Genomic DNA, 141,809 nt, shown 5'->3' on the forward strand with positions numbered 1-141,809 from the left:
GGTCTCATTTCAAGAGGCTTTGAGACAACTGTCAAAAATAATAAAAAATAAAGACATTTTTATAAACCAACAGAAACAGTATAGTTGTTGTTCTGGACCACCCACAGAGCACGCTGTAAACAGTTTTGTATAGGTGTCATAACATGTTACCACTCTCTAGCTTAATCTGGAGCTTTTGACGAGATTACATGGCCTTCGTGTCCTCACATCATCTAATTAGAAATAGTCTACGCGGAGCTGCAGAGTAACTTTTCATACTGGTTGCACTGGTGCACCTGACTTAGATTAATTTCTTAACACATTATGTAAATGATTGTAAACAGGAATAAAGGTGCAAACACAGGTTTTCTTCATTCGAATTATGAGCAACAAGAAACTGGGACAATCTCAATCGCTTAAAACTAAAAAAAACTGCTAAAATAAACTGCTACATTTCAGCTGCACCGGTGCGACCAATGAAAATGTTTAGTTGCACTTAGTGGTCTCCAAGGTCGCAAGATGACACCTAAGCAAGTTTTATTTGCTAAAAAAAAAAAAGACAACAGGATATGGTTGAAAGCCCCATAAAAAAGCTGTTAAGCAAACTTTGATTTGGACCATTTTTATTTTTTATCAAAGATATGTGTTCCCAAGGTCAGGAGGGAACCGTCTTGCTCATTTCTTATAAAGTCTCTCTGGTGATTCTGAAAAGTGAGGTTTCTTTTAAAGGAAATGTTTGAAGTGTATGAACTGCATGTTGCAGTTTTATGAAGGTTGTGTGTTGGACTGTTTTCTTTGAATGGACGCATTATGTCCTGGACATGTCACCCAATCGGCAGAATAAATGTTAGCTAAGTACGTTTCTACTACTGCTTCCAATACTTTCTTTCTTTATGTTGCTACTTCACGTTTGTTTAGGTTTGATTTTCTACTTCCCTCTTGTCACACGCTTGTTGTCTGGTTAGGTTTTGGCAGAAAAAAGCCACTTGGTTAGAGTTAGGAAAACATCATGGTTTGGCTTTAAAACAGCAACAAAACGACTGGAAATGTCCCAAGGTCTCCTTAAAGAAAAAAAAAGAAAAAAACGTGGTCTGCCTTCCCGTGAAAAATAGCTTTGGTTGCCACAAAAAAGGATGGAAATCTCTTCACAGAGTCGAACTGCGGTCGCCTGCTTGGCAGCCTTGTGACTTGTGATCTTCTCATCTAACTCTCTTTTAATGTTGTGACCACCAAAAGTGAAATTCCAGTTATGGGATTTTATTGGGATGACAGCAGACGTTTCAGAGACACTAATCTAAATCTCCATGGACACCACGAGTGCTTCATCATAAAATATGTATTTTTGTAGTTTTGGTGACCCATCCCTTAATGGCAGAAAGAGGGAGTGTGAATGTTTGTACGTAAGAGTAGGCATATACGCATATTGGCATGTATTTTTAACGACACCAGGTGTTTGACTGTGCTGCTGTGATACAACATGATGCGGTGTAGTGATAAACAGATACAACAAGGAGAGACTGAGGAGAAATGATGGACAGAGGAGCACAGAGACGAGGCAAAGGAGGAGTGCTCATTAAAAAGCTGCATGTCTGCTATAACGGAGAGAGAGATGGAGGGAGAGGCAGAGGCAGAGGAGACAGGTAGACCACCAGAGACAAAGCTAACAAAAGACAGAGGCAAAATAGCAGAGGCAGGTTTCTAGGAGCGCAGAGTGGAGAAAAAGTTTGCATTGGAAATGGGAGAATGAGGTGAGGAGAAGAGGAAGAAGAGAGAGAGAGGGAGGGATTGAATGGACAGCTCGTGAGAGGGCTGGAAGGACTGGAGAAGACAGAGGGATTCCCTGATGGCATCTCATCTCTCTCTCTTTCTTGCTCTCCTTCTCCCTATTTCCCTCCTTTTTTTGCCCCAATAAATCATCCTGACTTCTCCTTAACCAACTCATTCCCAGCAGGCGGCAAGAAAACTGTAACAATCTTTCTCTTATCTGGTATCTCTCTCTTTTTCTCACTCCCTCCTCCTGTCTCTTTGCCTGTCTGGCCTGTTCCTCTGTCTTGCACAGACACACCTCAGACGCACAGTTTGTGGCAGTGGAGGTGACAGAGGGGGGCAAATTACTGAACATTTTACCACGTCTCCGCAGGACAGAGCTACAGGAATATACATCACACCTGCATGACAAGGGCTATATTATGACTTAATTGCTTTGGATCTGAAATGTAATTTATGCAATTCACAATGAAAACTTGACACTCCAATCGGCAGAATACATGGTAGTAAAGTACGTCACTGCAGAAGCACATATAAGTTAAAACTTTGTTTCTTTAGGTCACATTGCTGTGCTTATGCTCAAGTTAGGTTTAGGCACAAAAACCACTTGGTTAGGGTTAGGAAAAAATCATAGTTTGGCTTAAAATACCAGAAGTCCTGACTTCTCATAAAAAATAGCTGTTTTTTGTAGCCAAAAATACGGCAAGAAATATCCCGAGGTTTTGGTGAAAACACCAAGTTTTCTCGCCACAGACACAGCTGGAGATGTCCCAACTTCTCATCAAAAATATCCACTTTTGTCGCCACAAGCATGACTGGAAATGTCCCGAAGTCTCGTTAAAAAAACTCAAGCTTTGTACACGTATGGTACGTAGCCTGTGACACATTATTAAGGAATACTTGTTTTTGAAAAAATGTGTTTTTTGATTCAAATTCAAGCAGGTGACATAAATGAAGAAGCCTACTGTCTCGGTAGCTACAGCAGGGCTAGCTCGCTTGCTAACTCTGTACTAGATTGGTGAGCTTTTTCCCATCTTCAACTTCTCCTTTTCTAATAAATTGATGCATAATCCTGGAAACAAAATAGTAAGGCGAGTAACAGTGTAGAGTCGTGTAGTGATGACGTATTTTTGTAGGCTAACCTGGAAGTTAGCATTGCCCTGGTTCCCTTGACAAAAAGCCTATGAGATTTTTAAAAATGGATTTTGGATTATCGCCTAAAATAAGCTTACATTTGTAATACTTACATGTTGAACACGACTTTTGTGATTTTCAAAGTGTAAATTAAAAAAATTCAATTAAAAGCTAATGTTAATAGACTACAGAGTGGTTGCATGACTTCATCGCACCCCCACAAAGAGTTTTACTAAACGATTACTATACATTAATATACTATTTTCTATGAATTGATCCTCCTACAAGTTGTACAGTCCGAGTTAGAATAGTTCCTAACTACAGCCTAACTAAACTAGAGTCTCCGTGTTCGGTGTGATGATGTTTAATGTCCTTGACAACTCCTTAGTCTCATTTAGCCACTTAGTTAGCAACCACCGCTTGTTTTAAGACACGTTAGCGCCTTATAATCCAAGCGCGGGACATTTGATGATGTCGTAGAACAAAACGTGCACCGACTTTATTTCAGGCATTTAGACTTTGAGCGGGGGAAGCGGATGTGCAAAAAAATACTAAAGGATTTCCGGATTCACAGTTAAATGTTAACTAAAATGAGAAGATTCGAGTGTGGAAACTGACGTTCGAACTTGTGCCTTAGCAACGACGCAAATCAATGTCAACGGCATTGTTATGCTTACAAGATGGCGGGGAGCAGCGCGCCAACAGACGCATAGCTGGAAAGCGTAACTCCTGAAAACTTAAAAAGCGTCGTGTGGAAAAATTTTGGATTTCCATCAAGAAACGGGAAGATTACATCCAGAGAAACCGTCATTTGCAAGTTATGCTGTAAGTCGTTAAAGTACCACTCGACTACGAGCAACATGAGCGCACACCTCCATTCAATGCATTACTCGGAGTGCGCAGAACTGTTAGCGACTGAGGAAGAGCCTCCCTCCTCATCTCGTTGTCTGCCAGCTGCTCGGCAAGAGGCGATAATGAAAAAGCTGACTGAGTTTATCTGCAGAGATACGAGGCCAGTTAACATCTCGCGGGGGGGACGGGTTTAAGGAGTTCACTTTTGTATTGATTTGGCAAAACTTGTTGCAAATGTTACGTAACAGATTTGGCTGAAGTGCCCTCTAGTGGACGCGGGACGTAGGCCTAATAATAAGCTGGTATCGGTGTATATAATGATATATAATGATAATAAAAAATAATAAAAAAAAACATTCGAATATTATTCGAATATTTAACATAAGAAGCATTAGAAATTCAAATATGATTTGAGGGGCGGATTGACAGCCCTACCGCAGACGGATTCAAAGCTCTCTACTTTTACACCACAGCGGAGGTCGAATAGTTGACAAGAGGAAAGAGAGAGAGAGAGAGAGAGAGAGAGAGAGAGAGAGAGAGGAGTCGCAGTGATGCCTGATGTGCTGAGTCTCGGCCACAATATTGGAGGAATGCGCTTTTGTCGCTCGCGGGGGGCGGAGCCACGGAGTGCACGAGCGCTGCCTACCAAACAGAGAGAGGAGGAGAGAGAGAGAGAGAGAGGAGGAGAGAGGAGGAGAGACGGGTGGGCAGGCTGCTCACCGTAAACGATGGTTGTCGGATAGAGTCTTGAAGACCTAATGAAACTGGCTGGTTGAATTGTTCGCAGCGATTACAGAGCTCCGCGTGCTTTGAATCTCTCGGAGGAAGAAGAAGAAGAAGAAGAAAAAAAAGAGGAAACTGCAGCAGCACGCAGATAGTTTATAAAAGAAGAGGACTTGCTTAATATTATTTTTTCTGTAAGCCTTTTCACGCCACAACTCTTTTCCCTAAACGGACTGGACCGTTTCATGCCCGGAGGAGGACCGACCTCCCGCTTGGACCCGACACCGGCCTCCCACACTCCTCTGGCGGGCTCAGAAGCAGTAGTTCCCGGTGAGAAGAGAGGACCGGGCGCAGCTCTTAAGGACCCCCCCCCCCCTTGTTTGAAGGATTTGTTGGGGAGGGGAAAGGAAAGGAAAGGGGGTTCGCTGGTTTATGGGGTGGGGGGTTTATGAGTTTTCTAACAGTTATTAACCAGAGTCTGTGAAACCTTTTGTATGCATGCATGAAGCTTTTGTTTCCCCCCTCCTCTTCTCGTCTGTTAGGCATTTGCTGGGATGTTTGAGTCGCGTTGTTTGGTGGGGTGAAGGGACCGAGAGAGTGGCCGGAGAGACCGAAGGGGGACCGGAGGCCGAGAGAGGAGCCGGGAGCATGGCTCTGGTAGCGCTGTCTCTCTGGGTGCTAACGAGTCTCACCTGGGCGGACCTGGTCCAGGTGTCAGCCAACAGGCATTCCGTTTACTGGAACAGCTCCAACATACAGTAAGGCCCCCACTACTCCTCTGTTCATCTGTGTGTGTGTGTGTGTGTGTGTGTGATCTACCTGGTTAAAAAAAAAAAAAAAGGAAGGGAAATGTCCTGATTTGTACTCCTTTGGCTTTCAGGTTCACACCATCACTCTTTGCATCCATCAGTGGTTTATTGCTGTTCAGAGCTTTGCTTGATTGTGTCTCTAATGCTTCATCAGGGTTGTAGCAGCCACCTTCCCTCATCCTGTGTTTCTTCAAAGTGAAAGATATCCACAAAAACTACCTAAACAGGCCTCTGATTTTTCTCTCAAGCTATTTTTTTTCTTACTCTCAGACTGCTCTGTCAGACCCCTACTGTGAAGTCAAGGTGGCTTCAAATCATCCTTTTTAACACCTAAGCCGGACATTTTTATTGCCTGTGCCTCAGTCCCAGTCCTTTTTCCTCCACCTTCGGCCGTGCAGGGTGGAGGAGAGTGGAAAAGAAAAGGGAAGAGACTCACGTGTGATTCTCTCCTCCTCTCCCCGTCATGTGGCTCTCCTCTCTCTCAGTCTTTCTCTGTCTTCTCCTCTATCTGGTTCAATTAGGAGCACTTCTTCATCCTGACCCCATTGTGTTGCAGCAGTGTCACTATTCAATCTCTCCTTCCCGCTCCCTCTCCAACTTGCTCTCTCCTTCTATCCCTCTCTAACCCCCTTTCTTGTTTACACTCAGTCCGTTGGCCTTTTTGTTATCCTCCTAATCCCTCGCTCCTCGCCCCTATCTCGATTCAAGAAGTGAAAAAGGCTCCTTTTTCGCCTCTCTCTCTCTTCTCTCGCTCTTTTTTTTTTTCCTTTTTTGAGAGCTGCCTTTCTGATACTGTCCTCGAGAGTCCATGGCTCTGCTGCCGGATCCTCAAGAATGTAGCGTCAGTCTGCAGCAGCACACTGTAGCCTTATCTGTCTTCACACAATTCACAGTAAAAACCTTGCAAGTTGATGCTTTGCTAGCTGTGTAACATCCAAACCTCATTTGTTAAATTCACAGTCGCTTCCCCTCCTGTCCAAAATATGCAGAGAAAGGTTGTTAATGTGCAAGCGAAAAGCCAGATTTGAATGAAATAATGGCTGATTTTCGAGTTGTAGTGTGATCGCATGCATTTAAATGTTTGTACGATAATGCAACGATCAAGCCAAATTTTTAGGTGCACAACGGCGCATGTCACACACTAACACACACCTTCCTTTCCGCTCTCCATCTTGCAGTGAATCCTGTCTACGTGTAAGCTATATATCAGCAACCAGGCGTCGTCTCAAGACATCTCAGTTTGTGGTATTTACCTCCTCAGCAGAATTTACTGGGCTCCTAAGATGAGCACCAGATACACAGCGACTCACATTTTATGACCGCGCTTATTAAAGACGTAAAACAATATGAAATCCCAGAAAATACTCTGTTGTTTTTGCAGGCGGACGATCAATGATTCTGTCCGACGACAGTAACTCCAGGCCGATGATTTTAGTTTACAGCGAGGAATAAAACTGTGAGAGGCAAGTAAATTTATGCCTCAGACACAACAGAATTACAATACATAAAGTACTGCGTAACGTAATAGGAGCGGAAAACATAAGGTTATTGTTTCTGGTAAACAGTATTAGTTTTCCTGAATGTGAGAAAATTGTTTCCGCGCTAATATTGCATGCACATTTGCTGCTATTGCATTTGAGCCGATATTTTTCTGCAACACTCCGTGTGGAGAGGCCTCATTTTCAATTTCTGTACTTTTTTTTTTTCTCGCTGTGTAATAATTTGATAATAAATGCTAATGATATTCCACCTTCGGTTATCATATCAGAGACAGAAGTTGATTTAGGTAAAAATGTGGATAAAGTGCTTAAAGGCATAAAGGGAAGAGGCAGACGTGAACCCGGGACCTCGGTATAATCAGCTGATGTTACAGGAGTAGTTTCAACCTTGATGAAATGTATACTTAATTAAGTGGTTTCGTAGACGCTTTTCTACTTTTTTTATTCAGACTGTTTGCTGTGAAGTAAAAAAAAAAGAAGGCAGCAGTTGATTTTTCTCACAAAGCAGTGGGAGGACTGAAGCAGTCTGGAGCAGCCTAACCTTTAACCTGACTGTCCAGGCCCTTAGTACTGCAGAGCCCCGCAGTCTCTCCTCTGCCTCTCCTCACGTTCACTGCCAATACGGTTTTCATCCCAGTGGCAGAATATTCTTAGCCCCTGCAGTGTAAGTCTTAGTGTGTGTGTCTTTTATAAAAGACGGTGGTTAATTAAAGAACACTGCATCTCGGTGGACCTGCCTCATCCCTGATCTTCCCATCTTCCTCTCTCTCTTTCCCAGTGCACACATTCACAGTGACGATGTGTGAGCAGTGAGTGGGGATAACTTTTTCAATTCAGCCTACTTATTGAATTAGGAGACAAAGGGGGCATGGACAGTGGCACACAAAAGACAGATACACTGCAGGATAACCTCTCTAATCTACTCTTTCATACACTTCTGAGCCCATTTTTCAACCGCTCAGATCCCATTTCCTGCATTTATTTTAATCTCTGCACTCAACAACACAACATCCAGCATTTGTAGGGGTTGGCTGGCGTTTTCTCTAGCCGTTGGCAAATCGGCCTCTCTGGAGTTTCTCTAACTCGCACTGCTGTGTGGAGGTTTAGAAGGCCAATAATAAGCTGTAGTATAGCTGTCAGTTTGAGTGGTAAACACATTGTAAAGCCTCAGGACCCTGCAGTTTCTCAACCAGCTTCTGACCCCGAGCCACTCATCAACCACAGGAGACAGGCTGAGACTGTTACCAAGGATTAACTCCTTCTCACACACACACACACACACACACATGCACGCACGCATGCTTGTAACTGCACATGCTCACATTTATCTATGCTTACGTGCATACACACAAACACACACACGTCCCCGTTGTGTACTTTTTTCTAACTTCGAGAAGATGGATCATTTCCTGCGTGTGCGTCTTGCACAAAGGCTGTCGCCACTGCCTATCAGTCACTTGTCATGATATCCCTGGGCATGAATGTGTGTATGACGGTGTGCGTTCTTGTGTGTGTGTGCACGCGTTTGCCCCGTTACAGATGTCTCTGTTCATTGATGGGTGACCGAAACAAAAACAAATCCATCAGTCCGTTAAATCACACATTATCTTCCACCACCTGGCAATTAACCACTGCTGCGAGTGTGTGTGTGCGTGCATACACATGTGTATGTGTGTAATCTAATAACGCAGCACTTAACTGGTTTGCATAATAGATATCTGGTGATATCTCATAATTTATCCGTTGTATATTTCGGAAGCGATTAGGTTGCAAATAAATAAACATAAGCAATTCTAGACAGCAGCTTTGTGTGTGTGTGTGTGTGTGTGTGTGTGTGTGTGTAGCAATGACACTGTCACCTCAACGCATGCCACTGGACTGTAGCCAGCTATCGCAAGCAGAATCTGCCTCTCATTTGAATGCACATGCGTATTTGGGGTAATCGATGCCGAGTTGGAACTTGTTTTATATTCATCCAGCTCGTCAGAGTGTGCAGAGACACGTCACGCAGGGCGGGAGAGAAATAATGCAAGAATATGAGAAGAGAGTGAGAGAGAAATACTATGGGACTGGTAAGAGGAGAGAGGGCGTCAGGAAGAATACAGATGGATTTTGTGCTGAATTATAATAGAGCAGGGGGAAGAGGGTCATCATAATAATGATAATAATGCTTGGCCAGTGCCCTGATCCACACGCTGAGTTCTCACAGTAGACGCCATAACACAGGCCCAAGTGTGTGTGTGTGTGTGTGTGTGTGTGTGTGTGTGTGTATGAGAGAGAGGGAAACGCAGACACAGACGAGAGGATTAAGCAGGCCAATCAACCATCCCCTTGACAGCAACACAAACCTATCTGTCTCCCAGCCCCACTTAGGACAACAACATTTACATTTATGAATATGTGCACAAAGGAGAGTATTACTCACTCACTATCACAAGGCGCATGGCCCGCCTGTGTGTGTCTGTGTGTGTGTGTGTGTGCGTACAACCCATCCATCATAGACGTTTGCGCTGCCGCAACATATTGTCAGCCACCACTGCGATGCCTGTAAAATCGAGCCTCACACACACACACACACAGGCTCAGTGATCATCATAACGGTTATATAGACACACTGTTCATTAGTAACAAGTAATAAGGCCACATGGCATCCAGGTGAATGGATATCTGGTTTGTGTCGCGATGTGTGGGTGTGAAAGTGTGTGTGTGGCGTGCAGACGCTCGCACAGAGACGTCATTAATTAAAAGCAATAGGGAACACCTGTGTGATGGATGACTACTGTTTGCATAATAAGATCCAGTGGTCTCTCTCTCTCTCTCTCTCTCTCTCTCTCTCTCTCAGTCTATTTGCGTGCGTAGGAGTAAATAATTTTTTCTGATTGGACGTGTACTGTCTGGTAAGTGAGCCGAGTAATAAGGGACATGAACAAGAAAGGAGGTAAAGAAATGAATTATTTTCACGTCCTCTCTCTGTGTTTTTTTTTTTTTTCCTCTTTGGGGATGAGCTAGATTTCAGGAGTGTGCTCACACCTCTCTGTTCCTCTCTCATCCTCCAATTGCCTGATGGGGAAGCACTCTTGGGGAGGTGGTATTTTGGGAGCTGTGAGTTTTAATGTGACTGTTGCGAGACTCTTTCTCTGTCAAATGAACTTGGACTAAATCTTTCCAGTGCTTTTCTTTGAGGTCTGGTTTTTCCCTCACCTCACCTCACCTCACCCCCGCTTTTCTTTTCTTTTCTTTTCTTTTCTTTTCTTTTCTTTTCTTTTCTTTTCCTCTCGCCACACTTCCCCTCTCCTCTTATACACTTTGAGATTTTCACCAAAGACTCCTCAAACACACCTCCGTGTAGATCCTAGAAATTTACAAACACACCAACATAAAACACGCACATTGATCTTTAGAAAAAGACAAGCCTGAAATATCGAGCCCACCCTGTTTTTCTACATCTCTTGATTGGGTCTTTCATTTCCTCAAATGCTGTCTCGCTTACATGATCGACTAATCGGAAGCATTGCTGTGAAAATGGAGTATTGATGTTCAGCGTTCGGGCTTGCTCAGCCTCGAATCAAACGCTAACTGGTCACTGTAATGGTTCGGATTCAAAGGAAGCATGGTCTTAGGAACTTTAGGGATGCAATTCTGCTAAGAACAAACTTATAGAGGAGTCAGAGCTGGTTGAGCAGTTCTGATCAAGCCTGACACAAAGTGAGGGTCTTAGAGGTATAAATGCCTGTCCAGGATTGGTATTGATTTAAGTGACTGCTTATTCCGTGCCGGTTGCTCAGTGGTTTGCAGAGACGCTTAACAGGCTGTGTTTATCAAGCCTTTCGGAGTCAGTGCTAGAAATCGCTCTGAATGGTTGACGAGAATAGAGATGCACCGATCGACTTTCTTTTCAGTTGCGATAGCTGAATTTGGATATCTACTGACACCGACAAAGATACCAGAGCTGTTCTATCTTGAATATTATTCATTATTATTACTATTATTAAGAATATTATTGTTGGATTACATGTTTAGATTTCACGAGGCTGTAGTAAACGAGCAGTTAACAAAAATTGATTACATTTAAATCTATACCAGAGCCATTAATTTGAATTTAAGGGCTGTATGTTTTGTTGCTTATATTAGATAGTGGTCGATCTTGAAGGTCCACAATCTACCCTGAGGTGATACCAATGGAGTAATGTAGCCAACTAGATGGATGTGTAGACTGGATTTCAAGTTTCTCTTCCATGGGTGATGTTTTGCAAACAATGCAATGTGAGTTACAGCTCCCAACATGGCGGATGAGGAGCTTGTGCCATTAAAGAACTATCTTTACTTTAATGTTGTGTTTTAATGGTGAATATAGAGAAAATCACAGGCTATTTCATTTCTGGCTTCGGTCTACAGGACATTTCAAAATTGAGAAAAAAGATCAGTCATCTGGATTCGTTATGTGGGTCAGTGACATTGCTTCAGTACCCCCTGCCAATATTGGATCGGCCATTTCCCAACTCTACTCTAGTCCAAAAACACTCCTACCTCAGAGTACAATTTAAGGTGATTTGTAAATGAATTTTCCAGCAAAAACATAACAAGGAAAAGAGTTTTTTTTTACTTGTTTCAATGTGGATTTCTCACAACAGCCAGATGTGCAGATAAAATAACTGTCAGCAGGAAAAATAAAATCCAGAAAAAAGAGTCACTGCCAGTCTTTCCCACAGGTTAAGAATTTATTTTTGGTAGTCAGACTCAAGGGAGGTGGAGGCGTTGTGTGGCGGGCTGTGGTGAATTCACAAGCCAAGAAGTGCACATGAATGCTGTGCTCTTGCAGGCTTTTCAGTCGGTACTCAAATATAAGAAATAATAAATACAGAGAAGCAAAATGATATGTTTGAGTGGGAGTTAATCTATTTGGATGGAGCACCCAAATATAATTTAGGTATGAGTAAGTAAATTTTTCTTGGACTGATAAATGTGAAACAGAAATCATTTCATTTAACACCGCATGTTGTGCAAAAGAGCTCAAATGTGAATGAGCATCGGTTTAAATTATGTCTGTGATTTTTTTTACACTGCTTTCAGCCTGTTTTCATGATCAGCGCACGTCTTTGTGTCATTTGGCTAAAACATCAAGGATAATGAATGCAGAACCAATGTGTGTTGATAATGTGATATGGATTTACTTGGAATGTGTCCTTATCAATGCTTGGACCAGTGATTTATATGATTCATGACAGTGACAAATCACAGCAAGCCATCAATGTACACAAGATGTTTGTTTCATTTTCCTTTATCACATCCAGCGCTGGGAAGATATGTGGTATTGGAGCTTTGAGGTTCAAACAGTGCATGCGTGGTTGTTATGTCCCATGTGATTGCTGTATTTGTTTTACGTAAAGCATGAATGGCATGTTTGGATCTAGGTCTGTATATGTATGGCCTAAAAATAATATTGTGATATTTTTAGGCTTTATCGAGACACACAACATCTCGATATTTTGAAATGTCTTCAAAAGCACTTTGTATACTAGGACTGCAAATCAAATACCTCGATACTGATGGAAAGAAAAATTCTCGAGTGCTCCGGAAGTTCAAACAAAATGTGATAAAGGTGCTCTTTGGTAGGCAACACAGCAGCGAGGGAAGAAGGCTGTTTGTACCGCTACGTGTGGGTTGTTACACAGCTAGTTTTTAGCATGCATTGTCATGTTTTTAAGGATTTCAGTATAAAATATCCATTTTAATAAAGGCTTCTTAAGCTTCTTGCCAGCAGAGTACCTTGGATTTTGCTCTATTTTGAACCTCTGTATTGAAGCATTGAAGGGATGATGGGATATTGGTACATAGTTTAGAAAATTACATCACTTTACTATAATGTAGTGTTGTCATGATACTGGAATTTCTAACATCACAATATACAATCCCTTGTAAAATTTTGACAGTTTTTCAATACCAGGGGGAAGAATTGTTGCGACACTGAGGGCATACAATTTTATATTTTTATTATAAGATAAATATAATTAGGCTATAGCCTGACAACAAGACACGACTTTTCCTTTGTTGGGTTGAAGAAGAGCAGCAGAATGACTGTAGTAAACATCGAATATCACACTCTTCTAGAAACGTTTGTTTTCTTCTTTAGATTAGGCCTTTAAAAATAATGTGTTAACTCACTGTCAGAGAGAAAAGAGAGAGAGAAGGCACAGCTGGTAGTAAATGAGTACTGAAACTGTCTCATATATTTAGAATCGATATGTATCGATATATCGATATAGTCGACAATACTACTCTAATGCATGCAGCCTTTAAAACCAGAAAAGGACAAAAGTTATGCCATATTGCAATATGAAGATATCCACAATCTAAGATCATATGTAGTTTCATATCACTATCACAGTATAATACTGTTGTATTACCTTGCCCTATTTGGCTCCTACACAGAATTAGTCACAGCACATTTGAATCCAGTCAGTATCTTTGAATATCTCTCAGTGCATGTTGTTTTAAATCAAATGTTCTGTATTAATACCCACATCTGCCGAAGTGTGCATGCATGCTTATCATATCGTTTGCCACCTGCTGGGGCCCCCTAACAGCTCGGAGCAGCTGCAGCTCAACTAAATCCTGTAGCAGACAGGATGACTTTTCTCTGTTAAAAACGCTGATAAAGTGCTTTTATCTCTCTGCCTAAAAGGATGAACAAATATCTCTATCTCAGTATATCTGTCTAGTCACTGTGAGACTTTTGGAACAATTAGGACTGGTTTCCTAATCAATGCTTGATATATACTGTCTCCAGGTGTGGTTCTTGTGTGGAGTTTTCTTTGCGTCAATTTACACCTGCTATCACCATGAGTTCGATTGGGAAGCCTAAATCAGGTGTGACGAAGAATGTGAGCGATTGCTCCTCTTGCTGTTCTTTGTGTTAAGGCGGCTGTACGCTCTCTAAAAAGTGCTGCTTGGACGTTCTAAAAATGATGAAAAGCTCCTCTCAGGTGTTTGGACAAGACGGGCCCGAGTTGGCCAATTATTGTAACTTTTCCGAAAGCGACAGGCTGACAGCCACACCTGTGTTCAGGCCAGGTGTGCACAGGTGTGAAAATGGGGTGAGCTCCAAATGTGGTGCAGTTTATTTTCCATTCCCACAACTGTCCATGCTCACTCCTTAACTGTGCCAGTCACTTTCATGTTGGCAGCAGCAGTTCCTTGATGTATTTGAGGCAGAATGACTTTACTCTGGTCCTCAACAAAAAACTGAAAAATGTGGCTACTTGTGTGCCGCCTGTAAATACAATATGTTATTTTCTGTAGCCTTTATATTCATCCGTTCCACCCTCTCTGTGTCACATAGCTTCTTCCCAACCTTTCTGTACTCTCAAAATGTCAAACTTGACTTTTTTGACGTGATTTATGAGGCTTCTCCTCTTTTGAGAGTACATTTGATAAACAAGCTACCTGTCCTCTGTTGTTTCCTGTTGTTGACTCAGAATATAAATAAGAAGCTTCAAATGATTGTACACAAACAGATGCACATCCCATACCTGTCAATTGCTACCCTTACATGGAGGTTAATAATCCTATTATAATCGAAATAAAATTCAGAACAGAATAATAATTAAGATATCAATTGGTTGCAATGGGGAAGTTTTAATCTTTTCATAAACCGAAAGAAAAATTTTACCGTCTTGACGTAAATGCTTTGTAACAGGTTCGGGTTTGGGCAGGGGCAGTAAAGGATCATCACCTAATCGGCCTCCTTGTGCTCGCCATCTCCCCTTCACGATATAAATCTTCATATAAACACCTCAGTCTGAATAAACAGGCCGAAAACCAATTAGGATTCCAACTGGTTGCAGAGGGGAAGTTTTAACCTTTTCATAAACCAGAAGAAAAATGGAACCATCTTGATCTAAATGCGTGTTAACGGTTACGCATCGTAAAGTACCATCACCAAAATGGCCTTCTTGGTTTAACCTTCTCCTCTTCATTGCTTCCAGCAGGAGTAAGCATACGTTCTTATCAAGCTGCTTGAGCACCACAACACAATAACGGCGAGTACTGCACTGAACAGATGATAGATATCCATCTTCAGGGAGCTGATCAAACAGCCGATCAAAGAGATATTGCTGACTGGATTGGTGCTGAAAGGACGGATGTATGATATATTAATGTCACACAGCTGTTCCAGTTAAATGGATCGGCACACGTAAACACCAGACTGTTTTCGATCTCATCACATGCAAACAGTTAAACAGATCAATTTTATACTGCAGTTAAAGGACTTTTGTTTGCAGTTAGACACACTGAAGCTCTCACAGAGTCAAACACATCAATACTGGCTTCTCCATTGGTGGTTGTAAGACGTTTGGTTGTCTGTGTTCACTGTTCTGCATAACCTGGAGTCGGGCTGGGACAAAATATCGATATAGCAATATATCGTATCGCCACTGGTGCCAAATATTGATGTTTTAAAAAAAAACATGCAGGTGCTCTAAACAGATTCCCCTGATGATTTGACTTAGCAGAGTCTCTACTTCATGACTCTATGTGGTTTAAACTTCTGTAAACTTAATTTACACAGTTTGAATTTATACAGATCTTATAAAGGCATAGTATCCTTCGTTTAAACATTTTGACTCCAGAACTATTTAACATTTGAATGATCGCACTCGTGGATACAGACAAGTTGCACTCAGCTGGTGTGAGTTAGATAGGCACTAAGCAAAGACTCTATGCACTCGTTTCTACGTTGTTTCATTTCATGTGTCAAATTCTGTGAAACTGACACCACAACGCAGTGATTTATCACATGCGCCCTGCTTTTTTTTGCCTTTTTAAGGATATTTTTTCCTCTTTAGTTACACAGACATCGTGATGTATGGTAGATGATTGTCTTGCAATGTATCAAGAATCGCAGAATCGCTGTATCATGATATCGGTGTTATTTTGTGCAATGTATAGTGGTTGTATAGTATTGTGAGATCTGGAGGTAATCTGGGGTCACTGCCTGTATGGGTAAATGCATAGAGAGAAGATGTAGAGCTCACAAATTAGATTAAGCAGTGACAAAGTATCACTAAAATATCATTTCATGAAAGTTTGGATTTCAGAAATCACATTGCATTAACAAGAGGAGCTGTGTCAGAGTTTGTGCTGGTCTAAGTGAAAACATCGCCGTCTGAGGCGGATGAATTGCTTTTTTCCCTAACAGCCAAATTATTGAATGGCCGTCTTCGCTCGTTATCTGTAGATTTTGGGCAAAGTGTGGGGCGAAACAAGAATAGATCTTTCCCGCCCATGTGTTAAATTTGAACAAATTGTCCACAGAGAACAAATCCCACAGCGATGGGCCGGAGGCGATACACAACAACACTCACACACACACTCAGGCGCACACACTCGATGCTGTTGTTGATATTAACATTATTCTCTGAGCCGTTGCCTAAGCTCCAGCAGTGTAATCAGGTGCTAATAACAAGGCTGTGATGTTTACAAGCTGTTTCAGAGCGCTTTATGTATCTGTGTTTATGTGCGTGTGTGTGTGCGAGTATTCTCTATGTGATGTCTGCTCTACTCCTCGCCGGCGCTCTTGGGGCTTTGGGGGGGGGATACTAATAATGCAGACTGTCAGCTCTTGCACACAAACACACACGCACACACCAGATGCTCATATGGTGTGTTAGTGATGTGGCTAATGGTAGCGGCGTAGTGGCAGTCTGAGGCCATATGCTGAGCCTGATCACAACAGAGCAAAGTGGTGGAGTGTTAATAAACTCTACTGACATGACAATTAGGAATCGTCCACATAAAGACAATATAGTCGCACGTGAAAATGCAGCTGTTTTCATCGAACACACACATGCACACACACACACCAGGAATCAACTGTCACCGGCCAGGAACAGCGGGGAGGAGGCCCGCTGTCTGACAGGAAAAGTATCTATTGTCACTGCTCGCTGGGCAGAAATGACGCTCATTGTTGGGCTTTGATTATGAATATTGTTATCGCTTCATCAAGGCGTAAACAACTGCAGATCTGAACTGTGAGCGCACAGGAAGATTTTGTTCAGTCTTATTCTGAATGTAGCTTCACTGTGACAGGTTTTCATGAGAAACAATTATGGGCAGATATGAGAAAGTCTTGATTATGAAGCTTTGATTTGGCAGGCGGGCGGAAAAAAAGAGGCAAGGCAAGACCCTCACTCCAACAAACTGCAGAGGACACAGAATTATGCTTATTCCATCCACAGAGAGAGCGCAGCAGAGAGGGAGAGAGTCTTTAATTGAGGTTTTATCCATTTAAGCTGTCACTAAGAGGCCAACTCTGAAACCTTTTAACCACTCTCCTCTCAGTAATGACACAAATCAGAGAGGAAATGTGTTTGTGTCGGAGCGTTGGTGCGAATGTGTGTGTGCGGTGGTGTGTCCGCGCGCGTTACTGTTAGTGAAGCAGGAGGGTAATTATGCGGAAATTGGGAAATGGCTAAGTGAATTATGACCTTGTTTCAGCAGAAGGCTTTAATCAGTCCCAGCCAGGCCGGGGAGGGAGGCAGAAATGTTCGCTGCACAAGCACTCTGCTCCTGATGGCAACAGCAACCAGTCAGTAAAACTGACTGGTGTGATGTGTCAGTGGAAACCAGTCAGTCAGCCAGTCCGGAATTCACACAGTTACAGGTTCATTGAGAAAAACATTGTAAGAAATTTCACAAAGCTAATATAGTTGTAGAGTCGTGGTAGGTGAGCAAGAAAGAGCAACATGAAGCAATTCATCCAATCAACATCGCCATCATTGGTGACATCACTCTATTGGTTTGCTCACGTAGCGCAGATTCGCTTGTCAACAAGGTTATGGGAAGTCTTGAAACAGAAGGAAGCGGGCGTCCCCTGAAAATTAGCTTGTGGACGCCTTCAAGATCGATCACTATATGAAATCATCAGACCGCCCTAAACCCTATTTTAGAGTTGTTTTCTCTTGTTATTGTTTTGGTCTTCCTTTGTGTGTCTGTTAGTGTCACTGCATGTCGGGTTGTGTCTGAAGGGCTTGACAAAAATTCATAATCATCGGTCGCACAGTGTATTGACTTTCAGTGTATCTGTATGGAATAAATACCTAGTGATGATAAAAACGTTATATTCTTGGCTCCATTGATCGGCTATAATTTCAGTGATGCCGATGTTATATAAGTGTCACAATATCGGGCTGTAATTTATTGTGCATCAGTACTATAGATTATTTTTTCAATTAATTAATCAATCATTTTGTTTATTAAAAAAAAATTTGTAGTGCATCACATTGCTTATTTTGTCCAACCAACAGCTCAGACATACTCAGTTCACTCTGATATAAAACAGAAAAGTCATAATTTTTGGAAATTGCTGCCTCTTAATATTCCATCAAAAGTATTTTCTGCTCTCAAGATCATGTAAATTGGTGTTTTTTAAAAGTTTTTGTTTTGTCTGATATAATGCAATACAGCACTGAGCTTCTTCTTATTGTGATACACATTAGATCTAGGCCTATGAGACATGACAACATATGTCGTGTGACTATTGAAAACCATCTATCGTTTCATATTACGCTCCATTGTTTATCTGTTTGCGCAGGTAATAACATCAATGTTTTTCATCACATGGACGACACTTTGTGTTACTCTGTACGGAACAGATACAGGCAGGAAATTGGCATGAAAGCAACACAAACAAACATGGAAGACATCGAACGTGACACAGAACAGGAGGACTTTGACCAGCCAAGACAAAATGATGTGTTTATTGAATTTTCAGAAAACGTGATGTGTGTAATTATCTGGGTATGAAATAAATATGCACATATATCAAGATATGAGAGTTTGGGTTTATTGCAGAGGCCTAACTGGGTCAGTGTCAAATTTTCAATACCCTGATTTTGATTTCACTCATATCGCCCAGTAGTGTGTGTGTGCATGATTTTTTTTTCTGTGCTGTTCCTAATGTGCAACTACCGCTGGAAACAAGATAAATTATAGATTCTGCAGACCGATGCATGTTTACTTACATGCGGTCTATTTGCTGCAGGAAGCTCTATGCCTGATGGGGAGAGCGCCTGCAAATCATCGGCTTAGTTAAAACATGAGAAAAGTTACTTTTTGTCTCTATAGTCTATAGACTGGAAATTGTGCTTGGTCCCTATGAAACTATGAAGAAAACAGGAGCATGAATGGAATGATGTTTGAAATATGGGGACTGATGTGATGTTGTCGACTGATGCATGGAAAAAACATGCAAATTTAAATTTTGTCCTAGCACTTCTCCCGCCTTCATGTTCATGTGTTTCTGTGTGTGTGTTTACATGACTGCCTGTGTGTGAATGAAGAGTGTTCATGTATGAATCTCCCGCCGTTCGGATGTGAGTATGGTCAGCAGCACCGCTGTGTGTCAGTGTGTCTCTGAGTGCCTCTGTTGGTTCTGGCCGTCTATTTCTGTCAGTGTTGGATCGATGGCGTCCTACAGACACTGCTCTCCTCTCCTGGAAGTATCAGCCTGTTCCTCCTCCCTCTCTCCCGCTGCTCCTCTGCCCTCCTCCTCCTTCTCCCCCTGCCTTTCCTGTTGGCTCGGCCTTTGGCATTGCTACGTCTTCTCCTCCTCATTGTCCTCCTCTGCATCACCAAACTACTCTCAAGTCTCTCTTCAGATCAGACAATGAGCTCTCAGTGTGTGTAGGTGTGTGTATTATTCTTTGTGAGGGATTCCTGCTCTTGGCTTCACGTCTTGGTCAGCATGTGTGATGTGCTGAATACCAATATGATGCTGCAGCTCTTCGAGGCTTTTTAAGGCATTTGTACATTGATTGTCTTTGCAAAGCCTGTGTGTGAGCAAGGACTGAAAAATTGTAGTTGTTTAGTCATTCTCTTGGCAAGAGATACAGGAGTATCTGCTGCCATCCCGCCAGACGACGGAGCAGCTTCTTTTCTCAGATTGTGAGACTCCTGAATTCCTCCTCAGCACTCCACCTGAAATTACTTTTGAAAAGGTTTTTATTATTTATTTATTATTTAATAATCAATTTCTAAGTAGCATAAAGGGACTTAAACAATCTTTTTGTTTTACAATCCTGGTTGCATAATGATAATTAAATTGATCTTGAGTCTTGATAAATGTATACCTCAGCACAGATAATTAGTTGGCAATGATTTTGATGGACAAAGACTTGTTATGAACAAAATGCTAAATTTTAATTGATTCAAGTGTTTCTAGTGTGACGACTTGCTGCTTCTCGCAGTTTTTGGAGTTTTGGACAAAACACGGCTGTTTAAGACGACAACCTGGGCTGTGGGAAAGTAGGAAGTAAGGCCTGACCGATATACCGGTTGGCTGATATTATTGGTCGATATTGGCCTATTACAGATATATTAGTATGGGCTTAATTTTGACTGATATGTGGCGATATGAAAGCTTTTTTTCAAAAGATACTGCAGAAAAGATGCTTGTGGTAATTTAAAATTGTAAAATTTCCGGTAAAGTTAATTATTTTGGTGAACTGATGTCATTCTGGACGATAAAGCTTATGTTTAACTGTGAAATATCCTGCCTCTATTACATAAAATATTTGATAAACACATTCCAGCAATTTTTGCAAAATATGTGTGTTTATGTATGTTTATTTTGTGAATATAAGAATATTGGAATTTCAATAACGGAATTTCTTTACTCTCTATTATCGGTGCCTTCACTAAACAATGAATCAATGGTTTGTAAAAATATATAATAGATAATGAAAGTAATCATTAGTTGCAACTGTACTGTGAATAGAAGTGTATGAAGTGGATAAAATAGTCTATCATGATATACTGCATGGGGTGGGTGAAGACAATAAGTTGATTTATTGATTAAACAATCAGGAAAATAAAACTGTTAACTTCTGGTTTGATTAAGTGATATGGTGTTCAAGTCATTTATGAAGCTAAAATGCCAAAAAGAAGCTTCTCAAATGTCAGAATTTGCTTGTATCTATTTTATATCATTCGAGCTGAATATCTTTGGGTTTTGGATGGACAGACAGAAAAACATTTGGGATATCGCCCTGGGCTCTGGAAATTGTGAAGTCTTGAAATGTAATTTTAAAATATTGACATAGATATCATCATGATACATTTGAACAAAAATTCTGAACACTGTTTATCACTTGTACTCACTTTATTCAGTCAGTTGTCAAACCTTCAGTATAAACTAGTGCAGTCACGATACTGAAATTTCTAAATTTGGTACAATACCTTAAAAAATATCGATATTTGATACCATAACCGGTACCATGGGGATAATCTGACTAAAACGTTGACGGCATACAATTTTTGATTTTTTTAAAAAAAGATAAACACAGCAAGGCTTGTGTAGTGTGTGAAAAGCACAACGGGATTTAAAAATAATCTGGGTGTGAGAAGGCAGGCCTACATGGATACTGCAGCGGTATGTGTGTGTTAACTTGCTGTCAGACAGAAGAGAGTGAGAAACGCAGCTGTCATCAGTATCAATACTGTGGAAAATGAGTATTGAAACAGTTTCAAATATTCAGTTTCGATATTAATCGCTATTTTGATCACTTGTTTAAACATTGTCAAATGTGCACTGCAAAGTGTGCAGGATTTTGGGTTCAACGGGGATACTTTGTCTATACAATTTCCAGTGTTTATAACTTTGTTTTAATTATTACCCACTGAAAATTCTATGGGGAAATCATTTTTTGATGAAATAACCAAATGAGAAAGTCTGTTTTTGTCTTATCTGCTGATTAAATACCTGACAATATCAGGTACTTTATCACAGCTGCTCAGAAATCCAATACTTCCATAAAGCAGTCTTAGTCATTGATTTGCAGCATTGCCTGAAATGGCAATTGACAAATTTCTATTGACCCGCTGTTTGCATATTGTCTATTCATCCAACATTATATGCGAGGTGTAGTCTATGTGTGTGTGTGAGCTCCTCAGTCCATATATACATCCATGTTTATGGCCCTTGGTGTGAAATCTAATGTTTTTATGCATTTACATGAAGAGCAGCAGCTGCGTCTGTGCATGTGTTTGTGTGAGTCAATGGTCATCAATGGAGGGTGATAGAATGATGAGGATGGCTGAGAGCTAGCGATGCTGGCCGGCCTCAGCGCTAACACCCACGCTGTCTGTAGGCTCTGCTCTCCAGTCCTACGCTTTGAGGCACAGGAATGTGCTCGCACCGCTGTAGTAAGGCCGCATATGAATGAGTGTTTGCTACTACAGTATATCTCTCAGCCAACTTCCCTCTCTCCTGCTCGACTATCATGTTTTTTAATGAAAGTCCGGGGCGGCTGCTGGAGCTGGATACGTACACTGTCTCTATTTCACTTGTATCACACGGAGGGAGAAGGGAGGATAGGTGGGGGGAGGAGGATTGAGGGTGTAGGGGGAGTGTATGGAGGATGTGGGGGTTGCAGGGTTGTTGTAATGAATGTACTGCAGTTAAAAAGAATTCTGTGTCACTTCCCGGGAGAGAGAGAAATAAAGGTGGAGGAGGAGTGGGGGAGGGAGATGTGGGAGGAGATGTTGCGAAATAGGATGTGTTGTGTTGATGGAGCGGAGTTCTTCACAGCCAGCCAAAACTCTCCTCCCATCCTAGTATGTGCATATATGTGTGTGTATGAGTGTGTTTGTGTGTGTGTGTGTGGTGCAGAAAGAAAGCGAGAAAGAAGGCATGTGAATGCCCCACAGCCTACAAGCATACCACCCACACACATTACCCACATGTATTAGACCCATACATATGCATACTTTTCATTCTCCACCTCCTCTACCTCTCTCTCCATTTTTTTCCACTTACATACATGCACACACACACACACACAATATTCCCGTAACACAGACACACACATGCAGGGACAACTCGTTTCACAGGGCAAGTCTCTGTCATTACCTCCCACAGATTCCTCCAGGGAGTACATTGTTATTTTCTTCTATCCCTGATCAAATAAAGTGTAGCAAAGAGAGAACACACACACACACACACATTCCCCCACACACAAACATATAGGAAAACACACACCATACACTCGTATGTTTGCTAAAGCGTGATTGAATAAAGCAGAATGATGACACCCATCCACCCACTCCCTGTGTGTGTTGTAAATTGTCGCTCACACACCAAACGCGCTGAGTGCTTTTCCCCCTTGAGGTGCACAGTAAACCCCAGCATATGTATTGCATCACGCGTTGCAATTTTCTACAGTATCAGTCCAGATAATCAAAGGCTCCATGACACTGTCCTCTTAGAGTGGATAGGGCTGTGGAGATGGGCCGTGGATAGGCAGAGTTTAACTCTGCGTCGGCCGTATCTGTTGTTGCCGGAGAGAGAAAAGAGACAGAGAGAGCTCACAACAAGAAAGACCAGACAGAGAAAAAAAAAAATCATTGATGGAGGGTGAAGGGGAAGGAGGGGACGGCACCGAAGAATAGAGAAAGGAGGGCCCTGCAGAACAGTACTGCCAAAACCGAGGTCAATTGTGATGAAAATGGCCGTTCACATGACCACAATAGCGGCTGAGTGACAGCACTAAAGCAGCATGGACGGGCTTATCCTGATCACTCAGGGCCTTGACTGGGGAAATCACAATGCCCTGGAGATCTGTCCTTTTTGGGCTTGGAGGATCACAGAGCGCCCACGGTCCCAAGCTTTGGCCCTGAAATGGCCCTGACATTACCATATCAATGCCGCCCCGGCTATTCCACCACGGAGCAAGGCGGCTAGTGATAGTGCCTCCCGGTTAGCATCGCCCTGCGCCTTCACAAGGCTATTCAGCGGGGAGTCAATGCTAACTCAATGCTAAGGGTGAATGGGAAGAAGTGTAAGCTCACTCCTGTAGCGTGAACCCATGTCTGGCGGTGCATTCAGGCTGGTGTTTGTGTGTATATATATGAGTCTCTCTGTGTCTCCCTGCTGCTTTATCTCCCTGCCACACTTTGTTTGCCACATTTTTTAAGTTCTCATGTTTATCTGTTCATAGGGCTGGATACTGAAACTTCTTTTGCTGCCAATCAAAATGTGTCTTCAGCAGAGAGTATCGAAAATTTTCAAGTTCAAAAACCTGGCATTCAATGCTTTTTCTTCCCTTATTCTTTGATCACAGTTTCTGTTTCGAAGAACATTTTTTTTGCCAGTTTTTTGACTGTTTTATTGAAGCCAAGAACTTTTACTGCTGCTTGACAACATTTGAGTTTGCTTGAGATATTTGGCTTCTTATAGCAGATGAAAAAGTATTTATTTTTTTAAACAGAAGGACAAGATCCTTAAAATACATTTGTGAGAAAAGGAAAAATGGCAATTTGAACAATTGGACAAACATTAACTGGCAAAAATCATGTGATTTGCCTGAAATCTCACGATTATCTCCTATATTGACCTTGCGGTGAGATTATTTTCTCAACTGCTCATTCCAAGGTCCAGAACGAACTTTAAAACTCAACATGAAAAGAAAAATGAAAGATCAAACGTCTACAACTCACATGAAAAATGTGTTAACTCCTCCTGGACTGGGCTGTACAAGCTCTTCGTTAATCCATTATTAAGTGTGTGTATTAAGCCTTTCATAAGTTCTCATTAAGTACTAGCTAGTTTCAAACTATTTCTAACAAAATTTGGTCGCAACAATAAAATGTAAGCAATCACAATGCTGGCAAACTTCAGTACACCTGGCAACTGGAATATGTGCATTTCTAGTAACAATTCATCTTTATGTAATATTTCTTTGATTGTTGTACATGGTCAAGATGATATGATATTTTGGATAGCCACAGAACTAGCCAGCTACCACTACTCAGCTACTATATGGACCTTTTGTTGATTTCATACTCAGATATCATCACTCCTCTAATGTCTGCCCTCCATAACCTTGTGCAGCTTCTCTAAAATAGATGTTGAGGCTGTGTAGGAGAAGAGAGTGTGGTGTGAGAACAGGTTGCGTTGTTAAGGTATTATATCTCATGACACTCACAGTAGCTGGCCTTTGATATCGTTACAATGCAATTAGAGATATTAGCCAGTAAGAGTACAAGCCACAATGCAGTGTTAACCTCATTATTACGCAGCGGGGAGGAAATGGATGATCTGGAGAAGAACGGCTGATTTTTAAATGATGCAGAAGGGAGGGAGAATGAGATGGAGCGAGAGGAAGGAAGGAAGCGAGGAAGGAGAAAATCAATGGCTAAAAGTAAAGGATGGGGAAACTAAAAGGGCAATGAAGAGGGGAAGATGAGGAAGACAGGTGAGATATTGGCCGTAGACTTCTTGCTTTGTCATTGGAAATCAGAGCCGCAGGGCAGGACACTGTTTGATTTTGTTGTTCCTGTTTTAATCTGTCAGTCAGGGCGCTCACACACACACACACACACAAGCACACACACTTGAATAGCCTCCAGTCTGTCAGTCTGAGTATCGGCAGAGAGCTGAGAGGTTATCATGCGTCGTCAGGTGCCAGACCGACTCTTGGTAGCAGGTTTGTCATTTGTAATTAGAGAGTAAAGGAGAGCCGGCTTGTTTTTTCTCACCTCCCTCTCCTATTCTCTGGCTGGAGGCTGTCTCTGGGTATCGACAGACAAGTGACGGGGCACACACACACACACACACACAAATACATGCACTGACACACGTTTGATGGGCCAAGTTTGATTCCATTAAGTGGAGTTTGTCAGTTAGTCAGTGAAGTATTGGGGTGAATGCTGATGGCCAGACAGTGAATCCCACAGAGCTAAACAGGATCTGAAGCAGCCTGTTCAAACACCGAGGGTGACTGAGCAGTGGCAGGCCTAACTATGATTATTGTATGTCAGTCACATACACACACATTCACACACACACACACCCTATCTGGTGTTGTATGGCTATGTGGTCACGGTCCATGCAGCTCTGAGTTCTTGTCACGGTTAAAAAGGCTTCCTTCTGGAGAGGAGGGGGGAGCGGAGTCTTAAGACGGAGAAGGAGATGGGGAGGAGGTGGTGGTGGTGGGGGTAAGAGGAGTGGGAGATAATAGGAGAGGGCTAACAGTGGGGGTGGAGGGCTGGGATGGACCAAAGAGGGAGTGAAAAGGGGAAGATAGAGGCTGAAGGTGGGTTTTCTGAGTATGAAAGCCTGCGTGCCTCCATTCCTGTGCCATTGATGTATTCTAATGCTAAGTGTGTAAGGCCGGGCCTCGACTGGTCTCTGGGAGCGACGAGCCTTTGATAGGCACAACCAAGCTCTGGGACAGATCCCTCGCATGCCATTCATATGCATATCTCTCTCTGTGTATATCTGTGTGTGTGCATATACACACTTTTTCTGCCATTTAAGTAACTGTTTTTTTTAGCCATTTGTGCTAGTGGTAGATTGGTCTCATTTCCATATCAATGTGAGCATGTTTTTGGCTGTTTTTAGCGTCGCACACCCTAATCCTGAATTACCCCCTAGGACCATGCCGGTGGATGTTTTTTTGATGTGACAGCGTATGATGCTGTATGTGAGTGTGTGAATTTTTCATGGAGGGGGCATTTGCGTATGCGGCGGCGTGTGTGTGGCCGCGATGAAACGGACCACATCTGATCATGTAATTGGCCATCTGCAGAAGAGGGCAAAGTGCAGAGTCTCAGAGATGACTAGCTCGCTCTGGAGCTCTGTGTGTGTTGCATGATGCATGTGTAGCCCTGTAAGCTATGTGCGCGCCTCGTTGTTGTGCGGATTGCTTTGTTTGCCGTGTGTTCCGGTCCCCAACCGATTATAGCGTGAAATTCCACACACATTGTGTAGCAATGGGGAGTCTCACATGTGGACAGACACACACAAACGAGGGCGCGCACACAATGACACACCAAAGCGAGAAGTCAGAGAGGCCTGTTAATGACTGTCGGGGACAGAAAGGGGAGCAGGACTGTGGTGGTGTCAAGGCTTTGTGACAGATGCTGGTTGTAAAATGCCTCGCTCACAGGTTTATTGTCATGAAAAAAAGTAACGATCAGATTCAGCAAGATTGATGCCATTCCTTCTTTCTTTTGCTCTTTTTCACACACACACACACACACACACACACACACACACACACACACACACACACACACACACACACACACACACACGCACACACACTCACACTGGGCCCTAATCCCCCCCGGAGCCCTGGAGAGTCTCTCCCATCAGTGACCCTTCTTCCACTCGAGCACTTTGGCTTGTTTCTCTCCCTCCCCATCCCGCTCGGATTTGTTCTTCTACTTCAACCTCCTCTCCTGCTTGTTCATCTTACTTCACCTCCTCTCACCCGCATACTTCACGGACTGCTGTGTGTTTATCTGTGTGCACTCATATGTGTTTTTGCGGGAGATAGGGAGGGTGGGGAGTGTGTCAAAGAGCGCTCGCCTTTATACTTTCATTGCCTCCCTTTCTGCTCAAGAATATGATGGATGTTTTAAAACAGAGCGAAGCTGGAATATCAGTGCCAGCCACTGATGTTGCTTTCACCTCTGAGTGTGTGTGTGTGTGTGTGTAGGTGTGTGTGTGTATGTGCTTAGAGGCACAGGAGGTTATTTGATCTCACTGTGTTGTTGGAGAGGAGGCTGCTCTCTTGCTTTATGACCGGCGCTGTAGGGAGATATTCAGCCTCACCTGCCTCTCCTCAACAATCCATCATCCCTCTCTCAGCAGACAAACGCACTCCACTCATCTTATTACTTCCTCTCGCTCTCTCACAAACATTTAAGACTTTCTCTCACCGTAATGTATGCACAACCTCTCAGACTCTCCCCGCACTTTGTCTCATAAGCCGAGAGAAACGAGCAAAACCGTCTGCGCGTTTTCGTTTCACGGTGTATAAATGAGTGACAAAGCGAGCGAGCGTGCGCGTGCGTCGTAATTCTTATAGTGTTTCTGCAAGTGATTAGACGCCGGCTCCTTCGTTAAGATGTTAAGTGTGTGGTAAACTGAACAGGGACGAGGACTCGGCTAATGACTGTTTCTGCACACTTCATCAGATTGCTCGGCGGCAATATTGCCTCATATCACTCTCTGGCACCATTGGCGCTTAATAGTGTGTGTATGTTTGATAGTGTTTGTGTGCGTGGGTGTGTGCGACTGATCACAACGTATATTGCTTTGTAGAGCCATTACAGTTTAATAGGCATAGTGGAATGCACGGCGCGTTAATGCTCCGGCAACATGAAGTAATGACACAATAAAACAATTAAATATGGTGGAGGAGAATTACTTTTGGAACAAGCCGCACCTAGAAGCAATTTGGACTGAGACGGAATAAACAGAAAGTACAGATCAGGGTTATTAAGAGAAGAGGGGGAGCTCTATACCCCATAGCTCTCTGTCAGTCTCGACAGTATATCTGCTGATTCATAGATCGACGAATCCACCAGAAATTCTCCTTGAAATTAGAGAGCGGTGATTTCTTAGCGATTATGCGCATGCTGACGCGAGTGTGTTGTTATAGGAGGTAATGTGTCGCTCTGAAACACATAACAGTTTTCAGATTCAGGGCGATTTCCATCATCGATCAGTCTGTTGATTTTCTTTTAGATTAATTGTTTAGTCTATAAGGTGTCAGGAAAATTGTGAGAAATGGCCGTCATGATTTCTCATCGCTCGAGGTGACGTCTTCTAATTGATTTTCTTTTAATGAAAAGTCCAAAACACAAAGATATTCAATTTACAGTGATATGAAGTAGGAAACAGCGAATCTTCACATTTGAGCAGCTGGAAGCCGCAAATGCCTGGGATTTTTACTTAGTAAATTAAATAATAAATAGATGTCTAAATGTTGTGGTTTAAAAAAAATGGTAATAATTTAGCCGTGTTACATAAAATCATTAGATTATTTTCCAAAATAAAAACATTTAATAATTTATTACCAATTTCCAAATGCTGTTTTTTCTCTTGGGTGCTCTGTTTTCCTCCGGCAGTCCAAAATAATGTGTGTTGGGTGAACTGGAAACTCATAACTGTGGCTATAGTTTTGAATATGGACGTCCCATTCAGAGTATACCTGTCTCTTACAACAGGACAGACTCCAGCTCTGCCAACACACATTGGATAATGGATGGATGACCTGTCATTTTAGTTTTTTTTTTTTAAATTGTTTTAGGTGGTTCAGATCATTGTAGTGTAATACACTGCAGAGGCCTTTGAACAGATTTTACTCTACATAACGACATCAATAAGGATACAACACTGTTGTCACTGTTGTGATCTTTTCTCCAGTTTCTCAGAACATGACACCCAAGGAGCTTTTCAGAGAGCAATGTTCTCAAACTGAAGATCCATATATAGGTAGAGAGAGAGACTTCTAAATTTAGAGGTGTTGAACCAAACTGATGCATGAAACATACTGTTATTTGTTGTGTGTGGCAATATTGCTCCCTTGTGTATGTTCGGGGTTTCCGCTGTCGGGTAATTATCGGGTGTTTACTGGAAAAAATTCTGTTGATGTCGGACATCGCTGAGGTCATAATGTCCGGTAAAAATAATTCCTTCCAAGCACAATTTGAACTGTATTCAAATAGGCTGACATTTAATTTCTGCATATTCTTGTATTTAAAAAAAGAATCGTACTTTTTTTCCTGTGAGCAGGTCATGTCTTCACCCTTGCCAGCTGCAGCTGTAGAAGTTTGTTGGTCGGTTGGTTGGTTGGTTTGTCAGCAGGATTGCACAAAAACTTGGATGGGTCTCAGCCCAGAATAGACCCCATTAACTTTTGGACCATCTGGATAATGGGAAAGAGCCATCTTTAACATTTCAAGATAGAGCCTTTGTTGACTTTTTCGTTGATTTCTCAGGGGCTAATGCATATAGATCTGTTGATCTTAAAATATGGTTAAGCAGTTATAGGTGGTTTAAGATTTAGTGATGTCAGACTATCATTAAAGGGGACTGTTGGGCCTTGGTGGAGGTTTGCGCTCTACTGATTGCCATTGTAGTTTTGGGAATGTTATGCTGGGATTGAATGACCTAACCACCAAAACAGCGAAAAGCGACGAGTGAGAGAGATCAGACAAACAAGCAAAACGTATTATTAATATAGTATTTTTATGAAACCAAGCAGGTCTAATGACAATGATGACAATGAGCCTGAGATATAGTTTGAAGTCATCAGTGTTTTTAAGCTCTATAAACACAGATAATATTTGACCAGAATTTCTTGCATTCGTCCGGGACATTGAAAAACTTGTCCATGTTCGTGTTTTCTGTTTGCTTGGTAGGTAACAAAGTATTGAGTTGTACTTTAAAGGAGTAACTTTGTAATATAACTAGTTACTAATTTGGGTAAGAAACGTATCTCATGAACCACTAAGTCTTTATACGGTGAGGCAGTTGTGGGATCCAGGGTGTGACTAAACATTTTCATTTGTCACACCGGTGCACCTGAAATGTAATTATTTATTACATTTATTTAAACGGTTGAGTTTATCGCAATTTCTTGTTGAGCATGCTGTTATTTAAATGAGGAAAAACATGCATTTGCACTTTGATTCCTGTTCACAATCATTTACATAATGTGCTAAGAAATGTAATATATACTGTAGGTGCACCCATATTATGTGCTGGTGCACCTCAATGAAAAAGTGAGGCGCACATTGTAACCATTGTGAAAAGTTATCCTGGAGCTCTGCAGGTATCAACAAGGCAGCAGTTAGCAGTGCTCCTCTCTCACTGTAACAAACAGTTCCCTTTCGTATGTTTATGTAAATGCTCAAACACACTAATGAGTTGCATCATTTCCAAGGTTAATTTAAATCACATCAGTGGCGTCTGGAGTCGATTTTACAAAAGGCCACAAACAACCATTGAAATCTTTTCCCAAAGCGTCGTTAAAATCTAGTTAGCATTGGGCGAGTGAACAGAGGGAGACCAATTAAGGTCAGACCACCAACCATAGTCAGTGTGGGCGACAGCCATATGTGTATATCTGTGTTTAAATGTTGATTTGTTTATGTGTTGGTAAGTGTAGGAGTCGATGTGACTGTGAAGTCTCTGACTCACCGAGCAGACTGAGAAACCACCGGGAAATTCTGAGGTGATTCGTCAATTTTTTACGTAGGCGTTCGTCTGAGAGTCTCCCTCTCTCTCGTCTTCCTCTTCCTCTCCATCTTTCTCTCTCTTTGTCTTCTCTTCTTCTCTCTCACGTGTGTCTTTATGTAATCGTTTGTAGGGATCTGTTGAGAATTAGAGATCGAAAACCCATTTACAGAGGTTACCTACGTAAAGTCAGCCTATTTGTCTGCTGTGAAATCGAAACCTTACCCTCTGCCGCTCGCTCCCTCTTTTTTTCTCTCTTTTTCCTCTTTCTCAAACTGTCTCTTTCTCAACCTCTCTCTCTCGGGGGGTCACAACATCACAATGGAGGTGCGATAAGAAGAGAGATAAGATGATTGGGAAGAAATGAGGGAATTTGTTAAAGATAGAGGCATGGACAGAGAGGTCATTAGTGAGGAATAAAGAGGAGACAGTGTCGGGGTGAAGCCACATTTGATGATGGATGAAGGCTCACATGAGGGTGTACATTTAGTTTTGTTGTTGTTCCACACCGTGCAGACAATTTCCATCCTAAAAACAAAGCTTTTTGAAATTGCCCTCTAAAGTGGATACATTTAAAAGTAAAATTCGGTCTTGAGTGCCACCTTTCACAGACAAAGTCAAGGACTGGGCCATAATTCAATAAAAATTATAATTTTTTTTTTACATACATTGCCCAAAATTCTCATATTGAGATATTAAAGTTAACAGTTCTGATGTGAGCATGGTAATATTTTAATAAATTTGGCAGTGTGAGATATTTTTAGATATATTTAACATTTTAGAGCTCTGTGTCACTCCCTAGTTATTATATAGTGCAGTATATTTACTGTTTTTATGAGTGTGAGTGTGAAATATACACCATATTGCTCCCCTATGCACGTTCAGGGTTCTCGCAATCCAGTAATTACAGGGGTTTTATGGGGAAAAGCCACCAGTTTTTAGCGGATCCACTGTTATCAACGATGCACAACGACTTGTAGAATATGACAAACCCAAATGCTCCAAATGGTTCAAAATGAGGTGCTCCAACTGGAACAGAATGGCTTTCATGAAGGTGTAAAAGGTGTAAAAATGGAATAGAAAAGAGGACAATACGTTCTTTTCTTCATTTTATAGATGTATAAAAAAAATGAAATGTGAGACACAACACCTATCAGTGAGAACGCAAATGATGTCCAAAATCTCATTTTACTACTTTAGTACTACTGAGTGACTATTATATAGAGTGTTCTGGCTCTTCTGTCTCTGACTCCCGTGTCTTCTCATCCCTGAAGCCATAGTCTTGGTCAGAGCTGCTGTAAATCACCCCTCTACTGTATCCCCTCTCTCAAGACTGAGCTCCATCGGTCTCAGAGACTGTTCAGTCACATTCTGGTGTCCAGTTGTGTTCGCTGGGTGAATGAGCCCAGTCGAGCTGAGCCCCGATGGCGGTGGTGACTCCTCCAGTCATCCGAAGTTGCAGTGGCGGCCGACTCCAGTCAGCTAATAGAGCCAAGTAGCTCCGTGGCTATTTGAGCTATGTGCTAACAGCAGCTCACATGAGTAAATGAGCTTGTATTCATTGCAATATTCATTTTATCCATATCACCCTCACCTACATCAACCAGGCAGCAACATCAAGCAGGCCTCTGTCTATTTCTCTGTACATTTAAATTTTTTAGCATGCATAGCTGATGATGCAAACCACAGTCTTTATGTTCAAGTTATCTGATGAAATAATGTGGTTTGATTGAGGGTCTCAGTGCACAGGAATCATCCAACCCTAACTAATGCCTGATCAAATCACTGCTCAATGTTAATTGTTTGTCTATATTCTTTCCTAGATGATGGAGGGGAAGCACATTTTTGTTTTCTCCAACTAAAAGAGAAGAATGAAGGAGAGATTTAGCTGTTCTTTAAAAATTGTTTCAGCTTGGATGGCAAAGTGCGGATGGAAAACCTGTTTGTCACAAAAAGTGTGCTTTCAAATATATCTGCATTAGTGCGGTCATGGCTAAAGTGAATGAGAGAGAGAGAGATAGGAAAAGATGGGTCAGAAGGGGGTGAGAGTGTGTTATTAAATGATGCGTGGCCACCCGAGGGTGGGAGGGGAGGTGGGTTTGAGGATTTATGGTGAGAAATAGCATGATGTGAGTGTGAGAAAAGAGAGGAGAGTGCGGAATGATGGAAAACAGGATTAGATAGACAACGCCGCGGGGAGGTGGTTCGGGCCTGTAGCGAGGAGAGAAAAGTGACAGAGAGGGCCAGTGTACCAACGTGAGAGAGAGAGTGTGAGGGACATACAGAGGGAGGAGAGAAGAGGCATAAATGAGTCAAGGTAGGGAGTCAGCATGGATAAGCTGGAGCGATGCAGGAAGAAGGAGATGGTGCTGGGGAGGAGGGAGACAGAAAGTCAGTGTAACTGTAACAGAGTCTGACACAAAGCTCCGACCTAAGCTAATAGCCTGTCTATTAATATCTCCTGCTAATGACTGCCACTCCCTGTCACAGAATGGCAGAGAGCGTAATCCTTATTCATCAGTTTTTAACTTTTACTTCCTGAATAATGATCCTAATAAAGTCTTTAAATATGGAGGAGAACAGAGCGACCCTCTGTGTGATAATCATTTTAAAATGACATATGAGCTGCAGCGGCTGGCGGCCAGTGACAAGACTGGGTTTGGTTTGACTGGCAGAAAACCAGCATTAGATTAAAAACAGCAGCATGGGATCACTTGACATTTTGTGAAAAGATTGATACCCCTCTTATATCTGTCCACTAAATATGAAGCTACAGCCAACAGACTGGTGATTCGGACTTGGCCAGGTTGAATAAATCATAAGTTAAACCGGTTTTATGGCGCTCAGGATGAACTGAGGCATTTGCTCTGTAGTATGTCGGTGAGGTACACCACCTTTGTCGTCGTTTGCCCACAGGGGGGGCTGTGTCGGCGGTGGCATCGGTTTAAGTAATACATCCACCCGTTTATTAAACTACAAACCACAGCAGAAGTTGATATGTCTATGAGGAAGAATTTTTATAACTCTGGAAAGTCATCAAGACGATGGCCGTTTTATCTTTTTTCTCGATGGTCCCCATGTTAAGAACAGAATTGCAAAGTCACAAAGTAATTAGCCAAGAATGTTCGCTTGCAGATATCTGACTGGCCAAGGCGTCTGTTTCCACATCTGTTTGTCTGAGGAAAAACTTGAGATGACTCTCTGTTATTTGGCCAGAGTCTTCTGTATTCAAACCCCGGCATTGTGAAATGAATGCAGGGGTTTGATTTTTTTGGTGAAAAGCCTAATGCTCTTCTCTCACGTAGCAAATGCTGTTTTTATGCCCTCTGACTAGAGTTTTTTTTTTCTTTTACTCAGATTTAACATTTCTCTTCCCTTCACTTGTTATTCTCTTTTATTACGCATGGTTAAAGACATTTTTAAGTACTTCTTGCCATACCTCTAAGGCTCATTAATTCCCATTCAATTACAAACAGCACAGAAAACTCCAGAGACATCTAATTCAGTCAGTGAAGGTAATCACTCAGTGTGAATGAGAAGCCAATAATTGTTTTTTAAAGTGTTGCATCAGCACACTGGCATCAGTCTATACAAAGCTTTGCAAACAGCACGTTCAGTTTTCGTCTTCATATAAACTTACACTTACATTTGAGACACACAACACTGGCAAAACACTGAGAAATAGACCAAAAGTTTGTTTTATTATTTGTCTCCTCTCTTAAAAAGATGGTGGACCTCATTGATTGATTTCCGAGCCACAGGCGAGAGGAAAGAAAACAGAAGACAAGGGTACATAAATTGTGAATTTAGAAAAAGCACCCTCCTCTTTGTCTCTATAGATGTTTCAGAGTATGTCTTCTGACCCCAACAGACACACAACTCAAATATGTGGAGAAACTGAAGCAAGAAGCACACGTCTTTATTGTAATATTTACACAGTGTTTGTTGTTTGTCTCAGAATATTAAAGCAATTCCAATGGAGGAATGAGATGAGAAGACGAGAGTACGTTTGTGTGTGTTTGGCAGATGCTTTTCTCTTTTCTCTTTTCCCCCACAAGAACTCACATTTCACACAAATCGCGAGCAATCTGGGATTTTAGCTGTTGCTCAAAAGCATAGAGTTAAACTGTAACTATCACGGGTTTAACGAGGATTTATTATGTGGGGCGGCCTGGAAGGGATGACCACAGTGTCTGACATTAACTTTATGAAAATTACAGTACAGAGGTACTTGGGGACCTATTGTACAAGAATGTCGTTGAGTACATTGAGTACACACATTTTTTTAATAGAATTTTTTAGAAATTAACGGGATATTGTTGCGATTTTAGCATCTATTTATTAGAAATGCTGTTGTGAAAGAAAAATAAAGTAATGACAGATGTCGGCTTTTATTTTTCAACAAAGGATAAAAAAAGAAACTTCTGTTTACAACAACCTTCATGGCCATTTTAGTATACATTACTGAGTTTACGGGGTGCACTTGAATGCATCATGAAGTCCCTTTCGGTTCCTAAAAGGGACTTCAAAACGTTGTAGATTTCAACGTTTATGAGGTGCACTGGAATGTACCATAAAGTCCCTGTCCCTGTGTGTGTTTGTGTGTGTGAGTGTGTGTGTCAAACTCACATGCAGCAGGGCAGAGGACAGAAGCGTCGCGCCCCTAAATGACACCAAACTGCAGCATAGTTGTTTATGACATATTTTGGCACAACCATGTTCCCTGCCAGTGTGTCGTATAGCCTACCGAGATTTACTTTTTAATTTCGGACCCTGCTGGTGCATTTAATCAAAGTTGGGCTATGATGCATTAAGCTTGATCGCTGTCTTCCCTGTGCTGGAGTGGAAGACAGCCCCGGCCCAATTTAACCCCTGCTTACTATCAACTGAGCTACAACCACTTAGGTTATTACAAAAACATTGGGAAAATGTGAAAGTATTGCTAGTATACTATAGTTAGAAGTGCAGAGAATGAGCAGAAATTTGCAAACAAGGTTCAGATTTGTTTTTTTAAATGTGTGCTGATCCCACAGAGCTGCTTTCAGCTTCCATAACACTAAAGGCCATAGTCATAAACTTGACAGGACATAGGAAACTCTCAAAAGAAAACAAAATAAGACATTTAGCTTCTGAAATAAATATTTTAAGATACGATTGCAGGATTAATCCGGAGGACAGCTGCTTCACACCAAACTATTTTACTGTTTGACTGTGGACTGTGTGTGTGACCTGTTGACGTGTAGAAGAACACAGAACATTAATTAACATGAAATACTAACGGCAAGTCAGGAGTTTTAAGTAATCAATGAAATTCATTCACTGTTCCTCGCGCACAAATGCACATGTTGAAGGGAAGGTACACATTTGTTTCGTTTCTGCTGCAGGAGGATCGCTGCAGGTAATGTCCTCAATATTTTCCTAATTAAAGACGTATTTCACCCACCTGCATCCCACCCGCTATTAATCAGAATTTGTTTTTATGGCCCGTCACGCCTGATCCACGGACTGAGATGTGTGCATCACTATTACACCCAGAGGGAAACACAGCAGCGCTCCTCCTCCTGAGTTAAATATCAGTGTATTTTGCCATATGCATATGGAACAGATGATTGTGAAACAGCGGGGGCATTGCCTCCAGCAGCCGAGGACCACAAACCTGTGCCTCGGCGAAGACGAGTGTCACTGCTTGATATCAAAGCATCAGGTCCTGTTGCACCTGGTTCGTAAAGGGAATGCGAGATGACACTTGGATAGGTTTAATTTATGTTATGCCCAGAAAATACCCATGACTAATTAAGAGTTTAAACAAAACCCCTTTGCGCCACGCGCCTCACGTTGGGCCCAGACTGTCTGCCGTCTAACTAGCAAAAGGGAGCCGGACGCTTCCTAAACGCACTCGAGCCATGCGTTTAGACCATGCACCATAAATCGTTTAAATAGGACCCTTTGTCTTTATGAATTTAGTTGTCCCTCACCATAACTAAGGAGGCATTTAGGCATAACTCTCACTGTAAAGTAGAAGAATCCAAAAAAATGATAACTCAATTAAATTCTCCACAGTAGATTAACCAGCACAACAAATTGAAGCTTTAATTCCGAACATTAGTACTCAGAAATTTTGATTGCAAAATGTGAAATTGCACATGACAGGGCTAATAAACAGTAACCAATTACACAGTACGCACAAACTTCCTTCCCTGAATGTATCCACCGGCTCATCATTACCCAAACCCCGCTGGTTTTCTCTCTAATTCTCCTCCCTCTGTATGCATCCTCATGTCATTTCCTCTCTCCTTATTCCCTCCTACTTACAAGGCCAATAAGAGATGTAAGGCTAGAAAGCGAGGCCAGATGAGTTAGTGCAACACATATTTCTTAAGTGGGCTGTCTTTGCTCAGCCAAGCGACACACATTCCAATTAAAGACCTCCACATTGGATGCAGTTGTGGATCCTCTCATCGGGCTGCTTTGGAAAGCTTCACCCTCTGAGAACCAGTTTGATATGTCCTTGAAAAATGGAGGGTCTTGATCGATTTTTCACCACACAGGCTGGATGTTAGAGTGTGGCGGTGATGAAAAACCAAATCTCTCCTTCCTCTGTCTTCTCTCGCCGTCCAGACTGTCTGCCTGTCCGCCTTCATTTCTTCAGCGTCTCTCTCCCTGAAACATCTCCCTGTCGATCTGACCCTTAACACACACTCAAGAAAAAATGGATGCAAAAGTCAAAACACACACACTCTGTTTCGCCGTCTCTCTGGCTGCCCCACTTTACTCCTCTCACAGTGGTTATGTAAAGACAGGACTAGTGTGTTCCTGCACATGCAAAACACCATACATACAGTAACATTGTCACGTCATTGTTTAACGGTGCATTTAGCGATGGCGGGGGGAGAGCGAGATGCATAAACGACATCGCTTAGGCGCCATTGCACCGGGAAGACATGATGACACGACATCGCTGCTCCCTCTCTGCCATAACGGCCGCACAGAGAGGGAGGAGGAGGGAGTGAGGTAGGGAATAAGTGGAGAGGAAAGTAAACAAGTTGAGAAAGAGAGAGAAGCAAGGGGGTAATAAAAGAGAAGGCAGAGGCATGAAGGCTGACACTGCACATTCGTACTCAGTGGGAGGTCCAGAGTGTTGTGTTTCTTACACCTCTGAAGTTTCTTTGTCTCATTTAGTCTTTCATTACACAACTCTGATATGTGTGCGTGTGTGTGTAACTGTGTGTGTGTGTGTTGCACAAGTGTCTAGACTGTCTGCTGCTGCATTCACCGGCATGTAGACGACCTTTAGAGTCACCAGGGTGGTATAAGGGGCACACACACTCACACTCATGCCTTGCCTCATAGAAATAAACAGCAATCGGTTCCTTGTTAAAGCTCGCATGGATAACACACAAACACACACACACACACAAACACAGTCACACAAATAAAGCATTAGCCAAGCTTGAAGGTTTCTGCCACTGGAAACATCAGCACAGTCAGCCTCACCCTCCCCTTCACTTTTCTCCCTGACCTCTCTGGCCTCCTCCTCCCTCCTCGACCACCCTCACTTCCTCCATCCATCTCTCGCTCCTTTGTTTTCGTCACGTCACTCACTCTTCCTCATTTTCTTTGCCCATTCTACCACCAGCGTTTTCTTTACTCTCCCTGCAACATGCAACAAAAAGTCAGCTTAGGGTCTGTTTCTGCAATCAGCACACAAACAGATATAACAACAGCAACTCAGCGGCATGTGCACACATAGACACGCAAACACAAACAAGGATTTTAATTTGTGTGTTTATGCAAAGCCAGCATTTGCTATTCAAACCAGCCGACCACAACCAATTACAACCAATCCAATTACCTTCTACATGCAACACTTGATATCAAGAAAAGGTCTGCTTAGACATCAGTGAACAATGCTGCGATCCAAGCAAGCTCACGCGGCTGATTGTGTGAGAGTGTGTGTGTGCGTGCTAGCTGACCTGCAGGTTATTCCCTGGTTGGCTCATCGTCATGTCTGATTGGCTGCCTGCCGGTTTCATCACATTGCACCAGAGACAGAAACAGACCTCGGTGGCCTCTCACCCACAGGTCTCTCTCCCTTTCTTTCTCTCTCTCTCTCTCTCTCTCTCCCTTTCTCTCCCTCTCTCTCTCCCTCTCTGTTTGTTTCCCAGTCCGACTGAGCCGAGCCCAGAGCTCAGTGTTGGCTGACTTTGGTTTTGTCTGGCAGGCCGAGCTGTGGGGAAGCACTTTGATTGAAGAGACAGAACAAAAGCTCACACTGCCATCTTTGAAGCAGCTGTCCTGCGCATGACAGTCTTACACACACACACACACTAGATGCGGATACACTATCTGACACACACACAGACACACACGTAGGCAAGCACATATGAAGACAAGTCTGCCCGCAGGAGCAGCTGTGACACCTGCAAAAGTGTGCATGTAACCTGTCTCCTGCTCACACGTATTAGCAAACAAACGCCCCCTTCTCTCACCTTCCCAACGCACATACACACACACGCACACGTGCACCATCTGCTTATCATTTCTTTGTTAGCAGCTATTGTCATCAGTGTTAAAGCTTTGCAATAGCTTTTCGCTCCAGTCTGCCTGATTTTGTAATGACTGTGGGTGATAAGGATCAAAATAAGAGCCGCAGGTACTGGTTGTTTACAATATTGATTAAGCTGCCGATTATTTCCATCATGAGCCCATGGTAATCAGATGTCTTGTTTTGTCCCGGCAACTGTCCAAAACCTCAAAATAGGAATCGACCGATATTTTCAGGGTCAGTACTCAATCTGATTACTCGTAATCAAGGTGACCGACCAATATTTTGATGTAGTGTATTTTTTAATTAATTTATTTTATCTGCAATCAGACCCAAAAACACTGATACCAATAGTTGGAGAAGCACTAATCCCCAGGCTGATAATCGGTCTATCCCTACCTCAAAATATTTCATTTAAAGTCATATGAGATCAAGAACAGAGAGCCGCAAAACGCTTAACAAATGACTTGTAAGGCAAATTATCTGATTATCAAGATAGTTGCTGCAACTATAAATTGCAGCCTTTGATAAAATAATGGAATGTGTAGTATAATTTTACATCAGAATCGCAATACATATCTTATTTATGACGTTTTCACCAAAGAGTATCCATATTTGATTTGATGGGAATTGGATGGAAATAGGCAGCGGCAATAACTCAAATACTGTCATAGTTTAAAATAAGTATCACAATATTAGTATATACTGTTGTGATGTGGGAATCACAACACTGAAATAACCTCAGAATATTCATTTAAATGCCTCCTTAAAGACCAGGAGAAGGTTAATGAATCTTATATCGCAATATTGATATGAAATTGATTTGTTGCCCGGCTCTAATTGTGCACACATGCAAGCCTATCCGCCCCGATGTTGACCTTCATCATTTCCTCCTCCGTTGTCACTGTGTCTGATTCACTTTGCTGTTCCTCTGACTCTGAAAAAGAAAAAGGAAATGATGGGCTGAGCAGAAAAGGTGAGAAAGACGGTTTGACAGGGACAAATAGAGGAGAATAGCTGGAGGTGGCAGACGGAGAGGCACAGTGGCCGTGGTGAGGGAAGCTAAATGCAGGTGTGTAGAAGCATTTAAAGTGAGTCGATTCTGCCTCAGAGAGACAAACTAAGTTCAGAGTTCAGACAGACGAGCGAGCGCTGTCTGGCTGGCGGCCGCTGCTTCAGCTCAGTGGTAATGATAAACATTACAGCAACCTAATGGATGGACGAGTCGGCGACCACGGCCTCTGATGTCGCTTTATCTTCTCTCTGAAGCCCCAACACCAGAGTGATCACCACCTCCACGGCCTCGGCCGGGAATGTGTGCTAAGCAAATCACCGACCGCACGGACCGACAATAAAGCTCGGGTTTGAATTTCAATTGGCCCGTGACCGGGAGGAGGGATGGAAAGATGGAGGCAGGCAGGCAGAAGGAGCGCGCTGATGAGAGGAGGAGAGATAGAAGGATGGAGGGAAGGAGGGGAGAGATGAAGGGGTCAGCCCGGTGAGATAAGCGAGGGCAGGGAATGAGAAATGGAGTATGAAAGCGAAAGCAGATGGAGATATTTTACATAGAGGTAGATAGATGGATGACAGGGGGTGCGACGAGGGGACAGGGCGGAGAGATAATTACCAAGATAGAGGGGGAAGTAAACGACAGGAGAGAAAGAGGGAAAGGGATTACAACTTTACAGCACGGTGGATAGATTGGCAGCGGCAGACAGAGAGAGAGAGGGGGGACGGAGAGGTGCAAGAGACGAGAGGAACAGGTGATGTCAAACAGAGGCAGAAAAGATCGAAAAAGAAAGTGTGTTTGAAGGCGAGTAAGGACAGTAGGCAAGGGAGAAAGTCCTTGCCAGAGGGGACAAAAACGTCAAAAAGCAAGCGCAGTTGATTCATTTCTCTCATGTGTTTTTTTTCTGTAATGTCAGCTGTGCCCGTTTGTGTTCTCTCTGCTCTCGCACACACCTGTGAAGGCGCACACGCACGCGCCCACCTACTCACACATCAATACCATAGCCAGCTGCACACACACACACACCGCCATTCATAAAGGCACAACAACGGCCTCCCAAGACATAACAGCATCTTTTCATATTCCTGAAATTGGCTGAATCAAAGTGCTGTTAACAAGGCAGGGAGCCGGTCTGTCAAAAGAGCTCGACAGCAGCTGAGGTGAGCAGGTGGCACATCTGGTTTCAAAAGAGATATTTTTAAATCTCATCCAGAAGGCAGCAATATACCAGCGACAGCCCCTGAGTATTCCTGCATTCACATTTCGGCCGTATCCACTACACTGGAGGTATACCGGAGCAAACTGGAGGTGTATTGTACCTCCGAGGACGAGGGTGAGAAATAGAGTTGTGTAGTGGGAGGAGGTATTCTGAGCTTTCAGGTTTCTGGAAGTATACTTCCTGTTCGTTTTGTGCATAGAAAATGTTAGATGACTAGAAGTTGGGGCATAGGCTTGGGTGGGCTAGAAACTCTCTTGGTTGAATCATCAAGATGAGGAAGTTAAGAAACATATCTGGTTCAAATGTACAAGCTTTTCTCAATGATAGAGGAGAGAAAGTCAGCTAGTACTCCCAGTGTCCAGTCTTTGAGCTTAAGATTGAGTTGCGCGTGTTGCTAACATGGAGAGAAATGCACAACCATAGGTGTAGGGCTACCGGAGCTACGCTATGTTCAGTTTGCATAATCCGGTTGAAAACCATATACATTTTAGGCACTTAAAGATCCATTCATCACTGAAGCGTCTGCCATGCAAGAGAGCCAAAAATTAAACAAAAAACTAATGGAATGGTTGAAGATCTCAATTTGATATTTAAGGTGTGCTGATTGATTTAACTCATGCTTTGAGTAACATGCAAGAAAATGTTCCACCTTAAAAGATGCCGGTAGTCTTGGTGATTTTTTTTTTTATAGTAACAATGAAAAGGCAGCAAAACATCCTTTCATTTTTTGGAACAGCTGAAAAGATAAAACTTCACCACGTAGGTGGCTGCAGATCTACGCCCTTAGACGTCTTAGGTGCACTCCTGTACTTAAACAAATAGCACTACACACCTTTGCACTTACATTCAGCAATTTACTTTTAAAATATGGATCAATTTTGGTGGAATAACAAGGTGTTCTTCGACCTGCCTCTTCTCCATAGCAACAGCAGTTGAGGCTCATGGGTGATGTAGTATTTAGAGTCATTGGCATACCAAACTGATAGAAAAAAAACATGAATTTTTAGAAATGATTGTTGCTGTTGGACACGATAACATCAAACTTTGCTGTTGTTAAATTATTCAGGAACTGACCATGGAGGCAAAAATACCTCCACAACCTCCAATTCTGCACCTTCAGACATAAAGAAGTGAATTATTACACCTGCAGGTAGAGCTTGTCAACAAAGATTGAATTTCCCAAAATTGTGCCCTCTACTGTGGAGGTGAAACAAGGTGAATGTGGGGAAAATCCGGCTAACAAACATTTTGTCCATCTCTTATTCTCAGCCCTTTCCTGTCGCTTTTCACCAACTGAAAATGGACTTTTTAGGCCACAGCGTGAACTAACAAGAGAGCAGGGCCCATTAGTGGATGGATGCTTGCTTCACCTGTGCTGACAAGTTTTAGAGGAAGTGTGATGGAGGGATGAAGGGCTGAAGGAGTAAAGAGATTAGATAAAGATGAAGCCCGTCTTGTAGCTGTCCTGTTTGCGTGTGCTCCTGTCTCTGTCTGCATGGATGATAGAATATGACGCTGACTTAGTGTCAGACTCCTTGCTGACACATAGTGTAGTTAGAAAGAGATTAGAGAGATGTGAGAGAAAGGAGGGGAGGAGGAGGTGAAGGAGGAGAGATGGATAGATTTAGAGACAGCGGTAGTGTTTTAAACGGTCATTTCTGTCAAATGAGTGAATGAGAATTTACTCTTCCATCCCTCTTGTCCATCCCTTCATTCCTTTGTCCTTTGTTTCCCTGCTCTGTTAACAGTTTCCTTGACTTTGCTCTTTATCTGTGCATTTGCTGTCGCTCTCTCAAAAAAACAACTGGCCATGAGTTGGATTTTTGTCTGATTTACTGTCACTGTGACTTTGTCTCTCTCTCTCTCTCTCTCTCTTTCTCTGTCTGTCTATCTGTCTGTCTCTCCCTCTTTCTCTCTCCCTCTCCTTGTGAGTCTCATATTAAATTTTAATTCCCTGCAGTGGAGGGCCAGAGAGCCCGACAGTGACAGAGCCTGACAGAGGCGTGGTAAAGAAAATATAGACAGGGTGACGGCTGAGAGGGGCGGCACGTGTGTGTGTGTGTGTGTGTGTGTGTGTGTGATAGAGAGAAACAAGGACATATATTTAGGTTTCTCTATGTGTCCACTGTTATTTTGTCACAGCTGTTTATAATATATTTAGATTAAGAAAAGTGAGCAAATGTACACAGATGTTTAACCTCTTCACTTTCCCAACTGTGTTTGCGGGTGTGTCTGAGCGCGCGCACGCCCTTGCCTTTTACTGCGTGTGCACTGTCAGCAGAAAGTTGGCACTGAAACTGATAAACCATTATGCACAACATGGGAGTGCATGTTTATGTGCCATTTTGTGTGTTGGCGTGTGTGCGAGGCAGCCTGTGTGTATTAGGTTTAATGATCTTTTTTGATGGTCTGGTGTAGCGGATATTGAGATAGATGGTCCATATGCTCTTTATGGTCCATGCATATTTCATATTCCAGCAGCAAAGCAGAGCAGAGCAGGCATTGCTTATATGGCCAGGATGTTGCACTGGGACGTGGGCTGACTTTATGAGCGCTCATATACACATCCCACTGCTTTTGTCCCCTTTGAATATATGCCTGAGCGCGAATAAATACAACACATTTCATAATCCTTCCACAAAGACACCTACATACCCATAAACCTTAATGTCGCACGTGGAATATCAGATCTTAAATGGACCCATGTGGCCACCTGTTGTATGAATCATCGGTGCGTGTTTGCGCGTCGCTCAGGACAGTAGATGAGTCGAAGTAATAACCTGCGGTGTCTTCATATGAATAAATGCTAACTTTGCTACTTTCCATTCCCATTTATGAAACACAACAGTGATTCAGCCGATACCTTTTTCATTTCCTGTTCTTTCTTGAGAAATACCCCCAGGCACACAGAAAGTGATGTCTTTTATGCTTCTGGCAGCAGCAGCAGCGGTTTGTTTTGGAATAAACAGATGAAGAGCTCAATGGTGGGATTGAAAGAAAATAACCAAAACTACAGGAACTCAAACCTCATCAAAAGAAAATACAATGAAAAAGGCATCATAGTGTTTCCTATTTTGCTGCAATATTTCAGCGAAGACTTATTAATTTTATTTGTCATAGTGCCAGGATGCGAGGAAAAAGCACCTACAGTAAGCAGTGATTAGTTTAGTGTGGAACGTGTTGCTAGAATAATAAAAAATAAAGAAGGTCTATGTGGATTACCACTTAAATTAAAGTAGTAAGTCACAGTGAAGCTGCGGCGCGAGCACAGGCACATGCGGCACTCCCACACACAAACAAATGGAGGAAAAATGTTTTTTTGGCATGGTGGGATTGCTTTGTCAAGTCCATGATAAGCTGTTAGAGTTGGTTTGTTACCCTCCACTTACTATTTTCACAAAACTGCTCAAGATGTGGACATATTTTCATAGTCATGTTTTTTGTAAGTGTGCAACTTTTATTCTGAGCATCTTAAAGAGACGTTTCATCTCAAACAACTCTTGTTTTCAATATGTTCTCAGATTCGGACGGAAAAGCCCACACACAAGCACGCATAGGTCCACATGAATGCACATGTTGCTGACTGTCGTATGATGATTGACAGGTTGCCACCACGTGGAGAAGCATATTGATTTCATGAGAGAGAGAGAGAGGCAGAGGGCGGGGACGACAGATTGACAGGCCAGTAGAGGAAGACAGAAAAGGAGGGAGAGGTGTCGGAGGAGGAGGAGTGAGAGGACGTCAAAAAGATTGAACCTGAAATGAAAAATTGAACGAGAGACGGATGGAAGGACGCTGATAAGGATGGAGAGACAGAGGAGGAGAACTGGGCAGAGCGGGTGATAGTGGGGGGGGAGACAGAGAGGGTGGGGGAGGGAAACGGGAGAGGGATGTTCCACTGATAGACTGTCGAGTCTGACAGAGTCTGCTCATGTTCAATGGAGAGAGTCAGCCCCATCATGAAAAACTGACACCCCCCAAACACACGCACACACAAGCTTGTAAAATCAACAGGATTTAAAGCTTAATGTGCGTAATCATATACTAACAGCTCTTAAAATACATCTCATTTTACTTACATTTGAGGAACCAGCATGTGTTCCTGCTTCATTTTCATGTTCTTTTATTGTTTATGTCGACTCTTACAGGCTTTGACAAGTTGTATGTTTCTGACAGGTAATTTGCCAGATACGTAAACGCGATGCACAAACTCAAAGTTTCTGTTTGTTTTCTGCCTATTGTGTGCAGAGTTAAAACGTGGCACTGGTAGATTTTTTGTCTCATTCATCACCCAAACAAAATCTTTTTGTTTCTCTTATCACTTTGGCCCGCGCACTGTGGAAGGTCTCAGCGCAGAAACATCTGTGCCGTGCTTGTCTTAATGTTTCGCTTTGATAAAGAATAAAAATAGAAAACTCTCAAGATGAAGTGAGCCTGAACATTTCTCTCTCTCTCTCTTTTATTTTTTTGGAGTGCAAGTTGGAGTGTTTTTTCCCTCCTTTCATTGTTTTATTCCATTGATTCCAGGCAGCAAAATTATTTTTCTAAATGGGTAATTGAGCACTTATCGCTTCGATTAGCATTGTGTCTCAATCTGCATGCCTTAATTTCAGGCCTTTGAGAGCCAGGATATGTGAATACATTTAATTAATTCTCCACGTTACAGTGCATTAATAGAACATCCATAACGCTTGAAATGTTTGAGCTCAATGTCATCCTCTGTCTGACAAGAATGCCCAGACGCATTTAAGCACTTAAAGACTTCATGCTGGTGCCTGTTTGTCCTACCAAGTCTACTATTTATCTCACCACCCTTGTGTGTGTGTGTGTGTGTGTGTGTGTGTGTGTGTGTGTGTGTTTGTGTGTGTGTGTGTTTGTCCATCTGTTGTACCCTGAGAGTAACAGAGCTTCTTTTTGCCCCTAATACCGATGTGCTCTTTTTAGTAAGTGATGTAGCAGCATTTAAAAAACTTGAAGAAAAATTCACCCTTGTTTTTATTTCACCTTTTGATGTCAACTCAGTAAAACTTTAAAGGAAACCTATTATGCTTTTTTTCATTTTCTTCAGTGTGTTATAGCGGTCCGTGCCAACAGGAGCTCCTCTCTCCCACATTAAACACTGCTCCTGAAGTGCCTGAAACAGCCTGTCAGTAGTCCCGCCTATAACCCTGTGACTTCTTGACACTCACACTATGTCACCATGTCACACATTTGCATAATTTGCTACTTTTCACTACTTTGGCTCCAATGCAACATCCTCTTACACAATGTCCCACCCACAACAATATCTGATTGGCAACACGTCACAATTAATAGCCTATAAACACTGAAAAAAATCTGAATCTCCAAAGTAACTAGTCACAGATTTTATCAAATAAATGTAGTGGAGAGGAAACCTAAAGTAGTAAATACTTTGATTTAGGTTCATACTATCACTGGTTGTTCAAACTGTTGACACAAAGATTTACATTTTTACTACAAATGAAAATTGGTCCCAAATATCTGTTTCCGTCTCCTTGATTTTGAATAATTTGCACTTGTAACAGCCCTGAAAAAGCCAATTTGGTCGACCCCTACTGTTAGTGTCCCTAAGGGGCAATCTGCTTCAGAGACAGTATACAGAAACACAGCACATGACCCATATCTCCTACGCTGTTATCATGAATCATTAAAGAATAAAACACAATGACATACAGGGTTGTAGTTTGTTTAAAAAAAACAATACCAGATGGAACAAAGAGCAATCTGTATCTACTAATGCTACCTTTTTGGAGACTAAACGAGAAGCATCTGAAACTCAACATGTAAAGGCTGTTGAAGATCCTAAATAATGATCCATGCCTTTCACACACATGAAGTCCCACAGCCCTGCACATCTAGCTGCTCATACAGTACACCACCAAACCAAATGTTGCCTGTAGCCCTTAGTAACACACCCCTGTTCCCCCCTCTGCTTTTAGCCTTAATTCTTTGTTCATTTTGCAGCCAAACTGACATGTAACCATACAAAAAAAACCTGAAAATGGTGCGAAACTGAATTTGCCACAGTAATAGCCGGTGATTTGTGATAATGTGGAATAGTAATAAGTGGTACTTAATTAGCCATTAGAGAGATGGAGGAGAGATGGTGGATAAAGAGGGGATAGATGGGTTTCTGCACAAAGCAATGAACCCCTGTAGCCTCCTATTTTTTTGTTACAATAGCTCCATAGCTAGGGCTTCTTCTGTCGTCATGGAGACTAATGTTGAAAGCCAGCTGTGGTTTTGTCTTGGAAGCCCATTAGGCTGGAGCTCAGTTGGCACTCCTCTCTGTCTTGCTTTTCTTTCTGGCTGCGCCTCCTTGGTCCTACAATGGCGAAAATATCCTCTCCGTGTTTAACTTGTCTGTGATATCGGACATGGGTCAAATAACAGTTGCAAATCATTCTGAGCCCTTTGTTTTAGCCCGTTTGAAGTGCTTGATAGGGGATTTTTTTTCTTAGATTAGCCAACTTGGCCACACACACAGACACAGTTGGCCACAGAACAGACAAGAAGCAAAGTGAGTTTTAAATAGTTGCCTGTAGTAGCTGATATCTTTTATACGGCAAACCCCACCGACCTTGCAGTTCAGGTAGGTTACAACAAGTGCAAGCAGATAAAGAAATATTTGCAACTCCTGTCTGACCCGGGTCTTCTTGATGAATGGCACTACTTCTCATTCCACATTGTCCCTCTGCCTCGCGAGCACTCTTTCTCGCCCCGGATCTCATATTAAATTTGGCTCAGGATAGGGATCTGAGTAATGTTGTTGTTGTTGTACAGAGTGGCTTATCCCAGTGCTGGAGCTCTGATATTCAACCCTCCAGACCCTGACCCAAACACATCAGTCAGCAGGACATGGGTGCCATGTGACTCGGCCAGGAAGTGGGCTGGGGCAGGCTGGGAGAATGATTGTTATGCAGCAGATTGATCAGGTTTCACAGGACACCGCCAAACTATCAATCTGCAGGACTGTACACACAGGGATAGTGTGTGAGTGTTTTTGTGTGGTTTTTGCACGGGCAGGGTCAGGACTTGTGTGTTTGGGGCGGCGAATGCGAGAATCAATAGCTAGGTCAGAGGGTAATGTCTCACTGAGTGCTGAGTCTATACACAGCCATCAGACAGGATCACTATCAATCATGGGAGAGCTTAGGGAACATACACTCTCTTTCTCTTCTGCGTCTGTCTGTTCGTCTCTGCTGGCCCAGTGTCTGATGGGATCACTATTGCTCATGTAAGGGCTTTGGGAACAGAGACAGCGGGAGGCGTAGGGAAACAGAAGGATAGAGCGGCCCAGGAAGGATTGATGCGAGCAAAGTGATGGAATAAGAGGGAAAGATTGGCTGGTATTGGCAGATACTTGGTGAATGACACGTGGGGGTTTGAGGGATAGAGGAAGCCTCAAGGTGAGAGGAAAAACCCTGTGGAGCATAGAATAGGTTGGGTGGGATGGTTGTGAAGCGGACGATAAATTAAAGCTGAAAACAAAATCAATAGACAGGCAAATTAAGGTAAAGACCACAAGTACCGGCCTTACTCACAGGTTAAACAACATTTTTCTTAATCGAAGTGTTCTGTCTTTCCTCCTTGCCGTTCTTGTCTTTCATCCGCCCACATCTCTGATCTCCCCTTCTCTCGCCTTTTTTCTTTGTCTTCTTATTCCGCGTGTGTTTCGGCCTCGGCTTCCGCCATCTGTTGTTTCATGCAGTTGTTCATTTTAATATCCTCACATCCATCCATCTGTGTCATGTGTGTACGAAAAAACAGTAAATAAAACACGTATGATTGATTGCAAAAAAACATGCATGTGTTCGTCGTGTACATAATGGGTTGGGAGTGTGTCTGTCGAATGTGTGTGAAAGCGAGGCAGCCCAGTTCAAAGGGCTAATAATGCCTGCCATTAGGTTTCGTGCGGCTGCAACACTCTCTCTCACACCACATAGTCAATATCCAGAGAGAGGAAGAGAGAGGAGGACGAGGATGATGGATGGAGAACGGTGGAAGGAGAGGAAAGAGAAAGAGTGCTTAAGAGCCTGAAGAGAAGTGAGACAAGAGCGGAAAAAAACGAAGCAAACAAAGGGGGGAGATGTAAGAAAGGAGCGGAAATAGAGAAAGAGTCCAAGAAATGCTGCTCGTGTTATGGGATCATGTCAGCGCTGCATGTGAGGCCGCTTGGCAAGAAACCCTGTTCGCTGTAATACTTTGATCAATTACCAATGATGAACCATCGCTCTGCGGGGCAGGACCGTGTGTGTGTGTGTGTGTGTGTGTGTGTGTGTGTGTGTGTGAGGGGGTGTGTGTGTAGCAGCCTTGAAAGAAGGCAGCATATTCCAGTCTGTTGGACACACTCTCGACAGGTATTGATTTCAATGGGGAGAATTTAGAACCTACTCAACCACTACACCCATGAAGACACACACACACTCACACACACACACCCCTACAGGCATCGACACACACACACATGCATGTTCCTCCAGTGGTTCAGGGAGACGGAGGGATGGATGGAGAGGAAAATAATAAAAAGAGACAGCAGATGAGAAAAGAGAAAGATGGCATTCTTATTCACCAGCGGTCACACATGTCAATATCTTCAATGTCAACCAATATTGAATTAGATGGCATCACTAAGGGGCATGTATCTGCTTTTTAACACTCGTGTCTGCATGCTCTCTCTCAGGCACAAGCCAAACTTAGAAACAGAGGCAGAGAGAACACATGGAGGTAAGGAGACAAAAGGAGGCAGAGCAGAGGGAGTAGAACGAGGAGGATACAGTACGAAGGACTCCTGCCTGTGTTTGATGAGGGCCTCATTGATGCTACAGATCTCTGGGAGTCTCCATTCAGCAGGGGAGCCATTCAATTATACCTACCGCTCCGCTGGCTGATTGGAGTCCTCCCGCAACAATGTTAGCATCTCTGTAGCGAACTGAGATGGGATTAAGAATTCTGGCCTCAGGAGGCCGAGTGGCTTTTAAGTCCTGATTGGCAATCATTTGTAACACTGCTGGACAAGTTTTAATCCAGGCCAACCTTGTGCCCATCAGCAGCGTCTCCTTTGATTTCTTTAACCTTGATTTATCTGGGCATGCATGTTTTTTTTTGTTTTTTTGGGGGGTAGCTCGCTTATGCTCACACAGTTACACACACTTATACCCCTGCAACCAAATCAGCCACCCATAGTTTTCTACTTTTGATCGTTGAGTATGTATTAGTTAGAAAGAATAAACAAACTTAAAACACCAAGATTATCCCTGCATCCATGTGTGCTGAGTTAATCAATGCTATCATGTTCTAAGTGACTGTTTGCAGATTGCGTTATCTCTTATGAGAAAGTAATCTAGAAGCTCAAGCATCTCTGAAGAGAATCCAGCTGATTTTTAATTAAAGGAGATGATTATGTTTTTTTGTTTTTTTAGTGAATGTGAAACCTGAAAGTTAAAAACCTTGAAGTCCGCACCAACAGTAGCTCCTCTCTCCTCCAGAAAACACCGCTCCTGAAACGCCTCGTCAGTAGTCCCGCCTTTAATTCTGTGACATCACACTATGTCATGTATATGTATATGTAATTTATGCCTAGCAGCTAGTTTGGCACATAAGAATTAATTTACCACAATTGCTCTGTTGTTGTTAGCGGTGCTGGCTCAGGCGTGTGTGAGCTGACCAATCAGAGCAGACTGGGTATTCGGGAGGGGGGGGCCTTAAAGAGACAGGAGCTTAAACAGAGCACTTCAGTCAGAGGGGGAATACAGAGCTGCAGCACTGGACAGTATGAAAAAACTGATTTTTGAGCTTAAAGCATGTAAATCTATTCTAGTAATAACCCAAAATAAAATTATAAACCTGAAAATGAGCATAATTTGTCTCCTTTAAGTCATCCACTCACTCTCGCCCCCCCGGTGAATAAAACACCTTGACAAACACACACACAGTCATCCCAGTAACAAGGTAAAGGAGAGGTTTTACTAATAGAAACGACACAGTAAACATAAGGTTAAATAACATAAGGGTAAATAAGAGGAAAATCTCCAGTTTTCTTCATGAATGGGATTCCTTCCATAAAATGTTCACTTAAACACCTACACATCACCAAGCATCTATATATGGAACTGCTGTGATGCTATATCGGCTACAGAGTGAAGGTTGTTCAGAGTGAAATGCCAGACTAAATACATTTACCAGCAGTAAGTGAGACAAGTGTTTAATTTCTATTCAAATTGAGCTGCTCCCTGATTCACCTGTCACACATTAGGGTGGGTGGGTTTTTTCAATTATTTGACACAATTTTAATTCAAAAACATTGAAAACGTTTAATCGTTTCTCATGTGGAATTGCTCTAAAATACACTTCTACAAAGTTTATTTATAATGGAAAATCAAGTAGAATGTGTGTTCCACAGAAGACATTTTGACTTGTCGCAGGAGGAAAAGCACAGTTGTCGCCACTGACATGAAAGTTTGCTCTGTTTTATTGTATTTGTGCCAGTGAGTCATGACAGTGTGACAGTGAGCTGACCCTGAAATTGAAACTAAATTGAATTCAGCCATCAATCCTTTTTATTATGTACACCTGTGCTTTTCATACTGTTATATGTCAAAACATCTCCTGTTAAAAGGGCCTGTTAATGAAAATATGTGAATCCCCAGATTATTAAAAAAAAACAACTTACAGGTATTAATTACCAAAAGTTCAAACTTATTTCAGGAAATGATAGCCAAGTCTCCCCTTGGCAGATTGTCTGGTTTAGTGTGCCTCTGTGGCCCTAGTTTTTGTGGAGTTTTAATGTGGAAGCAACATGGACAGCAAAAAACGTTTTAAATGTTATCGCTCAGAGCGTTTAAACAACCCTTCGACAGCTGTTCCCAGTATTTGAGTGGCAAGGAAGAGCAAAGGAAATCATATAATGACTACACAATACATGATCTTGGTAAAAGTTTCTTACTATCAACTCAGTGTTTACTTTCGTCCGCCATGTTTAGGCGTCATAACTCTGCAACTTGTGTATCAACATTTTCTCCAACTTTCCACGTTGTTGCTCCAAAGTCATGTGAATTTTCCCAGTTGGAAAAATGTTTTTCTTATAATTCAGACAGCACGTGAATGCACAGCATGTGCTTGAGAAGAGAAACGGAAAACGGAAAGGGAAGGCCCTTGAATCTGTCACTGTATCACCCATGATTTCACTTTTTTTTTATCCAGTTTCTCATTATTATTTGCTTCTGGCTCTTCACCAGTGCCATTTGCAACTTTTTATCAGACACATTTTTGATTAGAAGTGGCTACATTAGTGAGAGTGGTGTAAAAATTGCTTTAGTCCTGAGTCTTCCCTTTTGGCATGATGAATACAAACTACTGCCACCTGGTTGTATGGAAAGTTAGGTACAGAACGTCCGCCTCTGACGCTGTTTTTTTTAAAATGTCGGTTTGGTGTGTCTGGGCTCTACACATGGATGATTTTGGTGTCCTCATTGCTTATGCCGTATATTGACTAGCTGCTATTGTTATAAAAACATGGTATGTATTCAGTGTCGCACCATGCTATGACTTTGTCATGGTTGAAGGGGAAAACTACCCTCGCTGGCTTAAATCTTTGAGCTTCCAGTGCGCCTCAGCCGCCCTCCTTCTTTCAATACAAAGTCAACCATCTTACCAACAGAGAACAGCAGAGTAAGCTGGTCCTCCAAGCTCTTGTTACAAAAAGGAATGATTGCTCTTACTGTCAAAGTGTTTTATTGATGTACAGTGCTCCAGCAGGCCTGGCAGATAATAGGAAGGCAGGGGGTAACTCTGTGGCATTATGTTGCCTACGACTGATTTATATAGGCAACAGACTCTCTCTCGCTCTCTCTCACACTCTCTGATGTGATTTTACAGTAGTGACATTGATCCAGGCCCACTTTGATCTTGCTCTTAGCTGTTGCTCCTTCTCGCTCCCTCCCGCTATCACCCTCTGCTCCCTGGTGGCCAGACTCTGCAGCTTTTAACCCCGACTACCCCTCGTCTCATCTCATAAATCTTCCCATCTTTCTCTCCATCCTTCTATCACTCCATCCCTCTGGTGTTCCTTCGCTTCTGGAAGCCTCTGCTACGCTCCTCGGAGTTGTGTTTTGCGCTGATGCAACGTTCCCCTGCTCCATCTTCTCGACATCGCCCTGCCAGGTATCGCTTATGAGAGGGGGAAATTAGCGTTGATCCAACACAAGAGGAAGGGGAGGCGTCAAGGGGGAACAGAGGAAGGGAACACATCACGACATTTCATAAGCTACTCCACCTCTTAGTTTCTGCTTCTCTTTATCCCTCCATCTCTCTTTATTTGGAATTATCTGGGAGCATTACCATCCAATAAACTCCGATATCATAAAGCGGAATAAAAAGCCTTCAAAATGGGGCTGCACAATTTGGGATATAATTGAGAATCTGGATTTTCTCAGCTTGAGTGGATTTTTCCGCTCATGATTCATAGGGAAACCAGTTTCTTTTTTTTAAATTAAAATATTTATTGCATTCTCTTTTGTCTTGAAGCCGCCTGAAGGAATATTACGTATGTGACTGGTACGGGGCTGTCCCATCAATTTAGTACAGAGGAAAGGGCACATTCCCCACAGACAGTCGAATCCAACTGCTTCAGTTAAGCGATGAACGTAAAAACTTGAGTCACATTGCGGTCAGTTCAGGGATCTTTCATTCTGTCGTGTAAAAGAACTTCAGAAATGTTTTTTTCTTTATCGCGGTCAAAGAGCGTCTTTTATGAGCAGAGCAGATTCGCTGAGTACGCATCATCACATATACGATCGTGGTTGAAAGCATAAGGAGCAAAACAACATGCATGTACACTGTGTGACAAGTAAAAACAGCTCTACATTGAAATGCCTGTGCAGTAAGTATTACATGTTTTTGTTGGGACTTGGTTGTTTATTTGCTGACTGCATTGTCTGGTACATTTTGTGACTATACTCTGTGGTGTTGTTGAATTGCACTTCATCTTTTTCTAATATTTTTTCTCAACTTAATATGCAGGAGCATATCCAGAGCTTTAGAAACACCCTACCTCATACCTTAGCATACAGTCTAACAAAACAACACTACAGACAGCAGCCTCAAAAGATACCGCAGAGTTGAATCAACATCGAAATCCAAAATTTACAGTATAAAGAGGGATCCACGTCTGGATACTGGCTTAACTACACACAGTTGTTAAAAGTGCACTATGTAATTTTTGGGAAGAAATTTTAGTGAGAAGAAAACCTGACCTTAAAGGACAACACAATTTCATACTGTTTTACCTTGTTTATATTTGGCGGACCCGGCCACCGTTCTAGCTTTAAAATAGTGTTCTGGGGACCTTATTTCGCTCTGAGGATTGAGCCTTATTTATTCAGTTATGGAAAAAATTTATATTTTTGAGTTTGCATTATTACCTTAGCAATATTATCGCTAAGATATATAATATCTGAGTTTCTGAATTTCTGAACTTCTTTTCCAAAACTACAAGGTGCACCTTTAACAATACGTTCTTCATTTTAACTCTGTTGTTCTCTAAAGTTTCAACACTGTGTGCTGCAAAAAAATTGTGTGAATTGTTCACGACCTGCTGAAGTACCAAAAGGTGCACCCCTGATTATACTGTAAGTTTCACAAAGTCAGTCCAAGACTGTTGTATTGGATCAAGTTGTACATGGGGTCAAAGTACACGTAATGCTTTGTATACAAATGAGACAGCAGAGGCATGATTAAAAATTATTTTAATGCCTTTAATCCTTCAGTCCTAACCCCAAAACATGCTCTCTTCAACACAAACTCACTCCTCAATTGGCCATGTATATTTCCTGATTATGCATGGCCTGAAACTATAAAGCATAATGTGGTCTTAGACAGATTATTGCAACATTCAAGGATTCTGATGCCACACTCATATTGGATTTGCTGTTAGGACACACTTAATCACCCGTTTTGTTGTGTTTTATGTGTGTATGTCAGAGACCCCCCCTCCCCTTAAAAACGTCACTCCATCAAATATAAATGTTCGGCAGATTAAGGTGAGGTGCTTTGATGTCACACACAAAAAAACGCTTGTTCACGCACACGCAAACCAAACCAGGCTCACACACACACACACACACACAAGTACACACATACAAACACATACGCAGTGGGAATCCTAAAGCCAGCTTTTATCCTGGAGAAGTGATTTACTCTCAGATTACTCAAGATGCTCCGAGTTGCCCTCCCCCTCATTTTTCTCTCTTTTCTGCCATCATCCCTTCATCTCATGGAGAACTTTCTTTTCTTTGGTAGCGTAAACCTCTCCAACTTCCTCTTTTTTCCTTTTCTATCTACTCCGTTCTGGCTCTCTCTGCTCTTTTACTCAATTTGCATTTACGCCTCCCCGGTGGAACCAAACTCATCCCTCACTTGTGTTCTTTCTCTCTCGCTCTCCCTCTCTCTTTTTTTGCATCCACTATAAATATAGTTCCCTTGAAGCATTTTCCGCTTTTTTTTTTTCTGCCACTAATTCCACAAGAAGTAAATCTCTTCTGCAGGCTAGTAAATGATGTAATGAGGGAAAGTGAGGAGAGAAGAGGAGGAGGACGAGAGCAACGGATGATGTTGAACAATTAATCTCCCGTTCATGTTACTGTGAAAAAAAGGGGATGAGAGAAATGGAGAGCAAGGGGAGAAAGACAAATTCAGGAAGGATTTGGAGAGAGCGGGAAGAAGTGATGGAGAGAGGGAGACATTGGGAACAGTGTTTCGATCTTCATTTAATAATTGAATAATAATCTCCCTGGAGACATGACCTAGAACTGGCAAAGGGAGAGAGGCAGCATCAGGCTGAGGACGACACACTGCTGCCCCCTTGTGATTTTATCATGTCACCACTATAGCATCTAGTGAGTGAGTGAGTGTGTGTGTGTGTGTGTGTGTGTATGCGTGCACATGCTCATCGGCGTGTGTATGATTTACAACTGCAACCTGTCTCTGTCACACAGATATGGGCTCGCGTCTGTGATGGGGAGAAAAAGAGGGCTTTTGGATGTCAGGAAAGAATCTATTTCACTTTGTCACACAAACTACACACACATACACACCCAGACACAGAGTCAGACCTTATCTTCCTGTCAGGCCGAGTCTTTTTTAGGGCTGACGCTGATATATGAGCTTTGGGGGGGAGGAGAAACGTGGCCAGGACGTTGACGGCTGACGTGAGCGCAACGTTGCGCTCAGGTTGATGTACGAGCACTGGGGTTAGGGGACAACACTGCGCTGACACCAGGAGAAGGAGCTGTGGCCCTGGGGCCTTCAGTCCATACTGAAGAGCCAGCTCCGCATTCTCCGCATGCAGCAGCCCTGTAACCACAAACACACACACACACACACACACACACACACACACACACAAACACACACACCTGCTTTGTGGTATTAATAACTCAATAACTTTAAAAATAAAAGATTTGTTTGACTCCGGGTGAGCATCCGAAACACAGCATAGTCAACAATGATATGTGATGTTATGTTGTCTTTGTGGTGAAGTATGTGACGTGTGTATGAGTGTGGTGTAAAGGTCCAAAAAAAAATGTGTGTAAACATGCATAATTGAGAATGAGAGCCAGTTATCGGCATTCATGCTAAATGTGGAACAAACATAAGAGTGGTGTGATTTATCCTGTGTGTTGTTCACGTTCATCCACTTGCTGTGTGCTGCATGAATTGAACAATAAAAATAACTGTAATTTATTAGCATAATTTAGGAAGAATGAGGTTAATTAAGTTGTTTTGGTTTTGTTTTGGTAAAAATCTGACTGGCAGGAAAAAAATGTTTTTTTTCCGGATGTTTGAAATTGCCTGTAAAACATGACAGACTAAATGCAATTAATTTAAATATGTAAATCACAAAAGTTGGATTAATGTTAGAGGCAAATGAAAATGATATGGCATGTGATGATCTGTACTCATCCAGCTTTCTCTCTCTGTGTGTCCAGTCTGCGTAGGGAGGGCTACACGATGCAGGTGAACGTCAACGACTACCTGGACATCTACTGCCCTCATTACAACGACAGCCAGCGCATGGTGGGCACCGGCGAGCAGTATGTCCTCTACATGGTCAGCTACCGCGGTTACAGGAACTGCGACCCCCAGCTGGGCTTCAAGAGGTGGGAGTGCAACCGGCCCCACGCCCCGCACGCGCCCATCAAGTTCTCGGAGAAGTTCCAGCGCTACAGCGCCTTCTCGCTAGGCTACGAGTTCCATGTTGGACAGGAGTACTACTACATCTGTGAGTGGAGAGCAACAACCAATATCCTGTCAATACAATACCACAAATGTACCTACAAATATATATAAAAACAACTATAAATCATAGTGAAGGATTGCTGTTCTTGCTTGAGGACGGTGAGATTAGAGCATTGTTTGACAAACGCTATCTGTAAGATTAAACATGTTATTTTTGTATTGTTAAATGGATTTGATGATTCATCAGTTCAGTCCATCCTCAGGTAATTCCAGGATAACAAATTGCTGTCTCAAATCTAATCGTATCACCCTGCAGTCAAGCAGACTCATCCATTTTGTTGATAGCTAATCAAATTAACTCACAACACCTTGCGCCGATATGACACTGTATAAATAATGAACCTTTAGCTTGTCATAAAGCCATTTAAAAACAAATATTTCAGGCCAAGGATAAATGTCTCATGCATTAAATGGCTATATAATGAGTGCAGCGCACATTTATGCTGCGTTACCTGATGGGAGACGTCTCCAGAAAGTTGTTAGAACGTTGCTCTGTGCTTCAACACAGAGTTTCTTAGTTTATAGAGGCAAAAAAAATGGAAAAAATACAAATAAAATGCTATTGGTTGTTATTTAAATGAAATGCATTTGAACTTTTGACAATTTCGGTGTATGCTTCTCAAAAAATCCCGCCCATCTTGAATTTGCCTTTTTAACAGCAGACATTTTGACATGTCACGGTAGAAAAAGCACAGGTGTTACCAATTACATTAATGATCTTTTCTATTCACGTGTACGAGTAAGCCGTGACACTGAGCCAACACGAACGATACCAGCACCCTCAGAATCATTCATTTTATTATTTACACTTCCGACTATGGCACGTCAAAATGTCTTCTGTGAACTAAAATAAATCCGATGTAGACTTTATAAATTAATGAAGATCACCGACATATTTCACATGTGATACCAAATGTTACCTCACAGCTACAGAACAAGGTCATATGCTTATTGTTTTAACGGGTCTTGTTAATTAGAGAACCTTGGCACATGACTGTGACATGACTGATGTTCATAAAGTCAGTAAAATATGCTCGTCTCCACTACTGTGTGAGACTGAGTGTTAAACATGCTGAAATCCGGCTGTGAGTTTGTCCGAAACAAGAGTGTCCAAAGTATTTTATATTCAAAGTCGTACTTTGACTTTGAAGTTTTGTTTGACTGAACTGCGGTGTGTTCTCAACAATCCCTCTAGACAACAACTTGTTGGCCACAAATTAACCTACATAAGTGTATTTATGTTTTTCATGGAGGAGTCTGGTGAGGCACAAAGGAGGTGATGTGTCAACCAGACATTTTCGAAACCGCTGCTCTCACAGTGTTGCAATCTAAATGATGTGCTTTTAACTTTCGACCACATCGTGTAACCTAAAATAAAAATACTTACTGTTAACTTAGCCTACCACAGTCACTGTTTTAGAAAGGAGACTTCCAACAAAACTGACTGCTTTTGCCTGTTTACACACTGAGGTCACTCTGCAGTAACAAGTTCTGACTGACTTTTGTTGGAAGGTACGGGTATAAACCACAGTGGTTGTTTAATGTTAGTCTTTGTCATTGGGTTGTGTAAATTTAAGTTATCTTGTTCAGAGCCCAACCAATATTGGTTGTAGGAATAGATGCTTGAGGTAAGTTATGCTTGAATCCCCAGTGAAGTTTTGTTAAATTAAAGTATCGGTCGGGCTCTAATCTTGTTTGAGAACTTTTAAAAGAGTGTGTCAAAGTTTTATGTTATGTGTAAAGTGTTATATCAGATGTGTTAAATGACAGTCATGACATGTCTGGTTGATATCCGATCTGTTTAACAAAGTCAGTATCAGACACTGATGCAGTGGTTTTGATTTGTGCATTGCTTCTGATATGTTGCTCTGGATTATAAATGCTATAAAAACAAAACAAAAACAAAACCCAACACTGGTAAGTTTCCGTTAGAGTGGAAACAACCACCCCACCCCATCCCCTGGCGTTTCCAGGTGGTATTATTGTTGGCACCACTGTCGCGTAGACAACAAGCTCGCTACCAGAGTAGCAACTACCGACAACACAGGACGAAACATGACTGTATTTATTCAAAATGTGAGTTAATTTATTTATTTAGTCTATAATGAAGGCCTGAAAGCAGATAGAAATGGTGCCAGGCTGCCAGTCAGGAGATTCCTGACCCGGTGGCAGACAAAATAGCAGAGTGAAAGAGAGGTTTATAGGAAACCAATCTAAACAACGATGGTGTCATTATTCTATTTCCATGACATTGTGCAATCAACACTTACTTCATAATAATAAGTTGAAGCAAAAAAACGTGCCTGTTGCCGGTTTTGGGAAGACCGCATCGTTGAAAGCAATAAACACGTGAATATGTAATGGGATGGTGTTGACCTGCATTTTATGTTTTCACAGCCACACCCACCCATCACCACGGCCGCAGCTGTCTGAGACTACGAGTGTACGTCTGCTGCTCCACGGGTGAGTCTTTCACTCCTTGTGTGTGTGCGTGCGTGCGTGTGTGTGTGTGTGTGTGTGTGTGTGTTGTGACCTGTAATGCAATGCTTGGACCTGTTTGCAGAGGGTACCTGCACCCATATGGCCACTCTACCCATCTGGCAGGCACCGGGCTCCCCACGTTTACACACACACACACACTGGCTGCATACAGATGCATACACAATCTAAATACAGTCTGAAACAGGCAGAGCTATTAATACCCCTGCTGAGTTTCCCCTGCAGCATTTTCACTCACAGCACAGAAACCCCCCTTTGCTCCTCTTTTCCTGTCCTTTCTCTCTCTCTCTCTCTTGCTCTCTCTCTCTTTCTTTTACTGTCTCTCTCTCTCCTTCCCCTTCCTGCTCTCCCTCTACAGCAGCAGAAAAGGAGCAGCTCCAGCTTTGAAGGCCCTCACCCCACGCCTCCCTCCTCTCCTCTCTCCTCTCTCTTTCCTCCCCTTTCACCCCTCCTCCCTCGCTCCCTGTCAGAATCCATTTATTGCCGTGTGCGGTCAGTGGGTGGCTATGTATATGTAGTGTTAACCTCTCTCACTCGCTCTCCTGCCTTCCTTCAATCTCTCGACCCTCTCTCGAATCTCTCTCTCTCCGTCACACACACACGCACGCTGACACACACATATACACACAGACTTTGATCCCTGGCCTGTCCGGTCCTTTTAACTTCCACCGCCCTGTAGTATTAACCTCTCCTCCCTTTCACCCCGACTCCATCGCTCTCCTTCCCTTTTCACACACTGCCTCTCTTCAGTTTGATCTGCCTCCCTTCACCTTCGCTCTTCTCTCCCTCGCTCACTCTTTCTCTCCCACTCTTTCTTTCCTTTTTCTCTCAGGGCTGCTGGTGATGTTTTGACTTGTCAGTCTGCCTGCTGCAGGGGATTTTTCTTTTTTTTTAACCCCGACACCCTCGCCTTGCCGCTCTCTCACATGTCTCTCTCAAGATGTCAAGTTGGATGTAATTAAAATCCTTTGGGTTGGAGCAATGGTTTAACCCCTCCACCCTCACTCTCTCACTCCCTCGTTTTCTGTCTCACTCAATTTCTTGTCTCTCGCTGTCTTTCAGCCTCTGACGTGGACGATGAGCCAGAGCCTACAGAACCAGACTACACGCTTAGACCAGGTCTAAAACTTGACGATATTGGTGAGTCACACACACACGCACTCTTTAACCTATACACACATGACATCACATGACACTGACTAAGTGTGGAACACACCTGTGGGGCCCGTCTGGATTCATAAGAACAGACACTGAGTCAGGTTTATTATTCAGATCACATCATTGTCAAATCATGGAAATCATATTAATCACAGGTATTGAAGTTAAAGGACAGTACCTCTGTTTTTTTCTTATTCTCAACAAATCCCATAAACTAACTGAAAGGCTCCAATTAATGATTATATTCATTATCGATTAATCTGATGATTTTTTTCATCATTAGTTTATTAATCAGTTAGTATTAAGAATGTAAAAAAAATGCTCATCACAATTTCACAAAGCCCACAGTAACATCTTCAAATATCATCTTTTACATTTTTTTATTTAAATATCCAAGACTCTTCATTTACCATCATGAATGACAAAGAAAATCCTTACATTTAAGGAGCTGGAACCAACAAATACTTGACCTTTTTGCTTAAAAAATGACAGAAATGATTTAATAGATTATCAAAACAGCTTACAATTTTTATTTTCTTTTTATCCACTGATCAATTAATCATCAAATTTTGACTTCATTTTTTAAAAAAGGGCTCAGCTATTCCCTCAAACAGCTGGGCATTGCAGTTCTTCACAAACATCACTCAAACAGGAGTTAATGGTGCATTTGTTGTGGACTATTTTCAGCAGCGCATTAATTCATCCTCAGCACTCCACCATGATTTTTTTTCTTTTCTGAGTTATTCAACCTGAATACGTAGAATATAAAAAAATCATTCACAAAATTAATTAAGATAATCAACGCAATGTAAAGAGTTTTTACATTAGTGACATCTATTCATTGTACAGCAGAGATGTGCAGAAGTTAGCATGCTAACCAGTTAGCCCTGGTCCCTCCCCATTCCTGTCCTTGCGGTGTAAACACCAACTCTTCTCTGGTGCTTTAAGATCCCAGTCTGCTGACTAAACTCAACTAGCTAAATGCAGCTACAGTTAGCAGCAGTTAACTGATATTCTGGTGATATGCTGACCTCTGTTAGTATGACTTCAACAGCCAGCCAATTCTTACATATTGCACCTTTAAGAATCACTATATTTATTCAAAAAACGGGCTTATTCTTGCTGATGGCCTGTTTGCTTATGTAGGTCATGTAGAGGGATCAGTATAAATTGAGACTGTTTCATAGCCTGTTAAAATTCCTTGTAGTACGTTTGAATATTTTTCTCCTAACTCTACCAATCAGATAGTCAGGACAGCCTGTGCCTACCTCGCCTGAAATCCAGGGCAGCAAAATGTTCCCAAAGCACTCGGTTCGGCTCTGTGAGCATACTGATATGAGCTAAATGAACAAATCAACATTTTTATTGACTCAAAGCTCCTCTCATTTGAATGATGACAGCTGGACAATAAGGGGACACTGACTGGAGAGATAGTAGTGACTCAGTCTTACTGTGAAGTCCCGACATCCTCAGTGGAAGGATTTTCACAGGATTTGTGGACAATAACAAAAACAATAGACTTTAAAATATAGATATTGACAGTAGATTGATCATTTATAATTGATGGTAGAGCAACCAGGTAACTGGCCAGTCAGCATCAAAATGCACCAGCTAAAGTGAAATATTTTCAATAGAGACCTTCAGCACAGTTAACTTTACAGCACCAGCTGGCTCGGCAAGCTGCTGATCCTGCTGAACAACTACATGCATATTCATTTCACACTCGCCGTTTTCACCCGGATAAGCAAGGAACACTGAGTTTCATGGTTAGTTACCCAAAAATAAAACTTCATTCAGAAAAGGAAAGGCTTGTTCATATTCCCTGTACTTGACTGCTAAATCTTGGCAAGTACTCCCAGGTTGCCCTTACGTCGCTCTCGCCAACATTACACAACCGGCCAAATCATGGGAATCACGTGAATCATGCTAAATTTTTTTAGCACTGGAACTGAACGAAATTTGGGAGGGATAAAGGGAGGAACTGAGCAGTAAATCAATAAGTGACAGTCTGCGGGATAATCTCTCAGATGATCTTGAAGCTGCCTGTCAGTGTTATGGCAACAACAGTGCAGCAGCACAACAACAACATATACAGCTAGCTTGTCCTACCTCGCTGCCGCCCTTTACACAACCAGACATGCGGGTATCAATCATCAACCCTGTCAGTCTTCTCCAAGGTATCCTGTTGAATATGGTGCTGTGTTGTTGTTAATCTGTGTGTGTGTGCATGCTCACATGTGTGCGATTGCATAATAAATCAGCCTGTTCATATAACTGTCATACGAAAACTCATCACTGGCTGTGGCGAATGGCTGCAGGTCGTATGAGTCTGTTGAGATACCTCTCCCCTACTTCTTTTTCCTCCCTCCATCATTCTTTCATGTCGTTTCTCTCTCACTCCATCTCCTTTCTCCATGCCCTCCTCATCCTCCCGCCCTTTAATTCCCATCCTCCGTTTTTTTCTCCCAGAGCAAAAGTAGGAATGCAGTGGAGGGGAAAGCCGCCAAAACTCAGTTTATTCACCTTTTGATGTGTGAAATTGGTTTTTTTCCCTCTTTTAATGTTTTCTTTTTTTTTTTTTACTCAAAACGATATTAATCTAGTGGTTATAGTATGCGTTAATGCTATCACAGTGATGTAAGACATATTAAAACAGAGAAATTAGTTTATTTAAAAAATTGTTGTGTGTTACATGTTCCTTTTACCTTTTTTTTAGACCTATGTTATCAAAATATCGGATTTCTAGTTGGACAATGTGCTGTTTTTGTTCCCACCCCACCATGCCTCAAAATACATGCCTTTTTCCTTTGATTTTTACACATACAAATGTTAAAATTGAGGTTTAAAGTACATATTAAACTCATGTTAGCTCTTGCAAACTGCGAGTCCTTGTATAAAGAGCGCTGTCTCTTATAGTCCTGTAAACAAGTTTCATAGTGCACCCTTACTTTGCCTCTGCGTCACTGAGCAATACATTCTCATCATTTATCCTCAATACTTGTCTGTCTTCCTTTCTTTCCTGCAAATATTTGCAACCACATAGAAGGCTAAATGCAGGAGATGCTCATTCCAATAAACAGAAAACTATTATTCCGATCACACAGTGCGTCCCTAATTACTAGTTGCACAAGAACACTGAGAAAAACAATGTTTATTTCCACTGAAGAACAGTTGTGTTGGATGTATTTGAACAGATAAAAAATCTGCACTACATGAAAACACTTTTAATATTTAGCAAACGGCTGGCACAATAGCTGAGCACAAATTACTCCAGCTCCTATGGGTCATTTTCACCTGTAGTGCTGTGTTGCCAATTAAATTAATAGGATAACCCAAGTGGTGCAAGAGGAAGTGAGGAAATCAGCGGGGAGCTGTGAAAAGAACCGAAAACAAAGACGCTGTACAGTTTCCTATTCCCCTCCCTCGTTCTCACTCCTCCTGACTGCCGATTAGACTCATCACATCATAGTTTTAATTACCGTTATTCAGAGTTCACATCAGCACATTCGCGCAAACACACAAACTGCTCAGTTCAAACCCGCCTGATTACCGTGTCTGAAAATGTTTAACTAAGCTGAATGTTGCAGGCTCATATCGCCTCTCCCTCTCTCTACCCTTCACTGCTCACAGTTTATTTCCTGGGCGCTGCCCCTTTCAATCAGTGTCTACGGCTCAACAGTGGTTCCCTCCTGAATACGGCCTCAGTATTAGATTTCATTTAGATCTCATTTACGACACAGATGGAATGGTGCTAGCAGCTCCCCATGCAGCCATGTGATTACTGACGGCTTTCAGTGGGAGGATACTCATTTACCCACCCTGTTGGCTCAGGTTACTGTATCTGACGATCAGCTCCGGCCATTAGCGGGGAAATCAGAAGCTTCTTCTTAAATGGGGTTTGTTGCAGCAATTACCACTCCTTTAAGCGACAGTGTGTTCGGGTTAATTTGTCAGCAACGTCAGGACGAGTCTCAGTGGACTGAACACAGAAAACTGAATGTGACTCCTGTTTCTATTTGTAGAAACAGTTCTGTCATATGTTTTAATTCAAAATAACTGGACAGAAAATCTATATAAAGGTCTAGGGATCTATCTATATATGTTGTAAAATGTATAAACGTTTTTGTTTCATCGGATATTTTATCTTGCAGTCTTATACCACTTATACAGAGTTCATACTTCTACACAGTGTAGTAAAAAGTACCCAAAAGTCATACTCGAGTACAAGTAAAGATATCATGTTAAAATATTACGTAGTGAAAGTAAAAGTCACCCATATGAATGGTATTTGAGTAAAACTCTTAAAGTATCTGATATTACATGTACTTTAGTATCACAAGTACAAGTAAAAGTAAAAGATACATTTTTTTACATGTATGTATATACTGTATACAATGGGTCAACTATTATATTTAAATCAACATTATTCTGATTATCAGTATCAGTGTTTTTAATTTAAAAATGTGCTACTCTGGCTCTGATGCCGCATGTAATCTGCAAAGTAACTAGTAACTTTAGTTATCAAATAAATATAGTGAAGTAAAAAAGTACAATTTTTGTCTCCATAATGTGGTGGAGTGGAAGCTTAAAGTCGCAGAAAATGGAATTACTCAGGTAAGGTACAAGTACCTCAGAATTGTACTTAAGCACAGTACTTGAGTAAATGTACTTAGTTACTTTCCATCGCTGCTTCAACAAATACATGCTTGTACTTGCAAATGTACTACCACATTCCTGTTAAGATACCAGGTGAACCACTTATATTTAAAAATTACAGTAGTCCATTTAAAAAAAAAAAAAGGTCACTGGAGCAGTTTCCTGTTTTACCAGGAAGTGGTCTCCAGAAATAGCTAATTAATACCAGGTGTGCCTGTTGATTGCTCACATGCATCAATTAGCCTGATGATGTCACTTTGCTGAAATGCTTCTTCATGTAATCAACTTCAGCTCGTTAGCAGCTTCTAAACTGTGTTTTAAGAGGGTTTGGATATGCATGTGTGTCTTCTTTAGTTTTTCAAGCTGTCTCCCTGGTGCTAATTAGGGATGTAACAGGAATGGAACAACAGTATTTCCCTATGCATCATGAGGCTAATAAATGGGCCGCAATGTCACCTTAATTTTTAAAAGTTATGCCTCCCAATTGGATATATAAATATATATATGACCCAAAGGCAGGACACAGGCATCGGATGGATCTGGTGATAAAGGAGCAAGTTTTATTGTAACCAGGAGGAGGATCATGAGTTGAATATTGATGAGGGAATGAGGTCATAGGATGAGGCAGGATGATGGCGGAGGCTGGTGAGGCGTGAGCGTGGAAAGACGAGGGGAATTGTGGCTGGCAAAGATGGTGTGATGGCTGGGAGGTTAAAGGCAGGGTTATAGTCAAGGTTAGGCCTTGACTATGGAGATAGCTCTGGCTATGCGTGACTAGGCCTTGGCATCTGTGGAACAACAGGAGTGGTTGAAGAGTAAATGTTCTGCAGACTGATGAACTAATGAGAGGCTGGTGTTCAGAGCGGAAGGAGCGATGAGGTGATTGCAGACAGGTGTGTTCAATAGTCAGAGCTGGGAGCCATGAGAGCCACACAGACAAGACATGACCAAGAGAGGGAGACGGACGGAGGGCACACCGATCTGGTACTCCACATCTCAAAGTCTGTAAACAGTTGTGTGATGCCTTCTGTGGCTCTGTGGGAGTTCTATTAAGTTTAGAGTTGAAAGACATGTGCATTAATCAGTCAGGTAGAGTCTAATGAAAGATGCTATCATATCAATTTCCTGTCCTATTTTAACCTATGACTCAAAAGTCCCCTAATTGCATCGAGGTGCAATACAACATCACTGGAATGACCCTTAAATGAGGACATTATGATAAGGCGACACCACAAATTATCACGTCTGAGAAGTTTACTACATAATTAAATCAACACCTCTCTGACAGCAGCAATTAAAGATAATTATTTTCATCAAGTTATTGTCACAGACTCTTTAATTGTGTAACAATGTACAGAGGTACACACTGTCACGATTTAATGAATTACCATATTCAATTATATGTTGTATAAAATGTGTGTGAAAGTTCGTCAAATTAAAATTCAGCGTCAGAATAGTATGGCATACACATCGTGTTATATATTCAGTATCAGACAGAAACCACTGCAGTTGATGGCTACTGACAAATCTAAACGCACACACACAGACACACACACGTCACAAACAGACAGATAATCTCCACACAGTCAGAGCCTAAGATATCCCCTTGTTCTCGTCAACGTGATGTTCAATTTCATAGACGCCTCTAGGTGTCTGAGCTTCTTAATTATTAGGCGGATGCTGCCTGCTTTCCTGCTCCAAAATATGGCATGCACACAAATACACAAGAACAAACACGCACACACTTAGATACACACGGCTTCCTTGTGTGAGCTAATGTTTGGCTCTGGAACATGTCAAAAGGTCACGATGAACGTCACATGCCCCCTACACAAACATCGTGCGAACGCTGCGCGCCAATAATTATGTGTCTGTGACAGTCAGCGAGAGACAGTGTGTGTGTGTGTGTGTGTGTGTGTGTGTGTGTGTGTGTGTAATGAGGCGATTAGTAGAGTCACACTCCAGAACCAGTTTTGCAAAATGTTTCGCAGTCTGCTGTTTGTGTCTTCAAAACCACATTTCTCTGTCAGTCAGCGCCACAGTAACAGTGTCCTGACCCCCCAGCTGCATGCTCGGTTACTGAGCGGTCAAAGCGTTTAACCTGAGCTCGGCTGCTGCATAGACCTCATTAGATTGGCCAGCAGAGCATACCGGAGGAGGCCATCTCTAAAACCAGGTGTCAGCCAGTCATTACTCTGCTGTCTGACCCACAGAGCAGCTGGAAATATTCCGGAGCTAGATATGGAAACTCTGAGAATAACCACACTTCACTTTGGTGCCATCGGACCGTGAACACAATAGCTCCTAATAAGCATCATCCGTCCTGTGTATAGACAGAAAACTGTGCTTCTGTCTGGCCTCCAGTCTCATTAATCAGGTGACTACAGAGGGTGTGTCTGGCTGCACATGTGTCTCATAAGCGAAGGCATGCAGCGAACTGTCTGGTTGCTCATGTTTTCGTACAGTTTGTTCGGCTAGACATCAACGCTCGGCGTGAAACAAAAGAAAACCGCAAACTATTTTTAGGACGTGGCCAGGTGTACTTGAGGGGGGGTTTTACTGTATATACAGTTTGTCTGTGTGTGAAAGTATGCATGAGTGTGACTGGGAATGTGTCACTTTATTAGAACAATAAGGGCTCTCTGCTAACAGCTGCAGCAGTAAGCCATGGCCCTGCTGTCGTGTTGACTTTGTCTTTGTAGCAGACTTAGCATGTTTTAGTTGGAGTGTGACTCTGTCTCAGACAGTCTGCCTCATTAAAACCGTGGTCATGTTTGATAAAAGCCGTGCTGTGTAAGCAGATTACAGCTCAATTAGAAGCGCAGATAAACTTATCTTTTTCCCTTACTTTCCCTTGAAGTTTTTCACCGCGGTTATGACTGTGATGAATTGATATAAAGACATGACTGTCCCTCATTTCATCCCATTTCTTTCTCTCCGTTTCAGATGAATATAACCCGTTCGTTCCCAAGCTGGAGAAGAGCGTCAGTGGCAGCAGCCCGTCCAGGGATCGCCTTCTCCTCACCGTGACGATGCTCCTGCTGGCCGCTCTCTTCATCTCCTAGCAACGGCCATCCCATCAGCGTCACCATGCCAACTAGCCTTGGGAAGGTGTACAGTATCAGCGGGTGGGAGAGTGGGGGGGCAAGGAGGGGGGAGTCAGGAGGAGAAGCGAGGAGAAAGAGGAGAGTTATACCACAAATAGAGCAGAAGTCAAAAGAAGCAAGATATTAGAGTTTTCAAGCATCACAGTGTGTGTGTGTGTGTGTGTGTGTGTGTGTGTGTGTGTGTGTGTGTGTGTGTGTGTGAGTGCGTGCGTGCGTGCGTGCGTGCGTGCGTGTGTTTGTGCAGCTGCTAGTTGAGCAAGTGTGTGGTTTTGGCAGAGTTGGAAGGCCTTCAGGTACTCGTCGACACAGACTGAACCGTATGTTGTATTAAAGACAGCCTGTGCTTACAGACGCAGGTGTGTGTGTGTGTGTACGTGTGTGTGTGTGTGTGTACGTGTGTGTGTGTGTGTGTGTGTGTGTGTGTGTGTGTGTGTACGTGTGTCTGTGTTTGTGTGTGTGTCTGAACAGGCCACAGGTTGAGCCTGTTGAATCATGCACACCACACAAAGCATTTATACAACTGGAGGAGGAGGCGGGGCTGAAATCCCAATAAAAAGAAGAAAAAGGCATCAAATCCACCCACCCAATTGAAAACCATTTGAGGACTTTCCCCTGGATCTGATTGGCTGAAACACTTCCTTAGGGCTAGTTGCCATAGTTTCTTGCAACAAGACTTCAAACTGAACTCAAATGAACTGAATCAAATAGATTTCAGCAGAACTGAACTGAATTTGCCTTTTTTTTTGTTGTTGTTGTTGTTGTTGTTGTTGATCTTGATGCTGGGATCTTGTCCCAGTCCACGGAGGAGAGGGAAAAAAGGAACCAGCTGACAGACTGCGCAGGTCCTGTGTAGGAGACTAGTCAAAGTAGTTGATAGTTCATAAACACACCCTGGGACTCCAGACGCCAGTGTTTTTAGTTGTCATCTCCACTCCGCTGTGTCATCCTGTGTTCACCATCAGTCTCCAGCACGTCTCTAATGAAGCCAACAAGGCAGGACGGGGTCAGGGGAAAAAATACAGAGCATTTAAACAATGAATCATTCACTTAAACATCCACTGGGGGGGGGAACAAAGTAGATGTGCCATTGACACAGAAACCGCAAGGGTTTATTGATGTTATAAGTTGCTGTGTTACTTTTCTGTCCCGTCTTTGAAGTACTCGGTTGGTCCTCTGTCATCTCCGAGGTTAACGAAGCACACGATGGCTAAGGAGCAGCCATGGAGACACTCAGCAATACTGCCCTCCTCTCAGGAGAGGAGCAAGAGGAGGGACGATGGAGGGAGGACAGCCACTCACACAAGCATCTACGAACAGATCCGACAGGTCTGGGACAGTAGGAAGCTCTCCACTGATCAGCCTCATCTCTGCAAACCCATTCGTCAGACGCCACATGTAAACGTTTTTTTTTCTGTTACTGTACGAGTGTGACAAAACATTATGTGTGTGTGCGCCACGTGTTTGAGAGTCAGAGAGACTATTTTAAATGGTACTAACAGCCTGAGAATACATCCACATACTGTACATCTCTTATAAGTATGAAAATGCAAAATGATAAAAAAAAAATCAAAACACAACTAAAGCGACAAGTAATACAAACCAAGTGCTTTGGTGGGGAGGTACGGCAATTCAAAACTCAAACATCTGTACCAGTCGGTTGCTGCAGAATAGCGTTTCCATAGCAACTAGCACCTTATTCACCATGGTTACCCCACCCTGCCAACGATGGACTCCAGTAGGGCATGGCTTACCGTAGTAGCTGATAACAATGATGAAGGTGATGATGATTATAACAATGATGAAGATGGACTGCGAGCTGACCGCTGGCCGCCGCCACGGCTCACCCAGCAGCACGTGAGACGTTCAAGTACTCGTGTAAAAAAAAAAAAAAAACGGACAAAGAATGGAAACTCAAATGTCTTGAAATTTGCCAAGGCGGAATGTGATGTAAGCATTTTTACAAACTTGAAGCTCAGTTTCCTTGTGGTTGTTTTTTTCATGTTTTTATTATTATTTTGATGAGTTTGCTGTGGTGTATTTTGGTTTTCTTGAGGGGGAAGACAGGGGTTTAAAAGTTGGAAAATTGGGTGGGTTGAGCCATATGTAAACTTGGGCTGCACTCTGAGACTCTGTGATTATTCACTTTTAAATTAAGGTTATCTTGCGGAGTATGATTTCAAGAAAGAGCAATATTGACAAATCATGTATAGTTCTGGTTCCCAACACTTTTGGCTTGTGACCCCTTGAAAGAACACAGTATTACAGTATTATTCAGCTGTGGAAACAAACATAATATTGTCACTAGGGTTACTTTGGACTGGACTAGAGCCTTTGAAATCTTTAACAGAAAACTGTGGTGATAAAGTATGAAAAAGCATTCAGGGAGGGACTAACAGAAGATGTTACGTCTTAGATCCGGTGCAAATCGGCATTTGTCGGCCTCTGCTTTACCAATTTAGACAATCTTTCAACCAAGAGATGATTGCATTTCCCGATCAGGTAAAATTCTCCCGTAATTCTCGATAGAAGCAGAAAAGATTAGTCTGAGAAAGTAGAAAGTCTGAAATAATAAAGCAGGTGCCTAACTATCTCATGACCAGTCAGATTCATGTTGAAACCCCTTTGGGCAGCTGTCCGTTGACTATTTTTCTGTATGTTATTGAATCATTCCAACATTTGAGTGATTTGCGTGATGTAATGTTGTATAAACTCTTTCAAATGTAACCAAAGCTTTTACAACTATAATGCAGTTGCAGCTATTAAATGCAGTAAAACATCTGATTTATTTGTCATATAGGCCTAGTGACATCCTTGTACCAAGTTAATTTATTTAATAAGTTACATTCATAAATCAGTTAATTTGAAAATCTAGAGTTATGGGCCGATGCATTTTTTCAGATTAATATTAATGTTAAAGGTGCAATAAGTAAGAATTTTAGTTGAACACATTCAAAAAAAAATGTGTTGCTGAGATGTGTACTGAAGTTAGCATGCTAACCAGCGAGCTCCAGGCCTAGAAACGTCTTTCTTCGAGCGGTTCCGAAGCTACTGTGCTAGCAGTGTAAACATCAACACTCCCTGGCTAGCTGCACAGCTAATTGAGCTAACAAGATAACAGTAGCTACAGTCATGGATGTATAACTACAATACATTAGCAGCAGTTAGCAGTTACTCTGATGAGATGCTGCCCCTATTTGTTGGGATTATGAATTCAACAAGTTGCCAATTCTTACATATTGCAACTTTAATATTTGTTTATTAACCAGCTCCCTGTCATTTTGTAAAAGTGGCCCCCGACAAGTTGAGTTTCCCTGCCTTAGGGGGTCCAGACCACCAGTTTTGGAACCACTGATATCGAAGATTTTGTTCTAAAGAAGTAATTTTTTTTACATCATTGTGTGCTTGTAGCCTGGGAGTAATGTGGTGTATGTCAGTTAGCGATGTAAAAGCTCTGGTCCCCCAGACAAGAGATTATATCTATGGAAACAAACAGCGGTCGTGTAGTTTTGGAGCATCACTGAGTGCATTGTGATCCAGTTTGTGAAGTGGCCCAGTTGTATATATGGCTCCTGGTTTGGGGGGGAGGTAGGAAGGGTTTTGGGTCCGGGTGTGGAGCGGGAGGGTTGAAGAACTGTGCGAGAGGGTAAATCACTCTTCAAGAAGTTGCACTTATGAACTTAGACACGAGAGCAAGAAAGTGTGTGTGTGTGTTTGTACGTGTGTCAGGGAGAGTCAGAATCAGAGCTCATTTCTGTTAGTCACTTCATGTCTGTGTGCAGGAGCTTTCGCATGAGATGCTGTTTGTGTGGTGTCAGTGTGTACACGAGTGAGCGAATGAATGTGTGAGCGAGTGTGCAACAGTCTCTTTGTTTCTGCTCTTTCCATGTGTGTATGAGCGAGCAAGTGTGACCGATTGTTGTCTGGCAAAACAAAAAAAGCATTTAATAGTGTTGGAAACAACAATTACAATCATGTTTACCTTCGACTGGAATGACTTTAAATGAACTTGAAAATAAACTGTAAACTGAACAAACCATAACAGAGGTTATAACAATGATCATGATAACAAAATAATAAGCTTACAAATCTTACTTTTAACAACATGTGTGTTCGGCTCTTTATTTGCCTCCCTTTTCTAATCCTCCCCCTCTCCCTTTTTCCCTCCATCTCTCTGTCTTTGAGGATCTGAAAAAAAGGGAACATGCATGGAGCTAATCCAAGACAACAGATGGAGGGGTTGCAGGAAAGGTTTTACCTGGTATATTCAGTTCTCTGTAGATAATGTTGTTTGGGAGCTCACAGATGTGATTTTCCATATCAAAGTTGGTGTGGCGACGTGCTCCCTCAGCAGTAATACCTTTACACGCTCCGATTAGGAGAGATAAGCGCTTCAATCACCAGCCTAACATTTGAATGACAATGGCATAGGCCAGCAGTGTGTACCTGTATGTCTGGACCGGCTGATGGACAGATAAAGCCGCCCGCTGCTGAGTGCAGCCAGGCTCACTGTCTGTGATCTTATGCAACAGGTCGTTATCATACAGCAGGGTGTCTCGGCTGACTGACGGGGACATCACGAGGAAGAAGATGGACAGATAGAGAGGTCAGCACATGCGTAGGTCCTGAAGCAAGAAGATGTGGGCTTTAGTTTGAAAGACAAGTTGATGTTGAAGGATGAGTTCTGGCGGCAAAGTCACGTCAGTTGAGGTTTGAGTTATGGAATAAAAGTATTGAACTAAAACCTGGCGTGAAGTGATCACGAAATACATTTTTTGGGATATTAAGCCTCACACTCAATCCCTGAAGGCTTGAAAGGGAACTTGATAAAAGTATCCAAAGAAACTTATCAAACCAGTTCTGCAGCATCGGCCACTTCTGTGTTGACCATCTGTGTGGTTGGCATGATCCACTGTCAGTGTTGTATAAAGTACCTGAATGTCATATCTGAGTAAAAGTAAATATATCGCGTTAAAATATTATTTTGTCAAAACTGAAAGTCGCCCATACGAATAGAACTTCAGTAAAAGTTTTAAAGTGTCTTGTATTAAACCTACTTAAGTATCAAAAGTAATTTTCTGGCAATAAATATACTTCAGTGTCAAAAGTACAAGTTAAAGCAGACCTATACATTTATTTGCATGTATTCACTGTATGCTATGGGTCAACTGATTACCAACCTGGCCGATTATCGTATTCGATATTCAGTATATTTCTGATTATCTGAATCTGTCAATTGTCAATCCAACTGCTGATAAGATAAATAAATCTGCAAAGTAACTAGTAACTAAAGTTACCAAATAAATGTGGTCGAGTAAAAGTACAATATTTGCCTCCAGAATGTATCTGAGAGGAAGTATAAAGTAGCAGAAAAAGGAAATGCTCAAGTCCAAGTACCTCAAGAATTGTACAGTACTTTAGTGAATATACTTGGTTACATCACATCATTGTCTACTCTACATCTGAAACCATGAATCAATGAATTCTTTTTAATTTGTTCTACTAATCACTTGGTCTTTTAAAAGCAAACTCCCAAACATTCACTGGCTCACACTTCTTAATGTGAGGATGTGTTCCTCTTCTCTATCCTGTGTGTTAGTGAACAAAATATTTCTTGGTTTAAGATCATGAGTCGACCAAAACAAGCAAAGTTTAGGACATTTTGGCCGTGAAAAAATGTGATTTTCCACTATTTTCTTATATTTAAAAAAAACAGAATGATTATTAGATGCATAAAAAAAGATCAGCAGATTAATCAGTAATCAAAAACAGCTGAGAGCAAAAAGTGCATTTTTCTGTTCCCAAAGACTCACAACAGTGTTTAGAAAAAGTCCAACATTTATCTTCATCCAGTGCATCAAGTATGTGGTCTAGTTGGTTTTATTAACACTTCAATGGGTTAACAGACGACAATCAGGTGTCTTTATTTTCCTGCTGATTTAATGTTTCAAAGAAAGCACCATTATCATTTCCATTTGGAAAAAAGATGCATCATCATCCCAGAGAAAGATGATCCAGGCAGTGAATCATCAGTCACATCAATAACATCTGAAAAGTGAACTGAGAGATTAAAGTTATGACTGTCTGGCACAGTTCAACTAACCATATTCTGGCAACCCTGAGTCGGCTTTTCCAAGAATCACTGACTCACTTCAGGCTGACATTAAGCTTCCAGACACTTTTGTCTAATTTTTTAGATAGTCAAAACACCTCCTCCATTATTATTAACCTCAGGCCATTTTTCTTCACTCCTTACTGTTGCCATTGTTACAATCCAAACCACCAGGAACTGACACATTAACAGGATTAGTAAGTCTGAAAAATTGATACATAGCTTAGATAAAGGCCTCTCTGTTCATGTATCTTCATCTTGAGGCTGATGAAGCAAAGTGAATTCACGCAAAACTTTTCTGTGCACGCCGCAGTATCCAAAGGTGACCACTTGGTGCCGCTGTTCAGTCACAGCTCTGTTGAGTAGAGGTGCTTGCTCCCTAATGCCCCTGCCTTGTAATCCTTTATCTGAATACATAAATCCATTAAAGCCACAATGGCCATTGTGTAACTGGAGTCATCGGGATTAAACATGCTGATTTATTCCACCGGGTCATGATATAACCGTTTATTTGCAGCGTAACAAAGCAGGTGAATTCATGGAGAGCATTAGAGTGCCTCCCCATAGGTGGGAATGTGGCTGCTGAGACCAAGGACGTACCAACACTGAGAAATTATGCAACAACTATCCATCCGAGACTTTAACTAATGACTGTTCAAACTCAGGGTCTTCCACACAATCTTCAGGGCAGCTGCATTCATTTATCACAATGCGTCAGGCTGAGGAGAAGAATTTCTACCTTCTCTGATTGTGTTTGTTTAACTGAGAAAACAATGTTACGCTTGAGCAGGCTTGTAAATACGAAGCCATTTATAAAAGGCTTGTTCAGCTAATATCTAACAATTTTTTACTCTTTTGTGAGGACGTCTGACATTAGAATGAACTGTCTCCACTGCACAGCTAACCTCATCTTAAAAGTGTTGTGAATTTTAACACCAATGCGAAACTCAGACACTCACCTCAGAATACCTTTAGCCACAATGTCTTTGGTGCCCAAAAAGTTGTCATCCTAATTCCAATTTAAGTGTTGTGGTGCAGAACCATCAACCCAAAGCTTCCTTTGTAGCTGTGTATTAAAGGTGCAATATGTACGATTAGGCCACCTGTTGAATTCATCACCTATGCTGTCGCAGATGTGAGCCTCCTCACATGTCTTCAAACTTGAGGATTTAAAGGAAAACTATGATTTATCACAACTTGGGCTTTCTTTTTATATCTCAGGCCACATGTCCTAATGGTTATGATGACACTTTACCCACCAAGGTATTTTCTGGAACACAAAACATTGCAACACCCGCGAAACTAGGTCAAATGGGGCAACAAACACAAGTACTCAGACAATCAAACAGGTTGTAAACAGACAGACAGTTCTGACAGATTTACTTCTACTCAAACCACGGTGAGCAACACCCATAATGATGCTAATAATGCATCGGGGAAATGTGAGTGAGCACAACGAGGTCAAAATTGAACCAGGAAGACGGCTGACGGAGATGGTAGTCTGTATTCTTCTTAGAATCATGTTCGTTTAGTCTGACGGTTTGTTTACAATCTGTTTACGCTCTTGCTTGTTGCCCCCTAAGATATATTTGGGTGTGTCGCCACAGTCTGACAACTCAGCGATTACTTTGGTGGGTTACTTGTTTTCGGAACCAGTAGAACTCCTGAGCAACAAAAATAAACCAAGTAAATACACGCAGGGCTGGGAGGGTTAATCTAAAAATGTTCTCTGATACAGTTACTAATTACCTGTCAAAAAATGGAGTCTGTAACGTAATCCAAGTATCACTATATTAAAGGGGCCCTGTGTAGTTTTGGAGAAGAAATTCAAACTCAGAATTTTAATATCTGCAATATTGATGTGGTAATGATACAAACTCAGAATTATTTATTTTCTCCATAACTGAGGAAAATAAGGTCCCCAGAACACTGTTTGAAGCTAGAAAGGTGGCAGGGTCTGCCAAACATTATGAAGTAGTATGAAACTGTGTTGTCCTTTAAGGTCAGTTTGATTATTTAGCTCATTCAGTCATGAAAACAAAGATAGTTTGTTTATTTAGTGTGTTTAGGGATAAAAAATCTGTCATCATAAAATTTCTCCAAAAAAACTACACTGTGCACCTTTAAAGTAATGTAACTTGTTTACTTTCCATTATTTTTGGATTACTTCAGTACCAAACACATGCAAATAAAGACAAGAGAAAAAAAATATTAACAAGATTATTTTTTTGATATAATCTTAACCAGTGTGTCATCTGTAAGAATCCACTTATGGACGGCGACGGACTATATATCATTCTTTTAAAATCGTAATCCTGTATCTGTAATCTAATCACACCTTTTTTCTGTAACTTTACAAAAACACAGTTGCCTTTTTTTTGTGTCCTGTTTACAAAATCCCATTACATGTATTCTGTTACTCCCCAAGCCGGAATACACTATATTATAAACTGTAGTTACCTTTAACATTTGGTCTTGACATTTTCAAAAACATCACACCCATCCATCTGCAACACATTAGACACAGAAACAGACAGACCACATCACATATGAAACAGATGCTCTCCTTGTGTTGACGCACGCCCTGCTCCCCTGCACCCCTTAGTCACGTCCACGTGGTGATGAGCCCCGCGACTTGCTCAGCGACGAGGCAAGGAAAGCCCTCCTCCTTGGCTTATGGCTCCTGCTTAAAAAACCTGATCCTCACCACGTGAAGCCATCTTTCTGTCTGCATGTTAATTCAGTCAATAAGCCTCAAGTAGCGTGTGCTATTTAGTCCAAGGCGTTGCACTGACTCAGCCAACATGTACAGTATACACATATGTATGTGGTGGGCATATAACATTGAAGGGCCACGGAAGGTTAAAGCTTGCTGAGTCACTGACGAGATAGTTTTCCTCCCTACAGGCCAACAAACACATCACCCTGACTTATTCCAAGTGGACGCTTTGAACCATATCTGGCGCTTTAATGAGATGTTCTGACAGTGTTGGATCTTACAAATTTCTCTCTTTACATCGTCTATCTTCGTCTCTATTTGTACACTTTCCCTCTCCCCTCATTCCTCATCGCTCACATGGATGCAACGTGCCTGGCCCCATCACAACTTTGCACTGCCTGCTTTGCCATCTCTCCGTGTTTCTCATCCTCCCTCCGAGCGGCTGCTCTGATGCTGTCAGTCGCCCTCAGATTTATGCTTTTGGTGTTAGTCACTGACTGGCTTTCCTCTCGTCCTCTCATCACATGTCCCCCTCCTCTCTAAGTTTAGCTCTAATCCTCTATTTCTGAGACAGCATCTGCACAGCCCCAACAGATGGGAGGGTTATATTTACTCTGTGCCCTCTGTCTTACACAAGCATCCATACAATAGTTTAACACAGCAGGCAACATTTTAATACACTCTGGACATGAAAGTCTCATTAATAAAACTCTTGAGACTACGAAGGAAATATGTAAATTGAAAGTGTAATTTGATCCCTCACTCATCCTTCTAAGACATTAGGAAAACATACGCTTTATGATGCACCACCACCCAGGGGTAGTATATCATTACACCATGATTAGAGTTGTGTGTGATTGTGTGTACTTTGAGTGGTTTTATGCACATTAATGTGTTCGTACTCCCATATCTAGGAACTGGACTTGAGGTCAGAAGAGGTATCGGACAGACTTAATGGATTTAGATCTAATTGATTAATCAAAGCGGTGGAGCTGTATGGTGTAACTGTACCTCTAACCACCCATGTCCTCTTTTCTTATCCCCTAATCACCAGATTATCTGCTGGATTTCCGTGGTGAGGACCTCTGGTCTTTGTCATGGAGTTTTTGTATTTCTGACGACAACAACAACAACGAATTGTTCCGCCTGTTTAGGTAACAACTGTCAGGTGGAGCCCACGCAATACTGCCCTGTCTGTGACGTAAGACTTCTGTGTCTCCTCTTGTCAGTTTTTCCTGTGACTGACAGCTGATGCTGTTACCAAACAATAGAAATATCCCTTATGTCTTTAAAAGAACAGTCTGGAATCCCAATGTGTAAACAAAAGAGTCGACCGAAATTCTCCTACTCCCAAACCAATCGGAAGGTCTTTCATTACAAACACTGACATCAGACAAAATCTAAAACCAAACCAAAGTTATTATTTTTGACCATAAAAAATAGAAAATCCAACCTCAAGGTCAACTGTTTTTTCAACCACGTTACATAATCTTTATCAAAGTTAGCAAGTGAACCTTGAGTCAAGGTACAATTTTCATGGTCAAGAATGAACTTTCATGCTGAAGTTATTGTTATCTGCTGCTGTTAAAGGCTACATTTCCAAACTAACGTTACTGTAGCTGAGCGGAGAGAGGCACTGAGACGATGCATTCACATCCTCACGGAGAAAAACAAATCATCCACAGGCATGTTAAGGCACCTGAGGGAGACGGGGAAGTTACAATCATCATGCTACAATCCACCCACATATGGTCAATAAAAAAAGTAGTTAATACATTGCAATTTAAGCCCTCTTGTTAATCTGTCATCCCTCTCCACCCCCCTGAGATTACTAATTAGCAGGCTGCTGTCTGGGTCCGGACCTAGACGCCATCCTATCAAGACCAGGTACTATAACTGACAGATTGTTGAGAATTATCAGATAGTGACAAAAGGTCCAGAACATCATAATTTCTACCACTTTGAGTTTTTTATCTTCTCAGAATCAAGCCGTTCTGCCACCCCCCTGTTGAAAACTGTATCTGACATGGCTTTTGCAGAAAAAAGTACAATTACCACATTAAAGTCTTTAAGATGGCACCTGTTCACTTTATAAAACAATCCAGAATTTTTATTTCACAAGTTTAAAGCAACATTATGTGAAAAGAGTTTCTGAGTGCAACACCACTGTCGGTAATACAAATCCCAGGTTGTCAGACGTGACGTAGGTGCTGACTACAAACAAAACTCATTACGTCATAACAATGTTATGTGTTGAAAACTTGTGTGTTGAAGTAAACATGTATGTAACGCTGTGATCCTACCCTCTCACTGAAGCTACATAGTGCAGAAACAAGTGATAGGGGACACTGTATCATCAAAATTATTTTGAAGCTGTTACTTTAAGATAGAAAAGTTACATAATGTTGCTTTAAATCAAACTCTTCAATTGCATACGCAAAATTAAGTGTTATTACACGAAAAAACGACAAATGAGAGCTCTAAATAATAAATATAGAAAAAATACTGTGCATGGCCGGCAAAGGAAACAACAAAACTCCTGATTGCTGAGCTGCACTGTGAACTTTTCAAAGTTCATCTGATTTCTGTCAGAGACTAACAACATGTTAAATCCCCACACATGACACTGGCACCGCTTACTGACATGTGCGGTGACACATATGTGACGAGCTTGTCTGAATCACCTCTTTCGTCAGAAAACGTGATACGCTTGTGTGCACGTCCACAAATATCAACATATTGACAAACAAACAGTGATGCAGACATGCACACACGACCACATGGGGGCTGCCATCAGGTCGGACATACGTGTTATTTGTTCACGTGTGATGGATGTCTTTGCACATGCAAGCCACGGGAACACATATTGTACAACCACCTGCAGCACCCAGTATGACCGCTGTTCCATAATTCATGCATATATTAATTTATTCATGCCACACGTGAATAAAAAACATGTTTGCTTCACAACTTAAAGGTCAGGTCAGGATGAAAGAAATGATTGTCTGATACATAACTAGGTGCAGATGCTCATCAGCATGGGAACTTGACAAGTATGTGCTCGTCCGGGTTAAATGTGGCAATTTCCATGCAGATTTTTCTGGCTTGTTAAATTAAAATGTTGCTCGGATTTACATTATGCACTCCCCTGTAGTTTCACAGATGGATAGTTAGAATGATTCTAAACCCCAAAACCATATTTTAAGTGTCAAATGCTGCACTGCTATTGACCTGAAAGATGTTTTTTATACATTTTTAATTTCAGTATTTGCAGAGAACAGCAGCTGTTGGTCATGTCGGAGTCAGTCGGTCCAATGCAACAAGTGATCATGATGGAAAAGAGTACCCAGAATGTTCAAAGAAACTTTTCAACCACTGCTGCAGCAAAATGTACTTGTATTGTGTACTTGCCTTTCTAGGAATTGAAACCATCGCCTGACAGAAAAGTGGATTTGAGAAGTTTTGATCCTCTTTGATCCTTTTATATAAAACATGTCACAGTTTGAACCCATTGTAATCCAACCTGATTACAGCTGATCTCCACCACCAAATGAGGAAACTACAAATGTTAAAGGACTAGTTGGATGTTTTGGGAAATGTGTTTATTAATTTTCTTGCCAAGAAATTGCTGAAAATATCAATACCATTTTCATGTCTGTGCATTAACAATGGAGCTAGTCAATTAGCTAAGCATTAACACCGACAGCATTAACAGGTAGCCGGGTGGTCAAATGCTGCCATGGTGTTTGCCATGTTCACGAGAATAGTCCAATACAGTAAAACCATGACTTTGTGAAGTGAAAGTGAAAATTTTCTGTAAGCCGTGCTTGCTGACGTTTTCAGAGATAGCTGAGGCCATAAAAGTTTGATTCTTGGTGGACAGTAAGTTAATATATTGTCATTTTAATCGTATAGAGTTTCTCCTCATAACTTAATTATGTGTCTGAAGAAATTGTTGATATTCCCTCTTTTTTATGCCTTTACTTTTCGTGCATTTTGCTAGCCACTTGCTAAATTGTTAGTCTCTGTGGCTCATTGACCCCTTAACCCCTCGAACGCCAATGTATGTATGTATGTTTTCATGTATGATGTACACGACTTTTCATGTTGTTTACCACAAGAGTTCGAGTTCCATTTCAAGGCAGCACAAGGTTCAAAAAGGTACGTACTAGCACCTCGTCAGCGACTAATTGGACATTTCGGATGACGTATGAATTAAACACACAAGATAAAACTTGTTCATTAGTGAGCTTTAGAGGTGCGAGTAGGTGTATTTTTTAACTTTGGAGAGAGGCAGACCAGTTATTTGCCCTTCCTTCCACTCTTTATGCTAAGCTACACTAATCCACTCCCAGCTTTGGTGTATCCTATTTCCCAAAATGTTGAACACCTCCTTAAAAGCATCCACCTTTCAACCCTCGAGGTCAGTGTTTAAAACTAAAAGTCACGTTTTGGGTGGTGGATGACTCAGAGTAAATATTTTTCTCAATGAATTGCCGTGAATGCACGTGCACTTTTGAAAGAATTCAATTGTTCATGTCACATTAGTTCATCCGGAAATGAGGAGCATAATATAAAAGGCTTACTGTAATGCTCTACTTGTTTTTCTGCTAAGTTGAGCTTTGAATCCATGGGGTGCAGACAAGTACAAGATAGACTTTAGCAGTGGATAGTGGGCCATGGGGCATATGGTGAATCATCTAGCCGTTTTGTCCCTAGATTTCCTCTTAATCTCTTATGTGTCTCATTTCAACTCTGTCTACTTTTCTGTCCTGCGTAAAAAGCAGCCGTCCTTTTTTTGTTTTGTTTTTTTTACTCTCAGAGACCCATTTCCACTTTTATCCACACAACTCCCTCAAATGTCCCACGACTTTGAAACAAACAGCTGAGCCGTCTGGCCAACACACACACACACACACACACATGCACACGCACAAGCTGATGAGCACGACTGAAGCTGTGAGCACGTTGCAACTTGCTGAGTGCTGCTTTGGCCAAATAGAGGAATTAATGAGGAAAAAAATAACAGGCTGTCCTAGCGGGACACTGTGACAATGTGAATGTGTGTTACAGAATCAGATCTCAGACTGCTGAGATACACTGACTAATGTGGGTTGTATAATATAATAAATCTCTAAAAGTGTTTTCTACTGCAGTGAAGATCCGATTTTTTTAATTACTGTGGGTTTTTAATTTGCAGCAACTGCAGGCTCAAGATCTTAAAGGTGCAGTAGGAACACATTCCCAGTGGGGGTGAAACGATTCATTGATCCGGATCGGCATACGGATTCAATGATAAACAGTCAAATGTGATCGATACAAAGTGAAAACGTCGATCCATATGATCATTTTTAAGATGTGCATTTATTTTAAAAATCCCCCCCACCACGTCTGTATCACTTTTTCCATCCAGGCCCTTCCCCTTCCTAAAAATTCATACAGTTTTAATGCAACCAAGAAAAAGATGAGGAGGATATTTACTCCCCATCTCCGGAATAAATCAGCAGCGTCAACAGACAAGCGGGGTATCTCACTCAGTGGTCCACTAACTTGTTGCTCTCGCTACAGCGATATTAGCTGCTCTGTTTCAACAATAAATATAGACTGAAAAATGGGATGATACACTCATTCAACCTTGATGAAATTCAACCTTGAAAGATGCAGTGACTTAAACCAGCAGTGAGTAAGGAAACATTTAAATAATACTGGATATGCAATTTGATAAGCTAAGACTAGAGGAAACATCCGCTAGCTGGTAGGCTAATTAATGCATTGTAAAATGCCATAGGCTTAAGCTTAAAATGGTGGCTCATAAAAAATGATTGTTTTGTCTCCCTGACAGTTAATATTTAGCCGTATTTTACAGACCGAATCACAATGTTTGTTTCCAACCCTTGCATCACGCATTAGCTGATGTCATTGATTTTTTATTGATGTTATTTCAAAGTGAATACATCTAATTCATCTAAAATGCATGTTTGATGTTGTCATAGCGTCTTGACAACAATGAACATTAGGTGAGACCACAGACTACAGAAAATGACAGCTTTAACCCAAACTAGCAGTTAGACCGAGATGTACTGTTGAGATGTAGATATCTTATAGTAGTTGATATGTTGTAGATGTCAAAGACGCTAGCAAAGCGACACAGTTCATACAATAAGCACAGTGGAAATGTCACATAGGTCAGAACACAATGTTTTACTATACATCATAAAATGTTCCAGCTACGGCTGAAAATTGTATCGAGGAAGACTTTGTGACATCGGCAAATATCATATTGTTGTACACCAACACGAACAGCCAATCAAAGCATCAGAATTTGACGACCTGGGAATGGGAAAATAATCAATCAACATAATCAACTATATATCTTCAGAATCGCACACTGCACCTTTAAAGCCTCCGCTACGGTGACCTACATTGGTCGTACTCTTACGTGATTAAGTCACCTGAAACTTTGACCTTTGGATTCATAGTCTGGTTGGAATTACTCTTATCTGACCAGGAATGACTTCATACTGTACGTCTAATTGGAAAGTACGTGTATTAACGCATGCTAAATATGAGACTGAACTCAGAATCAATCACTGAACATTCATGTTTTTGCTCAGATAATTGGATGCTGTCAAATTGCCATTGTAATATGATTTTAAATGAACCGCAGGTCTTGGGAGTTAATTAAAAAACCTTATCAGTTTCTGCAGCAAGGAGTGATTTCAGTTTTCTTTTTCTATCACCCTCTTCCATTCATTCTTAATTCAATCCTGCGAGTTTAAAATTCACAGAGAGGCTTGTTTGTCATTTTCTCCTCAGCTGTCCTCTTTGTCTGTCTGCTGTTCTTCATTTGTCACTTAGCGTCTCTTGAAATCTATATTTTACTGCATCATTTCTTGTTGTTCCAATTGCCTCGGCCGCAGCGATACTGGAAAATCAGTCTTCTGGTTGAGCCTTTGCTGTCAGAGCCTGTCTGTTTCACACACTAACACACACTCAGACACTGATTACTAAACATGCCCGGGCTGTCACCTGCATCATGACATTGTAGGTTACTGTGCAATGTAGGTAACACACAGGAACTGACAACCAAAACGTGTCATTTCAAGGGCACACGTGTACTTATGTGTGGTTGTTTGCTTAATTGAACGTGTACTTGTAAGCACATGGTGTCAGAGGGAGACAGAGGGACACATCCTCCCTTGGCCCTGATGCTCTGAGCAGACACAGCAGTGGCCTAAGCCTTTTTAAAATGAGTGTATCATCCCGTGCCCCCTGGAACACAAATAACCTCTCTCATTTAGTCAAGACATGCACTAAACCTCCACTCATCTTCTTATCTCGTGCAATTACAAATCAACATTGGCTAAATGTTGCAGGAGCATCATGTCGAGTTTCTCAAAGCTGTTCTTCTTTGTGTCCCGGACGGCCCTTTACCAAGTAATCTCACATCAACCCTCAAGTTTTACATTTAAAAAATCTTCTTAGGATTTGCGGTTTTATCTTGAGCTGCATCACACATAATCTGTGCCCATTGTGCGTTCTGAAATAAAGTTGTGTTAGCGAGGTCAAGAAATGGCAAGTGAGGATAAATGCCAGATGTTAGAAACCCCAAATTTACAGAATGTTTCTCGAGGACTGAGTTATTTTGTACAACTTACAGACATTTTAAACGCATTTCCTTTAATGATCTGCATTAATCCGCTGACATGTTTATGCAAGTTGCCTCTTCATGATGGCCTGTCATTGAAGCTTATGGTTCATTACATTCCAGTGGTTTCATAACTCCGCCTGTGGGCTTTTTTGCTGCGCTGCCCCGATCTGCCCCGTTCCCTGACCTGTATATCAATCAGATGCCAGAAATAAAACCAATGATTTAATAATGACAATGAGAAGTGGAGCATTATGACCATTGTATAACAAATGTACTGTTATTATTGTGGTAAATCGCTGTAGATGTAACCTCTATAGCCACAATGTGCTTTCAGGTCACAGCATTCCATAATATAGATTGAGCCGAACCCCATTTTGCTGGTCCTGCCTCATTAAAACAAAGCTACAGTATAGTGCCACTAACCCAGAGGTCGAATGTATTACAGACATTATTTTCTGCAGGAATGTGTCCTAATGAACTGCATATCATACTCATTATCTTAATGCATGGATGTGTTTCCTAATGTTCTTCCTCTGTACAATCTGTCAAATGTAACCCTGATTTTGATATTCTGTTTCTGGGCAAGGCCTCAGGTCCCTCGATGCGTAACCTGCTGTGCATTTCATCCTGACGGTCTCTCATTAAATCTGTGCGAAATGATCTCCACATTCATCGCTGTAAATGTGCATTTTGACAGCAACATCAGGTGCGATTCTCGTTTCCAAGCGATCCATTTGCAATATTTTGGTTTGCAAGCTGATTACAAAAGCTCATAACTCAAAACACTCGCCAAAGCGCCGCATCAATTTTCTGTCTGTAATTTCCATTGTCATATTTTCTCTCCTATTGTGTCGTTTGCTGTGGATCAAAAGATGAACTTCTGCTGATGCTTTGTTTCTGTTCCGGGCTACAGGGAGCTGCTTTGATGCCAGTCACACGTTAAATACAATAGTCTTTGTGCTCCAGTGAAAAGCATTTGTCTGCCTGCGCACGTGCCATGTTATAACTGTTGTAAGGATTGTACAACCACTGCAATCTCACAATTAAACATAAATGATGCTCGCGTGTCCTCCATGAGTAATGATACATATGTATAGCCCCTTAACAATCGCAGAAACCTTCACAGAAGTACTTTCACCAGCAGATATATTGTCCATGCTAGAATCTGAGGCAATTCTTACTAATATTTCTCATCTTCAACTGCTGAGAGATCTGTAAAGACATCTTCTTTCATAGCCTCCAAAAGGCAGCAGCTGAAGGACAGGTATGCACTTTTCTTTCTGCAACCTTGTGTCAGCCATGTAGCACCAGGCTCTTTCAAAAAGAAACTTACACACTGACCCTAAAATACCTACCACTAGTGTAGCCCCCTCCAAATCCATTACACAAATACCCACGACTGCTGTGAACAACATGGTGTTGGTCCTGAACTTCCTCTGTCCTCTCCACAAAATATACTTCAGTTATGCAAACAGGATAATTATGTTGGATTGCCAGCTTATGCAATCGTTTAAAGTGGTTAATCAGCTTATTACATCAGTTGTGCACATTAATGTAAACAAAGCCATTAAAAAAATCCATCCCTTTTTAATCAGGAACATTACATAAATCGCAGACAGCATGCAAAATGATGGAATCTGATTTTACGGCGCTGCCAGATCTGGTTATTGTGTCAGCCATCGTCTCCAACTAAAAGCCTGATGATGTGCATCATTATACTCAGGAAAACATAGTCATACATATTTCAGTGTTTTCAGAAATGTGATTTCACCTTTCAGATGGGTATGATCTGCCCTCAGGGATGTGGACTGAGAGGATGTATATTTATGTTTTGGGCTCCCTATATTCACATTTTTAAATAAGAGTGCTGCTCGTGAGTTGCCAGTTTATGAAGTACACAACCACAGTCGAATATAGTCCAATATAACAGCCCTGCAAAAGATCATAATCTTTGTGAGGCATAATGCTTTTGTTGAAAATGTGTCAGTGACGTTGAATCATTGTATTTTTATTTTTAGCCGCTCAAGCAGCGTGATTCTGTGGATGGAAATGTTGGTCTGTCATTAGGTATGGACCACTTATGTGCAGACTGAAAAATCTCCACAACTGTCAGATGGATTGCATTAAATTTATTGCAGACATTCATAGCTCCCAGAATATACCCCCACTGTTGATGATCTCTTCCCCAGAACCACCATGAGGTTGGCATATCCGGGTTTTAGTGAGTTATCTTGACAGCTATCGACTGGGTTGCCATGAAATTTTTAACATTAGCCTCCCCTCAGGATGAGTTGTAGCAGACTTAACTCCTCATCTAACCCCATTATCAGGTCAACATGTCAAGTTGTCCAAAAATGTAGTTAAAGGAGATGTGTTACGCTCATTTTCAGGTTCATAATTTTATTTTGGGTTCTTCCTCGAATATGTTTACATGCTTTAGTGCTCAAACAAACACTGCAGCACTGTATTCCCCCTCTTTCTGAAACGCTCTGTTTTAGCTCCTTTAAGGACTACCCAGTCTCATCTGATTGGTCAGCTCACACACGCCTGATGCAGCACCGCTAACAACAACAAAGCAGCTGTGCTAAATCAATTCTTAAGTGCCAAATTAGCTGTCAAGCATAAATTACGCAAATGTGTGCCAAATAAAATGCTCTTTTTGTTGCAACTTTGTTTGTTAAGGTTGAGTTTTGTATTTCTCCTTTGTCACAATGCTGTGCTCTGCTAAGGTTTTCACAGAAAAACCACAAAAAAATCATGGTTTGGCTTAAAACACCTGTTTTGGTGCCACGATCACAGATGATTGTTCAACTTCCCTTTGAAAAACAGCAACAACAAACAACAGTTTTGGTGGTCTCTCTTTAAAAAACACCACATTTTGCTGCCACAGAAACAGCTGGAAATTTCCCCAGGTGCCATAAAAATATCCAGTGGTGTGACCCGAGCAAATAAGCACATAATGTCAACATGATATGCCACACTTACATGCAGCCCTATTGGACTCCCTTATACTGTATTGTCAGAAGGGAAAAGGTTGCAGTATATTGCAATACATTGCAACAGTGCTAGAAAGCTGAGTTGAACCAGCACCTCTCTGACAGTGTTAACATAAACTTTATAAGCTACACAAGCATTTGTTGTTGGGCTGTTTCACTGGATGCGTTAGAGCTCAGATATGTATCTTATAAACTGTTAACTCAGATTACACTCGCCTGGTCCCAACTTTAATGAATGTGGAATCCAGTAAGGCTGCTGCGTGACAGAGAAGGTACTGCTGTTAAAAGGAGCTGATTTAATTTGCCATGATTGATGCCGGCTCCCAACACATCTATCTAATGATTTCCTCCCTTTATAACCATTTTACAAGTAAAGCAATGCCACAATTTTGGTTGTTAAATGACCAAACTAGTATGGCATTCAGTAGAGTAGAGTGCATACCTCCGCCAAGGCCCAACAGTCCTCTTTCAAGCCTAATCCAATATCAAACTCGATAACCAAATATCACTCTGAATTTTAAACCACCCATCACTGCTTAAACATAATTTAAGGTCTCTAGATCAAGTTGTACTCACTAATAGATGCCAGCTGCCTAAATACTCCTGATTTTTTGTTTTGTTTATCAAGCTCCATGCATTATTCCCTGAGAAATTAATGTAACTGTGAACAAAGTGCTCTATCTTACAGTGTTAAAGAAAGTGAGAAAAAAATGCCTTCATCTGGATCTGCACCAAAAGTTATCGGGGTCTATTCTGGGCAGAGACCAATCCTCCATCCAAGTTCTGTTGAAATCCGGTCTGTAGTTTTTGTTTAATCCTGCTGACAAACCAACCAAACAACAAATGGACCTCCTTGGCAGAGGTTACAAAAAAAACCCTAACTCACACAGGACCGCTGTGCTTTCTACTTGTGTTGCGTGCCACTGGTTCATGAAATTAGGTCCCTAAACTTCTTAGTTTTATCTGGCACACACGATAATCATTTGAAAACATCTATTTTAGGTTGTGCATGAAGAACAGGTCAATTATACAGAACTTCTTGATGTGATTTAGTGCACTGGGGAAGATTTGATCCCATGTTTCTCCCTCAGGTCTTCACTAAGGACGAACATATTAGTTTGTGTAACATTCTCCCATAGACAGACCCAGATAAAACAATACAGAGCCAACACACACATGCAGAGACACTGGCACACATAGTACAGTACATTACAATGAATCCAAACACCTCATTAACACACATCCTGCAGGCTGTCCTTGATTCATTTTGGCACCAACAGCATATTAACACACATGTCTATCGGGGGGGTTATACAATTCTAGTTTACAAGCTATAAATACATCCTCCACAGAAGAGTTATATATGACAAGTCCAAAAATACCACTTGTTTCTGAGAAAAGATTAGATTGTATGAGTGATGGACAGGCAAATACATAATGAAGAAATGGCCGTGGGAGGGAGAGAGAAAAGAGATAAAAGGTGGGGATTACACGTATCAACAGCAGTAAGTCAGTGGAGCAGGACAGAAGGGCGACGGATGATGGATGGTAGTGAAATGAAGGGATAGAGAGAGAAAAGTAATAATCTGGGAACATCTGGACGAGCCGGCACAGAGGTGGTGTCTCACGCTGACAAACATGTACTCATGCAGTACTCACACACCAACACACTTTCCCTTTATCTATATTCAGACAGAAAATAAATTATTTTCATGACCCAAAGAAAAATCTGGTTTCAGTTGGCCTTTCTGCTCCTCGCAGTACTCCACAGGAAATTGTTCACACTGTGTTTTGTGTGTAATGCTCCATTTTTGTCTAATTCAACCTCAGTAAGTGATTTCCTACATTTCCCAGAACCACTTTCCCCGAACATGCCTGGACTTATCCAGCCTTTGTTTATGTGTAGGTGTAGACCGCAGAAGGTGATAGCAGAGGTGATAATGATAGTAAGAGTAACAGTTCCCCGGTGGGAGAAAGTGGGTGTTGTTGTGCCCATTGCTCAAAACACAACATGTGTGTTCGCTGTGTTGCATCATGGTCTTCTGAGGCTACTGTTGGTGAGGAATTACAGTGAGATATTTTTGCTTCTCCACACAGGATTTCTTCCTGTTTGGCAGCAGTGAAAGTGAGTGGAAAATGGTAAGTGGCCTTGATTTTCTAGCTCTAACAGGGGAACATAAACAACTGATGTTTTTCAGTGGTGGAATAAATGCTTAGATTTTAAACAAATAGTGTAGAAAAACTGTTACAAGTAAAAGCTCTGTGTTAAAATGTTTACTTTAGTGACATTACAAAAGTATTAGTCTTAAAATGTACTTAAAGCACACAAAGTACGTGACTCAGTATGCAGAGGAAAACCTATAAAATTATTATATTATGATAATTGATGCATTTACATGTACATTACTTTAAGATTGCAGCTAGTAAAGGTGGAGGCAATTTACTACAAGACTGCTGAGTAATCAGTTACCTTTATCCATAATAGTACATCATAATGTATCTTCTTGTCATATTTTGTATTATTAATCTGAATATGCAAAGTAACAAGTAAAAAAAGGTGTCAGATAAATGTAGTGAAGTAAAAGGTACAGTATTTCCCCCCGAGAGTGGAGTTGAAGTGTAACATAGCAGAAAATAGAGATAGTAAGTACAGTACTTGACTCAATGTACTTAGTTACTCTCTACCACCGTTGTTTTTGGCACATTCATCTTTATTGCAGATTTACTACATATGTTGGGGTCATCCCCACATTTCTTATTTTTTATGTTAATAACAGACATGTACCAATATACAACCATACCACTAGCTCTACAGTATGGGGCCTCACGTCAGACATTTTTTGTCTTTGTCACAATAGAAAGAGCAGCAGTGTTACAAATAACATTAAAGGTGCCATATGTAACATTTTAGCAGCAATCACAATGCACTTCTGAAGAGAGGTCAAATTAGTACTGCGTCCTGTTTGTACAGGGTTGATATCTTGTTTAAACTGTGCTATGGAAGTACAACAGTAATGAATGAATTTTGATTAAAACTGTTACTGGGAGTTGAACCTGGGCCGCCTGGCTGAAAACCAAACTGGGATCAACTCCCGGTATAGGAACAGTTTAATCTTGTTAAGTCCACTTTCATTAGACATTATCCTCTTGTACTTCTATTGTGTCATCTAAACTAGACATTAACCCTGTACATACAGTACACTGTACTAATTTGACCTTAAACAACTTCAATGCTCTCTGGGTTCCCCGTTCACAAACAGCTCAGGGTGTGAGCGCAGCAGAAGGGTAAAACACAGAGTGTTATGACAGCTTGATTATGGACATTTTCATTATTTAGAAATGAAGCAACTCTTTTACTTAAAAAGTTTGCTGCACATAAGAGAAGTAGCCAAAAACATCAACCAGCATCATGAGTTAAAAGCACAAAACTTCAAAAGTAGTGTTGAAATATACTGTATGATCTTTCTACTGTTTGACTGCTGCACAAGTTAAGAGCACAGAACTTCCTCATTCTGGATATCAAGATAATATATTTTGTTTCCACAAAATATACCAGACAAGAAAAAGAAAGAAAAAAACTACCAAAAAAACTCATATCAGTCCCACAGGATCCTGTAAAGAGACTCTGAACATCTGTCAGTTTTTATCTGAAAAAAAAAAAAACTGGGTAATAATGTGGTGCAATCTTCATCCTCTCATCACACAAACATTGGAGCCTGAAAAAGTCCAAACAATTAATTTAACAGCCACAACACACAATGACAATATGAGCTGTCTACCCCAAAACAGGTGTTTCTTCTTCTGTGCAAAGCTATCCACCACTTTCCAGGACTAACACACCATTAGCTAATAGCTGATTCTGACCTCTGAGCTAACTGGGTGGGTTCCTTCTCGAGCAAATAAATATTCTCCGCACATTACTTTTGTGATTTGTCCAGTTGTAACCACAAAACGAGGACACTCAGTAGGTCATGACAGAGTGCATGATATATTTAATTGGCCTGTTTGTGTCAGTTTCAAACTCATGATAACACCTTTCAGAAGTATGATGAATCAGGTATCAGCTTAATCACGACAAGTGAATTTCATAATACCGTCTCAATCTCATTAGCTTGGTAGTGTTAGCTAACCGAGCTAGCACACTGCTTGCCCATTAGCCGTTGTTTAACCACTTTTCACTTGTGAATTCCACCAGCGAGTCATTGGATGAGAAATAGATGAAAGCATTGGCACTTTACTAGTTTAGCCCAACTATCTGCCAGACATTTTTCATGAGTTTACACTAATCGATGGGACAGGACAGCAGCATTTACATGTTCTGTGAGGGTAATAGACAGCCATCGTACATCACGGTGAAAACTTGCTGGAGTCTTAAATGTTTATTGAGGTTTCTTCTGCCGATCTTAAGCTTGATTTACCATCAATATCACGGAAAATGAAGTTACACTGCAGTTGAAAAGCTGCAGACGTTCGGAACATGATGAGGCACTGGCGACAGTCAGATGTCACAGTTCATTTGACGATAACATGGTGTGAAAGGATCTGAGGAGCTGATTTGTACAATCAGTTCCTTCATGTGTAACATCATATGCATATCATTTGTAATGATACGCAATAGTCTGTTGTGTGTGTGTGTTCAAGTGTGTGTGTGTTCGACTGCAATTGCTGACTCGACAAACCAGGATGTTCAAACTGATCAAAGTGATCAGCAGAGGTTCAGTAATCATTAAGCCCTGACAAACTTTCTCTCTCTTTTTCTGTTTTGAATTCCTTTCATTTCTTCGTCCTCACACATCTCTCTGTTCTCCTTGTTTTCCTTTATATCTTGTTTGGTCCTGTCTCAGCTCTAACAAATGGTTGGTTAACGAGTTTGTTCAGCGACGGCCTTGAACACTTGCTCTTCTCACATTGGTACACACATCCACCGAGCCAAGCACACCAACACACACGCACGCATACACTGAAGTAATTGTTTCCCTTTGGACACAAACAGAATTCTGCAGATCCATCACTGAGCAGAAACAAACACAGTTTTGACAGACACAGAGAGCTCTGTGGTACGAGGAAATGGAAGTGAAGCCAAACAGAGATTGGGTGATTGATGGAAGCGTGAAATGAGGGAGGGAGACGAGTCATGGCTTTGATCTCTTCTGACCTAGAAGCAAGAGCTGGGCCACACTGGTTCCTGTAGTGTCAGACTTACAGTACATAGATGGAGTACATCTCTTTATTCACACCCCAAAACAGTCTTTGTGTAATTTGAACTCTGTTTTCCTGCCTTATTTTTCATATATTTTAAGAAAAAGTTTGGGAAATGCTTTTATTCACTTCACTTCAAGATACAAGATTCATTTATTAGTCATTATACAACACATGGTTGTACAACAAAATGTTAGTTGTAGTTGCTTTATGCTACTCACAAAATGAAATTATATAAAGGAATTAATAAATAATAAGTCATAAAAATAACATTTTTTGTGGTGGAATGTTATTGTATTATTTATTAAGAGCTAGATGAGAAGATTGCTGTCATGTTCGTACGCTAAACATGAAGCTACTGACAGCTGATGGTTAGCCTAGCTAAAGACAGAGAAACAGCCTGGCTGTTTAAAGGTGCAATATGTAAGAATTTTAGTTGAAAACATTCAAATGTTCTAAAACAAAATCAATATAATGTTGAGAAATTAAATTATAATGTCTATTTATTGTGCTGCAGGGATATCTACTCAAATTAGCATGCTAACCAGCTAGCCCCAGCCCATCCCTGTTAAAAGCTCCTTTGCCAGCGAGTAAAAATCAATAAGTTCACAGTCCAGACCACTAGCTGCACTGCTAACTGAGCTAACTAGATAATGGCAGCTAGAGTTAGCAGCTGTTAGCTGTTACTCTGGTGATATGCTGCCCCCTGTAGTTTTGAATATGAATTTGACAGGTGGCCAGTTCTTACATATTGCACCTTTAATAAAGAGGCTTTAGAGATGCTGGTGGGCAGATTTTGGTACTTTATGACAGAGCTAGGTTAGCTGTTTTCCCCTGTCTCCAGTCTTTATGCTAAGCTAAGCTATGAGTGCTGGCAGTAACTTTTTGGCTATCTGTTAAATTCATACTAAAAACAATAGGGGGTAGCATATCACTGAAGTAACTACTTGCTGTTGCTAACCGTAGCTGCCATTAGTTAGTTAGCTCAGTTAGCTGTGCAAGTAGCAGTTAGGACTGGGTGCTCAGGGACCAGGGGAATGTTAGCGTTTACACCGCTAGCACAGGAGCTTGGACTGGGACAGGTCGGGTTAAAATACTAATACATATATTCATGATGTCAAAAAGACTATTTCTTCACATTCTGTTGATAATTTTTGAACTCATTTTTGAACTTTTTCAACTAAAACTCCCACATATTGCCCCTTTCAATGTTTAATTAGATGTGCAGTATAATGTGCTTCAAAAATGGCAGAGCTATACATAAACATAATGATAATGATAGTTTGATGATAACAGTATTTTTGCTTCAAAAACATCAAGTTATTCATTCTGTCCTTGGGCATTATGGCAAAAAGAGACTATAATAAGAGAAATTTTCACTCCTCAGTAAGCTGTGACTGTGCTGCTCCATAGATTTACTGCATCTCAGTGTTTACTCAGCTCAGTCTGCTCGTCTCCTGAAACCAAATCAAACCTCCAATAACAAAGTCTAAGCCAACAAGAACCGGCAGCTACAATTTCCAGGTATACTGTAGTGCTGATGCTAAACGGGTATCGTAATGGTGTAGCGCTAAGCAGGAGGTTTCATGTTTCAGTGCCTGGAATAATGCTGACCGCACCGTGGCATCACGGAGGAGTGGACACTCCAACACATTAATGGTTGAGTCAGATGAAGAAACACAGAGCAGGTGGTGAGGTAAACAGGAGTAGTGTTTCTGGATGATGTAAACAGTGTAGTATCAGCGACCCGCCTTACCAGCAGGCATGAGGTCACCGTGTTTAAAGTGCGATAAGACAAAAGGCCTCTGGGATACTAGCTAGTTCATTCTTTCTTTTCCTTTTTCTTTTTCTTTGTTTCTGATGTTTCTTTCTTTGGTATTTTTTGCAAGCCATATAAACAGTTTTTTCATTGTCAAGTTGTTTTTTCTTCCAGTTTCCCTATTATCTTCTTGATTCCTCCAGCCTTTCACTGTCAGCCTCACATTTTCACATCAATGCTTGTGTTTCTTTTGAGTCTGCTGATCCCAAAGCCCATGAGCTCCCACTCCGAAGACATACTGGCATGCCATCATGCATGCATACATAAACTCACATGCTTATATACACTAGCAGCTAGCCTCCACACTCTGGTGCACAAGGCAACAACTATGCACATGCATGCACAACCAGAGACAATGGTGGTCTGATGAAGGGACAATAGTGCCTGTGTAAGCCTGGTGAGCTTTGCTGTGCCTGTCTCTGTGGGAGTTTAGTGGATTCCACTTCTGCCAGACGCTCAGAGAGAAAGGCTTTACATCGTCTGCTCGGCCAAAACAACTCGCAAAGTCCATTCTTGAGAAACAGGTGGACTTTGCACTTACACTTGTAAGATAAAAGTTTTATTGAGTCATAATAACGAGTACAACCATACTGGCTCTCCCTCTCTTGTTTTATATCTCGTAATCTAGGACTTTCTTATCTGTACTGGAACAAGGTGCACACACACACCTGGGTTATAGCTCTCACAAATGTTGAGCTCACCATGACCTAACGCACGTACACCAGCACATGTGACCCGGCATGGCAATAGCACATGCATTATGATCGGGTGAGCGTGGAGCGAGTGCACGTAGGTCGATGATCCCTTCCAGAAATCGACCTGCAGTGGTTTACGGATTTACGATCCATCTAACGTCATTATTCTCACCAGTGTTTGTGTTGCCTGCTTGTACCATGTAAGGAAAACACCAGTTCTGCATCCCATAATACCACACAGCTGCTGTTGTCAAGGTTACCTAGACTGACTGGACCTAATTACAATCTGCCGCCCTCTCCCCTTATTCCATCCCTACATCCTTCCTGCTCTCTCTGCATAAACCTCTCCTATCCTTTCATCTCTCCACATCCCCGGCTTGACAGAAACAAGAAAATGTGGCTTTCTGACTGGTACAGTGCTTGCAATCTGCTCTCCAGGCATCTGTCAATTAAATTCAGCCTGTCTGAATCCGTCTGATCCTTCTGACCTGCAGGGAGCAAGCAGTCCGATCCAGGGTTGACTGTAATAACCAGTCCTTAATTTGCAGAGACTCTAGCGGACTGGATCTTGCATTAAGGACACAGGAATCAGGACTAAATGTCTGGAAAAACTGCCCTAAATACGGTTTGTCCGCTGACCATCTTTCTGCTTAATACACTCAAGCAAATGCGCATGCAGCCTCATTTTCTCAGACAGCTGTATTAACACTGTACCAATGGCAGCGGACCAGTGTCTTTTAAGCTGCAGTAGGTGTCTGTAATGTTGTGCGTAAGTAGGGTTTAGCCTACTGTTATGTGTCTGAACCTGTGGGCAGATGTAGGTCAGCACTGTCCCTTTGGATGGACACTGCCAAGTTGGACATATGTGTTTTTTTCTTTATCGGGTCAGACACACACCCTAAGTGATGCTGCTCTCGTTTCAACTACACATTAAGTCACTGTCTGCAGAAAAGTCAACACCAATCGCAATAAAACACGGACAGCGCCAAGAAACACACAGATGTAACTCAACATGATGTCAAACACCTCATTGCTCAACCCCAAAGCACTCCACCCAAACACTTAGGAGTCCAGAGCTGTGTGTTCACTGGGTGTATAAAACTGATCTCACTGGCGTGACATTTTGAATTGACTTCACTCATTTTTCCATGTCAACATAATTTCTGTTTTTGTAAGCTGCCATGTTATTTTATGTTAATTTCAGCTTTCAGAACAACAGCTGGCCATGTGCATTTTCTGTGCTTTCAATCACTCTGGTTCATGTGACAGAGCAGTAAGTGGTGCTGTACTTGACTTCACATAACCTCTTCAAACAGCCCAGCTGGCAATCCTACATTGATTTAGTCCCTTCTCCTCTTTCATCCTTCTTCTTTTCAGTACGAGTGTAAGACCTTGTCACTTATTTCCTGTTTCTAATCTAACATTTTCTTTTCTGGTGTATCTCCTCAACCCAATCTACATATCTCTGCCTCATTTACTCTGACAGTATCAGACTTGGACGTCTCTCCTCTCCCCAGCTCCGTAGATCTGCTTGGTGACACCAGGCTGTTTCTGTTACTCTCCAAAATAAATTCGGCTTTATCAGGACAGAGATCAGGTTACCCTCCCCCTTCACCCTCACCCCATCCCTCTTCCCTGCTCTCTTTTCTCCTCCCTCTTCTCTCCTTTTTAAAATCTCCCCATATCCTTGTATCTTTGGAAACATTACCTCTCCTACCTATTTCCACCATTTTATTCCTTCCTTAAAATTCCCCCTCATGCTCATTTCCTGCGCTCTCTGTTTCCCTTGTGGACTGGAGCGCAGTAAAACGAATGGCATAATTAGAATCACACACTCTTAATTGGCTCTTTCCCAGCTCCATTCATAACAACTCTATTTAAAATCACACCCCTCTCATGGTATGTGCATCTGTGTGTGTGTGTGTGTGTGTGTGTGTGTGTCACAGGAGGCAAAAGTGTGAAATTAAGCTCGCCAGAATGCAGTAAAAGCACAGTGGACTCTGGGCACGATGTGTGTGTAAGTTTGTGTGTGTTCCCAGTGAATGTGTGTGGAGTGCTCTCATTAGCCCGTGTCCTCTAATGAGAGCCACGGGTGGTTTAACACCTCAGCCCTGAAGACAGGGCCTGGCTATGCCAGCCTGATTGTAATTATGGCAGTCAGTCTGAACGGACTATAGTGCATTAAGAGCCCTCTCCCTGCTTCGTCCTGTTCTTTAATTAGAAATGTCAGAGCTGACCTAAAGTGTATCTTTGGACATTTCTCTGCCCTGCTTCAACAGAGAAATACAAGATAAACAGCTGGAGAGGGAGTTGAACCGGCAACCCTGTTGGCAGCTATTTGTAGTCAGGGAATAATTTCTAGTGCGGTCATGATGGAGAGGAGGCCAGCAAAGAGGTGATGCAAAGCTACTGGGATCGGTCCCATGACCAATGTGTATGCCTGTGTGTGTGTAACAGAACGAGAGGGTAGTGTGAGCGCATGAGTACAGCCCTGAACCACAGCGAGCTAACCACAATGAAGGACTGCAATTAAGATTTTTCCCAGAATAGTGAGAAAAGAGCAGAGGAAACAGTCAACTTCTATACTGACCGTAGAGCTTAAACAAACACATGGCAGCGCGTGCTGGACATGCACACTTCTCTTGTTTTGAATATTAAAAAATGCCACTTCAAAATGTCACTCTGCAAAATCTGCAATTGCAAAGGCAGTTTACCATTGACTTACTTATCAGTAAACACACACCTCGCAGAATACGACAACCTTGAGAGAGCTTGACTCGAGAGCTTTCTTAAGCCGTCAGGGTTCACTGATTAATTTGGCATTCATATCATCCAGCAAGCTGCCTTGAATGAAATTTCAAGTTGGCCACATGGCATTTTCACCAATTTTTCTGCTCCCAGAGTACACAGTGCTGAGTGGACGCCGGCAGGACAAATCAATTTCAAAAGCTGACATTTTATTGAAATCCATATCAGTGTTTCCTGAGTGGATCACATGAATGCTAAACGCACCTGTGGCTCGCAGTGATTTGGAAATCCTCTTATGTCAAGCAGTCGGACGTAAAACATTCACATTTTGCAGTGACGAATGATAATTTTTTCAACACAAAGAGGGGCAGAATGGCACGTTGCAAAGATAAAATTGCGAGGAGACATTTTCACACAAACTCACAAAATACATACGATAGATTATACTGTATGTACAACCTTACAGATCCCAAATCTAACAGAAAACATGGCAAGTTTAAGTGTGTTTATAAGATGCGCATACACAAAATGCAAACATACATGCACACATGAGTCTGAAGACAATCCGTCTGATGTGATGTTGATAAGGGCATAAGCTATTTTTTTGTTTGCAGTAATCATTCCCATATCTGACATCTATCTTTGACTTATTTAGGCCAATACACATAACACAACACATAACAATGTTTTCATACCAGAACACACTGTGGAGGGAGCCGGATGAACACACACACATCCCCTATGATCAGCATAGCCACAGACGTCAACCCACTTAAGTATAATATCCAATAATGGGATTAGATCCTTTATTCCATTGACGCAGAGGGGAAAGAGTAAAGAGAGGAGGGGTCCCACATGTACAGAGAATAAGACCATAAAATCACTCCTCGGAGATGCTACAGGATTCTAACGCTCCATTTCTTCTTCTATACGTCCTCTTAAACCAAAAACAGATGTGAGATTTTTAGAAGTAAGGTGCTGTAGAGATTAGATGGCAAATATTGAGAGTTCAGTGAGATGATGCATAGTGCTTTGAAGCTCACAACACTTAACGGTAAGCCTGTTATAGCCAGACTCACTACTCCTCGTCTCCGTACCTTATCCCCCTGCATAGACGTGGACACAGTAATGGGATTGGTTTTAATCTTATAAGAGTAACAATAGTGACTTCGAAGAGGCAGGTAATCCCGTCCGGGACTGTTCTTTGACTATTCTTTGTACAATCTCCTGACCTGACCTTTAAGTGCATCCCACCTGACCTGACCTCCGGCTAGAGGGCTGTATTAAATTACATGCCTTCACTGTACAGACAATGTGGACCAGAAGGAGGAGGAGTAGGTATTTTTTAAATGGAGGCTTAACAAAGGCTGGTTTAGTTTCTCTTAGTATGAAGAGTGTGAGATCAAATTTGTTAATGAAGGATGTAAGAATCATACCAGTCGATATCTGAAGACTTAGGTCAGTGTTATGCCCAAATCTGGGACCTGATTCTGTGATTCGCTCTGTGAAAACTATGCAAAAGTTTGGACAGGTTTGGCCAGCGAGCCTATGCAGATGGCAGTGATCAAAGCCAAATATGATCACAAAGTCTTCATTTTGCCTCCCTGCACTCAGCCAATTCTGATTTTGTTTGGAGTTCACTTACTGTCTTTGTTGAAATCAAGCATGATCAAGGGACGTGTAGTCTGAAAAATTCATTACAATGCATCACATTCATTTTTGAGACTGCATCATGCCACAGTGACTAAGACGTCTTGGTTGTGAGCATATTCCCTCTCTGACAGTCCATAAAAGCCCACATCAGAAAAGAACATTTTATTTGAATGAGTATGGTCCCTGATGGGAAGGCTCCTCCAAAAGAACCTCCCTTTCCTTGCAACTGAATGATCTCAAAAACATCCCTCAGATCCCCATGAGCCTCTCTCCTTGCAGGATCAATGTGTGTTTGTGTGTGTGTGTGTCTAACTGAATCAGGGTATTTTATTCCATTAGTACATTCTAGTAGAGGACACCATCTGTTAGCTGTTAGGGACTTGGGAGGAGACCACCGCCCCAACTGAACTGTAGCTCCCTGCCTGTTTTAAACTCTCCCAATAACCTCCAAAATGTGACCTGACCTTCCCTCAGCCCATCACCTGCTGTCATCAGAAAACTGGACACACAACCTGTCCACACCAAGGTAACTTGGATAATTTCAGTGCCTGCAACTCCATAAATCAGTCAAGCGACGCATGCCTATCTGTGTGTGACCTACTCTGTCATTTAGGTATGAAGACCTGCCGCAAGGAAGATATTGTGCATGCGTACATCTTCCAAGGATAATGGAGTGTGTGTGTGTGTGTGTGTGTGTGTGTGTGTGTGTGTGTGTGTGTGTGTGTGTGTGCCTGTGCCTGTGTGTTTGTGTTTGTGTGTGGTCTGGTTTAACTCCTGTACACTTGTGACGTCTAACATGATAACTTACTGGTCTAATGAGGACCTTTTGGTTTATGAGGACATTTTGGTGAGTACTCATATTAATTTTTGGGGTTACTATCTGAGATCAGATGTGCAGTTGTTGTGGACAAACACGGAAGGTTAGCATGGAGCTGTATTGGGCAAATTCCTTTGCTTTATGCGAACATTTTTTTCACCACATTAAATCCTGCTCTCTGGGGTCACAGCAACAACTCTTGAAGACTCCAATGGATCAACTCTAAATTCACCCACCCATAAATAAAAACGCACAGGCAAGCAATTAAATCTGGGTGAACTTCACAAGCAACCACAGCAGCTGATTTAACAGATGAGGGCTCTTAAAAAGAGACAGGAGGAGTCGGCTGCCTCGTCATGCTCGCAAACATTTCAAACTAGGATAACATCAACTGAGTGGAAGTGAAAATGGTAACTACAAAGTTGTTGTGACAGCACATTTCATAACACAAACACTACATAAAGTAAAAAGGGATGGAAAGGCAAAAGATAATTGTTTACTGCTGTGATGTCACCTGTGGTTATGTCGGTCTTGGTGGATCTTGGCCTAGTTTCCGACTTGGATGACCAAAAGTTTATGATCTATTGCACTTTTCCTTATCGGAGGTCGTTCCGAATACAATGGAATGCAGCATAGACCCACTTACCAATTGTTTTGACTCGCTACCATTTGAACTTGATTACAAAAAAATAACAGAAACATTTTATTTTTTAATCTAACTTTTAAATTATATTTTTGTGCTTATGCTCGAAATGTTGATTCAAAACCTTCTCTACACCGACAGATATCTAATTGTAGTTTGGGATTTTAAAGACATTTCATCTAAAAAGATCAGTCCTATAAAACCCAACATGATGTGCGTTAATGTAGGTAGTCCTCTTCGTGTTATTGAATTATCCAGGAAGATTACCAAAGAAATGACCTTTTTGACCTCAGTAGCAGCTCTAGCCCTCGTCTTATCAATAATATTAAAATTAGTGGTGTTGCTATATTCATATCACATCAGATCTTCATGACTAACTTGGCGGGTAAACTAATATCATAAACAACGTGACTGATGGCCAGAATTATAAAGATAAAAGCCATGTTGTAAAAAGGAACAGACCTCAAGTGATGTATGCCACAAAGCTCTCACTGGTATAGAATTGTGTGTGTCTGTTGCTGTGTGGTAGTGCCATTGCTGGACTAGACATCACTGCCGCCCACTTCTGTCATTCAGGAGACCCTGATTTAGGAGATCACCATGGTGACCACTCTCTGCTAAGAGGTGCACACACAAACAAATACCCATCCCCTGTTTGACTAGAGAGCACATCAATTATTAATGGCCTGTGCTCACTAAATTCATTTCCAGTCTCTCATTAGACAATCTGTTCAAGGATCACATCTGTGCCCCCATTCGGAGTAATTCCTCTTTGTGCTCTTATCACTATCAGCATTTGCACAATGTGATCTTAGAGAACCTTTGCAGAGGATGTGAAACTACTAAAAACCTGAAACAATAGACTGCATCTAAAATCTAGCACACGGTGGAGCATAATAACTCTAGGTGTGCGGCTGAGTGGCGGAGTGTGGGTGGTTCTGGCTGTGTTATATTGGAAGCTGCTTTCTGTAATTGCATCTACAGGTGTTTTTCTAGTGGCAAATTAGCTTTATGCCACACTCCTTCTCGACAGGAGAAAACAAGGGATGCAGAGATGATGGTTTAGATAAAGAAAGAGATTGAGTTTTTGTACATGTGTGTGCGTGAGCGCCCGGGTCGAGTGTGTTTATGTGGAGAAGGGAACAGGGACAGCCCCCTGACACGAAGAGCGCTAGACTGAGTGTTCTTGATAATTAAGCGACTGCGCGATTATGCAATGATCGTGACCGTGCCAATGATAGACAAAGAAAAAGCAGAGAGACAGAACAGGAGGCAGAGAGAACAGCGTGACAAAGTTGGATGAATTACCGAGAGAAGAAAAGAAACCACACTGAGAGAGAAAGATGCATTGCAGAGAAGGATTTAAAGATAAAGTTCAGTTGTTTGGATGGAAACTTGGTTTTATGGTGTTGGTTTAGATTTATGCTTCTAGCGAGAATGCAGTATACTATATTTGGAGGGGGGGTCAGGCAATGTGTGTATGCATCCAGAGAATGCTAACGTATCCATGACACACATACATGCACTCTGCCCTTGCACCTGTAACATTGTAACCTTAGCAGACTCTGTGTGTTTATGTGTGTGTGAGTGTGCACCAAGGGACCTAAACTTGGTTAGCAACAGGGTTTAACTTCTTGCCTTCTCTAACTTGTCGATCCTTTGGGCCTATCCATAGACACAATTAGCATAGCTCGCATGCTTTGAGTCTAAGGGTCACTTCACAACCAAAGAATCATACTGCTTGATTAAAAATATATTGAGTTGTGTATCTCAGAAGTATGTGGACTTTTGGAAATTTGGCTTTGAAAAGGATTGTAGAGCCTGAACGTGGAGACTTTGTGACCATTCAGCCACAGGATCATTAGCACTGATGTCGGGCTCACAGGTGGCATTCCAGTTGATCCCAGCGGAGTTGGATGAGGTTGAGGTCAGGACTCAGTGCAGCCGAGTCAAGTTCTTACACAACAAGTCACACTATCAGCCATATGGCCTTCGCTTTGTTCACAGACGCATTGTCATCTTGACAGCCTCCCCAAAAATCTTGCCACAACGCTGGAAACACACTATTGTCTAAAATATCATTACATTCTGTAGCTTTTAGATATTCCTTAATAGGAAAAATTATGCCCAATCCGTTAAAGGATCAGTTGAACAATTTGAGAAATACGCTAACTTGCTTTCCTGCAGGGAAGAGAAGTGTGATATGATTCGTCTAGTAGCAGTATGGAGCTGTTTTTCTATAGTAGAGTGCTACTCATTTTGATAGTCTTGTATACATGAGGATGCACGTGCATATGTGGGTGACACACAGTAATACCAACTGTGTGACACTATTCCACTCATTTACAGGTTGTTTTACAAACAAACTCCACATGGCACCTTAATGTTTGTACCGTAAATATAAAGCCGGAGGCAGCGGCTTGTTAGCTTAGCTTGGCATAGAAACTGGAACTTTCTCTAGAAGGTAACAAAATCTGCCTACCAGCACCTCTAAAGCTCCCTAAGTCATATGTCAGTTAACACAAAATATAAAAATGATAATTAGTTGTTTTAAGAAGAATCTTTGGGCGCAGTGACCGCCTGCTGTTTTATTATCGGGCAACCAGCAGAAACTTTTTCTGTGTAGGCACTCATGTTGTGATGTAATACAACAAAATAACATGTAATATTTTTGAGTGAACAAAAGTGTGACAAAATGTGGATTTGGTGTCATTTGGTTTACATCTCTGAAATCCTGCAGCAGCTTTCTTTTCAATAAGGAATTCCTCAGGTGTTCCCCATGTAAGAGCAATAATGAGACACTGGTCCCAAAGGTGTGAAATATTACTCTCAGCAATAAGCAATATGACTCAGACCTGTATGACAAAGCTTGTCCTCTATCAAGATAGTGGAATGATCAGTTGTTCTTTAAGAGCTGCTTGTTTTGACCTCAGGTTGTCAAAATGACTAAATATATTTGTATTTATGGTAAATGTACAGGAGGATCACAACTCCTCAGTTTCTCCTACTTGCGTCCTTCACAAGCTGCAGCTCTATTGTTGGCTTTCTGAAAGAAAGAGATGCATCATAACAGAGCAGTCCGCTTCTGGGAGAGAAACAAGTGATCGCTTTCTTGCTCACATGCTGATATGAACACATGTACCCACACACATGCACACATGTAGACACAGTCACGCACATATGTACACACAATTTTTCCACACATGAGCCCAACAGCCGTGCATGCCTGCGTACACATACACACACACAACCACCCACACACACCCTTGGAAGAAGCCACTCACACTTCGCCCCCATAGAGTACATGTCAGTCCATCTGGGATCATTAACACTATGTTAATGAATATAGGGCTGGGGCAAGTGAGGAGAGGAGAGAGATGCAGAAAGAGAGGGAGAGAGAGAGAGAGATAAAGAGGACAGAAGGTGGGAGGATGGAGGAGGATAATGGATTCTCTTCTAACAAATGCACTGCCCGAGGTACTTGTTGGGGAGGGGGGGGGACATGGATAAGAAAAGATTGAAAGTGAAGGGAGGGGTGGAGGCAGCAAGAAGAAAACCGGACCACTTCAAGTCGGGGAGAGGTCGGAACTGAAAGGGAGCAATAGAGCATAAAAGGGTGTACAGGGAAGACGCTCAAGAGCTTGTCAATGTGGAAAGAAAACAAGAGAAAGTAAAGTAATCAGGGTGAGATGTAGCCGGTACGGTCTGGCCAGGGGCTGAGGAGTGCTCCGTGGAAATAACTGAACAGATGAACAGAAGAAAGGGAAGGAAGGAAAGACAGCAGAGACAACAGATGAACCGAGAGAACAGGCAGGGAGACAGACAAGGAGATACAGTATAATAAATGATGGCAGAGGCAATGCAAGCTGACTAGCATGGTTAAATATTTCACTGGGGTTTGTTTGTGCTTTTGTGTGCTGGTGTGTGTGTGTGTGTGTGTGTGTGTGTGTGTGTGTGTGTGTGTGTGTGCGTGGGCATGGTAGTGAGAGTCCCAGGGAGACAGAAAGGAGGACAGAGCGGCAGGGACGAGTGAAGTGTGCCTGTTGACTGGGCGAGTTAATGATTCCTGCGGTCTGAATAGTGAGACAGCGTCCAGGAGGGAGGGAGGAGGTTCATTTACCCCCTGCGAACACACACATGCAGCATTGTTTTAGTGTGTTCATACTGATTTGAGACCCCGTTAGCTTGTGCTAAGCCTCCCTGGCGACTTTCCAGAAGACGCTCAGAGCAGAAACACCATCTTATCACAAGTTTGTCGTTGCTAGAATCATTACTTGCCCCCCTGCCAGGCTAAATCCACACACATGGAGCGCTATTAAGCAGAAGTGTGCCTCCCTGCGTTTGAATTAAAGACCACCTGTATGCAGATGAATGGCTGTGATGAATGGGGAGACATGCCTTTGTGGTGCAGGAGAAGGAGCAGCTTGTCGGAGTGTGCCGCTATGAGCCAGAGGGCCAAGGGCCCGCAGGAGGCCTGGGGATAAAGGGACAGAGGGCAGCAGGGTGACAAGCTGTCCATGTGTAGATGAAACAATGCCAAGTGTTAACAAGCCTAAGCTAGCGGTAATGACAGAGGTTGGGTGCACAAAGGGCAACTATTTGAGATGCAATCTGTGATCAACTAGAGTCAATACGGAGCGCATTACAGTGATTTAGCCTCTTTAAGCCCCTTTATACCCTTTTCATTGTATCATAATGTTGATCTTCCCGATGACCTTTTTTTTCCGATGCCAGCTAAGGTTATTCTCTGTGGGAGGACATCAGCAGCTGATGCTCGAGGACACAACGAGTGATTATGTGATAGAGCCAGGCCAAAAAAAGAAGGCAGAAATGTGATCAACAGGATTACATCTCGCTTTGTCAAATAGAGATCAGAACACTCCTACACATCTTAAAACTCCAATAAAAACCTGTGCCAGCACATGCCTGTGTTTCTGTTTCTCTACCTGTTTCACTGCCATTCCTGTTATTTTTTCGGTGTGGCTGACGCCCTCAGTTTCCACGTGTCTCCTATCTGTAACACCCAACCCTACGTCTCACAGTTTCACTCTATGTCCTTTTGATTTATTCTCTCCCCTCTATTAAACACTCCTGCTTCTTCTGGAAACCCCTTAAAATCTTGAGACAGAGATCTCTGACCAGCTCTGATCCCAGCCCGAGGGGATAAAAGTGAAGAGCAGGAGGGAGAAGAAGTGGAAAGGGGAAGAAAATTTAATAGGCTGAGGGGTCTCTATCTTTTAAATCGCAATCTCCCACGTATCCTTAACCCCTCTTATCAAAACATGTATTCTATCTGGGCTGATACTTTTCTTCTTCCTTCTGACACCATCTGTTTTTCTTTCATAAATCTCTCCACTCCCTAAAACTCTTCCTCATGTTCCCCTCCGATAAAAATCGCATTTGCTACGGTTGATAGAGAAGAGAAGAGAAAATCAGGCATTACGGGTTACAGGTAGCTCCCCAAGCTCTGTGTGTATTTTTTTTTAAACTTAATTGCACAAGTTATGTAATTGTGGGATTTCCATAGCATGTTGAAGAACTCGTGGCAGATACTGTGACGCTTGGAGACAAGTCCTGTGAAAATAAACAAGCCTATTTCCGTTGAAAGGTTTGTATGGCTGTCAGGTCTTCCCCCGACTTCCTTTAATCCACTTTTAGAGCCGTTGAGCTCTCCATCGTCTCAGACACTTTTTCTGTGAGTTTCTTTTTTGAGCCATCAAGTTTTCGGCGCTTTACTGTCATTCGCAGTCTTCCCTCTCTGTGTGTATATGGGCTGTGTGAGGATTAAGTCTCACTCCAAGAGTCATCCGCGGTTTCTGCTAGCTGCAACACTATCACAGGGGCCTGCAGAGAGGACTTACATGTTTGCTTGTGCGCCTGTGTTTCTATCTGTGATGGGAGATCCCAGCCCATCTGACTCTCCTCTTGGCTACAGCAGCCGAGAGGAGGTGTGTTTGTGGGCTGTGAATTTCTAAATTTGTGTTTCTCTCTTGCCACACGCGTGGTATTATGTTCGATGGACACAACACAAGGAGATCCCATGTTAGAGCAGCGGAAGTTGCTGGCAACGAGGGACACTCACTGGTGTTGTGTACGAGTGAGAACCGGAGGATCCTGTTGCTGGTAGCATGAAGCTTATGAATCACCGGCTAGTTTTACTGGAACATGATTTGCATTTCAGTCATTCCTTAGAGGAAATCAATACATTTAAAACAGTTTCTGATGTCAGCAGAGCTGAGTGTAGGACGCTGCAGGAATAGACGCTTGCATATGTGGAATTAGAAGAGGTTTTGCATCAGAAGGATTTATCATGATCTGGAATTTTTAATTGCAGTGTCAGAACTTGTTAAAGTCGACCTCTTTTATCACACTTCGCCCTGCTTCCTCCTCCTTTTTCTCTCATTTTCGGGGAGACATTATAGAATGGAAAAGCACCCTCAGCCATGATTAACCCCCCCACTGCCTACAGGATCTACCGTCAGTGTGTGTGTGTGTATGCGTGATCCTCTCAGAGTGCCAGGACGTGTGTGTGCTTGCCCAGCCAAGCCTAGGGACAGTCAGACACTCAGCTTGTCTGCACATATGTACACACACAACATACACACACACACACAGCATGCACACAAAATGCCCCCTCCCGTTTCTCTGCAGCTATGGAGCTTTGCAGCAGCTAACCCAGGCTAGGCTCCATCCCTGCCCAAGGGAAGCCCTCGCTGGGGCCACAATCCTGCCGACACCCCGTGGTCTGGACTTTATCCACTCCATCTGTGAGGTTGTTTTCTAAAGTCACCTGTCTGGGGAGGCGACTAAGCGGAGACCACTAGATCAGGCTGACTGATAAGACTGTAATAATTCTCTGTTATCAGACAGAACGTAATCAGTACACCGGCGTGCCTGGACAACAACAGTCTGCAAGAACATACATCTGCAGAGGGTTCTCAAATGTTGGAAACACAACCAGAGCCAAAATCTCTTCAGTATGCAAATTATTACACTAATCTGTCTCAGCAGAATTACTGCAGTAACATATCTTCAGCTCTGTGTCCACAACAACAAAGAGTGGAAATAATGCAAATTAGCACATTGCGAAAAATGTAAGTTGACAAACTGCATTACAATGCATAATAACCACTCAATACATGCAATTAGTTGCAACATACAGTACGTCAGAAAGCAGTGCAACACAGCACAACAACAACACAGTGTTACAACATGAACACATTTAACGACACAATGAACACAACAACAGAAACAAACACAACACAATGGACGTAGGAAATACATTGGTACAGCAGATTATCCATTTTTCAGTGGTGAAAACTACAAAATACATGAACTCAAGTTCTGTACTTAACAATTTTGAGGTAATTGTACTTTACTTCTGAAAATCTGTACAAGTGCGAGTGCACTTACATAACTGAAATATTACTCAGTTACAAGTTAAACTGGTGTTATTCTGTTTGTCAGGGTTTTCACTGGCCCGTTTGTGATCGGAGAGCAAAATGCAGATGAAAGCTCAAGATATTCATTCAAATTGTACTCAGTACTCAATTATTATTTTAGAAGTAACTAAGTAGATTACATGGTGAAATGTTGTAGTTTTTACTCCACTGCATTTATTTCAAAGCTGATACTTTTCAGACTAAGATTCTGCTTTAGAAAAACATATATTCAGTTCATAAAATGACGCATTATTGTAAATATTATATAGTTTATAGATAAATTAGCTCCACTTCAACCAACTACAACAGTGAAGTGCTGCTTACATTTTAATTCATCAATAATTGTGATCCAATAAGCTGCATAATAATACTTAGTAATAGTATTTTTGATACTTTAAGTACATGTTGTTGGCAAAATCGTTTTCATACTGTGGTATTACTACTTGTACTTAAGTAAATGATCTGAGTACTTCTGTTTTTTTAGATGTCCTTAGTTGTATGGTACATATTCCTTATCGTCTCCAATTGATTGTATTTATCTTAACTGATAAAAACTGATGACAGCTGACTTGACTTGGTTTTAATGTTAAAAATAACCACTTGTCCTGACGAGCTTCAGTGTTTTTGCCTCTACGTTGTCACTTTTAGTTGTTTATTATTTCTTATCTTATCGCTTTTATATTCCACATCGACTCTTATTTGTTTATTGTGGCTCTACGGTGTCATTACAGTCGTAGTAGAGTTGTTTTTGTGTTTTCTGGTCTAAAGTGCGGACGGAGCGTCTCCCGTGGCTGCGACGGGCGGGGCATCCAGATTACCTCACTCCCATTGGCTGGTAGCACCTCGTGGGGTGGAGCCACTCCGAGACAAAACAGACAAGTTGCGCGTCTGTGAATCAGTCAGGAGTTGCAATAGTGTTTGGTGAGCCGCATCACTTGAAACTGCCTTTATCACTACAGTGGGTGCGTAAAATCCACTGATTGGCGTCCGTGCGCGTATTTACGCATTAAATCTCCAATAACAGGCGCTTCTTTTAATCTTCGCTCGCTGCTTGAATTTGGTGAGCATCCTGTGGAGAAGAGGAACGATGGATTTGGTGTATCTGGTGTGTTTGGCGATGAGCATCGGTGCTTGGTTCGCGTCTGCGGAGCGACACAGCGTCTACTGGAACGGCTCGAACCCAAAGTAAGTACTGATCTGAGATTTCATGTTGTGTGTGTGTGTGTGTGTGTGTGTGTGTGTGTGTGTGTGTGTGTGTGTGTGTGTTCATCTAAATCTTAAAGGGTCTATCACTCACTGCTCTGTCAGAGTGACTGTGTGTATTTACTGAAGCCTCCAGAGGCTAGTGGATGTAATTTACTACTTTCTTGACATTTCACACATGTAAACTCACTGTTCCTGGGTCATTACTGACCCGAGGGCTGCTCAGGCTCCAACTAAGCTTGTTGTTGTCTTCATTCATGTGACGTTTAAAGAGTCGGGCATGTGTGTTACACGTTTAAACTCGCCTGTAACAGGATTGTGATCAGGCTGGGTGTCCAGACAGATGGACAGATTCACCACTATATTTAACCGCAACACACAGACACAGACATACTCTAATAGTAGAAAATAGACTGACAAGTATGAACTTGGCCTGTGACGCTGTCTGAAGGGTCTGCACCTGTGTGTGTAATGGAAAGTCTATAAATGAGGGTGAATCAGTGGGTTAATTTAATGATGAGTTTTATACAGATACCACATTAAGGCTCAGTGTGTTATTTTCACTGTGTGTGTGTGTGTGTGTGTGTGTGTGTGTGTGTGTCAGAGAGAGAGAGAGAGAGAGGCACATATTGCTGATTATTTTGTTTTGAGGTCACAAATGTAATGCAATCCGACCACTCAGCGGAATCGATGGAGCTTGACAGACGCGCAATAGCGCAGCGCGATTTATTGAGCTTTTAGCGCGGAGCGAGTGATCCCGACGCTTGAGAGACAGTATTATTTTATAAGCGAGCTGAAACAGAAGGACAGGTCCCCCCGCTTCTTCCCTGAGAGGGGTCGATTAAAATCCGCAACAAGGGCAAAAGCCATTATGGCCTTTTAGTCTTGTCTTGATTACATTACTGGCTCTCTAATTGCCCTTTAAAGAATGACAATAGACGCATGGGCTGAAAAAGAGCCCTGCAACAAGGAAAACAATTGTCCTGATAATTGGATAAGGAGTCTAATGGAAAGCTCTGCCGTCATGAGCAGTGCTTGTGTCATGGGTTAGTCCATGTGTGACTCAACAGACCCGCATTGACCCACCTGAGTTTTACACCTGAGTCACCACAGACAAGAGGGGAGGGCCAGAAAGGAAAGGCAGCTTTACAGAGAGGAATCAGACACCAAGCACAGTCCTTTTGGTGTGGATAAAAAAGGAAACTGGAGCTCCAAGTTTTCAAATAAGACAAAAAAGGAGGCAGAAAGAAAGAAGGAGAGAAAGAGAACGGGGGTGGTCTTATAGTCAGATCTTGTGCTGTCTCTAATCCAGCCCTGGACTATTTCTGCTCTCAAATGGGAGTTGTGTAACCAGAAGAAAAATCATAATGTAACACTAATCCTTTTGGCTAAACATAGACCCCTGACAAAGACAGACATTAACTTTACACATCACAGCAACACATCACAAAAATGTGGCCATTCTGCTTCTCTTACATGTGCCAGCCAAGACAGGTTTCTCCTTCTCTGATCTCATCAAATACTCTCTGACTGAAGAGGAAAGACAGGGACAGAGAGTGGTATCAGGGGGAGGATAATGGCAGCTAAAATCCAAAAGTGAAACCATAATTCATCTGACCTCCACATGCCACTCGTTTTATGTTTTTTTGCCGCATTTCCAGTCTAATCTCCATTACTCCTCTATAATCCCCCCCACTCTCCCTCTTATTTCTTTCTCTCCATCATCTCTCTTCTTGTCCTCTGGTTTCCTGCTTTGACTAAAAGCCCACCTGCCCCCCCAGTGATCAATCAGTCACCTGTTCGGTAGGATTACATAGATCCATCAGCGGGCTCTGACTGCACCGTGCCGCGGATAATTGATGCTAATTGATTTGTGGTCTAATTGTGAGCAGCACTGATTTGTCTTAGGTGGAGGACAGTGACCAGATGGCAGCAGTCTTCCCATTCATGTCAGGGAGTAGAGGGATGTGAAGCACGCTGCCTGGCAGCAGCTCATGTGTGTGTCTGTGTGTTTTCCTCTATGTATGTAGGAGTGTGTTTGATTTTCACCAACTTGTCAGTGCGACTCAGTGATTATGGCTTAATCCAGTTACTTCAAGTCCTGTAGGGATTTGTTATTTGAGTGTGTTTGTGTGTGTGTGTACAGTTTCCTACATGACAGGTGGGGAGGCATGTTTTACTCAGTCTGGTCCGGTCTTGTTTTTACTGTACGTGTCTCTGCCTGTGTCAATTATATGAGTGAGAGTGTGTGTGAGTGTGTGTGTGAGAGAAGGAGGGAGAGAGAGTTTGAACTTGTGCTGCCCTTTACCAGCTCTTACCGGGAAGTGATTTTGTTTTGTTGTGAACTGAGAGTACGTGATTGTTCGCGTGTCTTCGTGTGTGTGTGTGTCTGTGTGTGTGTGTGTGCCCCAACGTCAGAGTAAAACAAGGAGTGGCCGTTGCCGTAGGCACCCTTACCGAGACATGATAAATGTGTGACTCACACTTAGACACACTGAGGGGCAAGAGGGAGGACTTGGATGTTAATATTAGCTACAGCCAGCATTCCACCCCGCTGTTACTATACTCAACTCTGTCAGCTGTGTGTAAGTGTGTATAAGTGTGTGTGTGTGTGTGTTTCCCTCACTGTACCTGTCTGTTCCTCTCCCCGTCTTCACTCCCTCCACTCTCTCTAACAGCTGGGTCTCCTCCCTCCCCTGGCCCTGAGCCCTCCGTCTCGCTATTTTTCTCTCTGCTTACAAATTCAAGTACATTTTCGAGATCTCTTTTCTGCACAGATATGGATGCTATTAACACCAGTGCTCCACCGCCTCCTTTTTAAATGTGCTATCTCTGTTGGTTTTTTTGTCTGCTTTCATCCATCCAGAGTGGCTTTATTTGCCATGCTCCCAGCGTCTGTGCAAATATCTCTATCAGGAGTTTGGTGTAATGTAATATTCTGTTTATCTCCGTCTGTGTCTGCCTCTGCTGTTATTGAAGCAGCCAGGGCCTGCCTTGACTTGTATACGTGGCCTGGAGGATGAGTTTGGGGTGAAGGGGGTTGATGTCACCTGCTTTTGCTCCTCACCCCCTCACCCACTCCAATGTTTTGTACTTTTTTTTATACATTTTGTTCCCTCCCTCTGCCTCCTTATCCACTCATTATTTACCCCTCCCCAGCCGATGTCCCGTCTGGTTGTTGGCCTCTAATCTCACCAGAATGAGAGCGCGCACACACACACACACACACACACACACACCAGACACACACACTAACATAGATTACAGGCGGCTTGTAATCTGACCATCTGACCCATAGACACAAAACCATCAACCTGCTGGCTTCATTCTATATATATATATATTCATGCGTCTGTAATCCTGTGACATAACTTCTTTGTCTTTCATTATGACCTCCATAGTCTGTGTGTATCTGGGTAGGTGGGTCATTGTGTAACTGTTCCAATGTATAGATTAGTCCCTTATTAAACTTATGACCTTTATCGCCATAATCATCCAGATGCGATCCATCCTACATCGGAACAATCAATTGCAAGCACCGCAGGACATCTCCGTTTATCTTGCCATGAATCCAGCCCATTTAATATCCGAAGGCTTTGTGTTTATTCCCCACTGATATAACTGTCCTCTTACCTAACACACTTATAGAGGTACGCTCATACCTTCACGCATCAGAGCACACGGTGGCAGCTGGGAATTTTAGTGACTACATACAGTTTGTAACCTATCTGTGTTTCAAGTCCTCCCTCGCATCACAGTATCCATGCACCTCTGTTTTCTCCTGGCTCTTCCTCTCGCTTCCTTATCTGTGGTCCAGACTTCCTCCCCTCCCTCCATCGGTCCCCCTCTTTCTCACAGACCTTCCTCTGTTTTTTTTTTGTTTTTTTTGCCCCAGTAGTTTTCCACCGGAGGAGGACAGAGCACCTCTCAGCCCTGCATGGCTCTGCTAACACTAGAGAGGCCTGCTGCTTTTTTTGCGCCCAGCGTTATCGTAGTATGTGTGGGCAAGCATGCGTGTGTGAGTGTGTGTACACTGCTCATTCATAGCATTTCAGGCATACCTTGGCATCGCTGTCCACTCGTAGCCCGCCGTCGCCCTCTAAAGGGCAGAATTAGCAACAGATTTCTGTTAGATGGACTTTTCAAAGAAGAAACTGTTTTCATATAAGTCATAGAAGTTACTGAACTTGCTCCTTCTCTCTCAGCTAAGACAGACAGACGCAGGCACACGGATTAACTCCCCGTGAACCCACCCCCTCCCCACAACATATTAAACCAAGCATGATACCATTTGGCCTTCTTCTATTCATCGCAGACAGAATGAGAGGCTACAATAAGGGGAGACCCGGTGAAAAGCTTTCGGGGGCAGAGAGTAGGAGGAGGAGGAGGAGGAGGAGGAGGAGGAAGGGTGCAGGGTGAGAGAAGGGTGAACCGGAGAAAGGGATTTGTGTTGAGAAATTAGCCTGGATGAAGAGCGCTGGTATATTATGTCAGCGTTAAGAGACAGGACAAAATAGGGGATAGGGAGAGGGGGATGGGCTGATTTTGGCAGAATAAAAGGAGAGGCAGACGGAGGGAGGAGAAGAGGGACAGTGATGGATGAAGGGAGGGGAGAAGTTTGGAACTGAATAAGCGTTGACCATTTTGAAAGCAAAGGGATTCTCATCGTCTTTACTATGTCAGGCATGCAAGTAAAAGAAAAAAGTGGGAAACTACAGAGTTAAGTGCTGGGAAGAATTCCCACTGGGTTTCTTATTGCAAGACAATGAGATGGAGCAAGAATGAAGGTAGATTACATTTGAAGCTAATATAGAAAGACCTCTCGGTGTATATTAGATTGGCTTTAATGGAGCATCCCACTAGTGAGCAGCTAAACCCATTAGAACCACTGACAGCTCCTCAGACTGTGTGAGAGGAGGTGTGAATCCGCCATAGCACCGCAAATTAATAGGGTATTAAGTGTACACCTCAAAGTAAAAGTGTGTGAGAGTGCGACTGGAAATCTGATGAGTGCACCTCGTGAGAACATAGTAAACCCTCCAAACCGCAGCCTCCCCCTGTTGCGACATTCCAGCGTGTGCACACTTACTACTGATTACCTGCGGAGCAAATGGTCGAGGTGGGGCGGGTGGGGGGGGGGGGGGGGGGGGGTGGGGGGGGGGGGGGGGGGGGCCTGTTTAGTGTTTCAGTGGTGCTGACTGGTGCTGTGTGTGGAACAAACATCTTCGGTGCTGACTCAGATGTGAGTGAGCAGTTGCGACCCTGAACTCTAACCCCTTGACCTGGCAGTTTGAAACACTCCCCAGAGAGACGGTGAAAGACAGAGTTCCTGTGTCAGTTGTTTGACCGAAACCAGTGAGAGCTCAGGGGACAAATGTCGGGGAAGAAGGGGGGGGGAGAGGGATGGCAGGGAAAAAGAAAAAGGAAGAGGTGGTAAAGCAGTGCAAGGACAATGCAAAGACTTCAAAGCTCGACGTGTTGGAGAACTCACCTACTGTCATAACTACCACTTCTATAGCTATTTTACTATTTTATACCCTTCAAACGCACACCTTTCCCCACTGACGCAAAAGCTAGAGTAGCTCCATAGTGAGAAATGACCTTTTTGCAGCAGAGAGGAAGAACATCTACAGCCACCTTCAACCCTCGCTGTTTACCCACACCTCAGTCACATGCAAGAAAACACACACACATACACACACACACACACACACACACACACACACACACACACACACACACACACACTCACACACACACACTCGAACACTCAAGAGGCTTCAGTAGGCCTTGATAAACAGATGTGCTCAAGAGCCTGGGGCACGAGACGCCCTGGATAAGGGTCTTCAGAGGATCCCACACCCATGAAAACATGCACACATGCAGACAGAGACAAATCAACACACGGGAAGAAGAAGCTGTGTGGAAAGTAGGTCTGCAACAACTCACACACCTGGTTCTCACTCTCACATACGACATAGCTATCACGTTAACGCGACTCTCACTCTCCCGAGAGCTGTCAGTCAGGGCCGAGAGGAGACGCAGTGGGGAGCTTTGATGACTGATGCATCGGACAGCAGGGAGGATGGAGGGAGAGGACCAGAGGAAGACTGTGGGCTAGTCTTTTCCCACGTTCTTGACTTATGGTCTTTTAAAGTAACACGATCCACAGGGGGAAAGAAAAGACTCATACAAGCATAAACAAATCTGGACAACTCAAATGCAACTGTGAAACCACTAAAAGACACACTTGCAGTCATATGAGCACACATATAACACACATCCACACTAGTCAGGGCAGTGAAAGCTCCACAGGGGGTAAGGTAAAGGGGTTGAAGGGGCCCTGTAGCCTCCAGGCGTTCTGTCTTTGGGGAGGGAAAGGGTATAATTACACCCCATTCATTCCTCCTCCCCTCCTTTTCTAGAGAACACGTTGGCCCCAGACCCCTAACAGCTTTTAATTAGCCAGACCAATGGAGGAGAGGAGGAGGAGGAGGAGGGAGGGGGGAATGAGGAGGTGAAGAGAGGGATAAAGGGAGAGCTTTCTTAAAAGCATGGGTCGTGAATGAAATTAGCAACAGAATCTGTTTTTGTTGGCTTTTGACAAGCCTGCTTTTTCATGCAGAGGTCGGCCGGGCCACCAATAAGGACGCGGTGTGGGAAAAAAGTGTATCCTATACAATTTAAGACTTCTTTACTTCAGAGGGAGCCGCCACAGATCTCCAAATGTCTTGTTTTTCTTTCTGTTATTATTACTGATCTGACTCAAAGAAAGCAGAGCAGAGTGGAACAAGATGAGAGGAGAGATTATTCGGCCAATTAGGCAGCTATGTCTCTTTTCCTTTCACTGAAAAAACGCTCGCCTTGGCAAAACACACACAAACAAAGGCGTGCACACCTGCACGGGAGTGTACACACCTACAAAGAACCTTTTCTAAGAGGGAGCAGTGATTCAAAGTGGAGGGAGGTGATCAGCCTGTTAGCCTTGGATAACAAGTGTAGTGCTGTGCTCAGCTAACAAAGCATGTTTTGACAGGTAGGTTAGGGCTAACTGATGCACACACACACGCATACAGAGGCAGGAAGGAGGGGTTAGAGGCCCACGTTTGGAGCCAGCGTGTCTGTGACTTGGCCAGGGGGTCCTAACAGGAGCCACAACAACAGGAGGGGGGAGTCAGAGCCACCACGTCCCGAGCTTTGAAGCTGGGGCACACACACATAAACAATGGCAGACACACAGGAGCTGTTTTCTTGTCACTTTCACACTAAACATGTCAAACTCAAGCAGTCAGTCAGGATAAGCACATATTGAGTTTGAGGATTAGAGCCTGTTGCCCCTGAGCATGTAATCAGAGTAATATGAAAATATCAGTCTTTCTTCACCTCCTGGCTTTCAGCTGCTTTCACATTAGTTTCAACATGTCAGGCAGGCGCAAAACACATGTAGCAGTGTAGCATGGCCTCGTCTGTATCCTGTTTACTGTAAAAGAAAGACATATTAGTTTGGTGAAACAGAAAGTGAAGACACCAGGTTAGGCTACTGGGGATTTTCCCCTTTGTCCCGACAAATCTGTTCCCGACAGAGTTATAAAATTATTGACGATTGGTAAAAGTTCAACTATGGTGAAGATAACACAACTAACACAACTCCATGAAAACTACAAGGTTTATACAGATTTTGCAACATTTCTCTCTACTTCATTAGGGCACCGGGGGGGAAACAAGCAGAGGAAGCAGGCAAAGAGGAGACGGGAAGAGGGCTTAAAAAGAGCCATAAAACTAAATGAAGGGTAAAGATGAAAAGGGGGAAAGAGAGCGACAGCCTGACTGTCTCCACCCACTCTGCCTCTGTCTTTGATGGAATCGGAGAGAAATTGAGAGACAGAGATACAGACAGAGACAGCAAATAAGTGAGGCGCTTCGACACAGCAAACATCCAGAAACTGGTTTAGAAAGACTTGACAGAAAGCAGCACTGAGTTGCACGGAGAGATTGGACTCTAAATCTCATCCTCTTCTAAGCCGGTGAGAGGTGAATCACTGCTGACGGCGAAACGAGAGGAAGGTGTGTGTGTGAGTGGGCTGGTGGTAGGGCTTTATGAGAGAAGGTGTGTTCTCTGGTCCACAAACAAAGTGAACAAGTCCGGCCTGATCCGGCTCTTTCTAATTCTGTCACGGTGACGACAGGTTCGCACAAGAACATCCAAAACACGACAACACAAACATCCTCGCATGGCGCGTGAATTACACCCAAGTAGCTCTACCTGTGTGTTAACATGTGTTAGTCGTGGGAGTAAGTCTTTTGTCTGTTGCTGTGCGTGTCTGTGTGCGATTAGCCCTCTTTATCCCCAACACGTGTGTTGTGTGAGGCAAGCTTTCAGGGTGTGTAGGGATGATATTGTCCGCCTATTATTCATGCTGTTATGAATTTTGCAAAATAAAAACAGTCGAGAACATTTGTCAGTAACCTCCTCTTTCTTCCTGTCTCCCTGCAGCTTCCTGTGGGATGAGTACACGGTGGAAGTGCGTATCAACGACTATCTGGACATCATCTGCCCCCACTACACCCACGGCGAGGTGTCATCGCATGCAGCTGAGCGCTATGTGCTGTACATGGTGGAGAGGGAGGACTACGAAGTGTGTAAACCTCACTCCTTCGACCAGCTCCGTTGGGAGTGCTCGCGGCCGTTCGCTCCCCACGCACCTGAGAAATTCTCTGAGAAGTTCCAGCGTTTTACTCCCTTCACCCTCGGCAAGGAGTTCAGACAGGGGGAGAGCTATTATTATATCTGTAAGTATCAGGTTCTTTAGATCAACTCATTGTGATCCTGAGGATGGTTCTTGTATTAAACTGTTCCCTCTTTTCTGATTTTTCCACAGCCAAGCCAATGCATCACCATGGCCAGGACTGTCTCAGGCTGAGAGTGGATGTTGTTGGACATAAAGGCTCTGGAAAGAACCAGCTAGATAAATCCAAGGCAGATGATGCAGAAAAAAGCATGGATGGAGGAAAAGGGATGTTTCCTGCCGCTGGAGGAGTTCACAACCCCTCAAACCGGCTCCCAGCAGGTGATGATTCTTCTTAAAAAAATACCACTAGGATAATCACAGCTGGGTGTGTTTGCCATGAAGGAATTATGAAATCTAATACTGACTCACTCTTCTTTCTCAGATGACCCTGCTGTGATGGAGCCAAACGTTCAGAGGAGTATCGGGAGTTCAGGCGCACAGCTGGTCTCCTTTCCACTCCTCTTCACAATGATCCCAGTCTTATTAGCTCTGATGCTACAATAAGGCTGAACGCCACAAAAGAGACAATGCTATTCCAATGCTGGACATTGGGACCATGAACACTCAAGAGATTTTTTTTTTTATACAGATTGTTTTTTACGAGCATGAACTGTGTTGTCAGTGTGTGTTTGCGTGTTTGTTTGCGTGAGTGTGGAACGTGGATCGTTCCGAAGAAGAGGACCTCAGAGATCTTTTTTTTTTATTACTTTACTAAGAGGATGGAAATTCTCATTTTTGACCATTTAAGGTGCCCACTTCTTCTCAGTCATAATGAACAAAACTGCGAGCAAATTGATCAAAAATACTTAATTCACAAGAGGATGACATTGTCACCATTATGCTGTGTTCTCAAATTTTCATACGGTTGGTACAGATTTGCATTCTACTTCTCATCTCCAAGTTTTGATGTCATTTTTCTTCCTCTACATGTAGAGAAATTATTAATTCTGTCTCTTGCAAATGTTGTCGGCTAACTGCCAAAGTGGTATCCATTATGTAGGATTTTTGTCATGTTGTTGTGTAGCACTCAGCTCCCTGTTATATCCCTTCAAGTGTCTCAAGCACCACTGCCACATTCGCACAAAAGCCGACACTTTGATTCAGCTGCCGTGGGTTCAATGAACACGCTCAAAATGGCTGATATTACACATTTTTTCAGTTCAAAAACACGAGAACAAATTGTTCAATCCAGATCAGTGGTTCTCAACCTTTTTCTCCCCCCTTTCTGTCTCATGAGCACTTCAAGTGATGCCTACTGCTGCTGATTCAGATTAAAGGTACAATATGTGAGACTTTTAGCTGAAAACATTAGAAAAAATAATGATTTTTAGCAGAATGTGAAGAAATACCAGTTCTGACATCATGACGTCTGTATTGTGTTGCAAAGATATATCTACTGAAGTTAGCATGCTAACCAGTTAGCCCCAACCTGTCCCCATCCAAAGCTCCCGTGCCAGCGGTGTAAACACCTACTCTCGCTGTCCCGACTGCTACCTGCACGGCTAACTGAGCTGACTAGCTAAGGACATCCACAGTTAGCAGCAGTTAGCGGCAAAATGCTGTGCCTATTTGTTTTGAATTTGACAGGCGGTCAATTCTTACATATTAAGTATTTAAACAGTAAAGAAGTATCTTAATTTTCAATTATTTATTTTTTTACATTCAGTAATGTATTTCAGAAAAAAGGCCCCACATTAATTTGGATCCCAAAAAATATCTATTTATTTTTTCATGTCTTCTTTATTAAATGTTCTCTTGAGGTTGAGAGCCTCTGATCACCACCACAGACACACTAACAAGGATTTCAGGGAGCTGAGCTTCTTCAATACTTACGATTGTTCACTCATTTCTACTGTCTCGACAGTATCATGGTACACTGTCCGATGTGCAGATGTGACCCCACTTGCACAATGTCAAACCTCAAACTGAAGGGACTTCCCAAAATGCATTTACAGTTGTTTATTTTCTTGTTAAACATGCGTGTGTCATTTTGTAAATGTTTATATGTACATTTGTATATAGAGAAAACTATAACAAACTGTTTTAAGATGTGAGAAATCTTTAGTGAAATAAAAAAAAAAATTGTGATGTAATAAAACTTTGTCTGGTTTTTGTCAGCTCTAGTTAAATATCTTTTTGCACTCATCCCAATGATGTCATTGAAATTTTGATGGATGACACAATATTTTGGCAAAGCTATCCATCTCCCGTCCGATGAAATCTCTCCAGCGCCCTCCAAATTTCCACCCCCAGGTCTTTCTCAAACCCTGTTTCTCATCCCCTCTCTGTCTTTCATCCCTGGTGACATCGCTTTAGATTTCACAGTCTGAAAACCAAACGCGAGAACCGTGAGGGGGACGATGAAGGAGCGAGAGAGCGATACAGTGCTGCGAGAGAGGCCCACAAGCAAACTGACAACTGGGTGTGAGGGTGTCACTCTCGCCTCCTCGCTCACACTCTTTCATTCTTTTTTTTCGCCAGTTCTTTTACTGCTCTGCACATCCTCTTTGGAGAGAAAAGCTGAACATCCTTCTGCACAGTGGTATGTTGGAATGAAGAGCAGCACGGTGTGCAAACCTCAGAGCTGACTGAAAACTGTCAAAAGTCACTGTCCCCTGTAAAAACTACGCAACATATACATTCAAAACCAGAACATAAAACTGAGCTGTTTGTTTTTCCAGAATCACGTCATAGTTTGAATTCTCTGCAGATGATCACACAGGCTCAAGGATCTTTTTTGCAACGGGCACCCATGTACAGTATATGTATAGCTCTGTACAGTAGGTTAATGCAGGACAGCCTCTCACTGTGCCTGATAGATGAGACTAACACGATAACTAAACATGGCAGTATGCAGAGTGATGTTTCAGCTCAAGATGGTGTCATACAGCAACGTGCAAAGATCAGTTCAATGCAGTCAGATTGCAACTGTAGATGCAAAATTAATAATCTATAAAAACCTGCAATTGCCAAATTCTAAGCATTGAAACCTTCTGGCTTCGTACATTTAGTAAAAGCACAAGTCAAAGCTACAAGAGAATGTCCTGGCTTTGATTTTCCACTTCTACTAAAAATAAACAAGTTATTATCCAAAGTAAAAGTACCCATTGTGAAATATGGTACCCGTCAGAGTGTAAAGTTTTTGATGCATGTGTCCATATTGGAGATGATGAAAGAACAAAAAAAAATCCCTAAAATTGGAAATGTAACTTCCAAAACTGTAACTTTAGAAACTCTCCTCGACTTTGTGAGGATTATCATGATTTTAGATGAGTTGGAGGAATAAATGCAAATCAAAATGCCTCATAACTACAGGGGGTAAAAAGCATATTTCCAAAAAAACTAATGATACGCCGTGCACAGCAGTGCTCCCATGGGTGCCAGCTGGTGCAAGATCAACCACAGTGAACCAAAGCATCAATATTCTAGCACCTACCAGGATACATTTAAGACTTGTTTTTTTATCAACAGTTCACATTAAAAACAACAAGGAGCTTCATGAGTAAGCTCTATTCTTAACTGCCATCAAGCGTTTCTTCAAAGGAGACATATTATGCTCATTTTCAGGTACATCATTTTATGTTGGGTTACTACTAGAATGTACATGCTTTAAAGCTCAAAAAACACATCAGTTTTCTCATACTGTCCAATGCTGCAGCACTGTTTCCCCCCTCTGTCTGAAACACTCTGTTTTAGCTCCTGTCTCTTTAAGGGCCCCCCTCCTGAATACTCAGTCTGCTCTGATTGGTCAGTTCACACAGGCCTGATCCAACACCACTAAAAACAACAGGGCAGCTGTGCTAAATCGATTCTTACATGCCAAACTATCTGCTAGGCATGAATTATGCAGATGTGTGACATGATGACGGAGTGTGATGTCACAAAGTCACATAATTAAAGGTGCGACTACTGACGAGGCGTTTCAGGTACCTCAGTATTTTCTGTGGGAGAGAGGAGCTTCTGTTGGTGCGGACTTTGGGCTTTTCAACTTTCAAGATTTTTTTACATGCACATGAACCTTTATCACACCTAAGGAAAAAGAAAACCAAAATGAAAAAGCATTATGGGTCTCCATTAAATAATCAGGTGCTGAATAGCGAAGAAACTAGACAACAACAATAGGCAATAGCAACCACAATTCAACTCTTAAAAATGATAATATATAATGAGATACAAAAAATATATCAGAGTGCAAATCTAGCCAGGATACATACAGGTCTTTAGGATACCATACCGTATATTATAGTACAAAGTACCTGAAGTGAATTGTCAAGCATAATATTCCCCCCCTGCAATGTAGTGAAGTAAAAATATGAAACAAAACAAAATATAGTTAGTTTTATCTTTGACAAGTGACATCTATTACTGTGAATATGAAGTGTACTTTCGAAAATCTCATTTCAAATGTTTGGGAAAATATAGCTGATTCAATCGTGGGTTACTTCTAAAATATGTTTGAAAAGATGAAGGATGTCTAAATATCAAGTCTAGACTTAGATTTTCTTTGTTTAACATTTAATGGAACTCGACGAGCTTTACTGTCACACAAAGAAAAGGGATTACAATTTAATAACAGTGGTCAAATATAAACCATGAATATGAAAATGTTCTGCATCTTTATAGAAATGAAATTAAAAAATACTTGCACAATAAATCAAGTGAAAAAATTAAATGTCAGACGGATGCAAACTTGAAAAAATGGAAGAGAAGGGAGAAGAAGGGAGAAAATTACACATCAAAGACTGTTAAAGGTCAAGTTTGAGAGATTTTGAGTGCAGAGTGAGAAAGTGATTGTTAAAGAGCTTCAGCGCGACGAGGCTGCGCTGCTGAAAGCATCATCCACCCCTCTGATGCTCAGGCCTGACAGCTGGACACAGGAGAGAGGAGTCAATGATGCTCCATGATGGCAGGGGGAGGTAAGAAGGGGCAGAGAAAGTTAATGGGGGCTTTTTAGGCAATGAGCATTAAATTCACCTGAACTTATCTAAATGAGAATGCGGCGGTAGTTAAAGGTTTTAATTCATGGCTTGAAATATGAGTCCTCATCTTAAATGCTGGATGTAATAGCCATGAAATAACACTCTGCAGCCTCAATGGCCCACTGTCTAGTTGAAAAATGGTGCACAGGGAATGAAATAAATCAAATTACACTGGTGCACTCAAGTGGAGAGTGTTTTAATTGTCATACAGTAAAATGACTGCATTTTAAGAGGAAGTGGAAGAACGGTGAAATAAAGAAGATTCTTCCAGTTAGTCAAGTTGGTTTTTTTTAATCACATTTGGTCACATTTAACAAAGCTTTATCCGCTTGTTGCTCCTCATCACAGGTTGGTCAAAGTGAGTGTAACGAGCATAGTCAGCCTCAGACAGAGTACGCCAGTCTGAAAAGAAAAACAAAATGTTATGATACATCTTGAAACTGGCACTGATGCAGACCTATCATGACAGGCATGGTCGCATATGGTGACCAATCAAACCAAAGAGGGAATTCTTTCTTCTCACATTGTTTAATTTGAGACTTAAATATGCAAATGTAAAGATTAATATCTTTAAGGACGCTTAAGATGGAGAAGAAGAGTAAAGTGAACTTCTTCACATCATCAGAGTGCCACAACCTGAACCCCACACCAGGAACTACTGATAAAAACTGACATGAATGTACATTAGCGTGTTTATAACAAAATAAACTGAAATCTACGTCTTTTTTAAGGAGCACTACGTAGTTTTAGGGAAGGAATTTTAATCAGAAGGGAAAGATCTTCATTGACTGATTTTTTTTTATGCCTAAACACACTAAATAAACAAACTATCTTTGTTTTCATGACTGAATAAACTGAAAAAACGAACTGATCTTAAAGGACGACACAATTTCATACTGTTTTACTTTGTTTATATTTGGTGGACTCTGCCACCTTTCTAGCTTCAAACAGTGTTCTGGGGACCTTATTTTCCTCTGAGAACAGCTTGTTTATTCAGTTATGGAAAAAATAACATGGAGTTTGTGTTATTGCCTCATTAATATTGTAAATATTAAAATTCAGAGTTTGAATTGCTTCTCTAAAACTACATAGCGCCCCTTAGTGATGAATAAAGTTTAACTGAACTGATCTAAACTCCCATCATAAGCTGTCCCAGACAGTACAATCTTCCTAAATCCATCACACCGAAACACTAAAATCCATTAGACACGTCGGTCTTTCAACGTGATGACGTAAACCGCGACGTCCACCTTCGTTACAGTCCCCTATTGGAGCAAATCCACCCCACCTGCTTTATCACACAGCCAATCAGAGCGCGGAAACACAGTGTACACTGACTGCAAACACGGAAACAGAGAGACAGAGACGTCAGCTTTGTTGAATTCCTCCTGTAATTTCATGAAATTAAAGCGTCCGTGATTAAAAGCAGACATTTCTCATTAGATACGGAACCGAGCAGTGTGTCGGTACCTTTTTCTCCTGTTCTATGGATGTGTTGCAGCTTCTGTCATGGGCCTGCATCGTGTTTACAGTCGGGATGTTCTCGACTGGACTGTAAGTTGAATTGCTCGTTAATGTCATCGTCATCCTTTATCCTGTTACTGTGTCAGCTTGGTAGAAAAAAACATGAGGGCAGATTTTATGAAGCAGGTCCACTTGCATGCATGTCTGAACCCCAGTCAGCCACAGGCATGGTGAAGGAATGTGCTGATATATGATGCCAGATAGTATCGGTGTCATTTACACTGGGGAGGGTCGCTGCATGGGGTCATGTCCCCAACACTCTTTGAACTGGCACATCTTGTCCCCATCACTCTTTAAATGCAGAATAATAACAGAAAATCTTCTGATAAATAACAAACAAAAATTGTATGGAAATCTAACCCAGGACCTGATATATTAAAGAGGTCGTATTATGCTTTTTGGGTTTTTGCCTTTCCTTTATAATGTTTTGTAGCATTTTTGTCATGCATGTAAAAGGTCTGCAAAGTGAAAAATTCCACGTCAAAGGGAACTTATGTGCGTCACTATGTAACAGGCGTTATATAAATATATATATTTATATATATTTTATAAAATATATACACTCCAGTCAGTCAGCAGACACACTGCTGTAGCGGCGTTATTTTAGATCACACTACCTTGCTTGGCATGACCCGCCCTACTCTACCTCTGATTGGCTACATTCGGCCCGTTAAGTAATGCCTATGTGCAACTCTCACATAAGATGGAACAGAGGCAAGATGTCTCACTCCGTAGCTAAAAAGACACAGTGTGAAAAGGGATGCCACAGCTATGTTTCATTCAAGCTTTTCAAGCAAAAATGTCCAACATTTGTTGGTTCCGGCTTATTAAATGTAACGATTTGTTGTTTTTTTCGTCATTTATGACAGTAAATAAAGACTCTTTAGGTTTTTGGACTGTTGGTTGGACCAAGAAGCAGGTCAAAGATGTCAGTTTGGGCTCTGGGAAATTATGATGAGCATTTTTCCCAATTTTGAATATTTTATAAAATGAATGATATATTGTGATTAGATGCAGATTAATCGATAATGAAAATAACTGTTAGTTGCAGCCCTAGCGTTGACCCCTCTTTGTCTCTCTGTCTTTGTTTACTTATTTGTTTGTTTGTTTGTCTGTGTGTATTTCTAGGACCGACCTGAAGAAGATGAGAGAATCCAAAAGTGCTGACAATATCCAGTTTCTCCCTTTCCTCACCACGTGTCTTAAGTGAGTGTGTGTTTGTGCAATCCTTGATCCCTCACTTCAGTAGCATTGTCGCCCTGCTCTGCTCAGCACATCTAATGCTCCCCTTGTTTCCATTAGTAACCTTGGCTGGTTGTATTATGGGCTTCTGAAGAGAGATCAGACAATCGTCCTGGTCAACACCATTGGAGCTATGCTCCAGATCCTCTACATCATCGTGTACTTACACTACACAAAACAAAAGGTCAGCTGGGTCTCATGTATACAACTCAACTTTAAATTAGTGTGTTGTGTGCACGCCTGACACTCAGCATCTGTGTGTTTCAGAGGGTGGTGATGTCTCAGACCTTAGCAGCAGGGATGGTGCTGACCTGCGGCTGGTTCTACTTCTCAGTGTTCCTTCCTGAGGGAGACACTCGGCTCAGCCAGCTCGGCCTCACCTGTAGTGTGGTCACCGTCAGCATGTACCTGTCCCCGCTCACCGACCTGGTACAGCGCACATGCAGAACAGACACACAACATACACGCAGCACGTATAAAAAAACAAATGAACTGACTCGCCTCACTGGATTCAGAGATAATGTTTTTTTGAAGTGGTCTTTTGTGGAAGTCTCAGTTGGTCTGATAAGCGTTAAAAATATCTTTGATCTCACAGAATCTGCTGATGTGGACATTATAAAATTGACATACATAACATTGTTGGCTGGTCTCTATTAGCGAGCACAATTTCATGTTGATTAAGGTGACTTGGAGATAGGCGCTCTACTGAGTGCCCTTCTAGTTTGAAACTGGTTCTCAACTGGAACCAAAGAACCAAATAATTGATAAGCTCGAAGCCATATGTTTGACTTTAGTGTGATTCTTGTAAGATATATTATTATTTATTATTACACAATAATTCTGTTGAGAGAAGATAAGCAGTGAAGTTACTAAATTATTGCTCAACTCAGAATGGAAGTGGTCATTAATGATAGTCATTGCTAAACCCAGAAAAAAAAAAGTGCAGTCAGTTATAACGTGTGTTGTTCACGCACCACAGGAGTGTTTAATTATGTACAATGGGAAAATAATCCCTTTTAATGATTTGTTAATGCAAGAGTTAATATCACCTGTAAAGACAGACGCTGCAAGAAGAAATTCATACTGTGTGGCCTGTAAGTGGCATATTAGCGCCTTTTTTCAATGTTCTTTTTCACACAAATTTATGACTTTGATCTAAGAAATTCTGAGCCTTTTCTCAGAATATTACCTCTCTCTGTGCTCCGATTATCTTTTCCTACTATGGCCCTAATAGACTGTCCTAGTTTTTTCTCTTCTTTCTACAAACTTCGCAATACTCAAATATTCTGGCTATGTTCAATCCAAACAACTCTAGCACTTTTAGTTTTCTTTTCTGACCATATGCCTCACTGAACTTGTGTACAGACAGCAGCATCTGTTCAGTTAACTCGGTCAACTCTGCACGTGCAGATATTTACTGATGAAGGAATCAATCCTCTGTTCTCTCTCTTTACTTTTGTCTCTTTGAGTCATCTTGTCGTGTTCTCTCTTCACTATCCTGTTTGTCTTCTTCCCTCCATCTGCCTCACAGCCCTGAATGACCCCCAGTCAGTTTCCTGCCTTTCTTTCCCTCATCTGCGTCTTCCTGTTATTCTCAGTATCTGTTTGTTTCTTGTCCCCTTGGTTCCAGTCTGTTATCTCCTTACAGTTTACATGATTTTAGGGTGGCACTAAATCTCAAGCCATACTGACAGTCTTAACCTAAACCTAAACCTAAAGATGTGCTACTGATATTTAGAGGGGAAATCTGGTTTACTACAACTTACTTTAGTGGTTTTGGTCACTCATGTTTTATCGTTAATATTAACTCGTGATCACAAAGTTGCTGAGATCAAGGGGTGTGAGGATATCACAAAAGAGCAGGATAGGTAAAAATAATCATCAGTCACAATCAGAAATAGACTTGGATGCAGCATACAGCAACATTATCATCAATCTGAAGTCATGTTTCTGGCCACCAGAAATATTAAGGTCTAATATTCACTCTTTTTAGTTCTGATTTGATCTTCATCGGCTCCTGACAGAAAATATCTGGCTCTTTAGCTGCTAATTGCTCCACTATGTTCACTAGCTTTCGGTGCAGAGCAGGAGAGCGTTGAGAATTAACCGAACCGTTACAGTTTCAACCTCTTAAACCAAAAAGATAAACTGAAAGATGCTAACATGCACCAAGAACAGAAGGGACAGCAGAGCTTTCACATTACTCAGAATAATCAGATCCATCGTTGATATAAAAAAAAATTTAATTAATTATAAAACATTAAATTCATTAAGTGATTGTTGCTGTCCTCTTCCTCTCTCCCCTTTTAGGTAGAAATAGTGCGGAGTCGTAATGTGCAGTGCTTGTCCTTCCCTCTGACGGTAGCCACCTTGTTCACTTCGACTTCTTGGGTCCTCTACGGCCTCCAGCTGAACGACTACTTTATTGTGGTAAGAGAGAGTGAATATCACACCTGTGAACACATCTTTCAACACTGTTTCTTGATTCAAATAAAAGCTATCACCCATAATGCCTTTTCTTTTTTTCTGTTTGTGCTCATTCCAGGTCCCAAACACGCCGGGAATCCTCACCAGCCTCATCAGATTTTATCTGTTTTGGAGATTTGCGTCTGTCAATCAAAGCTCCCCTTCCTATATGCCTATGCATTTATGAGAATAACAGGGGCGGGTCCAGCTTTGAAAACGAAAAGAGATGACAGATCTGTCGTCTCCATGGAGAGCTGCAGCAAAGCTCTCCCATCACTCGTCTTGTATTTTTAATCAAACAGAGAGACAGAGTTACATGGAGCCGTTATTGGACGACACCACTGGTAAAATGGAGTTAATGTCTTGTGTTTGTTGACTTAATCATTTAGGGGAGATATATCTGTTATTCAGTTAAAGGGACAGCTCACCCCAAAATCAAAAATACATATTTTTCCTCTTACCTGTAGCGCTATTTATCCATCTAGATTGTTTTGATGTGTGTTGCGGAGTTTTGGAGATACGGTATCAGCTGTAGAGATGTCTGCCTTCTCTGGAATATGATGGGACTAGATGGCATTCTGGCTTATGGTGCTCAAAGCGCCATGAATTTTTATATCTTGTCCATGACAAGGGGGCTTATGGTCGGCGGGTGCTGTTTGGTAGAAAAAAAGATTCCTACATTTCCATTTTATTTTATTGCCATCTAGTTCCATTATATTCAAGATAAGACATCTCTATGGCTGATTAAAACAACCTAGATGGATAAATAGCACTACATTAGGACACTACACTACTTTGATTTTGTTGTGAACTGTCCCTTTAAAAACAAAAAATGATGTCTTTTGTTTCTGCGGCTGTTTGTTAAACTTACGTCTCCTCTCCGTGTCCTTAAAGTGCCTTCTGTTGGATCATCTTTGCTATTACAGATCAATGGCATTTGCTGATCACCAACATGTGGGGAGACTTGCCATCTGCTCACAATCCAGTGAATGGACCAAATCTTCCTCATCTCATACTAGCCAAAGATTTTGTGGAGCTGTTACTTGTTGGCTGCTATTTTAATAGTACATATAGTTGCCATGGTCCCTGGTACTCATGTATGGAATAATGTAGTATATAGTTTCATATTTTTCCCCATATCTAGGTGAGGAAATGACAATTTCATATCTCTTAAGAGTTGGTACTCATGTCCCTATCGCTATGTGGCAGTTCAATATATTTGTTCAGAATTGTTTTCTATATTTTTTTTTTGATACAGAATGTGTATGTTGGCTTATGTCCAATATAAAATATCGTCTACTCGTATCGTTAATGCTATTTTTATAAGCTCTTGTATACAAGATTAATTGAATAAGACATTAACACTGCAGGGTTTGTTTACAAGGATGAATGATGTTTACCTTTCTGGTGGCTGGTTGTCATGGATAATAGAGTCTTGCTTGTCTCCTCATTATTATCTGTAATAAGGACATATGTTATGCAAATTAAACAGCTGAGTGTCAGTGCTGATTTACTGCACTTCTAAAGGATGTAAGATCTTTAAAGGTGAGCTGTAAATAAATTTGTACTTTAACTATCAATGACTTTAATTTGCTGATTGCTTGTTAAGTTGTGAACTTGAAAGATTTTTGCAGTGAGAAAGCTGCACTTGACCCTTTGAAGTGGGAAGATTTGTGCTGTGGTTTAGAGGTTTTGTTTTGGACGCGGTAATGAGCTTACATGCAGATGTGTGGAGATAAGTGTGTGTGTGTGGGATTGGGTTGGTTGTGCAAGAAGAGACAAAAGCTTGTTTGATGGTGCAGCAGTGTGAATGAGCTTGTTTGTGCCAGTATGTTGATATAGAGAGGGCAGTGGTGGGAAAGGCCACGCCAGAGGTTCTCATCCCGTGTGTGTGTGTGTGTGTGTGTGTGTGTGTGTGTGTGTGTGTGTGTGTTACACTGGCCTCTCTTCCTGAGCTCAAAGAGCCTGCCCCTGACAGCGAGCACACAGACACAACACAGTATTGTGCTGGAGTGTTATGTAGAAAAGCTAAGCTGAGAGGACTGGAGGTGGGAGATAAATGAGCTACAGTTGAAAGAGCGAACAAGAAAGAAAACAGGACGTTTTTGAGCAGGAGATGAGAAACCAGAAGGGAAGAATGTACAAATGAGACGCAGGTGGGGAAACAGAAAAAACCTGAAAGGAGACATTTAGGTTTGGCTTGTTCTATCGATCTGCTGTAACATGATGAAGGTTTAATGAAACGGGATTAAGAACCTACAGCTGCAATGTCAGCATGCTAACGTGCTCACAGTGACAATGCTAATATTTTATTTAGTATAGCTCTGTTTCATATACTGGCTCTGAAAAGTGAAGCCAATGTGGAAGTGCCTCAAACCTGCATGATCTCTAATTTCTAGCAGGATCTGCCACTGGTTGCAAAAAAGAAGTCAGATTGTATGTAAGCTTATGAGAAACTGACCCTCCTTCTTACGTGATTTATGACCACAGAAGACAGTTTCCTAATGAGTTTGTGGTCTCACTCGCTAGTTTTAAGTCTTCTTCAACACAGCACGATGTTCATTTTTTAAAATAAGTTCCCAATTTAGAATAAAATATACGATAAAGCAGCAGGGTAGGCTTTAGAGCTTGGCTACCTTGTGACTGACAAGTTGCTACCATGGTGTGTCCTCTGGTTCTCAGTAAGAGATCCAATCAGGATATCCTCCTCAGCTCCACCATCTCGTCCAAATATGGTTGCCTCTGGCTCCAAAAAACCAAGATGGCAAAGGCCATACAGCCAAACTTGAGGCTTCAAAACGGTACCCTAGTCCACAAACCAGTGGGTGAAGTCACAGCTGGTTTACACTTGATATGTATACTGTGCTAATGCTTACCGTGTTCACCGTCTTAATAGCATGTTAGCATGCAAATGTTTCCCGAAAACCACTTAACACAATGTACAGCTCAGGACAGGCCTGTTTAACTGCTTATTTGGTAGGGCCAGATGTGCCGAGGGGCTGGGCTTTTAAATTCCCTACAGTATGTCTGACTTAAATGTGAATTTAAATGTGTTATAACATGTTTTTCTCTCTCTTTCTCTTTGTTTATTTGTTTTCACAGTTAAAAATGAAAAATTCTATACACAAACAGGGAGGGAAAAAAACAATGCCACCTTTTTAATTTCAGAAGTGAGTTGTTAGTTTGGTTCTTGCAAATTCTCTCTGCTTAAACAGCCTGGGTTCAAACTTTTTAATGAAACAAGAGTATTTTTGTGCTTAGCAAAAGACATGTCTAATGAATGGGCCAATTAGCTTGGGCTGAAAGGAGGTTGTTAAGGGCCACATTCAGCCCACAGCCCCTCAGCTGAATATCTGTGGCTTAGGTATTTGTTAAAATTTTGAGCTGATCATGGTGCAAGATATAAGGTCAGGTCTTTATCACAGGTCTCGCTAGCTGTTCATTAGCGAACAGTACACAGTGTGGGCTGTAAGAAATGCAACTGGTAACTTAACACTGTCTGAACTTGTGTCTGGCATTGACTCCCACTTACAGATTAACTCCTTCCCCCCAAAGCTAACAAGAACAACAACAATATCACAGGTAGGCTATCTCACACAAATCACTGTCGCAGGAAGCTGACATGACTGACAGGCTTTAGGGCTTGTAGGCTTGTAACATGTTCACTGACATCCAGGAAATCTCAGTGACTGTAATAAACAGTCATTTTTTCACTTGTCTGAACTCCTATCCCTAAATACAGTGGCAACATAACAGTTTAACATGTCACCCAGTCCATTACAACACCATTCATCCAAACCAAATTTCAACAGTTATGGAGATGTTCCCTTCTAAACCAGAGATGTGAACCGAATGCTTGAGGAAAAGTCGGTGGGATACATCATCTGGGAACCATGATTGTCTGTAATTTTCTTTACCAATCCAACTTGTAAATGTTGTGATATTTCAATGGATCAAGGAAAACTTTGATCTGCCCGTTGGAGGAGAGGAAAACTCGGAATCAGATAATTCTGCAGGATTTGTCCTCTGACTACCATGACTGTGTATTAATGGCAGACAGACAGACATCTCTAGAGTCTGCACTAGCAAGATGAGAAAGAGAAGGAAAAAGTATAATTTGGAGTACAGGAATTCTATGGATTTGTCTTGAAATTAGGTTATAACATGACAAAAGGTAAAAAAAAAAAATTTTTTTAAAAAGTGTAACAAACGGGAACAGGATATTGCAGACAAGTGAGTCAGACTCCTCAGGCCTGTCTTGACCAGAAATATGAGCCAGTGTGCTCTGATAAACAACCTAATGTGAATAGATATTAGTCATTTAGGTGGAAAGGGAAGGTCGAGATAAGTTTCACGGTAAGAAAAATTAGTAAATGATGCGTCCAAGAGAAGATAAGGGAGTATTGGGTGTTGTCCATTCTTCCAGTGAAAAGAGACGCACATCAATAAGGTTGGGAGGACAATGCATGGAGTCGGATAGACTGGCCGGACACCACCCCTCATTACAAACTCTGGCTATATTGTGAAGAGACGACGTGTTACGTTTTAGGCAGGAAATCAAAGCACGGTCCTCACGCTGATGTGTACATGTCTTTGGTCCACATCCAAATGGAGACAGGGGGCCTATGTTTTGTATATAAATGTGTGTGTGTGTGTGTGTGTGTGTGTGTGTGTGGAGGAGTGGGAGTGTTGAGGGGGCGTAATCAGCTGAACAATGAGTACAACTCACAAACAGGATCCCTCTGTTTCCTGTAGTAGAGACTGTCTCCTTAAACAACACACACAAGCTGACTCTTGTTCTTTTGCACACATCCTTTTAAACACATGCACATTATATGTACAGTATGTTGTCCCGTACACGGACACTCCCATCTTCTCTACCCCCCCTAAACACCATGTGTGCATTCAGATGTCTATTTTTGTCATAATGCTGCGAATCCTGATCTATGGGTTTTGTTTCCCCCGTAATTACACACAACAAAGTCTCTGCTAACATGCAGTCTGCAGTGCACACTCAGCATATAAACACACACACACACTGGGGGGGGGGCAGTCAGCAGCTTGTGCACTTTCTACCATCAGTAAAAAGCACACCTGTCCCAGCTGCTGTTTTGAAGAGGAGAAGAGGGAAAGAAGGAATGTGCTTCTCTCAGTTTTCCTGTCAGCCCTTCACCCTTCCCAGCCGTCCCTGTCGCCCTCCTCCCTCGACTTGCTTATCTAATTACTCCCATGGTCGGCCATTGTTCCTCCTCTTCTCTCTCTCTCTCTCTCTCTCACACACACACTGTCATCTAATTTCTTTCTTTCTCCTCGTTGTGTTTTTCTTTAACTTTTCCTTAAATTCATATCTTCTTACACCCTCTCTTAAGTCTCCTCCTTCGTCTTTCAGTCCTTTAAAACAGGGGTTCCCAACCACCAGGCCGTGGACAAATACCTGGTCTTGAGTCGTTAAGTACCGGACAGTGAAAAACCCAGTAGGAACTAAGGGGGCTGATGTCATTTCCATACATGTACTGCACTGAGTTTAGTTATTTATTTTCCTGGAGATGCAAACCTTTTTACTACATATCACAAGACAACTAAGGTGCAATATGTAAGAATTTTTGTTAAAGTCATTAAAAGATTAACTAAAGTTATCAATAAAATGTGGAGAAATAACAGTTTTGACGTTGTGATGTCCCTATATTATAATATACAGATATCTACTGAAGTTAGCATGCTAACCAGCTAACCCCGGCCCGTCCAGGTCCAAAGCTCCTGTTCTGGTGGTGTATAATCCCCTAGCTCCCTGTCCATATCGCTAGCTGTACGGCTAACAGGGCTTACTAGCTAATGGCAGCTACAGTTAGCAGCAGTTACCAGTTACTCTGGTGATAAGCTCCCCCCTATTTGTTTTAAGTATGAATTTGACAGGTGGCTAATTCTTACATATTGAACCTTTGACATTAAAATGTTCAAAAAACTGCTCAATTTACGTAAAAGTCAACAATAAAAACATTGTACTGGTCAGACAAATGATAGCTCCTGGTCCTGTTTTAAGATACTCTGTGGCCCCTGCTCCTACATTTATTTAAGAGCCACACAAGGTACTTGACAGCCATGTTTTGTACACTCAGATCATCTGCAGTGATAATCAGGTCTGTCTCGTGAAACTGTCAGCCACTGTAAGATTTATATAGATTTTTATAAGCAGCAGCATACACAAGCTTTCTCAGCAATGAAGCAAACACTTCAAGCCCTTTTGATATGCAGCAGATTTACACATAAAAGTCCCCAATTAACACTGTAGCTCTCCACCATGGGTCTTTTTTTATTGGTGTGCATGTATATGCATGCACTCCTTGTTTGTAAATGCAGTTGGTGCTGTAGGTATTTATGGGGAACCATGTGCAGGGAGCAGCAAGTGGCTTTCTATTCCCAGTTTTACCAGCTTCCTCACATTTCTTCTGATTTTATAATCAGCATTTTTCTCCTCAGAGTCTGGTGGTTGTGCAGCTGAGGGGCTTGCACAAGAACTTGCACACAGCGTTGGCAACACACAAAGACCACCTTCCTGTTTTTCACACACAATCACACGTGCAAAAATGCAACTCTTCAGCTCTTTCGCTGTTACCAGTTGGCACTGGAAGACCTTTGCTCTGTTGCTCTGCCACGGAAATAGATTTACAGGCAGCCCCTCCGGTGAGTCCTGAGGGTGATAGTGTGTTTCAGTATGTCCTGTCTCAGTCTCTGAGATTGTTTTGCTCCCTCCTCCTTCCTCTTCTTCCTCCTCCTCCGCCCTTCAGAATGGGAACAGAGAGTGAAGTGATATGTGGACAGCTAGTCATTAAGCTGTCAGAGGGCAGCCTATGGACCAAAACACTGTCAGCACAGATGAAAATACACATTTCGTCTTTGATGTAAATCATTTGTCAGGTATCCTTGTGTGTTGCCAGCAGAACAAATCAGAGATTTAACAACTGTGCTTGACACCACCGGAATTGCATGTGTCACGCAAGTTTAATTTAACGTATTTCAATAAAGTTGCATTTTTCATTGTATTTTGCTGGCTTCAAATGTTAAATAAATACATCTGAATCCAACTTCTTATCCTTTAAATTGTTTCTAATACTTGTTCAGCGAACACAGCCACAACAAGCAGCTCATTTTCGTGAAGAATGCAATTTAAAATCAAGCCAAACAGGTGGCACACTACAGTTAAGGACTTTATGGAGAGTTAATGTTTTTCCTGTCTAAAAATGACACACACTCACACATAAATACTCACAGAGCCTGAGGGCCTTTGGTCCTGTCTGAGCATGCTCTCTCACTTTGGCATCCGACCAGAACACACACATGTGGCAGATCTGTCTGTGTGGATTTGGAAGTGTTTTAAAATGGCAACCATGTAAAGTGGATTTGGATTTAATTCCATGGGTGTGTGTGTGGATTTCAGTACAGTGACGCATAAAAAATGTTTTTTGGTGAGGTTCACGGAGCGGTGGAGATCCATTTTGTTTGACATTTTTCAGAGTTTTTTCCTTGAGTGTAGAACAAAGTTGGAACTTGAAGAGGCGCTCAGGGAGCTGAAACGTTGGGGGAATAGTATGTGTCTGGGTGTGTGCGCAGGACATGCACGTCCGCTGTGATGTGCAGAGGTGCTGAGGAAAGACAGGAGACACAGCTGTTCAGGGGACCTAGAGTCTGTGCTTACATTAGCAAACATTTCTGCAGCTTCCTGCACTGTATGCACATTTGAAAGTTGCTACATCTCATCGTGTGTGGAACCTATTCTGCATGGCACTCAGCAATTTTTGCTTCAGTCAACTCAAACATATGAAACAACACTTTATTGGCTATTTAACTACTGTAGTTATATCTCAGACATATAAAAGTTAATTCTCAAGGGACATAAAATATCTTTTAATTTCACCACCATCTGTAATCATCTGAACTCCTGACCTCCAGGCATTCCCCGTTGTTAGTACATACTTTAGTTGAGCTGCTTAGTAATCATATCTTCCGACTATCTTTGTCATCATCAGATAACTGATCATCTGCATGAGCAATAAAGTTTCACAATAAATTCAGTTGGAAATTCAGGTGCATGTCACACTAATACGCTTGCGTGCAAACAGACAAACGCCCGCGTAACTCAGGTAAACACGTGTAAACTAAACTGAGCTGTAGCTTAGAAATGGTGCAACCCCACTGGGACGAGAGCCCAGTGGAGCCGGAAGAAATGAGAAAAAAACACACTTCAAAAAAATGTTTTTTTCTGACACTTCTTACGTTAAATCCAGTCATTGTGGGGACCAAAGTTGTATTAATGTTGATTTTTTTTTGTTTTTTTCTGTGGAAGGTTTTGTTTTTCTCTTTGTCTCTTTTGGCACGTGTGGTGTAAATGCAATGCAGCTATCTGTAACTAATATGCAAGTACTGATTCAACTTCTTTACTTAAGAAAAAATAAGAAAGTAAAAGATCTGAAATGTACTCAAAGTATACAAGTAACAAGTATCCCTCTGAAGGACATTTCTACCAGCCATTTCTGTACAAAGGTAACTGAACCTCACGTCAAACTAATATAATTCAAAGACTATTAAACTTAAAGGTAGAATCAGTACGATTTGTCCGGGCTGTTTGTAAATGCACCACAAAGATAGTTGGTTGTTGAGTCTAATTTCCAGGATGTCAAATACCGACATTTTGGGTCGGTAAAGTGTCATAAATAACAATGGGGGGCAATTCCCCTCAAAAGAATTAAAACAAATGTAATCAGCCTGTTTTGAACATATAAGGAGTAGAAAGTACAGGTATTTGTGTTAAATGTAAGGAGTTGAAGTAAAAAGTTGTTAGAAAATATCTACTTCAGTACAGTAATGAAGTATTTTCTACTTTGTGACTTCCGGCTAAACTCTCCAGAACTCTGCAGGTGCATTATATCAAGGGACGGCATATGAAAATTAGTCAATCTTGTGTAATTTTTGCACGGGAATTTTGATTTAGATGCTGTGTCGATGAGAAATAAACGGGTACAAAAATGTAAAAAAATAAATAAAAGAGGAAGGAGAGGGAGAGAAATATTCTTCCAGGTGTAACTTTGGCTCAGAGGCACCAAACAGAAGCTGAAAGGTCTTAACATGTAAAGTCTGACCTGTCATCACAGATTTGTGACCAGACAAGTCAGTGTTGACACAGACAGAGAGCACCTGTTGCTGACTAACTTTTTTTTTTTTTTTTACACAACACAGAGGATAATCAACAAAGCACAAACAATGTCGCCCCCTAATGGTGCCTTTTCATTATTGCAAACTCCTGCTGCAGCAGACAGGTTGTACTTACAGGGAGCTCCAGCTCTGGTCTTGATTGCATCAGCTCCCCGTTGATGTAAAAAGGCGATGACAAATGAACAACCCCTCCGGTGTTAGACAACACCTTTAAACTATTTTACCTTTATGTAACGATCTTATTTGTCACTGTCTGGCCGTCAAAACAAATGTTCCAACTACCAGTCCAACTGGCTCACCCCCTTCTCCTGCATCGTCGTCTGTTCACAGACAATACAGCTGTTTTCAGCTTGCTGTCATTCTGTATCAGGTGTCCTATAAGGTGTGTCCTAGCCCTGTAAAAAATAGGCTGACATGAGATCCACTTTGCATGTTCATGCAGCTCTGCCACACTCGAGTGATTAAGGCCCCGCATGCCCTTACATGTAGGCGGGCACCGCACACTCAGAGTTTTTCCATGACATTTTAACAAAGAGGGTCTGATTTCATAATTCCTTCTAATGTATTGTTCTGGTGTTTACAGTCAATCAAAATGTGACCACTCTGTGGCCCGTGACAATTAAACTGACAGTTTTATTTGATTAAAAACATGTTTATCGTTTTGGCTGTAGGGCAGGAAAATGACAGGTACAGGAGACAAAGAGATCCAGACATGCAAAACAGGATAGCTGTAACAATGGATCTTTATATGTAAAACAGGATGAAATTGTGTTGTCATTTAAGGTCTGTTTGTTTATTATGTATTTATTCAGTCATGAAAACAAAGAGAGTTTGTTTATTTAGTTTGTTTGGGCATAAAAAAATCTGTCAATGAAGATCTTTCTCTTCTGATTAACATTTCTTCCCCAAAACTACAAAGTGCATCTTAAAATAATGAATAAATGAATATATAAAAACTGAAACAAAGTTTAAGACTGGAGTTTCTTGTCGACTTTTATATATTTTTTAAATATTTTAGTCTTGAATATGTATGTAAATAAGTACGTTAAACATTATTAGGTAGTTCATTTCTCCTGTCTGGGCCCGCTAGTGGCAGTAAGGCCCTAGGCATGTGCCTACACTGCCTATGCCTAGATCCTGCCCAGGTAACATCTATGCAACTGAATGAAGCCAAACTGCAACAAGCAATTTAATTTAATACCTTTTTACCCCAAACCTCTTCCTCTCTGGATGCATGTAGTTACGTTATGCCTCTTTATTCATACGTGTCCCTTGAAAATGAAGAGAAATAGACTTTTTTTTTGCCACAAGACACACTATCTTAATTTCTTTTCTTTTTTTTCTCTCTGTAAAGGTACCTTTTTTCCCTCTTTACTTCCATTTATGACAGTCATTGGGTGTAATCAAATGCATTTTGATGTAAAACATACATTAAAAAAAGAAATACATCTGTCTCAGTTGTTTTATAATAACGTCACATGGTCATAATTCGACACAAAGTGGCTCCATGTTACAGTTATGAGTCATTTATTGTTTTTCTCATGACATGATAGAAACATTCTGCCAGCAAGGATAAATCTAAATTCAGAGATTCTCATTTCTGTGATGCTACAGTCTTAAGTCATTCAAGTGCTGTGCTGTAACACAAGTCTAGACAGGACATACACATACACACACGCACACACACAACAGAAAGCATGAAAGTCACAGCCAGAGCTCACACACGCACACAAAACACACACATCAGTAATATCAGATATCAAAATACAGTCTGAGCCTGTCGATTTGAAAATATTACAATTTAGACAATTTCTTGCATTCAAATGATACATAACTGGGATGTTACATTCCCCAAACATAACTGTGAATCAGCTCGGTCAAGAAGTAAATCAGCTACTGTCACTTGCAGTTAGAAAAAAACAAGAGCTATAGGAAAAAAAGTCAAATTTAAAGTCAACCGGAGCTCATAAAATAGACCTTTGCTCATTATCCTTCTTTATCTGGTTACCTTGTCATCCATTCATTTCCTTTAACGTCACATCTCATCATTAGTATGTTTGTGCAAATCACTCAAACACCACAGTTTAATACCGGACCAGGAGGCCACTGACATGTTTAACTTTGTCGAAATGTAAAACACTGAAATGTATTCACAGGGCAAACAGCATCATGAGAACATTATTTTTTGACTTTGATTTCTCTTGTCATCTGAGAACACTGAGGCAACTGTAAGCATGTTCACCAGCCGAAATGCCACACAAAGTCCTTTTTGAAATGCAAAACAGCGACGTGATCCTGACACGAGCCAGCAGACTTTATACCAATAACAATATACCCGAACACATTCTGTAATTCTGAATTATATACGCATCGTTAACACTTGTTGAGGCTACTTAAAAAAAATTAAGATATAAAATTCGACATACAGTACATCTGAGGTGCTTTTACAAGATGACAGTCTGTTATCTGCATATATGTAAGTTATGAATCCTAGTTACACTTGCATGCAACGCTTGTTGTCCGATCATTCTGGGACAAATTAAGACAAGTGTAAAGGGAGGGGAGATTTTTCTTACACTGCGAACAGATTTTTTTAACCTG

General features: G+C 41.9%; 3 protein-coding genes across 3 annotated transcripts; all 3 read left to right on the forward strand.

The window, feature by feature from the left end:
• The first annotated feature begins 5,103 nt into the window (after positions 1 to 5,103).
• On the forward strand, positions 5,104 to 69,265 carry efna3b (ephrin-A3b). Its single transcript, XM_073485889.1, has 5 exons — positions 5,104 to 5,213; positions 57,578 to 57,870; positions 60,285 to 60,350; positions 61,449 to 61,526; positions 69,147 to 69,265. Exons 1-5 carry the CDS (start codon positions 5,104 to 5,106, stop codon positions 69,263 to 69,265), a joined length of 666 nt encoding a protein of 221 aa, XP_073341990.1.
• A 41,430-nt stretch (positions 69,266 to 110,695) lies between these two features.
• Positions 110,696 to 121,881, forward strand: efna1b (ephrin-A1b). The gene is made up of 4 exons (XM_073485250.1): positions 110,696 to 110,983; positions 119,496 to 119,791; positions 119,881 to 120,069; positions 120,173 to 121,881. Exons 1-4 carry the CDS (start codon positions 110,886 to 110,888, stop codon positions 120,292 to 120,294), a joined length of 705 nt encoding a protein of 234 aa, XP_073341351.1. The 5' UTR covers positions 110,696 to 110,885; the 3' UTR covers positions 120,295 to 121,881.
• Positions 121,882 to 126,110: 4,229 nt separating this feature from the next.
• On the forward strand, positions 126,111 to 131,581 carry slc50a1 (solute carrier family 50 member 1). Its single transcript, XM_073485264.1, has 6 exons — positions 126,111 to 126,323; positions 127,422 to 127,499; positions 127,596 to 127,719; positions 127,803 to 127,964; positions 129,846 to 129,965; positions 130,081 to 131,581. Exons 1-6 carry the CDS (start codon positions 126,256 to 126,258, stop codon positions 130,186 to 130,188), a joined length of 660 nt encoding a protein of 219 aa, XP_073341365.1. The 5' UTR covers positions 126,111 to 126,255; the 3' UTR covers positions 130,189 to 131,581.
• Positions 131,582 to 141,809: the final 10,228 nt, after the last annotated feature.

The sequence above is a fragment of the Pagrus major genome, chromosome 17 (assembly GCF_040436345.1).
Source record: "Pagrus major chromosome 17, Pma_NU_1.0".
NCBI lineage: Eukaryota > Metazoa > Chordata > Actinopteri > Spariformes > Sparidae > Pagrus > Pagrus major.

Coding starts and splice junctions, on each gene's coding strand:
- slc50a1 (XM_073485264.1), top strand. CDS start 126,256: ATGGATGTGTTGCAGCTTCTGTCATGGGCCTGCATCGTGTTTACAGTC. Junction 126,324..127,421: donor GGGATGTTCTCGACTGGACT/GTAAGTTGAATT, acceptor GTGTATTTCTAG/GACCGACCTGAAGAAGATGA. Junction 129,966..130,080: donor TGAACGACTACTTTATTGTG/GTAAGAGAGAGT, acceptor TGCTCATTCCAG/GTCCCAAACACGCCGGGAAT.
- efna3b (XM_073485889.1), top strand. CDS start 5,104: ATGGCTCTGGTAGCGCTGTCTCTCTGGGTGCTAACGAGTCTCACCTGG. Junction 5,214..57,577: donor TGGAACAGCTCCAACATACA/GTAAGGCCCCCA, acceptor CTGTGTGTCCAG/TCTGCGTAGGGAGGGCTACA. Junction 61,527..69,146: donor TCTAAAACTTGACGATATTG/GTGAGTCACACA, acceptor TCTCCGTTTCAG/ATGAATATAACCCGTTCGTT.
- efna1b (XM_073485250.1), top strand. CDS start 110,886: ATGGATTTGGTGTATCTGGTGTGTTTGGCGATGAGCATCGGTGCTTGG. Junction 110,984..119,495: donor TGGAACGGCTCGAACCCAAA/GTAAGTACTGAT, acceptor GTCTCCCTGCAG/CTTCCTGTGGGATGAGTACA. Junction 120,070..120,172: donor CTCAAACCGGCTCCCAGCAG/GTGATGATTCTT, acceptor CTTCTTTCTCAG/ATGACCCTGCTGTGATGGAG.